Raw genomic sequence first — 121,896 nt, forward strand, 5'->3', positions numbered from 1 at the left:
GTGGCCCCAGGGTCATGCTAAAGCTAAAACATCAGAAGCTTGGCAATTAAAATCAAGGACAAGAGGAAGATGTTCACTATTGATGCCAACATGAAATGTTGTACAACGATCTAGCCACTGGAAGATAATATTTGAAAATGGGTATCAGAAAAACTGAACAGGACGAAACAAACTGGCAAGACTTTCGGATGAGACAGAGAAGTTTATTTTTAAAAATACAACTTAAAGTAAGATCTGGAATTCTCCCAGGGTCTTCTGTTGAAAGAATCAAAAATTGAAAATATCAACGCTATCCTAAATTAATCTCTACGTGGAAATTAATCTCTACCTTGTAACAAGCTTGGAGCTTGGAAAGCCAGTTCTGAAGTTTATCTGGAGGTGAGTATGTGAGAAAACAGAGAAGGGAGGAAATACCCTCAGACAGTGAAACGTAAAATGACCCTGCATCCTTTCAGCCTGTAAGGGTGGCACCAATTTCTGCCATCCCCCTGAGATGTGATTTGATTAACTGCCTTGGCTGAGGTCAAGGTGGGATCATTCCAGCTTCTACTTGGCTTTTCGACAGACGCTCTTACCCCACAGACCAAGGTTCCAAAGTGGGGGCTGGGCCAACCCCCGACTGTAAAGTCAAATGATACATTTGAAAGTTCTGCATTGTCTCCAGGAAGGGGGCAGTGTCCCCAGTCGGGCGGGCTGAGCACTCTGCATGCTCAGGGGGTACAGAGTCTGGGAGTTCAAAATACAGGGTGTGTCACCCCGATGTCCCCATCCATGTCAAGGTCCCATTCTGGCTTCCTGGGGTCCGCCATGACCCATCTGCATCCTGGTGGCCTGAGGGATTTGTCACAAACATATTTTCTCTGAATCCATGTGAGGCAACCAGGAGACCCACGCTGAACACATTCGCTTAGAAGACAGACTTGTTCATAAGTCCCTTAGGATCTTGGGCCCAAGTTTTCAGCGAGGTCCACACACCCTCTCAAGGAGCACTGGTTTTCACAGGTCACCCTAACTCACTGTTAACTCAGGACCATGCTCGTGGGCCTGCCCAGTGCCACCTGCCACAGTCCCATCACCACCACCTGTGTGGCCACCTGAGCCATGAGCCCTGGGCCCCACCAGACTCACCCTGGGGACACCTGAGTGAGAGGCAATGAGCATTTATTTGAGATCAAAGAACAGCTATTCGGGAATCACCAATTCAGGCAGAAGCCCAAATAGTGTTCTGATGGGGAGACAAAAGCCAGGGGTGTTTACGAGAAAGGAAAGGGGGCAATTACATCAGTAGAAGAAAGGCCATTGGTGCAGATAACATAGTGACACTAATTGTAAACACAATATTAATATGTTTTCAGTCTGGTAGTCATGATATCTGCTCTCTTGCTATCTTTGCAAACGGGTCGTTGGGGCACACGGTTGCTTTAGGCCCAGTGCAAAGGTTGTTTTGCTGTTTGGACATTTCAAAGGCTCGAGGTATAAGACGTGCCAGACATTTCCCCTGGAGCAGCAGCTCCCTTTTAAAGTGGCTCCACATGTATTTTTTTTGACATCTCTCTCTTTCACTCTCTGTGTCTCCCTCTGTCCCTGTCTGTCTCTGTCTCTCCCTCACTCTCTCTCCCTCTTTCCTTCCTTCTCTCTCTCCACCAAGGTGGTCAGTTGAGCAGATACAGGGTCAGGATCAGCAAAAGTCTCCGGGAGCACGTTGATGGTTATCGTCTCATTCTGAGTCCGGAAGCGCACATCCTGGAGAAGACAGAGCATGTGAGCCCCCGTTGAACTCAGTTCCGAGATGTAGGCACGTGTCTTGCCCAGCCACACCCCGCAGAGTGACACAGGGAGCCGTCGTCGGCCCAGGCTGACCATAGCGACGGCAGAGGAGCCCGTCCGGCCGCAGCGAGCGCGCAGGACTCCCACTGCTCTTCCTTGACAAGGTCTCGAGTGAATCAAATCAGTTCATTCCTTCCAGGTCTGAGCCGTGGGATTTGGTCTGAGTATGATTTTGCTCTCGTTTCTCAGGGGGTGCGTTAAGGTCTTTTTAATAAGTGTGACATGGGAGGAGGGGTTCCAAGATGAGGAAATCCTGGGGGCCCGGCACCTGCTCCAGCCCAGGTGGGGAACCTGAGCCCCCCCCGGGGGGAGGGGCTCATCTCGACTCAGGCACCTTAGGCATCAGATAAGTCGCCCGGCCTCCAGAGCCTCAGTTTCCTCTTCTGCTAAGCCAGTGGTTTGTACAGCGGCTGTCTAGGCCGACCAGGTCCTCAGCTGCAGCACCGCCCCCCAGCCCTGGACCCCTGCCCCCTCGCTGTCCTGCCCTCCCAGCAGCTGCTTCACTCTCAGTGGGACCCCCGCTCATGGGCCTGCCCAGTGCCACCTGCCACAGTCCCATGACCACCCCCTGAGAAGCCACCTGTACCACGAACCCCGGGCCCCGCCAGACTCACCCCAGGGACGCCTAAACGGGCCCGTCTCCACCAGAGGAGGGACGTCGGGATGGCAATGCAGAATTCCAATACCGTGAACAGCAGCATCCCAGACAGCACCCCCTGAAACACAGGGCACACGGGGCTGGTACTGAGATGGCCAGAGGGCCGCACGCCGACTCGGACCTCAGAGAGCCTCGCCAGCTGCCCTCACTCCTGCTGCGGGTGGGCGTCATTTAATCTGCTCGCGGTATACCTGCCCCCACCTGTTCCTGATTCCTGGGAGACAGGGGCGAGCCCTGGGTTCCAGAGCGGGTGGCAGACGCCCAGGGGTCGCGTGGAGCCTCCAGGCCAGTCTCTTTACTTGTCTGAACTTTGGTTTCCCCTCTGTGAAGTGGGCACGCCGATGCTTCGCCCTCAGGTCCACACGGGTGGAAAGTGCAGGAGACCTTTGCAAACTGGTGCCATCACCCTCTACTCACCCCCCCCTCCGGCAGCAAGGCACACGGTGACCTGCAGAAGGGGTCGGCTGGTGTAGCTGTCAATGCCCACGCGGACCCCCACAGCTCCCCAGCCCTGGGTCACCTGCCTCCGAGCGAGAGCCAGCAGGTAGGACAGGTGAGGCCACAGGGGTGCAGCCCATCGGATCCATTCATGCTGACCATGACTGAGGGTGTGGCATGGTGCCCCCCAATCTATGTCCACCCACAAGCTCAGGATGCGACACTGTTTGGAAATAGGGTCTTGGTACAGCTGATTAGTTAAGCTGAGTTTATTCTGGATTTAGGGTGAGTTCTAAATGCCACGACAGGTGTTCTTATAAAAAGAGAGAACATAAAAACGCACAGAGGAGGGCAGGTGAGGATGGAGGCAGAGACTGGGGTGATGTGGCCCCAAGCCCAGGAACCCCTGGAGCCCCCAGAAGCTGGAAGGGACAGGACGGACCCTCACCAGAGCCCTCAGTGGGAGCACAGCCCAGCGACCCCTTGATTTCTGACTTCTGGTCTCCAAAGGTGAGAGAATGAATTTCTGCTGCTGTCATCTGCCCAGCATGGGATCCTTTGCATTCAAGGACCAAGTGGGGAGGGGATGCCGCTGGCCCTGCAACCCCTGAGAAAATCCCCCGCAAGTGAGCTCACCCTTTACCTCTGCACAAACCTCATCCAAACCGCTCACAGCACCACCCCCAGCAGCTCCCATTATCGGCTGGCTTCATCTCTGGGGAGGTCTGAGCTGGGAGGAGGCCCTGAGGTTTGTCCTTGGGACACTGTCCTTGGGCGCGTCTCACCCTCCCGGCTGCCTCCGGTCCTCCCTGGCTGTGAGGATGGAAGCCTCCGTCCTCCTCGTCCCAGCTCCTTTTCTCAGTGTTCTGTGGGCTTGTACCTGTTCTCCTGAGTTTAAAAGGCTTCCTGACACAACTGGAATGCGATGCAGCCTCCATGATTTCTGTAAAGTTCCGCTTGCCAGTGAGAATGGAAAAGCCTGTCTCGGGATAGCCCCCCGCGGTTCCACACTCTGCGTGTTGAGCTCTCTGGCTTTATTGTGGGCGCCTGTACTTTGTTTGTTGAAGCTTCTCGGTAAGTCACCCTATTCTGTTCCAAAGGGGAACCACGTGATGCCTCGGGTGTGGGAGCAGCTGTTCAGAATCAGGGCGCCTCTGAGGGCAGACGTCCTAGGGAATCCCAAGGCAAAGGTCCTTCCACCGGGTCTGCGACTATCTCTCCGCCTCCCAAAAAACTCTTGCTTCCCGTGTGTCCACCCACCACGGACCAGGATCTTGTGCCTTCTTGGAAAATGGGTGGACTTTCTAAAGGACAATTTGGAACTGTAGTGGCGACTTTGGGGGAAACTTGGACTTAGGAAAGATAGTCCACTTTAAGGGGTACCCTTGAGAAGAGGGACCCCAAGCCTGTCAGAGACAAAGGACTGCGTTCTGTGATTGTGCAGAAGCCTCTGAAAGACAGGGGGACTCCAGACATTGCTCCCCTCAAAGCATCCTTACAGCACCAATGAAAAAACTTCAGTGAAACATTTTGTCCGCCTGCCAGAAACACACCATGGATCCAGCTGCTCGTCTGAGCTCTGTCATTGTACCTGAGACATGGCTACAATTTTAAAACGTAAGTTTATAAGACGTCTGTGTCTGGACATATGTTTGTTCTATATCTGTGTGTGTATTATGTATGTGATTTTTTAAAAGAGCTTGTCATGCAGGGACTCTGTTCCCCACGCAAGAACACAAGATATGGTAGTTCAGCGATGGCAGTTATATCAGTGGCTAACGGCTAACCGGTAACAGCTGATGGCCAACTAGTCACAGCTGATGGCCATCTACTACCCGAGCCAGCACCTTTCCACGTGAAGCTGAGAGCCATTTAATTGGCTTAAAGAAAAATAAGCATTTATACAAATTTAGTGTTCCTCAAACTCTCAGAAAGATAGAAACTAACCCAAATGTTTGTCAAGTTCACGTGATCTGGGATAACCTTTGATAGATAAAGGCTAGTTTACGTACAGCCCACTTGGCTGCCTTTCCTCTGCCTCTTTGGACCTTCCCCCAGAGCCCCTCTCCCTCCGAAGAAAGTGCAGATGACAAGAAGCTGGGAATCGCTCAGATTTCTCCAGTCTGGAACATTCTGTCTGAACATACTCACCAGCAAGATGGAGCTGGCGAAGGCACATTTAGGGATTGTGCTTCCTGAACTGTAGAAGCTGCTCCCGGATGGCTGTGTGGGCACCACATCCAGCTCACACTGTCCCCGGGCGACAAGCACCTCGGCCATGTGGAAGGTAATGAGCACGAAGCCCACAAAAGCAGTGACGAGACTCAGGAGGTTGGTAGACAGGCTTGCCCAGGCCTGCGGGGGGATTCCAGGTCAGGGCTTCTGCGCAGCACGTCCCCTCTGCATTGCCAACGTGGGCTTCCACCTCGGGGTCCCACGGCAGGACGGGTCCACGTGATAGGATCCGTTTGCCCTCCGCAGAGCTCCCGAGCCCACGGGGAAATGCTTGCAGAATGCACGAATGTGAGAGTGAAGCATATGCTTCCGGGTGGGACCAAGGGACTCAGGACTGGGCAGGACCGGATGGCAACACACACAGGACCGATGTCCAGTTGGGCCACCCGAGCAGGTAGGATATCGACGTGCCCGTAGTGCTTGGTAACCACTGCCACCCTAGTCCCCCAGGTCTCCCCACTGGCATTGCCCTGCCCCTCCCAGCCACCCTGAAGAGGTTCCCACCTCCCCCATCTCCCCAAAGCCTGCAGGAAGCCCTGTCCCAGGGTTGGGCTGGCATCACATGGGGGCACATTCTGCACCATCACCCCAGCTCAGCCTGAGGGGCCCCCGCACGGCAGGGCTAGAGGCAGAGGGGTCTCCAATGGATACCCCACACAGGGATGCAATAGAATTGGGGCTCCCCCGATTCTTTCCATCCATTCCCCTGCACAAACCAAAGGGTGCCTGAGGGACACGCCTCGGCAGGTGAGGGAACCGAGGACCACGCAGGGGAGGGGCCCTACGTGGACGTTTATAGCCCAGCCCCGGGGTGAGCCCAGAGGAGGGCAGAGACCATAGCTGCACTCCAGGCGTGGAAGCCCCTGGAAGCAGGAAGCCTGGATTCTAGTCTCAGGCCATTCAGACTCAGTTTACCTACCTCTAGCCCCCACCCATGCGTCTTGAAGAAAAGGGAAGTCTTTGCAGTTTAGAAGTGTCCCATCCCTCAACAGCCCCCGTGCCCTCCTTTACCCCATTCTTGTCTGGCCTGGCTATACGAGAATGCAGGGACCTGCTGCCGGGGCCACCGCCAGTGACCAAGTGTGAGCCTGGGCCTGAACAAGTCCCGTTCTGTGTTCCATCTTGAGGGAGGGGCGTTTCTTGTGGTCTCTGCTTTTCTTGCCCAACGGGTCGCACGCTACAAACACCTCATCATTTCCACGTGCCCTGTCCCCTATGGTCACTGAGGACCTAGATTCAGGTGGCCAGTTGGCACCACAGCATGTCATGACCGGGCAGGGTTGCTCCATAAAGCGGCCCAGAGCCTGGCGACAGCTCGGTGCTGGTTACCGAGTGGGTATTGCGTGAGGAGCAGAAGCACGCACCGGCTCTGGGCTGGTCATCCTGGGCCATTGACCGAGGGCACCTGTTCCGACCTGGGGGTCCGCTCAGTCGAGTACCCTCCAAAGCCCCTTAGAAGTCAGCAAGGTGCCATCATGCCTGCACTCACCATATGCTTATTTGTTCTTTTTTCCATGATGACGGACAGCAATCCGGAGACGATAAACTACTCAGAAAAGGGGAAACAGGGCAGGGTGGTTTCTATGCAAAGAGGCAGCCCCGACGTCCCCACCACCCAGCTGACACGTCCTTGCTTTCCTGTAGGACTGAAGGCATTGGGGACATTGGGGCCTGTCCTGGGGTGTCAGGGACAGTCAGGTATTCCTGTGTCACAGCTTATGATCAATAGCACCCTTTTATGTTTAAAACTATCCCTATTGGGGCTACCAATTTTACAGTCCCCCCAGAGAGAAGCCACTGCGCTCCCCGAGCCCCAGGGGACGACAATACAATCATGTCAGAAGACTGGACCTTGGAGCCAGTGAGTCACACTGGCCCCCTGCAGAGCCACTCCCGCGGGGGGGGGGGGGGGGGGGGGGGGGGGCACCTCCATCTTACCACCAAACAAGTCCCACACCTGCGTCCTCTTTACTTTCCAAACAACAGACTCTGCCGGGACACAGGTGAGCAGCCTGAGCCCGCCCTCTCCAACCCAGAGACCACCCCCCAATGAGTGCCCACTCACTCACACACTTGGCACCGACGAACGGGTAGCCAGACTTCACCAGGGTGACAATGAGTGAGCTGAACTGATGGGGGAAGGGAGAACACGCTATAAGGAGCCCCAAGACCATGACCATGACGCTGGAGACGATCTGGACAGTCTGTCGGAAGAGAAAAGGGGGTTACCAGGTGCCAAATTGTATCCTCCCAGAAACGTGTGTTGTAGCCTTGACCCCAGGACTTGGAATGTGACTCCTGTGCAACTAGAGCTTTTGTGGGTGTGGTCGAGGTCTCAGTGAGCTAGGGTGGGCCCTGAATCCCATATGATGGATGTGGTTCTAAGCAGAGGAGGGAGCCCCAGGGACGGACCATACACAGGAGAACATGGAGGCAGGACGGGGCTTGTGCAGCTGCAAACCAGGTAAAGTGGCAGCATCTGCCACTGGTGCGGAGCATAGCCCGCCGACACGCGATGGGCGACTTGTGGCCTCCAGAAGGCTGAGAGGTTAAGCTTTTAAGCCCCCACTTTGAGGTCATTTGTTACCAGCCAGGGGACCCCAACACACCAGGTGAGCCAGCCAAAGCAGCCAGGGTCAGAACTTCGGGTGTAACCCCGGGGGAATTGTTAGCGGCTCTGGGGCCTTGGCAAGCAGTGTGGGGACTGCCCCAGGTTAAGGCCCAGAGACATGCACGGTGACATCTCATTCCTTAGTAGCTGGGTGGGTGCAGCTTCCCGGGTTCCTGGCAAGGGCCGTGGGCCCTGCCCGCGGAGCCCCAAGCTCTGTGCTTCCCGGCCTCCTTTCTGTGCACACAGCTGGTGTGCCGAAGCTGGTTCCCACCTTCCCCCACATGCATGGGCACACGGACCTGTGTTCAGGCCATGGCTCCCTAGCTGGGAGGAACCGCAGGAGCTGTGATGGGGCCCCCAGTGGTCCCCAAATAATTCCACCGCAAGCTCTCACTCTTACATAACATTTATTAAGCAATTTCTCACTTGTAAGAGATGAGTCAGCCTGCAAGCCCTTTTCAACCCAACGTTAGGCGGATTTATTTTGAGAATGAGGCAACCACAGCAGCTCTTGTGGGCAAGGAGGCGCTGAGGGGGACCAGGCATTAGGACCCCACTCCTGGTCCCTGCTGCCACCCGCCACTAGTCCCCTTTCTCCCTGCCCCCCTTCCCTCATTCAGTGGAGTGGTGTCTCATTGAGGAATCACGGAGAGAGATGTCAGAAGGCAGACAAAGGGCAAATGTCACCTCTGTTCTCAAAATACTTAATAGTTTCAAGTGGGGTGTTGGTGATAAAGTTTCTACAGTTTTCGAAAGAAAATGTCCCTGGGAGGTAAAATCTAAAAGAGTTTGTTCAACAGAATTTTGAGCACCCCCAATATAAAGTGTGTGCAAATATACCATATCGTCTGCTGTCATTCATTTAAAATGAGTTAAGAAAGCAAAGTTTCATAAAAGACCTCAGCTAAACATTCCCCATGAACACACAGGTAGGAACTCCCTGGCTGCCATGGAAAAGACCTGGGCGGTCTCAGAGCCCCCACCCCCAAGCCTCCGGAGCAGCCTGGGTCCCAGAGCCACGCTGAGGACGTGCCCCCACACTCAGCCCGTCCACTCTGGCAGCTGCACTTACCCCAAGCATTTTGGCCTCAGCCTTCAGCCCTTGTTTCCTGCTGTCCTGGTTCTCTGCATGGGGCATGAGGACGTCCGCCGGGGGAAGGACCACAAAGTTCCCACCAAGCATGTTATGGGGCACCATACTCCTGGAAGAGGCCAGGACACCGGGCTGAGGCCCCAGGGCCTTCACGTGGCAAAGCCCCATATTTCAGGTGCCCCTGGATCCAAACCCTGCATTCACCTCAGGGCGACCTGGGTTTGGGGAAGGGACCTGGAACAGAGGGCACCTCAAATCCAGGGACAGTGAGAATTCTCACAGCACCGTCACCTCAGTAATCAGAGTTCCCTGGATGTCAGAACCTGGCCAGGAGGAGCGTCAGGGGCAAGGGTTCCAGACGGAGCCGGCCGGTCAGCTCCGTCCATCTCCCACTCCCCTTCCCCGCCCTCCCCAGCCCCACCTCCATCCTCGTCAGGAATTCCCACCAAGTCTGAATAGCATAAGGACAGACGCACCTCATCCCAACCCACGAGTGAGAGTCGATGCTTTCCGAGTCTGGTCTCCTCCCTCTCTCAGACGAGGCCGGCTCCCTCAGGACGTGCTACCCTTAGCTTTGTCCTGCTTCTGTGGTCCTCATGGGAATAGTACCACTTACTGATGAGGTAGCTCTCAGGGTCAGGTTACCAAGCCCCTGCGATGTGCCAGGCTCTGGGCTGTACTGTGCCAGCCCCAGCACAGCAACCCAAATCAGAGAGTTGAAATTCCGGGTTCTGAGTGACATGAAACGCTTGTAGCACATAAGCACCTAGCGTAGTACATAGCACATGATAACTGCGGGGTAAATGTGAGCAGCTACACCCCAAATGTAATTTACATGGGCTAATGCCACGTAATTACATGTAACAAACGTTAGCAGTCTCAGTTTCAAGTCTTAGTCAGATTCTCCCAGCTGATGAGTCCTGACGGCAGACCTTGGCCCGCAGGGGAGCCCCAGAGCTCAGCACAGCAGGCACAGTTAGAGAAAAGCCTGAGGTTGTCCCAAGAAGCCATCATTCTGCTTCCTGGCTTTTGTCTACCTGTCTCAGAGCTTTCAGGCGCCCCAGACCTCCAGGCTGGAAGAGGCAACATGGACAGCTCGGAAGGAACCCCCAGCTTAGGTGCCTGGTGGAGTCTAGTGGAAATAACACCAGGCTCCAGGCAGAGGGCCACCGGGTGCAAGTGACAGTCACAAACACAAGTCTAGATTGCCAGCGAGATCCTGGATCTGTGTATGACAGGCACAGAGCACACTGCACCTTAGACCCTTGGGGCTGCAGGGGCCACTGGACGGGCGGGTGAGCAGACCTTCACTGACTCCTGAAGCTCCTTGGACGCAGAGACGAGGGAGCCCAGCTCCGCCACTCCCTCCCCAGTGCACTTCCAAAATACAAGGGACTCCCAGCCCAGGACGATGCCTGGATGCCTACCTGTCCCTGGGCTTCTGCAGAGCTGCAGTCGGGGTAGGGTGTGCAGGACCTCCCCAGCTGGTCTGGCCCGAACAACTTCCCTTCTGAACTGGCACTGTTACTGCACAAGAAGTGGTGCTGGCCCTTCTCAAGGGGGACGGGGTGTTGTGAAATGAGCATGGCTTCCTTCTTCCCCATTTTGAGTTCTGAATGGATGGCCATAAGTAGAACTAATTTAAATGAGAAAGCCAGCTGCCCGCTCAGCAACCTATCTGATGGCACTTCCTTCAAGCCGTGTGGGTAGGCGGAGTGTCTCAAGCTCCCAGGTCTTAGATTCCTTCCTGTCTAACTGACAGGATGCCCCACTCTGTATGGCTCTGAGCTCCTGGTCACCCCACCTTGACCCACCTCCTAGGCTCCCACCTGTCAAACTCACCACCTGCTTGCATCCCCGCTGCCCCTAACCACCACTGTCATCAGGTGTATTCAGGAAGTTGCCACGGTCCCCTCTGCTCCCCCCACAGCCACCGGCACCCAATCCAGTTGTCACCCCCAAGCCCTCCCTTCTTCCCTGGGAGGAAGGGGAGCAGTGGGAAGAGCCTGCTGGCTTAACAGACAGGGAGACCTCGACCTCGGTCTTAAAAATCATTGAGGAGCCCAAAGAACGTTCCTCGATGTGTGTGATACCTCTCGATATTTCCTGTACTAGAAACTAACTCAGAAGTTTTGAAATGTGGACTGATCAAATCATTTGAAATGACCATACACCCATTCCATGTAAACATTAATCCTATTTTTATGAAAAAGAACTCTATAGTCCTTTCCAAAGGAATGGAGTGTGCAGAGCGACATGCTTTTGCGTGTTTGCGGATGTCTTTAACGCCTGACGTCACAGGAGAGGGCTGGACCCGCACATCTGCGTCTGCATTCCATCGGCGGCTTCATCCCGCACCTGGAAGCTTCTGGAAAACCCCAGTGAGGCAGGTTGATAACGTGTATTATGTGAAGGTAATTTTCACGTCTCTTACCCTTGGAGGGTCTTGGGGGCCACACCCCGAGAACCACTTCTCAGGGGGCAATCCCACATGGAAATGAGGTATAAGGAGTGGGGGTACCCCCCTCCCCCTGTTCCCTGGTTTGGGTTTTTCAAAATTGATGATACTCGACAATTAGCCTTTCAGTGGAGCAGAGCTGTGGGTGTTGCCACCAGGGAAGGGACTGGCTGTTATCAGGGCTCCACTACTCCTTCCTAACCTTAGTTGGGCTGCTCAACCGGGGGTCGACCATCTCCCCCGTGATGCCTCCTGCCCCCACTAGGGGGCGCTCGAGTCATCACCATCCTAAGACAACCCACGTGGTGATGCGGGAAATTAAAGAGTAGCAGGTGTTTCTTTATTCATTGTTTCCTGCCTCTCAGTACCGTCCTAACCAGTTTGTAAATTTAGCCAGGTAATTTTAACAACTCTTTGAAGTCGGACCTATTGTTACCCTACTTCAGCCTAAACCAAAGGCCACTTGGCCATCTGAGCTGGTGGTTGTCCAACTGTGCTGGCATGTTGATTATAACTAGGGTCCTTCCCACGGCTCTGCATCTTGGTTATAAATCGTGTTGGGACGCGCGTGGGTCTGTTTCTGGGCCCGCTGCTCTGTCCCATCGGTCTCTTTATCCATCCTTGGACAACAGCACTCTCAAGCGGTCACTACATCTTCGTAATATATGTAATTCTCTAATACAGACAAGTACCATACACACAATAGTGCCCAGTCATCTGAGCCCTCCTACCTTGGGGGAAAGGGTATCAAGTAAAAGGAAATTAGGCACCTGAGACCTTATCATGGGAATGACAGGGTCACTATGGCTTCCTCCACTGCCCCCCCTCCCCCCAACCCCCTACCCCCCCACACACACACACACACTCGTGCCCTTGTAAACCGTGAGCTCTATGCAGCAGCCTCAGGCATCCCGGAACCCCAATGGCAAGAGCATCCACATGTTCACGCTGCTTTATCTGCAGAGTCTTAATAGTTTTAATAATAGTAACAGTCAGCGACATTGTGTTTGCATTTGGCCATTTACGTGCTAACTCACTTAATCCTTCTGACAACCCTTGTGGTTATATTGGTTTCCTGAGGCCACCTTAACCAAGGACCACAGACTGGGGGGCTTCGACAACAGGAATTCATTCTCTCAGTCTGGAGGCCGGAAGTAGGAAATCAAGGTGTGGGCAGGAACTCACTCCCTCTGAAGCCTCCAGGAGATGGCCCTTCCTGCCTCTTCCAGCGTCTGGGGGCTCCAGGTGTTTCTTGGTTTGTGCCCACATCACCCTAATGTCTGCCTGCATCCTCGTCTCATCTTCTTATAAGGACCCCAGTCATTGGAGGCAGGGCCCACCCTGCTCCAGTGTGATGTCATCTCAACTCGTTACACTTTTTGCAAATAAGGTCACATTCATAGATAGAGGGAGTATGGGGACGGAGTCCCAGAGAGCAGTTTCTAGGCTCTCAGCCTCACGTGGAAAGGTGCTGGCTCAGGTAGTAAATGGCCATCAACTGTGATTGGATGGCCATCAGCTGTGGCTAGTTGGCCATCAGCTGTAACCAGTGAGCCATTGGCCACTAATATAACTGCTGTGGCTACGCTAGCAGAGAGAGAGAAAAAAATGGGGGCTAGCAAGAAGATGGCGGCTGAGCCTGCAAGCGGAGCAATGAGGGTTGAGAATTGTGTGGCTCCTGCTTCCTGTGTCTCCAACCCAGCCGCCGGTGAGACTATAGTGGTATGACTCCCCTATCTATGGCTTCATGGGTGTTCCTTTTTGGCCTCACCATGTCCTGCGTTCTTGTGCGGGGAGCGGGAGCTGAGACTCTGCGTTACAGGGAGGTAGGACTTGAACCCATCTTTTGGGGGACACAATTCAACCCAGTGCTCTTCCTATCCTTATTCTATAGATAGGTAAACTGAGGCACAGAGCGGTGAATCCATTTGCCTGAAGTCACACAGGCACAGGACCCCAAGCTCAGCCTCTATGTCACATCACCGTCAGCAGGAGCCAGGGCGTGGGGTGGGGGGAAAGGTAACTACAAAGGAGGAATTGGGGGGGGGGGGTTATTCTGCATTTTGAGTGTTACCATCATCATATGACAAAGTATTTTGTCAAAACTCATAAAATTGTAAATCAAAAAGAGCATCATACCATATAGTCCCACTTATGCAATGTTTTCCAACAGGCAAAACTAATCTTTGGTAAGAAAAATCAGAACAGTCATTGCCCCTGGCGTGGGGACAGAGATTGGCTGGGAAGCGGCCTTAGGGAACTTTTGGAGGTGAGTCACTGCATGTGCCTCACAAGACACTGAAGTACACACTGAACTGCGATTAATGACGGCACACTGAGGTCTCAGAGCAGCTGTGCTGATGTCTGCAGCTTCAATGGGTCAATGGAATAAGCAGGTGTGAAGGGGGAAGGGGGTGGACAGGTGGATCGCGGTGACTTAATAGATTTCTGTTGCTGTGAGCCGAGCAGCCTGTGGCCATGTGACTTAGGGTTCTGGCTAAAACTGGATTGTACAGGTAAGTGCACAGGTGTGCCTAGGAGAAGGTTTAGGAGCCTGACTAGAGTTTGGTCAAGCAAAGAACCTCTGTCAAGCCCCCGTCTCGTTCGAGGAAAGACATTGTTTCGCAATCAGTCGCCTCTTGTTCATTTTGGACCAGCTGGACCATGCTTTGCGACGTGGTAGTAGAGGGTATGTGCAGGATGGTGCTAGGTGTCAGGCATTTAATAAGGGGAGTGTCTATGAAAATAAAAGAAAAACAAAGAGGAATCGTTTAAAAAACAACAACACAAAAAACGCCAGTTCTGAGTCTAGAAGGCAGCCGGTTGAGAAGATTTCCAGGTGTTTCCAGATGTCCAGGCTCAAAGCATCTTAAGATGGTGGAGTAAGGACAGTGAGCTCCTGGCTGGCAGCTTCCATGTCCGTTAACCTTTCTGAGTGGCCCACACAGCAGGAGGCGTGAAGGTTGTCATACCTGAGCTGTTGTGACCACTTCCAGGAGTTTGTATCAAGTTGTCAGCAGCAGTGTGCAAGGCTTTAGGCAGGCAAAGGGCCGTTTTGTTCCCAAAGATTCCAGGTCAGAAGGGAGAAAAATTGGAACGTTCATGTGGGTGGGGAGGTGTAGCTAGATTTTGAAGGAAACTAGAAGAATTCAAGATCCAGTTGTTTACGAAACCTTAGAAACCATGAACAGGATTAGCCCACAAGGGGAGCACACAAGGGTGTGTTACAGTGTTCCGTGGAAGCAACCTCTCCCCCATGACAAACATTCCCATGCCTACCAAAGACAAACAAAGTCAGACTAATGTGTTTGCACAATAACTCTAATCTCACTATTACTTACATGGGGGCAGTGAGAAGGCTGATGACCCTATGGGCTCTTTTTAAGTCTGCTTTGCTTGCACTTTTTATACAGACTCTCAGATTGGACTTTTGAAAGCCTCCGGAGGCTGGAAGCCCAGTTGTCATGCAGGGTCTCTGGTCCCGCTCCCCACATAAGAACGCAGGACATGGTGACGCCAAAAGGGAACACCCATGGAGCCATAGATAGGGGAGTCACACCACTATAGTCTCGCTGGCGGCTGGGTTGGAGACACAGGAAGCAGGAGCCACACGATCCACAGCCTGCCGTCCACTTCTCTGCCAACCCACCTCACTTGCTAACTGCAATCCTCCTTGCTAACTGCAATCCACTTGCCAGCCACCATCTTCTTGCTAGCCTCCATTTTCTGCTAGCGTAGCCACGGCAATTATATTAGTGGCCAATGGCTCACTGGTTACAGCTGAGGGCCAAGTAGCCACAGCTGATGGCCATCCAATCACAGTTGATGGCCATTTACTACCCGAGTGAGCACCTTTCCACGTGAGGGCGAGAGCCTGGAAACTGCACTCCTGCCTCTGTCCCCACCCCAGCCAAGGACTCGTGCGCTGTCAGACCCCGCCTGCAATACCCACGGACTCCCGTGGGCTTGTCCTTCACCCAAGGAAAATGCTTTTCATGGAGGGCCCTCGTGGACCACTGACTGGATGCTAGATGATAGTAAGAAATTGTTGATAATTTCTAGGTGTGGAAATGGTATTGGGTTTATGATTTTCTGACAGCCCTTACTTGCCATTTACAGATGCATGCTAAAGGAAGTATAAGTTAAATTACATCATACCTGGGAGTTGTTACAAAGTAATACTGGACAGAGTGGGTAGGGACCTAGATGAAGCAAACCTGGCTGGGGACTGATGGGTATATTGGGGTTCAGCATGCTGCTTTACCTAGTTTTGTATATTTTTTCATTGTTAATTTTTTTCCATAATAAAAAGCTAAAATAAAATGATGATTCCATCCAATTTAGCAGACCTTTTCAGAGTGGTGGTGGTAGGGGGAGATTATGTATACCTGCAAAAAAAAAAAAAAAAAAGTTTGGTGGGGGCAGGGGAATTCCTTTGACGTAGTCCAGATTTAACAAATCAAAACATAAATAAGCCGTTTCTAGAAAGCTGAGTTGTTTTTAATTCACGGGGCACTCATTAATTTATGTTTAATGTATTGCAGCTTCCTCTCCTGTCTATGATAGAAGAGCTTATATCAGACCAACTAAATCACTGAGAACAAGTGGGAAAGATAGAAAAAATACACAAAAGCAGCTGTTGAAAGCACAGGAGAGAACCCAGGACATGAGGTGTCTGGAGCCTGGTGAGAGGGGAAGTGCAGCCAAGTGCCCACATATGCCTCTGCCTTTCCCCATGGCACCTGCCCTTTTCTTAGTGGCAGAGAGAATAAGATACCAAGGGACAGGCAGGAAGCAGCTGCTGGAAATATTAGCAGGTGTTAATCAAAGTACAGCCAGGTGTTTCTGCACTTCCATGGGGCTTAGAGACCAAGCCCAGACTGGAGGTTACCTAAGCAGCCAGAGCTCGCAGGGCACACATTCCAGAGAAAAGGGCACCTGGGAGAAGCAAGCCTGATATTCTGTAATTTTTCCCCTTGAAATATCTGCCAATTATTAAACTGCTTGGAGCAAGAAGGCAAGAAACCAAGCAGAAAGCATCAAATAGGAGCCTTAAAAGCGAAGCAGAACTTCGGGTAGTTTTGCCTTATCGAAAGATGAAAGTTTGGTTTCAGAAGCTATCAAGGACGAATGTGGTAGGACGGCAAGGCTTCCTACTGAGATGCCTAAAGGCTAAATCCTAGGAGACAGTGAGGCCAGGAAGACAGACTCCTGGTGAGGAGTAAAATCTGCCTCCTGACATGTCGACTCCTGACTGGATCTGTGTTACCCACCCCCATCCCAACTGCTGACAGAGGACAAATCAGTTACCTCTGCAGGAATATAACATCGTTCACCTCTTCCACGATGTTTCATACTTGATATCTGGCATTCAATCAGACATTGCCAAGGAATCCATACAAATACGTAATGTACAATCATTTCTAGTGTATGAAATATATTAGAAGTTTATCTTTCAGGTATCAAATCCAAAGCAAGCACAAGGAAGGAACTAATAAAAGAAAATAAGAGCAGAGGTCCGTGAGATTAGAAACAGGAGAAGACACATAAAACAAAAGCTGGTTCTTTGAAAAGATTGGTAAAATGGACAAACCTCTCACTGGACTGACAAAGAAAAAAGAGAGAGGACATAGATTGCCAATATCAGGAATGAAGAAGGGGCTATCACTACAGACCCCACAGACAGGAAAAGGAAAGAAGAGGGAATACCGCAAACAACTCTACACACAAAAATTCAACAACTCATATGAAAGAGACCAATTCCTCAAAAAGCAGATACTCCCAGACAGAGAGGCCCTTGCTTCAAGGCCCACTTTGTCACCAGAGCTTTTGAGTCAACACTTTGATGGAGCTGGAAACCATTCGGTGTCTCAGCTTTATGCTGAGGTTTTAGCTATAGCTCCTTCAGCCCAAAGCTCTAAGTTCCTGGAAATGGCAAACCTCCTTCAGGGCACTCACTTGGGTTTCATGCTTCCTCTTTACATCTCAACCCCTTGGAATTCCCCGAGCATCACCGGCAGCACAACCTTGTGCTTGAAAGGATGTTTGTTGCTTTTTATGAAGAATTCCAATTTTTTATAATCAGGTTTTTTCAATATAGCTGGTCCACCAGATTATTATTTCCAGAAGTAAAAGTCCACCCCAGAGTTTTAGGGAGATTGGGAAAATCTCAGCATAAAGTGCCTAAGTCTCCAGCGACAAATTCTGTCTTTATGTTTGTAACAGTCTTTGCCTTACGTGTTAGGAGGAGTGAACAAGTCTTGGAGACCATAGTCTCCAAGGAAGCACAGTCTCCAAGACCTCTTATTCCTTCTCTTACATTATATCTATGAACCATCCCTTTCATGTTTCCTTGGGATGCTGAACGGTGTTAGGTCTGAGGATGGAGACGAAACCAAAGTCCACCACAGCCCAGCAGTCTCTGAACTTCACGTGGTGGAGTCCAAAGGGGAACTAGGGTCCTCAAGACCCAGGAAATATTTGCTGAGCTACTAGAGACATTCTCAGGGGCTAATCCCCACAACCTGGCCCAGAAAAGTTGTATTTGAGTGAAGGGTGTATAATCTGGGTTCCTCTTGAAAGCAAACCATGAAACAAGGATTTGGGTGGAAGTGGTTTATTTGGGATGTGTTTCTAGGACGCAGGGATGAGAGTCTGGGAAGAATGAAACCAGATGGTGAATACCTGGAAGAATGATTGAGTTGGTCACTGCTGTGGGCAGTTGGGGTGAAGCCCATCAAAACCTTCTGAGGAGCATGGAGAGCCTCGTGGAATTGTCCACCTAAGGACTGACAGAGAGACGTACTTACCCTGTTTCCCCGAAAATAAGATCTAGTCGGACAATCAGCTCTACTGAGTCTTTTGGAGCAAAAATTAATATAAGACCTGGTGTTATGTTGTCTTGTATTGTATTGTCTTGTATTGTCTTGTATTGTCTTGTATTGTACTGTACTGTACTGTACTGTACTGTACTGTACTGTACTGTACTGTATTGTATTGTATTGTATTGTATTATATTGTATTATAAAGACCGGGTCTTATAGTAAAATAAGACCAGGCCTTATATTAATTTTTGCTCCAAAAGATGCATTAGAGCTGACTGTCCAGCTAAGTCTTATTTTCAGGGAAACAGGGTACTGAATCATCCATTTCTTGAGGGTTGCCCCAGGGTGTATTAACCCTGCCATCATACCAGGCTGCCCACGTGTGCTAAGCTGGCTCCCCCTGGCTTCCCTCTTTGTCAGAGAAGCCAGGGGGCAGGAAACTAAAGATGTGAACTCTCACATAGGTGCTGTGGGCATAAAACAAGTCAAAACCTGTTTGCACCTCGAATCAACTCTGAAGCCAAGATGTGGAGTAAGACAGAAGAGGCATCTGATACAGTCTGCCCCTTGCACCGCTCAGACCCACTTGTACCCTACATTAAATCCATTTGTACCCTATATTAAATATTTCTAAGCCTTCACGGTAGTAGCCAGCTGGAAAGTCCACAAAAGACAGTTCACAGGGGTTAGTGCACAATCCTCGTGGCCACTCACCTACCAGTCACTTTAGATTTCTCGCACCCTCCACCAGCATTCCATCTAGTAGGTTCCTTGCTTGGGAAGGTGACCCAGACTTTCATCCTTGAGGACTCTGAGCCCTTATTGGGCCCCGGTTGCTGCAGCTGCCCCTTCACTGCCTTCCAGTCTTGCTCCCTCCAAGACCCTGGCAAACAGCCCCACTATTTGCCTCCACTCAAGAGTCCACGTACATCCTATTTTAGATTATTGTCTCTCCATATAAAGTGAGTGACATGCTTGCAGCTCTGCCCACTGTGAGGACTTCTGCGCCCCACTGTCCATTAGGGGTAAGTCTGGTGTGGCAGTCCCTTTTGTGCTTGAACCAGCGTACCAACCTGTCCATGAACAAGACCCAGTCTTTTCCTCCTCCATCAGCTGGTCTGGGGAACCCCTTCAAGCCCATAAGACTGCGCTAAAGCAGAGGCTTTGGTGACATGATAGTCTGAGCCACCTGTTCATAAAAGTTACTGGACCCACTGGACCCACTCAGGCCCCAGTCCCGAGTGTTCCACATCCACTGAGGATGGAGTGTTTCCATACTCACCGACACTGTGACCATCCCCAGCTCAGGATCGGCAGCTCCAAGCACTTGGTCACTTGATGTCCTGTGGTCAATCTCTCAGTCTCTACTAAGCCCCAGGAGCACCCCAGGCTGCTCTTCAAATACTGAAAACTCTCTGTCATGTCTTTATGGGAGGAATCTGCCCCTCAACTACCCTGTTCCATTGGTCTTTTATCCATCCCTGCTGCAGCCACACTTGCAATTCACACAGCCTTGTAACAAGTGAAAGCCCAGGGACCCTAGAGCTGCAGGCTAAGGTGTAGTCCCCAGTGAAGACTGGAGGGCAGCCCAATACAGACAAGAATGTGAATAACACCACCACCAATGCCTAGAATACATCCAGAAATATCCTCCATCTGTAACTCCAACTGCCCCACTGGAAGGGCCACGGACAAGAGTTAAGTCCAACCCTCCAGCTCCATTTCCTGCTGCTGTGTAACAAACACCTCAAAACAACTGAACGCTTTTACGCTCATAAATTCTGTTATTTAGGAAAACAGAACACAAGAGAGATGGACTGGAGGGTCTCTAGAGCTTTAACACTGAATCCACCGTGCTGTGAGGAAGCTCTAGCCACGAGTGAATGAAGCAGCCCCCAGCTGGGGCTGGGATCATCTGGGAGTCTCTTCACTCACCTCTCTGGTGCTTGGGCTGGGTTGCCAGAAAGGCTTGGCTCGGCTGAGACAGTCAACCAGTGTCCCCGCACGTGGCCTTTCCAGGTGGCTCAGGCCTCCACACGGCATGGAAGCCCAGGGCAGTCGGACTTCTTACGTGTTGGCTCAGGGCTCTAAGAGCAAGTGTCACAGAAACGTAGGAGGAAGCTACATGGCCTTTGTGGCCTAGCCTTGCAGGGCCCATAGCATCACTTCTGCCATCTTTTGTTTGTCAAGACCTCCTAGATTCAAAGGGAGGAGGTATATATATCCCACCTCTTGACAGCCGAGATGTCAAAAAACTTACAGTGTGTTTTAAACCCACCTCGCCTCCACCTGGGGTCTGTCTTGGCAGTGGGTACTCAACCGTCACTGAGAGGTGCTTTTTCTACCCAGAATAAAAAGCAAAACCAGCACGGAGCCCCATGAGATGGCATGCCTCCCTTTGTAGAATCAAATTCACAACTGCCTTCAATTCCCTGTGATGGATAGAGAGTGGAAAAGAGGGGGAAATGGCCATGGCATATTGTCTACATCCCTCCATCTTCCAAGAAAATGGAACCAATGAATCAGACTTTCAGAAGAAAACGTCTTCTTTGGCTGTAAATCGGGATCTAATCAGGCCAAGCTTCTACATCTCATGATTCAGTGACCACAAAAGGGGAAGTGATAAGCCTCCTGTTTCTTTCCAAATGAAGTAATATCCAAAAGCACAGTGAGAGCAACGCGAGAGAAACATGAAGGCACAGGCAGAAGAAGAATCGTGGACGAGTGGGAATGATAGCAGCAGACAGGAAGAGTCTCCTAGATCACTGTTTCAAGAACCCAAGCTTTCCCTGGGTGGGAACAAAGCATCCACAGACCGGGACCCGCTGCGTCCCCCAGGCTCCCTGGGAAGGGACCACTTATTGTGATGTGTAACTTAGGGATGGTGACTATGAATGGGCCATGGAACAGAGTGACCACAGAAGCCCATGCCACTGAGCCCACAAAACTCTTGACCATCATGGCGTCTGATTGTCAGGGGTCACCCTCGGCATAGGTTGTGAATGGGAATCAGTGAGGGTGGACACGGTGCCACTAGAGACACAGTGATTGTCCTAGTACCATGTAAATTTGGGCAATTAGGATCGCAAACTCATCCTAGAAAAAGTGCTACACACCTCATTGCTGAATATTACTACAGTCACCTTCAAAGTACTCCCCTTGGGAAGCTACGCACTGATGCCAATGCTTAATCCACCCTCCAAAGCAATCTTGCAACTCTTTCTGGAATGGCCCTCAGAGCTGTCATCGTATTACCCTTGATGTCCTGAATGTCATCAAAATGTCTTCCTTTCAATATTTCCTTTATCTTCAGGTAAAGAAAGAAGTCACTGGGGGCCAGATCAAGTGAGTAGGGAGGGTGTTCCAATACAGTTATTTGTTTACTGGCTAAAAACTCCCTCACAGACAGTGCTGTGTGAGCTGGTGCACTGTCGTGATGCAAGAGCCATGAATTGTTGGCGAGAAGTTCAGGTCGTCTAACTTTTTCATGCAGCCTTTTTAGCACTTCCAAATAGTAAACTTAGTTAACTGTCCAGTTGGTACAAATTCATAATGAATAATCCTTCTGACATCAAAAAGGTCAGCAACAGCGTTGCAACAAGTTTGTGAACTTAATTGTCAGACCTCATACTACGCCCTACAAGTCTGATCGGTGTGGAAAGATGTGAGCTGGAAATGCAACCAAAAGTCCTCGGGAAAGAAAACAGACATGGTGGGATGTACGCGTTGCTAATTTTTAAAGTTAAGTGGCGCCTGTCACAGACACATACTTGAGAGAACTCTTGGTCCAGTGACCTGTGCAGCATTTGCCAAGTGACGGAACTGTTTGGAAGGTTTCGATGGCTCTAAATGTCCCAGAGTATGAAAAGAGGTCCGCGTTTGCAGTGCGGAGAGCAGTTGAGCCTGGCACCACCTGTAACCGACCACACTGTGGGGCACGTGATGAGGAGATGAGAAACATTTTAAAGTAATTGAACAAAATCCAGCTCAGTAGATCAGAGTCACCCCCGCCCAGAAGTCATGAGGGACCTTCTGGACCCTGCATTCTCTCATGAGCTGTAGAGATGTTCGGCACAGCCAGGTCTGCAGGGTCTGGGGTGGGCAGGGCACCGAGTCGTCTGTCTGCCTCTGTAACATAGGCCTCGCTGGCCTGAAAAGCACTTTGCTCGTATCAGCTCAACGGAGTGATGGAGAGAAGCCTTGAGTAATTCAGCCAACAAACAAGCTCTTTCCTACAACCACTGGGAGGGAAGGCGCTGAACCCGGGTGGGTCAGCACACCCTCCACCATCACCACCTTCTTCCAAGAGGTGACCCTGGAGAAGACAGTCAGCGGGCAGTTCCCAAGTCTCCTGGAGGCTGACTCATGTCTCCTGGAGGCTGGAGAGTCCAACTCTGACCCAGAGCATCAGACTATCCCATAACTCTTTCCCAAATGTCCTGGAAGGAATCAATGACCCAGGCTGTCCACAATGAAGGAGGACATTACAGAGGACCCATATCCCCAGCCCCCAGGCCCCTTCTCCCCACCTGCCACAGCAGGGGGTTCCCATCTCTGCTGGTGGAGATGACCCCTGGGCGACGCATATGTCAGCTCCTGCTGTGTAACAAATGATCCCAACTCAGTGGCCCAGAACAGCGATACATATTGGATGTCTCCTACAGTATCTGAGGGTTCCGAATTCGGGAGCAGCTTGGCCAGTGGTCCTAGCTCACAGTGTCTCTCAGGGTCAGTCAGGCTGTATCTGAGACTTCTGCTAACTGAAGGGCCTGCTCCCAAAATGGCTCAGGCACATGACTGGCCGGTTGGCATTGGCTGTGGGTGAGAGGCCTCAGTTCTCCCCACGTGGGCCTCGCCACAGGGACGTTTGAGCATGCTCATGACATGGCAGCTGGCTTGCCCCAGAGCGCGTCATCCAAAAGAGAGCAAGGAGAGCAGCGCCTTTTGTGCCCTGGCCTCAAGTGACACACCGTCATTTCCCGATATCCTATGGATGACGCGAGCCAGCTCTATCCACAGGAGCATGAATGCCAAGAGGCGAGGACCTTGGGACCACCTTACAGACCTGCTCCCACAGTCCGTGATGAGCCTAGGGCTGGAGCAGCGGACACCTCCTCCCGTGACTGCAGGTCCGGCTGGTCAAAGGGACCCTGGGCCAGTCCTGTCTCTTCGCCTACATCACCATTTCCATCCCGCTGTGCACGTCATGATCCAGGAAGATGGCTTTCCTTGGAGAAAAATGCCGAGCTCCTGCCCCCAGGGTCGGAGCCAGCCTCAGTTCAGTGAGCAGTCGCTCACTGGCTCTGCCACTCTCTTTCTGCACCATTTTACCTAATGCTTCTGAGCTTCACACACCTCTGGAGAGGGGTGGGCCCTGCTCCCGCCCCCCCCCCCACGAAGCCCCAGCCACCCTCACTTACCTGCATCCCCCCTCATTCTGCACAAGGTGGCACCGTCACTGGCAGTCTGATGCTCTAGGTCCTCTGCCCTGGGGCACTGAGCATGGAGTCCTGCGCAGAGACTGACACTGGTCTTTGACTCCAGGGACACTAAGACCGGGCCTGGCTATCCTCAAGCTAGAGCTCCAAGCCCAGCAGGCAGCTGAGCATCCAGGCTCCACCAGGCGAGGGCAGCCTTGACTCCCCCGTTCCTGCCCACCTGCACCCCCTCTGACCTCTCGTATCTGCACCCCCCTGACCTCTCGTGTCTGCATATCCTCTGACCTCAGGCAAAGCTAGACCTCCGCCCAGCTCCCAAGTCAAGATGGCCGGGCCCCAGGGCCAGAGCCAATGCCCACCCAAGCCCCACAGCCAGGACTCCTGACCTCAGTGGGGCTGTGCTGGCCAGGACAGCGTTCCCAGGAACAGGCCTGTCCCTGCCTGGGCAGCCAGCATTCCCAGGAAGGGTATGGGGCCCATCTCCGCCAGCCGAGGCAGCCGCCGTGTCAGCCAGGGGCCAAGGAAGACGCCGACCTCTCCCCACCAAGTCTAGATGTAAGTTCTAAATTATCATTTGTTTTCACTGTATGAGGCCAAGCTCACTCCTCAGCTATTTAATTCTCTCAGAAGTTGGAAAAGAACAGCAAAAACATTCCACCTAAAACATGACGTCTACTTGAGTCTTATCTCTTTTCATGAAATCGCCCAGTTCTTCCGGAACCCTGGCGTCTTCCATCTCTGGAAAGCACGCCCCCTGCCCCGATAGCGGCTGGGATGGGGGTCGCTGGGAGGGGCCTGTTCCGATGGGGACTCTGGGGGTCCACTCAGCCATCCTGCTTCTCCACCACCTGCCACATGTGCTCATGACAGTGGGCTAAGCTTGGTTATTTTCTTGAAGGGATATTTTTATAGAAAAAATACCCTAATTCTTTAAAACTCTTCTCACAGCCATTGGGACCCTAATAAAAGTAAGAAAAGCCAGCATATGCCAAGTCTTTACTATTCATTGGTCATGGGATCAAACACATAACGTGTGACATCACGTAAACATCACAATTGGGAAACTGAGGCCTTGGGGACAGAGACCCCCAAGCACGCTGGAGGCAGAGCCCATGCTGGCCCAGGGGGTCTGCTTTCCTGGCCTATGTGCTCTCAACCCAGGGTCCTCTGCCCTGCTGGTGGCAGGGGGAGGCACACAGCCCCTGGGGAGGGGCCTATAGGATCCCAACCTGGGAACCAGGAAGGAGGGGGAGGCAGGAAGAGCACAGCCTCAGGCCTGGCTCACTCATCCCCCCACAGCTCAAAGCACCTGCCTGCATTCACCCCTTTATTTTTTGTATCCTGAGGCTCTGACATCTGGGGCCTTGGTGACCTGAGGGACAGTCCCTTCCAGGTCAGCCAGAGATGGTTCCTAGAGATGGTGAACCACCACCCAGAGCACAAAGCACCTGAGGCAAAGCCAACGTCCACCCTCACCTACCTGATTGTCTCTCCACTCAGGGCCGCTATTAATACCTCCTGCCCTCGTCACCCCAGGGCAGGTCCCAGACACCCAGGGACAGCCACTACCCCCGGAGCCCCTGAAATTGTTCAAACTCACCAACCCAATGCCTGCTCACCCCACCTCATCACCTGTTCCTTCCACAGAAGCCACAATAAAGACTTCTGCCCACACACCCCTCCCTCTGCCTCCTGGCCCAGGCAGGGCCTCCCGCTGCGGTCCCCGCCTCTGGAGGACTGTGAGTGACACTCTAGCTACTCAGTGACAGTGGTACCCTAATGTATTGTCTTGCCAGCCCTGATACTAATAACTCGGACAGTAAGACAGCCGAGCCCCGGTGGACAGGCCAGCAGCTGGGGTGTGGCACTGGGACACTCCACTGCTGGGAGCAGGGCCATTCTCCTCTAGTCCCCACCCCCTCCCCGGGGCACCAGCAACCCCGTCCCCTCCCTGGATCTCAGAGTCAGATGGATTTCAATCTGAGGCTCAGATGAGCCGGTGGCGGGGGAACTATGTAAACAGAAGGGGTTCATGACAGGACCTCCCCGTCTGCCCACCCCCTCCCCCTTTTCCTCGGTTCCTCCCAATGTGTGTCCCTGAGTCCCCATGACACACCCAAGATGTGACAAAACCACTGCCCACCCCTACAGACTAGGAAACTGAGGGACAGAGGGACGCTGACCTGCCCAGGCCACAGAGCTGGGCTCAGGTCGAAGCAGGTGAAATGGTCCATTCTGTGGGTCAAAGTGATGGAATAGCAGCCACGTCCTATAGTGGAGCCACCCTGTGACAAGTTGGGACACTGGTCACCCAGGATCACAGGCAGCTCAGACCACCCAGCTGTGAGACGAGCTCAGCTGGGGTGCGTCTAACAGACGACACTGGGCGTTGCAGGTGACAGCTCAAGGTCAGGGTTCTAATCCAGGCGTCCAGGGTATGAGCACAGCTGAGGCACAGCCAGCCTGGGTCCACCCCTCATCACCAAGGTCTGCACAGCCTCACACAGCTGCTTACATTTCCTGTGTCTTGGTTTCCCCATCAGCTCAGAGGAAATGGCAGGCTCCGTGCAGGGCACTTAGAACAGCGTCCGCATGTAACGCCATGGTACCTGTGTCCTGGGGCGGCCGTACAAAAGACCACAGCCAGGGTGGCTTAGGACAACGGACATTCACCCTCACCCCGTTCGGGAGAACAGAGACTGACGTCCCGTCCAGAGGCTCTGGGAGAAGGTGCCCAGGCTCCAGGCGTCCCTTGGCTTGTGGCCACATCCCTCCAACCTCAGCAGGCGGTCAGTTGTGTTATGGAAATGACCCGGAAGCCAAATCCATGTGAGACACACAAGGAAAACCATCATTGTTAGGGTGTGGCCTCGCCTTTGTCATGCTGACGAGCTCTGGGGGTCTCCAGGAACTATAGAACACAGCCCCCGGAAAAGGACAGTCCTCATGGAACAGTTTAGGGCCCAAGGCTCTGTGGAACAAAATTCGGAAAATATTTTCACCCCAAAGAGTTCATGGACGGCTGGGATCCCAGGATATGAGGCAAGTTGGCAGGTGAACGGTAAGGGGGGAGGGACCTTTAGTAAGGGGGGTCTCAAGGTCCACAGACCATGCACAGCAGCCCCCACCAGGGACTCATCAGGAGATCCAGCCCCAGCCAGGCACTGAGCTATCCATGAATGGTCAGGCCAAGGAGGGGGAAACTGAGGCACAGAGAGGTCAGGTCACTCTGTCAAGGACCGTCAGAGGCCACACATGCACCTCAACACCCCAAAGCACCCCGGAGAAGGTGCCCCCGCAGTGGGACGCCCCCTCTGGAAGGTGTGGCCCAGCCCCTGCTGGACATGGGGGTCCCTTCTGCTGCTCCTTCCCATCCATGCACCCCATGGGGGGGCACCCATGTGCTTGAGGCTGCAGCCCAGTGGGGAGGAGCTGAGGAAGCAGGGGCGGGAAGGGTCAGCCCACACTGAGGAGATCTCGGTCTGAGCTCATTCCTGGGAAGGGGGAGCACACTCCTCCACTTCCAGGGAGCTGGCCCACGGCCAGCCTGGCCCCAGGGGACACACAAGAGGATTTAGAGCCCAGGAGGAGCCCGCGCTCGAGCCCAGGCTTGCACCCCGTTTGTGCAGCTGCCCAGCACATCTCAGAGAGGCACCGACCAGCAGGTGAGAAGGCTCAGAGCCCCTCTCCCAAGGTGAGGAGCTGCCCTGCTCCCCCTGGGTCTGCCTCTGACACCCCCTGAGGACAGTCTGGTTTCCATGGGGTTGGGGAGTGGGGCGTGGGGGTGGAAAGCAGACTGAGAGGCAGTACTTAAAGCCAGCGTTCGGGGTCCTCCTTTGCGTGGGGGGACAGGTGCACCCCTTCTGAGAGCTCTTGCAACAGCCCCTCTGGGCATCCCACTCCCCACCCGTCCCCCACCTCCCTCCTGGAGCACAGCCCCTCCCCTCCCCTGCCCAGGACAGGCCTCCCCCCACCAGTAACTCCCAGCAGGGGCCAGCTCCCTTGGTATACACTGGGGAAACAGGCCCAGAGAGGGAGGGTCAGCGCAGCCACCCACGACACCAGAGACCAACATGGCTGGCAGGGCCCAGAGGTCTGAGGGGGCAAAAGTGAGAGCCCCAACTGGGGACAAGGCCAACCACCCAGAAAGGAGCTGGTGAGGACACTTGGGGTGCCTAGGAAGCAGGGGGCTCAGAGCAGGCAGGCCTTACAGGAGGAGGAACGCAGGGAAGTGGGCAGGGGCACAGTGCTGGGGGCCCAGCACAGGTGGTATTAGATGTGTATTAGGTGGGCTCCGGTCTCCCTGCCCTGCCCCAGCCCATTTCTCTCCCCACCCCCACACCCCCTCCCCTCAGCACCAGGCTCCTGATGACCCCTCAGCAGCATCTTCCTGGCTGAGAACAAGGACCAGTGTGGACGCTGGGGGGGGGGGGGGAAGGGGCACAGGAGAGGCAGGGGCTGCTCTCAGACCCTCTGCTGCCCCAGCCCAAGTTCCCTGTGACCAGCTCTGACTCCCCCGCAGAATATCCCAGAATGAGGCCACGGGCCTGAACTAGAACAGGACTCTGGGCTTCCCCTTGAAAGGTGGACAAATGACAGCAGCAGCAATGTCTGTTGCTTCCTTCCAGGGTCCCTCGCCGGTTGTCTAGACAGTTAGGATGTTTGGTCTCTGGACAACCTTCAGCAGCGTGGTTTTCTACCTGACGCTGGCTGTCAGTCTCGGGGGGCTGGTGGGGAACGGGCTCGTCCTCTGGCACCTTGGCTTCCATATCAAGAAGGGCCCATTCTCCGTCTACGTACTGCACCTGGCCGCCGCCGACTTCCTCTTCCTCTGCTGCCACGTGGTCTTTTCCATCGTCCAGGCCGCCCAGGGCTCCCAGAAAACCCTCTACTTTGTGGTCACGTTCATTGGGTTTGCCACGGGGCTCTGGCTGCTGGCCTCCTTCAGCCTGGAGCTCTGCCTGTCCGAGGTCTTCCCCACCTGCTACCAGAGCTGCCGCCCCAGACACACGTCCGGCATCGTCTGCGGCCTGATCTGGGCCCTGAGCCTGCCGGCCGTGCTGCTGCCTGCCCACGCCTGTGGCCAGCTGAAGGCCGGGGCGCGCCCGCTGGCCTGCCTGCGGTACCACGCGGCCAGTATCACGTGGCTGCTGGCCCTGGCCTGCGTGGCCTGCGTGGCCGGACTGGTCCTCTTAGTCTGGGTGGCCTGCTGCTCCCGGCGCCCACGCCCCAAGTTCTACAGCATCGTCCTGGGCTCAGTTCTCCTGCTCATCGTGTGCAGCCTGCCCTACGTCCTGTACTGGAGCCTGCGGCCCCTCCTGAACTTCCTGCTGCCCATATTCGCCTCACTGGCCACCCTCCTGGCCTGTGTCCAAGCCAGCTCCAAGACACTCATCTATTTCACCTCGGGACGTCAGCGGGGGAAACGCGAGCCCATGAGAGCGGTTCTCCAGAGGGCCCTGGGGGACGGGGACCAGCAGGGGATTGGGGGGCTGTCCCTGCCCATGAGCGCCATATAGGGGTGCTCAGGCCCCACCCCTCGCCTGGCCCTTCCCGGACCTAGTGTGCCCCACCCCACCCCCAGCTCACTTGCCCTGGTTCCCAAGGACCGAGAAGAGTGAGAGCGGCGGTCCTGACCCCCCATGGGGAATCCAGGAAGGACACGGGAAGCATGAGGAAGACTCGCCAGGACAGGCAAGGACGGACACCCTGCAGCCAGAGCCCACTTTCCCTACTCCCACCTCGTCCCCACCCTGCCACCCGCTAACTCAAGGGAAAGCTGAGGGCAGGCCGTGGAAGAGAAGCCTCGTGGGGGCTGTCTCGGCACGCTGCACACTAAGGACATAATGTCCTTCTTCCACTAAAGAGCAGTGGACCGGGCCCTGCCTCAGGCAGTTCTGGGAACCCCCAAGTGATCGCTCGGGGACGTCCCAGCAGTCTCCACACATGCCACCAGGTGGCGCTGCTTCTTCAGCAAACGCTTCCAAAAGTGGGTTTACTGCAGAAGGGTGGTTTCCTGCCAGGCTCAGCCCTCCCCTGCCCCTTCCAGCCCCACTAGCCAGACCAAGGGCCCTGGACATCGTGCTGCCTGGAGGGGGTTCTTGTCCCCAACCCCCATCCCCAACTTCCCTCCTTCCCCAGAACACTTTGCCCCCACCCCTGCAGACCGTGCCCAGCCAGTATTTGTTTGTCCTGGAGAAAGAGACAAAGAGACACAGAGAGAGAGACAGAGAGAGGGACAGAGACAGAGGTGTGACTGAAGCCACGCTTTTTAGCTTTCAAAGTATAAATCATTGTATGTGTTTTCTGATGATTAAAAATGATATATTCATGGTCATTGTCAAAGCGTTCAAGCCCCACAGAAAATATTAGAAAGATACATCACCGAAACCCTTTGGATCCAGAGAGAGACATTCTAGGTGTCAAACCCTTCAATCGCGTTTATTATTGTTTTAACAGAGATGTGCAGAAATGTCCATTTTCACCCAAATGAAGACATTCTATCATGCTGTGTGAAAACTATTACAACACAGCATTTTATAACTACAGGAGAATTGTTTTACAGAGTTGTAATTTTTTTTTCCACTAGAAAAGTAATGTGTTGCTCATTATGGGAACTTTGGAGGACATTAGGAAGTGGAAAAATGAAAAACTTACCTGTCACCCCTCTCAACCTGAAGACACCCCCCTTTGCAGGTTTTCTGTCCCTCCCCAAGGTGGACGTGGTTCTGGCCACACCAAGTGCCCTGCCGGGTCTCCCCAGGCTGTGCCCTTTGGGCTGGGTAAATCCAACAGAGGGAGGAAAGGACTCTGTGAGTCTAACAGCCTTCCTGCTGGTTGGGGGGCGGGCGTGGGAGAGAGACATATGCCCCAGTAGGTGAGAGTGCTTGGCTTTGGGGAGTGGGGCAGGAGGGGCTTCCTTTCTTGTAACCTTCATACCTCCTTCCTGAAAGGTCTATAAATGGGAGGCATGCACTTTCAGATGCAGGGTACTCTGGGCTCAGGTCCATCCTCCCAGCCCCAGGAAATAGCTGCAGGGCCCCCTATGGGACAGTCCATCTGTGCGCTGGCGGGACAGATGGGCCACGAGGCAGCTGACAGTGTCCGGAGCGCATGATAAACAAACCTGTCTAGACAGATGGGGAGTTTGGGGCGGGGGGTCTCTGGCCTCAGAACCCTCTGCTGGAGTGTGGAGACACCAGCCTGAGTCTGTGGTCCTGGAGAAGTGCATGGCCAACTAGAGGGGACAGGGCTGTCACAGTGCTGGGCTCCCATTCTGCTGGCACCGCTCTAGCTGGGTGACCTCCAGCAAGTCACCTGACAGTGCAGAGCCAGATTTTCAAAAGACCCTGGCAGGACGCCCTGCCTCACGGGGGCGTACCTGCGCTGTGCGCCAGTCCTGGCCTGCACGGCCATCCCTGTCATCTCTCCCATCTCTGGGCAGAGCTCCATATGTCCCCAGCCTGCCCTGACGTTGGCACACCCACCGCCTGCCTGCTGGCACTTCCTGCCCTGCCATCGGAGTCTGTCCTTATGTCTGTCTGTCTTGTGACACCGGGAGCTTCCTAGCAGGGGACACCGTGTTCTCAGTGCCTCTGATGCATACCTGCCCTGGGAGCACCCAAGGTGACCCCCTTGCCCAGAGCGGCCCCCCACCCCCACCGAGTGCTTCATTTCCTGCGTTCTTACTTGCTCACCCGTTTGTGTCTCTCACTAGAAGGTGAGCTCATGAGAGCGGGAGCCCGGGAGCCTTATCTGGGAGAAGGGGCTTGACCAGTATTTGTGGCTCGATGGACAGGTGGATGGGGATTACATGAATGACATGGTCAATGAATCAGTGATATGACTGAAACAGACTGCAACTCAATGGAATCAGACCAGGCTGATCCTGGGTTCTGGAACCTTCCCGGCTGCCAAGGGAGGGGCCCAGGTTACTCACTGCAGAGTGCAGAGTCCAGCCGCCCCAGGCCCCTGCCCCCTCATGGACCACACTCGGAGGCCCAGGCAGGGTGAGGCCAGCCGCAGGTCACACAGGGGGACAGAGGCAGAGCCAGGCTTCCTCTGACAGGTGTGTGAGCACATCTGAGCTGCCAGGAGCCACATGCCCTGGGGGCTCCAATGAACATGGCTGTGTGTCAGCCCCCAGGGCCTGAGGAGCTCTGACATCCTGTCCTGGCAGCCTTCCAGACAAGCGTGTGGTCCTCCAGCAAGGGGGCCGAAGGTGATTCGCACCAGGGCTAATGGCCTGGAAGAGCTGGCCTGCTGGAGTCAGGGAAGTGGTTGCAGAGACGCGATAAAGGACATTTGGCGGCTTCCTGTGGGGAGCCAGGCCTCGTCTGGCCAGAGAGACCAGGAGCCTGGAGCAGACAGACGGAGGGGTCCCCCTGCAGCCAGCAAGGCCGGCCTGGCAAGGCTGCCTCCTCTTTAGCGCCTCAGTAGGACGCAGCCCAGCATCTGCTGTGGGAGAAGGCTAACCCCTCAGACAGCAGCATTTCTGGAGTGGATTGGAGGATGGGGTTACTCTCTGCTCCAAAATATTGTCACCACTGCCCCTTATAGGGTCTGAAATTCCACCTTAGCATCACACTTTGGGGCACTGTGGGGTAAACTGATTTACCAAATGAGAGAGGGAAATGGCAGAGTGGAGATCGGCTCCCAAAGCTGGCCAGAAACCATGAAGTGGAAATAGCAGCTTTTCAAGGTTAAACATGGCCCCGGTTGCCATGCCGAGAGGGAGTGGGGGCCTCAGTAGTCCTCCAGGAGAGCCCAGGATCAGTGATGTCACCTCATGCCAGTTGCCTGGCACAGCAACTGTTTTTGTTGTTCTGTTATGTCATTATCACCACCACCACCATCACCACCATCACCACCATCACCACCACCACCATCATCATCACCACCACCATCGTCATCATCATCACCACCATCACCACCACCATCACCACCATCACCACCATCACCACCATCACCATCACCACCACCATCACCACCATCATCACCATCATCATCACCACCACCATCACCACCATCACCACCATCACCACCATCACCATCACCACCACCATCACCACCATCACCACCATCACCATCACCACCACCATCACCACCATCACCACCATCACCACCACCATCATCACCACCACCATCGAGAGGCCACTTGCAGTCCTCAGCCATAACTGGTCCCTGGAGGGGCCTGGAGGGAGGGGTGTTCATAGCCACAAACTTGGGTGGAGACAGACAGAAATTCTTGGGGTCCTCCACCTCTGCAGACGACTCAGCTCTAAACCTGCCTTGCTTATGTGGGGGAGCAAGCTCACTGCTCTGGTTCAAACCCACCTCCCCGCTCTCACCCCTGCCAGGTGGCTCCTCTCCCAGTGGGATCCGGGATCTCTGCTGGCCTTGGTTCTCACTGGTCTCAGGAAATGGGAAGTCACTGGCCTGCCTACCCCATCTCTGCTTCATCTTCTGCCATCCTTTCTGCCTGCACACACACACAAGCGTGTACACACACACACACACACACTTACACACATACTCAAGCAATCCCTGCACCCTGCATGCCACAGATCTCTGTAAGCTTCCGCCAGCCTTAGCTGCCCCTAACCCCAGCCTTAGCTGCCCCTCCCCGAGACCGCCATCAGTTTTAGCAGCCCTTCCCCTCTGGCTCAGGCACCATCTCTTGAGCCACCCTCTCAGTGACAAAGTTGATGAGGCTCCCAGAAACCCCAAGTCCACATCTGTGAAATGGGAGCACACCTGCTAGGAAGCGATTTCCTGGGGGTCAAATGAGAGAAAGAACGGTGCACCGTGTGTTTATTGAGCACTTACTATGTGCCATGAACTCACTTCATCTCTCTACTGCCCCATCCCCATGATGTCGGGTAAACCGAGGTATAGAGCTGCTAAGGGACCTGCCCAGCAGGTGGGAGGTTTGTCGACAAAGCCCAAGCCACAGACCTTCAAGTTTTTCTGCCTCCACCTGGATGTGATAAGTTTGGGCAAAGGGGTGGTCAGAAGGTCGAGATTCCAGGCGACACCTCTGAGTCCACCCCCAGCCCTGAGCCCTGCAGCCCGGGGCCACTCTGGGCCAACAGTAGAGCTGAGTGTGTTAAGAAGAGGCTGGCATCTGGGAGACAGAGACACCCACAGCTGAGAACCAGGGACAGCATTGCTAACACCTTCCAGATAAAGACCCTCCTCCCCAGCCCCCACGAGGAGTCACCTCTATGTTGGGGACCTGCAGTACTCCAGCCCAGCTTCCCAGCAAAGAGTTGTCCTCTATTGCTGCTGCAATGCTGCAGGCATTCTCCGGAGCAGGGCTGGGCAGGGAGGGTGGGAAGGGCTGGGCAGGGGAGGGTGGACAGGGCTGGGCAGGGGTGGGATGAGCAGGGCTGGGCAGGGGTGGGGTGAGCAGGGCTGGGCAGGGGTGGGGTGAGCAGGGCTGGGCAGGGGAGGGTGGGAAGGGCTGGGCAAGGGTGGGATGAGCAGGGCTGGGCAGGGGTGGGGTGAGCAGGGCTGGGTGGGGAGGGTAGACAGGGCTGGGCAGGGGTGGGGTGAGCAGGGCTGAGCAGGGGTGGGGTGAGCAGGGCTGGGCAGGGGAGGGTGGGAAGGGCTGGGCAGGGGAGGGTGGACAGGGCTGGGCAGGGGTGGGGTGAGCAGGGCTGGGCAGCGGAGGGTGGGAAGGGCTGGGCAGGGGAGGGTGGACAGAGATGGGCAGGGAAGGGACTGGGCTGGGCTGGGCTGGGCTGGTGCTGGGAGGGAGCTGGGTACCCTAGGGGGTGGGGAGTAACACCAGAACATAGGAAGACAGGCTGAGTCCTGTGGTCCTGGTTTGCTGTGTGACCTGGGCCTGTGGCCCACCCTCTCTGTGCCTCAGGCTCTGCCCCTCCTTTCCCTGGAGAGAGAGGCTGGGGGTGGGGTGCCCTGTCAGGAGGGTCTTCCTAGTGTTTGTTTTTCACTGTAACCCCAACAACCTGCCAAAGGGAGGCCAGGCTGCTGGGGATGTTAGATAACAGGCAGCATGCAGCTCAGCCCGCAGCTGCAGCTGGCACCAGATCTGCCTGTGGCCAGGTCTGCAGAGCTGGTCCAGCTGGTGGCGGCTCGGGCTGGAGGAGACAGCTGCAGGCTCCAGAGAAGCACACGCGGGGGCAGTTGAGAGTCCAGCTGGGACCCCGGTCTCCTCCACACTCCCCGGGAGCAGTGTCCCCTGCAGTGACCCCTGGCCGTGACCTAGCTGCTGCCGCACTCTCACTCGCTGCATAGTCCTGGCAACACCTGCCTGTGGCCCCATCGGGCGACCACTTGGACACTCCCCTCAAACCTCAGAGCTACAGGGTCCCTGCCAAGAAGAGCCTCGGCTGGGGGGCAGCTCGGGCTGTGGGACTAGTCTGAGTGGTTCATTCAGCCGGCACAGCCTGGCAGAGCTGGGCGGAGACTCGGAGGCTCTGCGAGGACCCGCCTGGAGGAGGGAGCCACCACACCCTCATGCCTTGCTGCACGGTGAGTGCTGCCCCCAGCTACCCGCCTGGCGAGGGGCTGCGTTGGGCCCGTGGAGGAAGGGCCACTTTGTGCGCCTGGCCCGGGCGTTGTGGATGCTGGACTGGGGTGCCTGGAACTGTGTGGGGAGGGGTTCAAGGAGCGGCAGGTGGCCCGAGTGCTCGGGGTTTCTGCTGATTTCTTCCAAGTTTCCTGGGGGCTGGTCCACTGGCCAGATGGGCGCCAGGTCTGTCCGCTGGGCCACGGGTCCCAGGGCAGCGTGTGGGCCGAAGCTGCATTGCACCCACAGCTCAGTGCCTGCGTCCCTCCACCTGGGTGCTCAGGCCAGCGCCACCTTGAGGGGACCACGGTGCCCCTGCCGGGTGGGGAAGCCTGAAAGACGGGATGGGCGGAGCTTCAGGACTTTTAAGCAGCCAGTGGTGCCGGGCAGGGTCTGTCTGAAGCACCCTCTCACCCTCGTCAGCACCTGGATGCCTGCATTCTGAGGCCCACAACTATTAAAAAAAAAAACAACAGACTTGAAAAGGGATATTTATACATTTCTGACCTAAGGACATTGGCGTAGTGGAGAACAAAGCTGAGAGGTGCTCCAGGGAAGGGAAGGGGATGCAGAACTTGTCCGGACCTTTGGGTACAGACAGGGGTCCTGGGAACATTTGGCTTCCTGGCCCCCAGAAGCCGACACAATGCCAGGACCAGATGCCCAGAGGGAAGGGCGGCCTCAGGCCTGAGGTCTTGGGGGAAACTGACCTTCAGCCCAGGTCAGCGTTCCCGGGATCATGAGGGGGCGGCATTAGCTCTTTGGACTATAGGCTCCAGAGAAAGGAGGGCCGGCCTCCAGCCTGGCAGGGCAGGGCAGGGGCTGGGCATGCAGCTGGCCCGAGCCCCCAGCGCCATTGCTGGCCTTCAGGTCAGTGTGGAGGAGCTGTGGGCCCCCTGTGGGGGCTGTGGAGGGAGCGACCCACTCCTTCCTTCCTAGGGGAATGCGAGCACCTCATAGCTGAGACAATTAAGTAGGATCACGGATGTGGTGGTGTGTTGCCAGCCTGTGCTCACCAGTGCCCGGGGAGGTCAGCACCTCTCCCCAAGGGACCCGGCGGCTGTGGCACTCTCTCCTTCGGTGTTTGTGGAGCGAGCTGTTTCAAGAACATGAGAGAGGAAGGCTCTCGTGGGGCAGGAGCGGGCAGCCAGGGACACTCCATGGACCCGCATGGAGCTAGCTCTGAGTCTTCCGATGAAGAACCACTTAGACTGGGCTAGCTGGCTGAACAAGGCCTGTGCTGAGGCAGGCGGGCGAAGGTTACGTCCAGGGGCCTGGGTTCAAGTCCCTGGCAGTCCCCAGGTGCGTGTTCCTGGGCATGCGCCTGTCTTCTTTCTCTGCCTCGCTTTCCCCATCTGTGAAATGGGATGGTGGTATTAGCCACGGCGCCCACCTCGCCGTTTCTGTGTGTGGGTGGGGTGCCTGGCATGTCGAAAGGTGATGCTGTCTGTGTGTTGGCTGCATATTGTATCGAACGCTTATTCATTTTGATGTTGCATTTTCTACTCATCTTTGAGAGCCCACAAGTTTAAGTCTCAGGTAAGTAGATAGCTCTCAAAAGGCTCTACTCGTAGGCACACAGGTGCCCACAGGCCAGGTCGGGACAAGTCCCTGGGCTGGCGTGGGCATGGCCCCAAAGCACAGTCAGATGCTCTATAAATGCAGAGCCATGCAGAGGGCCGTGGGTGCCTGGCGTCTGTCTGGGCTCTGCCCCCAGGACAGCTATCCCCACTAGGTGGGCCCCACCAGGCTGTGCAGCAGCCGGCCCTGGGCCTGAACCTGTCACCCAGCAGATAGCACCCACCCTGCAGGCCAGCAGCAGGGGCACCCAGACCTTTCCATAGGAGCTTCCCAGCCCCCACAGCTCTGCTCAGCACCCCCATACCCCATGCAGGAGCCCTGGGCTGGCCCGCCCCACGCCCGGAGATGCCGTCTGCTGGTCCTAGAGACTGGACCCCACCCGCTGCCCTTCAGGGGACCCCGCTCCTGTTCCTCCACACCCCACTGCCTCGGGCCAGCTCCTCACCTCAGCCAGCTGGAGGAGGTGAAGAGAGAAATACTAACTGGGCCAAGGGAAATATCGAACGTCACATAGTGAAGCCCTCCTCCCACAGCCTGGAAAGAGAGGGACGGTCCCTGGTCCCTCCTGGCTCCTCACAGAAGCCCTCAAATACTGGGCCTGTCCCTGAAGCAGGGCTGGCCGAGCCACGAGGCATGTCCTTCCAAGCTTGGGTTGAAGCCTCTGGCTGGTGAGGTTGCCCTTCTCCTGAAGGGCAACCGAGGAGATGAGTGGGGGTCTGGGAGCACACGGGAGACGGGGAAGGCCGTGACCGTGTGTTAGATACTTTGGGGATGTGATTGGGCCGGGGTGTGCGGTGGGGAGCAGGGCTGATGGGGAATGGAGGAATGAGGGGGGCTGGGCAGTCTACCTCCCTTCCCAAAGAGCCCCCACAGCCCCCAGGGTCCTGCACGGGTCCCTGGGCCTGCAGTGTTCCCAGTCACTTCCCCTTCCTTCAGCCCTGGGGGCTCCCTCCTCCCCCAGGCCCTGGCTGCCTCCTGACTCTCCTGAACCCCCAAACATACCAGGACTCTCCCCCCTCCTCACACTCCCTTGGGTGAGGCTGGGACAGGGCCAAAGACACCACAGACCCTGCCAGCCAGGGAAGCCTTCTCAGTGCCCAGTGCCAGGGTGACCCAGGACGTGTCCTGACGCTCTTCTGGGCCTTAATTCCCAGCTGGCAAATTTCACATCTCCCCAATCCCCTTCTCTGACCAGCGGCTCAGCTCGTCTGTCTAGCCACGAATATTTTCACCAAACATTTACAGGCAGCACTCTGTGGAAAACCCCCTGCTGGGCCAGAGGATACAGGAAGAGTGGGACACAGCACACACACACACACACACACACACACACACACACACACACACACCCCACCATAGGCCCCGGGATCAAAGACTCAAAGCCAACTGCTAACAGACCTGGACACATAGGCAGCTGCGTGGCCCCGGCCCCGGGTCCTGGCAGACGTGGTGAGCTGAGTGCTGATGCCATCGTGATGCCACGCCTTCCTCCTGTGTCCTGAATGTGGCTGCCCAGGGGCTGACCTGCTCCCACTCCCTTAGCCCCACAACCCTGTGAGTAAGAACCCCATTTTATAGCTAGGGAAACTGAGGCATGGGGCGGTTGTGCTATTAGCGAGTGCTTCATAACAAATTGTCACAAACTTAGCAGCTTAAACGACCGCGGCTACAATCTCCTGTGGGCCAGCAGTGCAGGCAGGCCTAGCTGGTCCTCAGACAGGAAGCAGGTGCCAACCAGCCTGTGAGCCTCCTGCGGGCTCTGGGGAGGGATTTGATTCTGAGCTCATTCAGGTTGTTGGCGGAATTCCATTCCCCGCAGTTGCGGGACTGAGGTCCCATATCCTGCTGGCTGTCAGCAGGCAGGGGGGGGGGGGGGCACCCTATGTTTCCTGCCACATGGCCCCATCCATCTTCAAGCGACACAAAGAGCCTCCCTCTTGCCGAACCCTCCTCACACTTGATCTCCACGCTCCTGGGTCTCTGACCTCGGCACCCAGTGGTCACACCCACCGCTAAGATTGACCCAAAGTCAGGTGATCGGGGCCTGAGTTACATCTGCAGATCCCTGTTTCCGTGTCACGTGACGTCATCATGAACGCGACGTGGCTCGTATTCACGGGCTCCAGCCGCGCTCACGGGGTCGTCGGTCCTCCTGGGATGCCGCCCACACCACAGGCTCAGTAATTTTCGAGTTCAAACACCTAGTAAGTGGCAGAGCTGCGGTCTCCAGCCCATGTCCAGCTCCTGGCAACCAACCCATCAGGGAGGGAGTGTCACTTCCCAGGTGAGCGGCACCTGAGGTGTAGCCACCTGTGTGTGGGAGCCCCGGAGGCCAGCATGGAGAGAGGGCCTGGAGAGCAGGCCAGGTGGCCAGGCCGTGTGGGGAGCACATTGTCCTGCCTCAGGAGGGGCCTGCAGGGACTTCCTCCTCACGCCTGTCTCCAGACCAGACACGTGGTTGCCCAGACGAGGGGAGACCCCGGGAGTTGAGCAGTGGAGACCCCGTCTTCCTGTGCCCGGATCCCCAGGGGTCCATGGTGAGGCCTGGCCTTTGTGAGGAGCTCAGCTACTACTCAGGGTTGGGAGCCAGCTGCTGAGTGAGGTCTCTGGGTCGGCTGCCCTCGGCAGAGCTGCCCTTCTGTCCCCCAGATGGCAGCCCACAAGTGGGGCTCTGTGCTTTGCTCACCATGGCACCTCGCCTGGGGCAGCCTCGTAATAACTGGCTGAATGGGAGGGCCAGTCAGGGCTCCCAGGGAAATCCGAGGCAGAGGAAAGCCGGGGCCTGGGCCGGCGCTCCAACGGCCCCCATGCCCTGGGACAGTGGAGGACACGGCCACACAGCTCAGAGCCTCCTGCTGCTGGCACCCTGCAGCCCGCTGTAGCCACAGGCCTTGTCTAGGCGTCCTTGTCAGGTGTGTGAAGGAGAAAGCCAGGTTGTGCAGGCCTCCTGGCACAGATGGGCCTGTCAGCTGCCTTAAATTATAGCTCACCGGCAAGGCCTATGTCTTGCATCGTCCTGCGCACACTCTCCCTCATGGTTCTCTGCCCTGCGGGGTTCTCCGCAACGTCCAGAGGGCCTGGGACACAAGGGGGGGCCTCCATCCGAGATCGTCCCTCCGCTCCTCTGCAGCGCCCCCTTACTGAGCGTGCGGGCCAGGGCTGCGTCCAGTGCATGAACATGGGGGCACGAGGTACCAGAACCCAGCTAAGGGCTTCTCACGTGTGCCGTCACTGAGCATGTGCTTGAACCGCCTTTGCGCCCACACCACGAAACGTCCGTAAACTGCTCGGGCACCACCCCAGCCTGAGGTGTTCACGGTCTAGCCAGAAAACCAGCAAAGCCTCCAAGAGCTGGCTGGGTCCCCGAAGGAGGAAGCAGGGGCCCCAGAGGAGGAAGAGAAGGCCGGCCGGCAACGCCAGGGAGATCGGAGCTGGTGAATCCACCGCCCTCCCAGTCCCTTTTCTTTCCCACACCGGACACATCTCTCCCTGTCTCCAAGATGGAAAAGGGCCTCCTTTGGTTTGGCCAATCACTGCCCAGCCTCAGTGTCCTGTGGACACCTGCTCTCCACCTGTCCCCACTCATGAGCCCGCCTGAGACCCTCGTCAGGGCCCTAGGAGGCCTCAGTCTTCCCACCTGCACAATGGCTGTGTCTGGGTTTCAAGAGCCACCCTAACCAAGAGCCACAGACGGTGCTTTAACAATAGACAAGTATACTCTCACAGTCTGGAGGCTGGAAGTCTGAGAACAAGGTGTGGGCAGGGTGGTTCTCCAGGGAGAATCGGATCCAGGCCTCTCTCCCAGCTTCCGATGTCTTTCTGGCCATCTAGCCATTCCTTCGCGTGTAGGAGGCATCATGGTGGAGGCCCTGGCCAGCTGGGCAGGTTCCAGCCAGCTGTTCCTGCCCCAGGGGGATGTGATGACTTTTTCCAGCTTCCTTTCTTCTCAGAGCAATTTCCCTTCTCACCAACAGGGGCCACTGTGGGGCAAGGGTTGGCTGAATGGGCCCCTGGAGGCTTTTGCCTGCTCTCCGTCCACACTTTCAGTGCCAGCACTGGGACCCGGTCGGGCGCTGGGTGGGAGGAGAGGTGGAAGAGAGCTGAGACCCCCAGCTATGTGTCGGCCGGGCAGCCAGAGCCAGAGGCTAGCGTGTCCACAGTGTGGCCACCCATGGACAGGGAGCTGGGGCAACTCTGTGAGTTGATGAATTCATGAGGCTGTTTTGAAGGACCAGGGTGCTCACCCATCCTGACCAGTGGGAGGAACTGAGCGTTCGTGGAGCGCTCACACAATGCCAGGCACAGGACCCTGCCATTCACAGGCGTCCTGTCATTCCACCATCCCAAACCCTGGACAAGAATGTGTTATGAAAATCTCCATTTTACGGATGGGAAAGGCTGAGGCTCAGAAGGGCTAGAAAACCTGCCAAGTTGTCTACTTAGGCTGGAGTCTCAGTGAGACCTTTGGATGAATCAATCCTGCCTTTCTCCACCCACTCAACAGTTACTCTTGGAGAGGGAGAGGATTATTACACATGCCTTTTGGATCAAGATGATTAAGGTTTTATTTCCCAATAAGAATACAAAGCTTCTTAATGAATGACTCAAGATAATCTACTGGCAATCACTCACACCCTAGTATAAATTACCAGGGAGAGCAGTTATGACCAGTTCACAGCAGAATAGGATGCAGGGCAGCGGATATCCAGAGGCCATTAAACACTGAGTACCTCATCCTGGATTGCAGGGCGGCTCTCTAAGGAAGGGGGTACACTCTGTAAAAGAGCGCTAGGCAGCAGCAAAAGACCAGCTGGCCCTGTAGAAAGAGGATGGTCCACCTTCAACCCCACCCCCCATGGGAACAGGGCGTACCTGGCAGGCCTGCCCAGATGGGCCACCGCTGGTTCTGCTCTAAACATTTCCTACTCCTCTGTCTCAGGAGGGGCCTGGCCTGGGCCAGCTGGAGAGGGAGGAGACTGAGGGGTCGGGGAGGGTGCTACGAAGAAATCAGGGCCCTCTGAGACACATGGGGGGCGGCCTCCCGAGGAGGCTGTCTCCATCCACCAGAGGCCAATACCCAGGACTGGGGTGGAGGTGCCCTGAGGGAGAGTCCCCTTTCTGCCACCCCTCTCACTAGCCAGGAAACTGGCCACCTAACCTTGGGTGGTTGGGGGGGTAACAGCTCCAAGGCCTCCTCCCCCCCTTTCCTTCAGTCTCCTGTTTGTCACGAAGGAGCTCACGAAGGGTCCCTAAAAATCTACCCTGGCCAGGAAAGAGCCAGAAAGAGCAAGTGGGCTGGGTGGGAAAGGGTAGAGCTGGCCGCAGGCCTGGGGGTGTCCCCCTTCCAGCTGCCTGCCTGAGCCCCTGTCATGTCCCCTTGTCCATGAGGTGCCCTGGAGTTCTGGGCAGAGCAACCCCGGACATTCCAGGGAAGCGACTCCTGGGATGACATCTCCCTATCCTGACTACTCGCTTAAATCCCACCCCCCACACTCTGAAGCTGAAATCCCCCAGGGGTGGGGGGAGATTGCCACTCGCAGCGCTTTGCTCCAAGTGACCCGTTTATAAAATAGAGAGGCATTTACACGTATGTTGTGTCTCACCCACCCCAGAACCTGAGTGTGGGGCTTGGCTCCTTGGGTGGGCTGGGCTCCGATCAGCAAATCAGGTCTCAGCACTGCCCCAAGAAATCCAATTTGCATCACCTGGGGCACTGGTAAAACTCCTGAGACCTGAACCCCTCTGGCCCCAACACCAATTACGCAGGAGTCCTGGGGGTGGGATGGAGGCCCCCTCCCTCCCGGTACCTTGCACTTCAGGGTCTAGGCCACACTTGTACAGGGGCTGAGGCTTTGAAGGACATGCAGGGGTCTTATGCAGGGAGGTGGGGGCTGCCAGAGCACAGGCGGCCGAGACCCAACTTGGAAAACAGGCCGGAAATGAGTGACCACAGTGGGAGCAGTCAGGGAGCAGTCAGGGAGCAGTCAGGTCAGTCCCCATGCTGGTGCCACCGCTACCACAGTGTGGCCACCACCTGCCACGTCCCATCTCCTCCTGCCCCCTTGCTTAAGGTCCAAAGATCCACTGGCTGCTGAGCTACAGGCCTGAGCCGGTCCTGGTGGGAGGACAGACTAGAGGGCGGCGGGAGGGACGGCCACATGCTGAGTCCCCACCCGCAGGGCCCTGTGCATGTGGGTGGGCGCTCACGCCAGCCCGCCTACAGACACCAGATCGGATTTGCACAGCTGGCATAGATAACAACCTCCCTGACCCAAGCAGCAGAAGAGAGAAATCCCCAGGACCAAAGACATCTGAGTCCCCTCTGACCCGTCGCTCTTCCAGGTAACTGCTGGACACAGCCCTGCTGAGCACCCAGTCCTGTCCAGACCCTGACAGATTAACCCAGAAACACTAGGGCCGCCTCCCCGGGGCCCACAGCCACATTCACTCAGCTCCCAGGGGTCTCACGGGAGGTGGACTAGCCAGAGATGTCTGGGAGGGCTTCCAGGAGGAGGTGAGGCAGGACCCAGAGCTGAAGGCAGTGGGCTCACAAGTGGATGCAGCGCAGGCTGGGAGGAGGACGCCAGGCGCGCACCAGAACGAAGGATGTGCGTTTCCATTGTTTATTCTTCTCCCCAGAACATTCTTGGCCCACATGTAACAAAGCCCTGGTGTATAGCTCCCCATTCACTCCCCCTGGCTTTGTTCTAGAAGCTGCAGGTTCCCAAACAGCTCTCCTCAGTCACCAGGCCTGCTCCCTTCCCCTCTCAGAGCCACCCTTCTGTGTGGCCTTTCCTTCCGGAACCTTCCCTTTCTGGCATGGCTGCTTTCTGGAGCCATGGTTCTTAGGTTGAAGACGCATAAAAATCACCTGGAAACACTCTGACCCCCTCCAGCAATCGCTGGTTCCACCACCACCCCCGGACCCTGGAATCGACATTCAATGCCTGGTGGCCTGGATCTTTATAACTGAGGCCACATCTCTGCACCCCATTTGGGACAAGTCCTGCTCGGAGGGTACCAGGTGAATGACCAGCAGGAAGCCAGGCTGGCGAGTGGACACACCTGTGCTCCCCCAGCCCCGCCCGCCATAGGTACTCACCAAGGACCTGCTATCAGGAGGGTGGGCCGAGCCCCCGTGCTGCCCCCACCCCCAGCACAGATGCTTCAGTACAACCCAGGGCCTCCTCCCACTTTTTTGATGGGTGGACATTTGTCTTCACGTAAAAACTCATAAAAGCAACAACAATACTTACAAGGAGTAAAAATGGAGCTATTCTGGTTAAACAAGGGTGCAGACCCAAAACCTGCCCACGCGGCCCAGCCCAGCCCTCTCCTAGTTCTTTCTCTGCTGCAGCCAGTTTTCAAGCGCACGTGTAGCAGACAAGCTAATTTTCTGACTTGCCTGTTATCTTATAAAATTGCCACCTACTCCAAAAATTGCATTTCACTACATGGGATGCGCTCCACTGATGGCCTGTCCTTCCTGCCTCCCAGGCCACGTCACTTGCGTAGACTTGACCACTCATCAAGTCTCAGCAGCCTTGTGGTCCCAGGGGTGACCCAGCAGCAAGCAAGAGGCATCTGTTACCCCCACCAGTGGTGGAAAGGGGGCATGTAAGAGAGAGAGCTTGGGTGTGGATCCTGGTGGCTGTGGGACCGCCGCCTCTAGGAGCTGAGTTAATCGGAATTTCCAAGGCATGCAATCATGTTTGCCTGGGCCAGAGTTAGCCTCTCCACGGAATTTCGAAGCTCACCCCACCCCCCACCAAGATGAATGGCACAGCCTGGGCCAGAAGCACTTGTGCAGTGACAGACACTCACTCATCTGGCGATTGCCACATTGGGCCTGATAGCTTATCGGACATTTCCACCATCTCAGGAAGTTTTGTTGAATGGTGCTGTCCTAGACTGTTTTGTAAGCGTCAGGAGGCCTAAAATAAAAATGGAAAAATTCCAAATCCAAACAGACTGAGATTGTTTCCAGAGAGTAGAGCCTCAAATAGAAACCAAGGCAGTTCTGGTCAGTTGTTGGAAGGTGGAGTGACAATTGTGCTGGACAGAGGAGTGGACTTCAAGGAACACAGGGTCTTCTCTGGGGCCCACCTCCCAAGTAAGTCAAGGCAGAGGCAGGCGCCACAGCCAGGACGGGAGCCCCCGGCCCTGCTCCCCTCATGGAAGCCGTACTCGGCAGCCCACCTTTGCCCCCTCTGCCTTCAGCAAATGGATGAGTGATGACCCCTCTTTCCTCCTGGGCCCCTCTAGGTCCACCACATGCCCCTTCCTCTTTGGCCAGCAATCTGAGGGTGACTTGCAGACCTGCAGTCTGCTGGCCTGTCCCAGCACACCCCCGGCACCTGACAGCTCAGGAGAGCAATGCCTGGGCGGGGCCTGACACCCCTGCCCATAGCTGCACGCACCTGTGCCAGACCCCAGCCAGGAGCTGCCTGGGGAGGACCTCCCCAATGCTCACGGCCAAACTCCTGCAGAGAGGGCCAGGTAGAGCGTCCCTCAGCATCCCTTGAGATGATCCTATGGTTATTCTTTGGTCTGTCATTACGGTAAATTGCATTGATTGCTTTTCAAATGTTGAGCCAGCCTTGCATTCCTGTGATAAACTCCACTTGGTCATGATAGGTTATCCTTTTTCTGTGTTGCTGGATTTGATTTGCTCATAGTTTGTTGGGGATTGTTGTGTCTGTGTTCATGAGTGTTCACGGTCTCGTTCACCTTTGAAGCACTGACCTTGAGCAAGGTCCAGGGAGACCTGCTGGAGAGGTGGGAGACCAGGCTTCACAAAGCTCAGGTCTGGCCTCAGCGCTCACACACAGTGTCTGCCCACATGGAGAAGATGATGTGGTTCAAACAGGAAAGTGTATTTCCCATTGACGACCTCACTGGGATCTCAGTACTCCCCTGAGGGCTGGAAAGTGCGTTATCACCTAAGGACAAGGGGGGAAACTCAGGTACCAAGAGGTCGAAATCATCTAGCTAAGGGCAAAGCCACGTAGAAACCAGACTCCTGTCCTAGACCTGCTGACTTCACTGCCTTTGACTGGAAACCTGTCACGGACTCCATGCCTGTCTCCTCCCAAAATTCATATGTTGAAATCCTAACCCCCAAGGTGACGGTGTTAGGAGGTGGGACCTTTGAGGGGTGAGTAGGGCCCAAGAGGGGATCTGTGCCCTTATAAAAAGGGACCAGAGGGCTCCCACCCTCTTCCCGTCATGTGACGACACAATGAGCAGGCGGCAGTCTACAGCCCGGGAAGAGAGCCCTCACCCAAACCCTACCATGCTGGCACCCTGATCGCAGACTTCCCACCTCCAGAACTGTGAACAATGAAGGTCTCTTGTTTATAAGCCACCCCAGCGATGGGACTTTGTCATAGCAGCCCAAAGGAACTGGGGCACTTTCCCTGCCCATCCCTAGGGCATAAGCTTGGGTGGATATCAGCCTCAGTTACTTTCAATAGATCCCCGACTCTGGCCACTTCTCCTGATCTCCCCTTCTACCGTCCTAAAATCAGCCTGGACAACACCAAATCCTCCTACACAATGTCCTGCCTCCATTTTTGTCTTTCTATAGCCAGAAATACACTTTTTAAACAAAAATAAACCATAAAATTCCCTTCTCAACCACCGCTCCTCCACGTGGTTTTCATCACAATCAAAAGAAAGTCTAACTTCACATGTGGCCCAGAAACCGTGCATGAGGGGCCCCTGCCAGGCTCCCAGGCCTCACCTGGTGCCCCTGCTCCCTCACTCTGCCCCCGTCATGCTGGCCTCCTGCCACTCCTCCAACACACCCAGCTCGTGCCTGGGCGCCTGCTGCCCCTCTGCTGAGAGCACACGAGGCCCCGAGGTGCCCGCCCCTCCTTCACTTCACCCAGGTCCCTCCTCTGAGATCACAACTCACAGTGAAGTTTTCTGGAGGCTAATGTACCTGTGATATTGCGAGAGATCGACACAGAGGCAGGTGTGAGACTCCAGGGGGCTTCTATTGAGCCAGACACTAAGAAGACTCTCAAGGGGCGGCCGGATGGCTCAGATGGTTAGAGCGCGAGCTCTCAACAAGGTTGCCGGTTCAATTCCCACATGAGATGGTGGGCTGTGCCCCCTGCAACTAAAGATTGAAAACGGCAACTGGACCTGGAGCTGAGCTGTGCCCTCCACAACTAGATTGAAGGACAACGACTCGGAGCTGATGGGCCCTGGAGAAACACACTGTCCCCCAATAAAAAAAGAAGAAGAAGACTCTCAAAAATGTAAAACATGCCACACTTCTCACTAAACATTTTTATTTTGGAAACTATGGCTAGTTTTCATAAATAATGTGTTACCTGTGTTAACGTACTGGGTTTGTCCAGCTGTTCTCAGCTGGCCATCACCAAACCAAGCGGGTAGCCCTCCACGAAGGCTCAGGCCCTCTGTGCCCCCAGGAAGCCCTGACCACTGTCCCATCCTCTGTAACTAAGGGTGGGGACGGGCTTGAGGCTCAGAAACAGCCCGATCAGTTCTTGTCAATGGCTTTCAGGTCCCAGAATCCGTGTCCTCAAATGAACACCGAGAACACAAGCATTTAGAACAGCGAAGAAGTTCAATGTGCAAACACCACAGGCCCTCAAGGGAAAAGCAAGCTCAAGCTCCCAAGGTTGTCCATTGTTGCGGGGCGAATCGTGTCCACGTGCAGACCCCCCCTTCCTGTGAATGTGACCTCATTTGGACGTAGGGTCCTTGCAAATGGAGGATTTCCAGATGAGATAATTCTGGATGGCCTTGGTGGGACCTAACTCCGATGACTGTGTCCTTAGAAGAGACAGGAAGGGAAGGTTTGAGACACAGACACACTGCGGGAAGGTGGCCACGGGACGATGAGGGCACAAATTGGAGGGGTGTGTCCACAAGCCAAGGAACGCCCAGAATTGCCAGCGCCTCCTCCAGTTGAATCCTAGCTTCTGAGTGTAATGCTGCTTTGGCCACACGCACAAAGAGGCCACCGACAGGCAGTAGGGACCCGGCTAAGCTTCAGGTGGCCCTGCAGGAGCCCGAGGCCAGCAGAAAGCAGTGACTTCCTACAGCAGGCGGCCTTGCTCCTCCAGGCACTGTCCAGCACATGGGACCTTGGCGCATTTCTTTGTTGTTGCTCACTTGGGGTTTCCCACGCATGTCACCCCACCCCACGGCAGTCCCCACCGTGGCCCTGCTCCCTCCTCAGTGCCAAGTGCTTTGGGGGCTGCTGCAGACTCCACACAGGATGGCCAGAGGCCATCTGCTGGCCCAGATTTCCTCTCCAAGAACTGACTGTGTCACTGTTATAGCCCATGGCACATCCAGCAGCGCTTAGCACGGCTCCCCAGGGCCCTACGTGCCACGTCAGCCTCCCGTAGACACCCAAGGGGTCTGGTCCTGTGAGCAGAACCTTCTTGTCCTCCCAGGTAGGAGATCAAGGGCTGTCACCAAGATAGGTGGTAATTGTTACGTTGTTCTTACCATCCGGTGTTAGCCTGCGCAGGGCTGAGCTGTGTCGGTCTGGAGAACGTCAGAGAGACAGAGACAGAGACAGAGGCAGAGACAGAGACAGAGGGACAGAGAGCTGTCCAGCAGGCCTATCCAGGAAGCCCCAGAATGGTGACCTCTGTCGCCCAGAATTCCCAGGGGAGACTCTGCAGCTGAATTTCACAGAAAACAGCCGCTGCCCAGTGCCCACAGCTGACCTGGTGACGCAGACCACGAAGACATCACCACACAGCATCTCCCTGGGCGGGGGGTGGGGGAGGAAGGACGTGTTCGAGGACTCGCTGTTCTCTTCCCCACACCCCACCTCCTGCATCACTGTGAGGGTTGGGGACCGCAGGATAGGGCTGGGGGCCGGCTCTCCCCTAACTGCCCAGCCCAGGCCTGCAGTTCAGTCCTTCCTTGGCCACTCCCAGCCACCTGGCCTGGAGCTGGTCACCTAACCTCGCTGCGATGGGGAGAATGATGACCCCACCTCCGCCAGAGGCGGGGACGGAATCAATCATGTGTGGAAAATGGGGGACATGGTGTCAGGCACGTAACATGCGATCGATAAATGCTGCAACTGTTTTCATGATCAGCTACTGTGTTCAGGAGACCTTGCCGAAGCCTGTGGGGGAGCTAGCACGCCGTGCTCAGGTAAGGAAACTGACTCCAGAGGGAAGGGCTCACAGCAAAGGCATTTCCGGCCCCTGAGTGTCTGGCAAATTCTGCAGCCCTGGTCCTGGAACGGATTTGCCCTCAGGGCAGCAGCCGGTGAGGGCAGCTGGGCCCAGGCTCACCAGCCCTGGCCAAACCCCTGGGTCATCTCACTGCTGCCAGAGTAACAGGACCAGCACCCAAGTAGGGGTCTGGGGTCTGGCCTGAGTCCAACTGTACCCCTTGCTACTCAGGCCTTGGTTTCCTCACCTGGGAAATGGGGAGAAATGGCTATTGCCGCTTCTGCTGGCTTGGAAAGGACTGATGAGACAACAGATATGAAGGAAAGCAGCAAGCATGCGCTGTCTCAGCCTTTCCTCCCCAGTGGCCCACCCCTGGAGGCGCCTTCCCTGAAATGGGCCCAGGCGTGTTCCAACCTCTCCTCCCAGGGAGGCGGCCAGGGTAGTGGAAGGGGCAGGGGCTTGGGCAGGGTTCTACTCTGAGTCTGTGGCTCTTCTTCGCTAACTAGGCAGAAGAGAATGTGGAGAGTCTTGGAGCCCAGCTCTGGAGCAAGATGCTGGGGAGTGAATCCTCCCCGACAGTGACAGCCTGGCAGCTATCTTCCCTACTCTGTGCCTCAGTTTCCCCATCTGTCAAGTAGAGCCTATTGTGAGCAGCCTCAGAGGATTGATGGGTAGAGCAAGTGGGTCCCTGCGTGTGGAGCCCCTCAGTGTAGGCCCTGGGATAGGCTGGGAACTTGGGGGGGGGGGCTCCCACCATCCCTGTGGACTGACCACCCAAAACTAAGTGTGGTCCCCACAGTTGAGTACATTCCTTCTGGAGCAGGGTTCCCAGCCTCGGCACTACTGGCATTTGGGTCTGGATCCTTCCCAAGGAAGAGGGGGCTGTCCTGTGCAGTAATGGGCGTTAGCAGCATCCCTGGCCTCTACCCACCAGATGCCTGTAGCACCCCCCCAACCATTGTGACAACCAAGGATATCTCCAGACATCACCCCACATTGCCTTGAAAGGGGACGCAAAGTTGTTCTCAGCTGAGAACTGCCGTTCTCAAGACTTGGATTGAAACAATCCCGACTTTAAATTGTATTCTGCTTGCTCAGGAGTCAGCCCTCCACATTTGCGAAGGCGTTTTGAAACAACTCTCACGTCTCACAGGCAGGTCTGTCTGCATTATCGTAGATTCAGAGCTGGGTAAGAAGCGACAGCCACTCCTCCGTCTGGGTTCAGTGCTCACAAGTACTCTCGAGGTCTGTCCCCTCCCCAGGGACTCACAGCAACTCTCGGGGAAGCTGCTCTTGTCCCCATGTACAGATGAGGAAACGGAGGCACGGGGCTGCCCGAGCCCAGGTGGGCTCCTGGGCGGTGAAGCCCACCAGGTGTGTCCCCAAATTAGACGTGCTCAGCACCCCGCTAGGCCTATCGGAGCCTTTCCACGCTCTCCTTTCCTACACTGACCACCACGCACACACCGCCTCCATGTGACAGTGGGGAAGCCGAGTCCCCTTGCATCATGCTGCCTCTCCAAAACCAGACCAGAAGCTGGCAGTGGAGGCTTTCTGGAAGAACCCAGCGCCAGCCACGCCACTGGACAGGGCACCTGACACCTAGTGCTGCATCCGGCAGGTGTACATCCCTCGCTTCCCGAAAGGCCATCTGGTAACCTGCCCCAGTTAGTGGGTCAAGCCCCAGCCAGAATCCACCCTCCCACCCCGGTCTCTGCCATCCTCTGGGTCCTTCCTGTCCCACCACTACGGTTGGCCAGGTGCCCCTTTGACGTCTGCCCTCAGCAGTGTCATTTCATGAAACCAGGCTGGCCCCAAACAGCCTGCATCATCAGCGACTGGAAACTTCCCCCACTTCAGCCCCTGAGGCCTCTGCCCGGGAGACAGGGGCTGTTTCCCTCCTCAGCTCCCTGTGGATTGGCCCCAGCAACCAGCACTGGCCAGGCTCCTGGCAGCACACCCCAGCTTTGTGAGAGGCTCTGAAGGGCAGTCCCGGCAGCTTCCATGGGCACCCCACTGTGCAGACCCCAACCTGGGGGCAAGGAGTCCCCTGCAGTGGGTCCCACCAGGCCCTGAGCAGCTTGTCTGAGCACTAGTGCATCCAAAGGCCTGACAAGGTGACGATGGCGTGCGACCAGGCTGGTCCTGGGGGTGAGTTCTGAGCAGGCCACGGCAGCACACCCACCTCCTTACCCCCGGCCCCCCTCTGACTGATGAAGGCTGGTGCTCCTCTGCCTGGGGAGACCCAGCACCTGGCCTAATGGGGTGTGTGTGACGCTGGGGGCAGAGGGATTCAGCTGAAGCCACCAGGCAGTCTGGGGCAGAGCTAAGATAGGGACTGCTGTACCTGCTCTCCTTGACCTGGCATTTGCTCCAAGTCCAGGGGATGGAGGGGCCTCGCTGGGCAGCCCAATAGCCCAGGCTCCCAGGCTCACGCTCCATAGCCCCGCTGCTGGTCTTGCTGCATCCGCCTGACCACAGGCTTAGGGGCTGCCCTCCCCCTAACATAAAGTGAAAACTGGAAATGCATCTGTCAGCCAGCAGCTTCAGGTGGTGGGAAGGAGGCTGGGCTCTGCTGAGGGTCAGTCTGGTGGGTCCCTTGGAAGGGAACAAATTGAGAGGTTCCTGTTTGGAAGTGGCTCCAGCCCTCACCCTCACATCCCGCCTGGTCTGGGATGCCTGGAAGTGGGTCTGGCTCCAGCTTTCGGGCCTCTGGGCTACAGCAAGGCCCAGGCAGGGTCTGAGGATCTGAAGACCAATTCCTGGAGCTCATTAGGCTGGGGTTCAGCAGCTGGGGAGACCCTGGGGTCAGTGGGAGCTCATACCACCTTAGGACCCACCACTGGGGTTGGGGGTGGGGCACACCTCCTCAGCTCCTGTCTGGAGTTGTTCAGTGGAATTAGTGTCTTTTCTATAGGTGAGGATTCTGGGGTCTGAAAAGACCTCTGGGAGCAGAAGGGATAGGGAGAAACGGACAGGAGAAAATCTGCAGGAGATTGGGCCTTTAGCTAAAGCATCCGAGAAACCTGGGGTGTGACATGGGTCTGACAAGGACCAAGGGTCACCTTTCTGGTGTCCCTCTTGTGCTCTTGTGGCTTCTGTAACTGGGGGGAGAAATGGTGACAGTTTCTTGGGCTCAGAAAGAGAGAGGGGGAACCCCACACTATGGCTAGGGTGCGCTGAATGGCGTGTATACGTCTGTGACCATGGCACTCTCCTGCACCTCTAAACATGAGAACCCCTAGAAGCTGATTCCACTGGCCACCAATTGCCCTGCCCAGCCTCCTGCCCCTTTTCAGGGGAGTGTCCCCAACCGCCCTGTGGCCACCTCCGCATGCCCTTCTCGGTGTGCGTGAGCTCCAGAGAGCGCCAGCGAGAGGGGGGGGTGAGGACAGGCCAGTTGCCCCTCAGGGACTGGGGTCCCTGGAGCGCCCGGTCCGGCGCGGTCAATCCCGCCCGGGTTTTGCGGCCGCCGCGCCCTCCTCCCTCCTCTCTCCTCCGCCTCCCGCCTGCCCGCTCCCTCCCTCCCTCCGCTAACGCGTTTGGATCAGTCTTCTGGCATTTCCTGCAGCGGGGCCGCGCCGCCAGCTGAGCCCCCGCGCGCCGGGCCCAGCGCCCCGAGCTCACCGCACGGTAGGAGCGCGGCGGGCGGGGATCCCCAGGAAGGGGGCCGGAGGGATCCGCGAGGGACCTGGCAGGGGCCTGGAGAGGGGTCCCGAGAGGCCGAGGCGGAAAGGGCCCGGAGCGTCCAGCGGGCCGCTGGCGGCCAGCTCCGGGGATCAGGGGAGCCCCGCGCCGCAGCGCCCGGACCCCAGGGACTGGGACGCAGCCCCGCGGACCGCGACAGTGGCTGGCGCTGCGGGTCTCGGCCCCGGCCTGTCGCGCCAGGAGCCTGGGGTGGCGCGGGGACCGTCCCAGGCGAGGGCGGGTTGGGGCGCGGGTGGGGCCCTGGTGTGGGAGCGGCGCGCGCAGCCCGGCTCCCCACTTGGTGCGGCTTGAAGGAGTAGGGACTTGAAGGTGTGGCTGGGTCGTCGGCCTCGAGTAGCCAGGTCTGTGCCCCAGATGAGCTGACCCCGGGGTCCAGCAGGGGAGGCGTGTGCGAGGGGCCGGGCGGAGGAGCGGGGTTGCTGCGTCTGGACCCGGCCTGCGATCTGGGCTAGTTCCACAGAGAGAGCCTGCGTGGGCTGAGGGGAGGACTCTTGCCCTCGCCCAGCAGCCACAGCGTCCATCTCTTAGGCCACTGACCCTCTATAGATTTGGAGCGTCAGGAATTGCTCTGGGGACATGAGTTTACAGGAGGGTCGTGTGCACTTGAGCATTCCTGGAGGTTAGTGAAGCGTGGGACACGCTGTTGGGGCGGTCAGCAGCCCCTGGGGGCACTCCCCAGCCTGGGACCCCAAGCAGTGCCCTGGCCTCCCTCCCTCCTCCACTGGGATGTCTGCTGTCAGCAGCTGGCTGGGGGTGTGGACAGGTCCTTCCAGGAATGAGGTGGGCTTCTCTGCACCTCACCCACCCTAGGACTGGGCCAGGCCTGGCCTTGCCAAAGCAGCTAGTTGGATTTCTGCTCTTTTGTCATCTGGAGGTTTTACTCACTTGCTACTCTCTCTACACAAGGAATAATTGATATGTGTGTCTGTCATCTGCTTGAGCTCCTTCAAGATGCCTTTTACAGGTATACCTCTATGATTGTCCCCTGGGTACAGCCACCAGGACAGGGAATGTGGGCACTCAGGTTGGGCATGTATGCCCTTGGATTTGTGTACCCCAGGGGGATCCAGGGCCCAGACAGCAGAAACCCTGCCCTCCGCAGTAGCTGGCTGAGTGCACTGCCACTGCCTTTTTACCGCACTTCCGTGGTTGTGTTGCCTGGTGGTTCCTTGAACTTGACAAGCTTTGCAGGCAGCAGGGAGTTCAGGGGGCGTCTGCTGGCTCCCCTTCAAGCTTCGAACTCCAGAGCTGCAGATCCTTTTGTCTGCCTGCACGTGTGCGGGGCAGGCCCAGGGTGCCAGGGAGGCAGGCGCCCAGTGTGTCTGTCTGGTCTGTCTTGCCAGACTGTGTGTAGAAAAGGTGACAAAGCAGATGGGCCAGGCGAGGGCCTTGTCTTGGGGACACTGCTTGCAGATGTTGAGCCCTGGGCAGTATCTCCTGGATGCCACGTGGAGGCTCCTCCTCCCTGGGCCTGGGGGTCAGCTGGCCCGAGTTGGGCTGTGAATGGGTCAAGTCCTTGTTCAAGGTCCTCTCTGGGCCCATCCAGAATAGGAATGCAGCCCCTCCCCCCTTAGGAGGGCATTTACTATGCTGAGCATGTCCCCGATCAATTTCTGTCCAGAAATCTCTCCTCCTGGAAGCTTCCTGAGCAGTGATAGGAATCTGACATGCTACACGTGAGGGAGGGAAGAAAAGCTCCGTGACAAGACAGTGGTTTGAAGACTGTACTGTGTCTTTGGCAGCTGTTGTGGGGACTTGTGCTTTCTGCTGATTCTGTGTTTAAGCCGCGTTGGCGCCCGTACACACACACAGACAGTGTACAGGTGGAGGAGAACACACCCAAGGTGACAGAAGCTTGCCCCACCCCCATTCTCGTTCGTTGTTCAAGGGACAGGTGTTGAGCTGAGAAACTGCAGACCCAGCTCACAGTGATCCAGGTGAGGCCTGACCCCCTCGAAGCCCCGACTGGGACAGGGGGCTGTAGAGAACTGAGGGGGACAGAGTGCGTGCCCAAAGGGCACCAGTCATTTTGACATGAAGGGAGCTGTCAGGTGCTGTTCCCACAGCGGGGTCCCCAGACAGGTGGGTGGAACTGCCTGGCTGCTTTTGAGGGTGGCAGAGGAGCCAGGTGGACAACACTGTGTGTTGGGGGCCAGGTGTGGGGTGGTGCAGAAGGACAGGCTGCAACCTCCCGCAAGTGTGCTGCTTTGGGAGGTTCTTGTGCCCCTCACGGTCGTCACAAAAGAACAGAGTCTTGCTTTGCTCCCAGATTTGCCCCATGACCCACCGAACCTGTGGGTTGAGGAAACAGCTTACGAGGGGAGGGTGAGCTCTCTGAGGGTTTGCAGCTGGCCTCTGCCCTGGCCCATTGTACCTTTCACCGTGCTGGCTGCTCACTGGGAGGTGAGTGAGCAGATAGTGGAGCTGCTCAGGGGACGGTGTGGTCGGTCCAGCGCAAAGAAGTCAGACTTTGGATCTTGCTGTTCTCTTAGCATCACAGTTGTTCCTGGCCAGGACCCCTGGGAGCGTGTGCACAGTCTGTGAAGTTGGCTGGTGCTGGTTCTTGGCCAAGGAGAATGAACCCAACTCTGTGCTCAGGACCTGCCTGATGGAAAGCCAAGTCTTGGGGTGGGGCGAGGGGGCGGAGAGAGGGGTGGGCAGACACAACACTGACTCCCCCTGGCTTTGAGCTCTTTGTCCAGCTCAGTGGCTGAGGAATAAGCCACTCAAGGGAAGGAGTGTCACAGGACTGAGATCGGGGGCGGCCTGGACATGCTTCAAAGGCCCCCAAGTAGGGAACCTCTGTAACCAGGATCACAGACCTGAGGGTTGCGAGAAGGGGGTGCTTGGTGGCCAGTGGGAGGGGCCTTGAAACCGCCTGGCCAGGCCCCTGGGGAGGTGAAGGGTCAGCAGAGAATTGCCAAGGTTATCTGGGTTGTGGAGCCAGTGAGGGACAGTCCCCATTGCTCAGGGCGCGAGCCTGCTTGGCCAGCTCTAAGGGACCTGGTGTACCCTCAGGGCTCTTGCCAATCTCAGAGCCAATGCTTCACCCAGCGTCCCAAGCCTGCCTCACATCCACTCTCCTGCAGCCTCCTGCAGCTTTTGCCTGGAGGACCATACTAGCCATCCAACAGGCACTCCATTCTGGCCCCTTCTGGTCCTTCCCCAGCCAGCAGCCAGCATGATCTTTAAAAATACAAGCCACATCACATAACTTACCCACTTAGAGTCCTTTGTGATTCTCACTGATCTCAGAATAATTCCAGACTCCTTTCCATGGCCCACAGGGCCCTGTGCACCCTGGTCTCTGCCCACCTGTCAGCTGTCCCACCTCCAAGCTCATGCTCGTGGACATCCAGCCCCAAGCCCGCTTTTCCTACCCCAGGGCCTTTGCACTCCATGTACCCTCTATCTAGGGCGCTACTTCAGAGTTCAACTCTGATGTCACTTCTCTGAGAGACCCTCTGTGCCTGACTAAAGTGCCAATTCTAAGGTAGCTGTGTTTTGTTTTCTTAGGAGCATTGATCCACATCTGAAATTATCTCCCTGTGTAATTGAAAGATTGAATATGGAGAAAGCAGCTGGACCAGAGCCAGGCCCACAGCAGGCGCTGTTAGCACAAGTGGTCATTGTTAACTTTTTGCCTGAATGTCTGCTCAGGGCTGGGTTCCTGGGGCCTGGCGCATACGTAGTAGGTGCTCTGTGCGCGTGTGAAGTTGTAGAATTGTCTTTGCCCACGGAAGTCAGTGGCTTGAGACTGGATGCCCCCTCCTGCACTCCCTTCTCCAGCTCCCAGGAGACCTGACCAGCTCATTCCCTCCTGCGGAGGACGCATTGCAGCCCTTCCCACGGTCCTGTCCTTCCTGAATTAGAAAAGGAGTGTGCCACGTGGCTAACCTGGGAGGACTGCCTGACATTTCATCTGGGGAGGAGGTGGGCTAAATTCCCAGCCCTGGCCCTGGGAGGCTGGGAGGCTGAAGGGGAAGCCCCACAACTGAAAGACACCGATCTAGTAATGCAAACAGGTTTTTACAAGCTTAATGAGAACATGGGGAGGAAATTTGGGGACACCCTATCCACGGCCGCTGGCCAGGCTGCCCCTGTGACCAGCCAGTGGTCACTTTCCCTTGTCCAAAGCCCCGGGAATTTGGAAACCGGGTGTAGGCCACGCTGTGCTGTCAGAGACAGGTAAGTCCCCAGGAAGGCAGAGGGAGACCATGGCTGGCAGGGAGGAAATGGGCCAGGCCCAGAACCAGGAGGGAGCACAGCTTCTCTGTCCTCTGCTGCCAGCAGGCAGGGGCTGCGCCTTTGTCCCTTCCCTTGCTGGCTGGGCCAATAGTCACATCGGTTTTCAGCAGCTTCCTCGAGGGGAAGGGTGTTCTTCGCCAAGGGGAGGGAGCGAGGAGGGGGCATTGGTGAGCCCACCTATTGGGGTGAAGATGGACGAGGTGTGGGGAGGTCGCTTAAGAGACCAGGGCTGTGCAATCGGGGAAGGGCAGGATGGTGAGGTGGGGGAGAACCCTTGGCTGTGCTGCGGAGGGGCAGGGTATCTCATGCCTGCCTATTGGGGTGAATGCGGCAGAGGGTCCATTGATGAGCCCGCAGGGTGCGCTGGCGGAAGGATATGTATGCCGGGCTATTGGGATGAATGCAGCGCATAGTCACTTAAAGGGCCGGGGTCTCTGCTAGTACTAGACGTGCTGCTGCTTCGCCATCTGCCAGGTCGGCTTCTGGTGGCTGTGCGTTTGGCCTTCCATCGTTGTCGTGGGAGAGCCCCTTCCCCAGGAGGCCAGAGGAGGGGGCCAAAGGGGTGACCAGTGGGCGCCTGAGCAGCTGGGATGGGAAGACCAGGTTCCCACCCCACCCCCAGTAAGTAGTCACGCAAATGCAGCTGGATGCAGCCCAGAGCGGGGCTGAGGTCCGCGGACTCGGAGGACTTGAACCATCACCAGGGGAACCGGCGGGACATTCCCGGGGTCAGAGAGCCCAGGAGAGAGGTAGTTTGTCCTTACTTATTGCTGTGTCTGTGGAATGTTGGTTGTTATGCCTCTGCTGATTTCTCAGAACAGAGGCAGCAAGCGTCCCGACCTCATTGGACTGAGGGGAGGGGAGTGTCATAGTCTTCTCGTTTGCCACCTGTTCCCAGTCACCCTTGGGGTGATGCCCCAGGGCCTGGGGGCCCTTGCCAACCTGGTCCTCCCATGGGCCATGGGGTTGTGAGATCCTCACCCCAACCCTGGGAGACAGGGGCGGGGTTAGGGGGAGTCCTACCTCTGCCAGGTGGAACCTACGGGTGGGCGTGGCCGGGGATGGCGGGGCCAGGGAGGGCGTGGCCAGAGCCCTTGAGGCTCAGGAGCTCTGTTTCCACATCTCTGCAATGGGCCCTTGAACGAGGCCCTCCCTGCGGTCTCTGGGGGAACACGCAGCCGTCCCCCGAGGAACAGGACAGGCTGTCCTGCATAGTCAGCTGCTGGAGAAGAGCTCGGACCCCTGCCAGCTGGGCCTGTGCTGAGCTGGGCAGTGAGGTGGCTGAGCTAGGCCCCCAGTGCGCTCATATAGACCTGGGGCTGAAGGATGGGAGAGAGGCTGGGCCAGGGCCCAGGGGGTTGGTGGTGGCCCAGGTCACAGTGCATCTGGAGGCCTGGCCAGGGAAAACGTCCCGTGGGTCCTTTACCTCCTCCACCTGCATTTCCCTGTCTGTAGATCAGGCCACCGCAGTCCCATGAGAAGTCATCAGCTGGCCTCACCTATGCATTGGGTGGGCGTCAGCAACAGGCTGGTGACTCTGGCATAGTTCCTTGTGGCTCAGGAACCAGACCTCCTCCTTAGCCCAAGGCCAGGTGCACGGTGGGGCCTCAAGGGTGCTGGGGAGGGGAAGGGGAGCTGGGACTTTGCATTAAAGCCCAAACCTGAGCCACAGGTGTAGTGAGGACCCCACCCCCACCCCCAGGACTGAGAGCTCCTCCCCCAGCTGACCTTTAGAACTCCCTGCCTCCTGGGTGAACACTGAGCCTCAGGAAGGGCCCCCACAGAGCCTCTGCACACCCTCGTGTTTCATTCTCTGGACTCGGAGCATGTGTAAACTCCCACCTGAGCCCTCCTGCTGCCCCTCCCAAACACAAACTGAAGGTCGAGGTCAGCCCAGGGCTCACAGGGTCTGCCCGACTCCCCCCGGAAAGAATGGCAGGGTCACTGTGCTGCCCTCACTGTGCCTAAGTCTCCCCAGCTGTAAGGCCCCGCCTAAGGCTCCCCAACTCCTGACATCCTGTGTTCCACACCCCCTGGCCACACCCCGGAGCAGGGGCGTGGGGAGAAGCACAGAAGCCCAGGGCCCCTACTCATTGCCTGAGACCAGGGTTCTCCAGAAGCCTGGGGTCCCCAGTGCCTGCCCTTCCAGCTGTGTTGTATCCTGAAGATACACGTCAAGTTTTATATGGAAAAAAGTTTCCACTAATTTTAAAGAGTTTGAAAGCCATGAGACTGAGTGGTTGGAAATCTGTTTCCCCTTAGTCCCTCCCTCTCAGGCACCCACACATGACCCTGACAGTTTCCTTAGTGTCTCTAAAGCTGCCTCATCTGTTGGCCTGCGTCGGCGGCAAGTCCAGCCTGCTGCTGGAGAGAACGCCCGCTTTCCCTCCCCCTGCCTTCCTGCGGTCCTGAGTGGGACAGGGAGAGGGCTTTCCAAACCCGAGAAGCAGGCCACCCACCTGCACCAGCCTCGCATAAGCACCCTGTAGGACCGCGTGCCACCTCGTGGCGTCCTCCACCCCCTTGTCCTGGAGCAGAGGGACAGAGCAGCCCACTTTGAAGGGAGCCCAGCCAGGCTCCTGCAAGGGAGCAAAGGGGGCCCTGCTCCAAGACCTCGAGTTGAGGGCATATGCACCAGGTATGAGGCCGCCAGCTGCTAGCATCCCACCCGCACAGCCCTGCCCTGTGTGCCACCCTGCAGCTTTCTGTCCAGTACAGACCCTCCCTGGTGGTGGGTACCCACCATCAGCACAGCCAGTGCCCATCCTGCAGGAGAAACTTCCTGCTTCCACTGGCAGGACAGGCTGGGCTGGTTTGTCCTTCTTCTGAGCAGAAGGCAGTGAGTTCCGCAGCTCTCCCAGTTTACCGGGCTCACTCTGTTATGAACCTCTGGGTGAAAAGGGTGAGAGCCACCCTGGCTTTGGGTCCTGGCCTGTGCCTCTGTGCCTTCACATATGCTGTTCCCAGGCCTGGATCACCCTTCCTCCCAGTCTGTTTGGTGCGCTGACTCAGCACCCATATCAGGGTGGCACTTAGTGGGCATGTGGGGAGTACCAGACATTTGGAGAACTCGGCCCCTGGCCCAGCACCTTCTCTGTGGAGCCTGTCTCTTCAGGGTGACCTTGCGTGAGCCTGCCTCACCCCTCTCGGCCTCTTCCCTGCTTCTTATGAGTGGGTCTCCTGCTGCTGCCAAGTTCTGATACTTGCTGCCTGAGCCTGCTCCTCCTTTCCACTTGCTGGGGAAATGTCACTTGGTTTTCCTGGTGGGTCAATTAGCTGCTGCAGCTGCTGTTTGTTTGGTTTGGGTGTTATGTTTATGCAGAGGCAGGCAGCTCTCTGGAACTCATTAAGCCGGATGCCCTGGTCTGTAACAGGGCCCTGGGAGAAGGGCTCCTGTCTTCCTGTGGGGGCTCCATGGAGTGACCCTGTAACCCCATGGATGCCCAGAGGCAGTAGTTAGAACATGGCTCAGCAGTCTGCAAACCAGGCAGGAATGCCCTCAGTTCAGACACTTCACTAGCCAAGGGGCCCTGAGCAAGTCCTGTAAGCTTCAGGCCTCAGTTTTCTCATCTGTGAAATGGGCCTTCACAGAGCTGCCCCACGGTGAGTGCTGGATCCCACTGGCCCAGGGTCTGGTTTATGCTCCGTCAAGCCACTAACCTCTTTGAGCAGGAAGAAACCATCTCTTTATCACTAATTAAAAGTGTGATTAATGATTAATGGCTGTGAAAGATCTAAACACAGGAACCACTCGAAAGAATAAAGCCGACCCCACTTTGTCAAGGCCCGGACCTCTGGCTGTTTCTGCTTCAGGTCTCTGAGCCGAAAACTCCCGGGCGCCCCTGAGCACCCGCCCTGCGCCTCCATGTCACCCTCCTTCCCGGAGGGTTTCCAAGCCCACGTTCCCAGGCCTGTTTTTGTGCTTTTACTATATATGGATGAAGCCACAAACAAATGCAGGCTCCCTTGGCTTGGGTACAGATGTGACATGACTGCTGATGTTCCGTCCGTCTCCCGTCTTGTGCCTCACCATTGAGGAGTGGCAGACACATTGCAAAGTGTCGTGCGGTTCTGAGTGACTCGTGCTTTTTCATTTTCCGCACTTTACATAAATATGTCACAGCGTGTGTCCCTTCTCCTGCGCATTCAGGGAGTTTGCATTTTATTCCTGGTGCACGTGGCTAGGTGCTCCTCTTGGGTGTCAGCCTGCAGTGGGGGTTTTGGGGTCCCAGAGTGCACAAGTGGATGTGGCCAACAGTGGCTGTTGATGCCCCGGCACACGTGGGGGGCAGTCGGCCTTTCCCTAAGCGGATGGGGTAGAAGGATGCAGTGAGTGTGGAGCTTAAGTAACAGAGCTTCGGGCACAGGGGTCTGTTTCTAGGACTCAGGCCCAAGGGGGGTAGGCAGGGGCCATGTCTCCTGGGATCAAGGTGCTATGTAGGGTCAAGAAGAACTTTCTTAGCAAGTCCATGGACTGTCCTGGCCTTGGAGGCCCACGCGCTCGCTGCATCTGTCCTCTGTCCTTGGGAGAGATCACAGGCTCTCGCCTCCCCCCAAGAGAGAAGTCTCTGGGCTACAAGCAGAACAGCTGCTCCCAAGGGCACATGACACAGAGGTGTTTGCCAGGGTCCCCCAGCGGTCTCTCAGTGGCCAGCACATTTGTTGTTTAAAAACAAAAAGCATCTATAACAGGGTGACTAGAGTGGGTGACACTGTATTGGATAATTGAAATATGCTAGGAGAGCAGAATTGAAATGTTCTCACCCAGGAAGAAACCAAAAGGAAAACCTGCGAGGTGACGGATGTGCTCATTAAACCGATGGGGGGAGTCTTTTCACAGGTGTACGTACATCAAAGCATCGCCTTGTACACACTTTAAATATCTCACAATTCATTTTATTCCTTGGTAGAGCTGAAAACACTAGGCTGAATCTGAGACAGCAGGGGTCCAGGGTGGGGTCTGGCTGATGCTTCTGCAGGTTCTGCTCAGAGCTAGTTAGAGCGCAGTGGCCCCAGGTTGAAAACACACAGGGCCACTGTGTCATAGGCAGGCCCGGAGAGGTGCATATGGCCAAGTCCCAGACCTCGGTATTTGCACTCACTTGTTGGGTGGAAGCAGAACTGTTGGCAGGAGCTGCTGTCTGGTTGTCTGGTCCCCCAGGGCATGGGTGCAGAGCCCATCAATGACATGGTGCTCTGGGCCACGCTGGAGAGTGTGGACAGCACCCAGCTGGGAAGTGGCCCAGGCAGGACTGGAGCCCCCGTGCTGGCCATCCGTCCTGGGAGAGGAACCTCGTCTCCCCATTCCTCTGGGTGTGACCAGAGAGATGTCCCCTTCTCCCAAGGGTATATGGTGCTGACACAGCATCTCGAGGAGGCCTGCTTGTGTGAGCCTGTCAGTCAGCTGCTGTGACAAAGTCCCACAGAGCAGGGGACTTAAACAACAGACACTCGCTGTCCCCAGTCCTGGAGGCTGGAGTCCAAGAGCCAGGTGTTGGCAGGGCTGGTTCTGAGGCCTCTGTCCTCGGCGTGTAGACGGCCTTCTTCTCCCTGTGTCCCCACATGATCGTCCCTCTGTGTGTGTCTGCGTCCTGATCTCCTCTTATAAGGACCCCAGTTATATTAGATTACATCCCACCACAATGACCTCATTTTACCTTGATTAGCTCTTTAAAGACCCCATCTTCATCCAGTCACATTCTGAGGTGCTGGGGTTAGGACTTCAGTACGTGAGCTGGACACAGTTCAGCTCGTCACAGTGGATAAGGGAGCGACCTTATCCAGGGCCTTCCCACAGGCCTCCCGCACACACGGCAGGAAGACCCATCAGTGCATCTCCAGGCTGTGATTCTGTCTTTATGTCCCTTGAGGATCAGACATTTGCAAGGAGTAAAATATGGATGTGGTCAGAGGCTTTCTTTTGTGCCCATGAATGTGTGGAAATGCTTTCAGATTTCAGTTCCTCAAACTTGACTGTTTTATACCTGCCTAGGCACCCTGGCTCAGCAGCATTTCCTACGCCAGGACCTGGGATGGAGCCTAGAGGCCCACAGCGTACACGACTCACGCAGTCCCGCAGCCGGGCTTCCTAGGTCTGCTCCAGTCAGACAAGCCATCTTTCTGCCATCAGGCCTGCTGTTCATGGGTCCATCCCCCTCGCAGGGCTGCCCGTTCTTGGTCCAGCATCGCAGGCCCAGATCTGCTTCCTCAGCTCCATTGCCCACGGGTCCTGTCTAGCAAACGCTCCCGCCTCAGTGGCCGGTTGAAAACCAAATGTGGCCTTTCCTTCAGGCTAGTGGAGAGAGGGGACGCTGCCCAGTGGACCACTTTCTCCAAAGCTCACAGGCCTTTCTGTGCCAGCACCTGTGTGCTGTGTCCTGAGAGCCGGCCGAGTCTGTGCTCCTGGCCTGCACACCAGAATGCCAGCTGGTGTCCCCCCAGGGGTCGTTGCCCCTGGCTGTTACCAGACTTGTCAGGTGCCCGCTGTGGGCCATCCCTGGTGAGGCCGTGCAGAGTGTACTGTAAGGAAGAAGGGGACCCCAGGGGTAACAGGCAGGCTGACTTTATGTGGGTTCCGACGTGGAGCCTCCCCTACCCTGAGCACTCCTGAGAACTCCAAGTGCAGTTTAAAAAAGGGGGCCTCCTTCCGTGCAGAGGGGGTATCCATCCCTCATTCTTGGTGCCACCAAGTGGGTCCCTTGGGAGCTTCCACACTTGGGGCCACCACCGACCCTGCTGGGGGCTCCGCCAGCTCATGCTGCTGTCTGAAGGAGCTGCAGCCAGGCTTGTGGTCATTTTTAAACCACCATTTAGCAAATGACAGGATGAAGACACAGGCAAATGACTGTCCCTCCACCCTGTTTATTATTTTTAAAACTGTGTCTGCTTTTCAGTTTATTCTTAAACTTAAAAGCACAAGGAACATGCTGTTTATCTCCAGGGTGCCTGTTCCCCCCGACGTGGCCATTCGTCACTTCCCAGACCGAGCCTGGAGACTGAAGCCACCAGCCTGGCCCCAGCCGGCCTGCTGGAGCACAAATAACCCCACAGGTTGTGTGGCCCTCAGGGACCCCCTCCTTCGGGCCATGGGGGGCTGTCACTGACGGGGGCAGCTTATCCCTCTAAGCACCAGACCTCTAGGAATTAGTACCACATTCAGTGGAAATCTTTCCAAAATGCATCTCACACATATATAAACACACACACACAGACACACACATACACATATGCACACACACATACACACACATGCACACACATATACATACACATACATACACACATATACACACATGATGCCTTTCAACCTTGAAGTGTAAATAGAAATAATTTAACCTTTTTCCTGGTAACTTGGGTCATTACAATTAATTTTAATAATGATAAACATTTTATTAAGGGCTTTTAAAATGACATATCTCCTTTTTTGTTTTTTTAATATTTTACACTCTGGCCCTTTTTTTCCCCCCTCTTTTTTTTATTGGGGAACAGTGTGTTTCTCCAGGGCCCATCAGCTCCAAGTCATTGTACTTCAATCTAGTTGCAGAGGGCAGAGCTGAGCTCCAAGTCCAGTCACCAAGTCCAGTCACCGTTTTCAATCTTTAGTTGCAGGGGGCGCAGCCCACCATCCCATGCAGGAATTGAACCAGCAACCTTGTTGTTGAGACCTGGCGCTCTAACCAACTGAGCCATCCGGCTGCTCCTTTGGCAGCTCAGCGGCAGCTCATTGTCTTCAATCTAGTTGCGGAGGGCGCAGCTCACTGGCCCATGTGGGAATCGAACCGGCAACCCTGTTGTTCAGCGTTTGCACCCTAACCAACTGAGCCATCCGGCCCCCTGACGTATCTCCTTTAATCTTTCAAACAGCCCTATGCAGTCAGTTCTGTTAGCATCCCCATTTTGCAGATGGAGACCCTGAGGCTCAGAGAGGTGAAGAAACCTGCCCGAGCTCACATGTGGTTTCCCATGGATGACACTGCTGTGACACCGTGAAACACTGCAGGGCTGTTTGTCCCTGTACTAAATGGCCCCAGACTCCTTTTCTTAAACTTGTTGTTGGATGGGTTGTCAGTTATTGCCTTTCTTAAAAAAAAACAACTTGTTTCTGCTTCAGGTCCACGCTTGTCTAGGAAACCAGAGGAATAAGATGGTTAGAAATGTGTGCAAACCAAGAGTGAGTAGGTGCTGAAGGTCTGTCAGCAAGTCCGCTAACGACATGTTGCGTGATGCCTAATTTGACTACTAGAGGCTTTGTTCCTGCCTTCTTGGCCGTGTTGTGCATTCCCGGGTGGAATCTGGTAGGGATCCTCATGGTTCCTAGCAATTGCCAGTGGGTATCGAGGACCCACTGGAACCCAGACCTTCGGGTGTTGTACAGGCATCCGGCCTGTGCAACCTCAGGACAAGCTGAGAGGGGCCTGGCAGTGCCACTTTCAGGTATGGAGCTAGGGCTTAGAGACGGGCCGAGCCTGCCTGCTCAGTGAGCGACAGAGCCCCAGCTAGTCCCAGAGCCAGGGCTCCAGATAAATAGTGAGAAACAGGAAGGGAAGGAGAGAGAGGGCTGCAGAGTAAGAGGCTTGAAGGGAAACATTTTCAAGTGGGCAGAACGCAGGCAGGACGCTGGGGCCACAGCGTGGATGATGAAACCGTACAGGAGGAGGAGGTGAGCGTTTTGGGGGTTCGTCCTGGAGGGCAGGCAGGGCTGTGTCTGTGACGCACCCGATGGACTTCTGGAGTGGCTGGACAGCTCTGGTGTTTGACCTGGATGGTGCTTGTGGAGTGTTTGTCTAGAAAAGCTCGTGAACCCAGACGTCTGTGTGGTTTGCTGCATTTACATTTTATTTTATAATAAAAGAAGCTTTTAAAAGAAGCCACTCTGGGTGCAAGCCCGGGAATGGGAACTGACAACCAAGGCCTGGTCCTGCTCTCAGGCGAAGGTGGCACAGGGGCCTCACTGGCCAGGACAGGCCCCACCCTCCGAGCTGCAGCATCTGGCCTTTTCAGAGCAGCTTTCAGAGTTCAAAGACCGCCTTTGCGGTTTTGCTAAGTCCAACACCACCCATTATGTTATTTTAAAACATGGTTCGTTAAATCCACTCGCTTAGTTTTACTTAAGTAAATGTATTTCTGAGAGAAACTTGACATCGTTGCTGCAGTTACAAAATCATCACCGCTTGTAATAAATAGCAGGTAACTATAAAAGTATGCACTGCGGAAAAAAAAAAGCATGGACTAAATTGTAGCACTGGGGTGCCCCGCCCATCATGAGCTCATTTGTCTGCTGTAGCTTTGCGCCCCGAGGCCGCCCCACCCAATAAGCAGAAACCAGCAGTGATGGAGCTAGAAGGCAGATAAGGACCGAGTCACTTTTCCTGACTTAATCGGAAGGCTGGAAAGGGATTTTAAAAGAAGAGGTCCTTTCTCCCTGGGATGACTAATGCTGCCCTGGGTCACACAGCAGTGTCCGGTGTCTGCCCACGTGTCGGGAAACTCAGGTGATGTGCACATTCTGATGTGGCTCCGGAGGCAGAGGGGGCCTTCAGTGGCCCACTGCAGGGGCTTGGAGAGCTGACCTCCAGCCAGGAACTGGCGGAGTGGGACAGAGAGCCTGCCTCTGAGACTGGGTAGTGACCTCAGTGAAGGGCTGTCCGGGCCCCGCAGTGCAGTGTTGCTCTGTTACCTGGAGACCCCTTCCCAGGGGACAGACTGACATCTGCTGAGCCGTGGACTGTTCGGGGAGGAGCAGCCAGTTTGTCTGTTGATGTATGCCAGGACCGTGTGCTCAGCGGCACGGCTGGGAGGGGTGTGTGAGGCTGTACCCTGGCCCCCGCTCATGGCAGGGGCGGCTTTGGACGTGTCCCCTCCTGGCAGGGTCATCACTCCGCCCTCATCAGCTTCTGGTTCCTCCTGGGCTGCGATGCTCTCAGCTGAACCCAAGGAGGGAACCTGGGAAGAGAACAGCTAGAATTGCATCATATGTGTTTACCTGGGAACCAGAAAACATTCTTTGTAAAGAGCCATCTCAAAAAAGGAAAGAAGAAAAAGTTCCATCTGTTTCCTGGGGCCTTGGGACTCGGGCTCCTGAGGGCAGCTCCTTGCTGCCTGTCTGTGCTGGGAGCAGTTCTGGGTACACCCCAGAGTCTTGAAGCCGCTTTCGGCCCAGACCTGGCACTGTTTGTGCCGGCACCTGGCACTCACCACACTCGGCAATGCCCAGGACCCAGGCTGGCCCTGTGCCCTAAGCTGCCTGGCCAGGGCAGTGACCACCGGTTGACACGTCAGTGAGAGGTGAGTTGTTTTGATGATAAAAGAGGGAGCAGAGGCACCCTCACCTTGAGGAGAGCACAGCTGGGTGCTGAGCAGGGGCTGTGGGGCGTGGGGACCCGCTGGTGGTCAGCTCTGGGTGGCACCCCGCTTCACTTCACGTTGATGGGCTGCCCCCTGGGAGATCAGAGGATGGAAAACTCAGAGCCTGGGTGAGGCGACCATGCACACTCACAAAACTGGGTAAAAGTGCCTGCTGCTGTGTGATGATGCACTATTCCCAAACTTGGGGACTGGCCATGTTGCAGCCCAATGGGGCAGGAGAGGTCCGAGGAGCAGAGTCTGGCAGTGTTGATGACAAGGGAAGGGGATCACGAGGGGCCACAGTTTCGTGGGTGCTGCAGCCTCATCTGTGCCAAGCATGCCACTGTGTTTCCTTTTCAGGCCGCCCAGCAGGGTAGGACACTTGGATAAGGTGGTGTGAGAGGCTGACCACCCCCTGCCCCCGTGGGAGCGAGGGAGGCATCCCCGGCCCTGGCTGCCAGCCTCTCCTGGGTTCCGGCGTCGGGGGCCTCTGGGGTGGGCCTGTTGACCTGCGGGAGGGCTGTTGTGAGTGGCATATGCCCTGCCTGGCCGAGAGAACCATGTTCTGCCTGCAGCCTCTGAGAGTGCCCATTGCTAAGACCCAGGGCCGAAGGGTCCCACACGCGGCTCTGCTGTGTGCGAGGACCCGGGCTGGCTGGGTGACCAGGGGCTGGAGGCTGCAGCCCCAGAGGGCAGGCCGCTCGCAGTGGCCACTCAACTCCTGTCCCTGCCTATCCCCAGATGCCTCTGAATCTGAACCACCTTCTACCTCCAGCCTCCCCGTCCCTTGAGGGTCCTCTGGCTTAGCCCTGTTTGAGCCTCTGATCCAGCTGGCTGCCACCTTTCCAGGGTCCTCAGAGACCCCTCACTTGCTCTCCGTCTTTTAAACTCGGAGCCTTGTTTGGGGCATGGGACTCTAATGTGTGAATTCTACTCTTGCTTGGAGGCTTTTATGAAATCCTTCCTTTAAAAAGCCTTCAAGAGAAAGCGTTAAGCCCGTCCTTTTTCACTCACCCTGGAAAATGTCAAAAGTACACAAAGGCAGAGAGGATGGTGGAGCCGAGACCCCTCGATGCCCCGCTGTCTCAGAAGCCACCCACCACGGCCGCATCTCACCCCGAGCACCCATGTAAAATAGCCCCCTGTGCTCACCTCCTTCCTCCCCCCCACGTTTCCCTTCTTTTGACACCCGACTTTATAGCTGTCAGAGGGGAGACGTCTGGAGGGGCAGAGCGTGTGTCAGGGAGAGAGTGGTGGCTCCCCACAGTTTCCTTCCAGGTCTGTGCAGGGTCCCAAGACAGGGTCCCATGACCGTCCATGCCCATGGCCGGTGTGCCATTGCTGGAAAACAGAAGGCAGTGGGGAACGTTCTGGAAGGTCACACCCCAGCCTCCCTTTGTGATGTTGGAAGCTCTTGGTAGGATCAAGCCCACCGTCCCAGAGATGCGCAGGAGGGCCTCTGGGTGCCCTTTCCTCCCTGCCTGGCATCCCCCCGGTCTGTTCTTGGCCCCTCCGGCCTGCCCCAGGAGCAGCTCTGAAGGTAAAAGACAGGTCGCTTCTTCAGTCAGCCCAGTCTGCTTACTGAGCACCTAATGTATACACATCCTGCTCAGACCCCCGGAAGCATTCAGTAGCACCTACAATTTGCAGAGCACTGGCTGAACCCTGGGGGCCCAGGCAGGCAGGACCCCATCCTCTCCCTGCCCTCGGGCCACCCTTGGGCCACCTGCCCCTTGTAAGATGTCTTCTCCCACATCTCCGGGCAAGAGCCCCTTTCATCCCCGAGGGGTGCAGCACCTCTCACTTCTCCTCACTGGTCTTCAGCTGATGGCTCTCCTGGGTACATTTTCTGACAGAAATAGGAACGCAGGCTCCTTGGGGACACTCAGACGGGCCGAGAAGGCCCTCGTCACACCACTGGCTTACATGCACACAGGTGTCGACAGTCTGTGTGCAGATAGTACCGAGCCCCCACGGCCAGCTCCTGACTCCGTGCCTTCCGGAGCGCCCTTCCGTTACCAATGCGGAGCTCAGTGGCCCTTTGCGTGGCCTCGGTCAGCGGTCAGTGTTCCGCCCACACCCACCCGCTGATGGGCGTTTCCTCTCTTGTAAATAACAGCACAGAGCGCACCTTGCCCCACAGGTCTCTTCACATTAATACTGATTCCACGGGACATCATTCCCCCATAGTAACGGGGTGTCGTCTCCCATCGTAACGGGGTGTCGTCCCCCATCGTAACGGGGTGTCGTTGCCCCATCGTAATGGGGTGTCGTTCCCCCATCGTAACGGGGTGTCGTTGCCCCATCGTAATGGGGTGTCGTTCCCCCATAGTAACGGGGTGTCATCCCCCATCGTAACGGGGTGTCATTCCCCCATTGTAACGGGGTGTCGTTCCCCCATTATAACGGGGTGTCGTCCCCCCCGTAACGGGGTGTTGTTCCCCCATCGTAACGGGGTGTCGTTCCCCCATTATAACGGGGTGTCGTCCCCCCCTCGTAACGGGGTGTTGTTCCCCCATCGTAACGGGGTGTCGTTCCCCCATAGTTAAAGCATGCATGAGCTGGATGTTCTGATTCACATTCACAAACTACCCTCTGCCCTCGGTCCCTCCACAGGGTTGAGTGCAGACGGTATCCACCAGGGTGACCCACAAGGCACCAGGGAGCAGCCTGAAAGCAGGGCACTTCCCACTGACCCGCAGGCTATGGGCAGTAGCTGGCCCTGTTAAGGCAGCTCGAGGTCAAGTCAGGTTGACCTGCAGAGACAGGAGCTGTGCCCAGCCCTATGCCAGGCTCTCTGGGGACACAGAGTATAAGACACATTCAACCCAAGGGCCGCAGCCAAGTGCCTCTCCTTCCAGGCCTCTGCCAGGCTCACCTGGGCACCTCGGACCCTTGGGCTGCCCCAGCCCCTGGGCAGGCTGCCTGAGGCTCAGTCCCCCGGTGCCCTTGGGACTGCGTGAGTCACACACCTCATCACACATGCCCATTGTTGGTGTAAAAGTCACCTTTCCTGTAAGTCCCATTTCTTTCTTCCCACTTTGGAGCTGGAAGGAAGAGCTGAGTTCACCAAGCCCACCCCCCTGGTTTTGCCTTTGTGGGCTCTGGAGGGGGATTTCAAACACACTTCCCCGGTCAGGGAGGACCGCCTGGAAGGGGCGGTCTTGTGGCCTCGCAATGTGCAATGCGGGCTCCTCCCACACGCAATGATCCAGGAGTCTGACCCCAGGTGGAACCGGGGAGCCACTGGGGGGCTCCCCTGAGTACCACCCCCTCCTGGGGCAGGGATGAGCTGTCACTTGAAACCGAGGGGTGGTGTTTTAAGGCCAATAAGCGTGCCCAGGGGGAGAGCCTACTGGCAGGCTGGGTTTCCTGGGGCGTCCCCAAGGCGGGTGTAGATGAAGAGGTGTTGGGTCGTTGGGACCCAGCCCAGAGGGACATGTGTGACTCGGGACCAGCCTCCCAACAGTCGCTGCGTCTCCAGGTGTCATTTTTAGCTGTGGCCTGCTACTCACGAGGCTCCCCCTGGGGTTTCATGCCTTGGAACTTGTTATTTCATAGCGTGATCAGTGTCAGGGAACAGACCCAAATTTAGGCCTCGGAACTTTGAGGACAAGCCCTGCCCTCTCCCCTCTTCCCGGGGCACTTTGTCAACCCTGACGGCTCTGGGGGGGCCCTGAGGGGTCTCTGGACCCTTCTCCATATCTAGTGACACCACCAGGCAACTCACAGGTGGCAGGACTTGGGGCCAGCTGTCTGCCTCAATATCTGTAAAATGGGTTCGCGCGCTGACCACACGTGTAATGAGAGGGCCGTGGGTCAGCACTGTGGTTACGATCAACAAAAATGTGAAAAGACGAGGAAATTCGACTTTCTTTTTAAGAAACAGCGTCTTTCACCAAAAGTCACCTCCTGGACGTTTCCTGTTACTGGTGTGTTTCAGTCCTTTATTCCTTTTCATGGCTGAGTAATAGTCCCCTGTATGGGCAGACTGCAGTCTGTTCATCCACTGATGAGCTGCGGGATGTCTGGGCCGCTTCCTTTCGGCTGCATGGACGTGTGTGGACATGGTGCTGTGTGCGCATATGTTTCTGTTTTTCTTTAGTATATTTCGTTTCTCTCTTGTTTCTTTTTTGGTCTCTGTGGGGCCCTCCATGTGGCCCCCATGTGTCACGGATGAGGCTGATGTCACACTAACATTTTCTCACCAGGAAGCTGGGTGTCTTCTTGTGTGGTTTGCCCTCTTGTGGGTCGGGATGGTGGTCTCCAGGGTCCAGTAAGCAAAGGGGGCTGGTGCAGAGCTTGGGGGTCTGTAGGCTGCTGTCAGGTCACCTTCCTGGACTGTCCCCACCGTGGCAGGACATGGAGGGGGTGGTCGGCCCAAGGCCAGGCTTGTCCTGCCTGACTGGCAGGGCAGCTTTCTCCGCCAGACACAGTGACTTCTGCCAGAACCAGTTCCCCCATAAACCACTGGGGAGGGGCAGGTGGAGGCCGTGACTGTGGGCCACCCACAGTCTGACTTAGGGTCACGGGGGCTGCCACGGCTGGTCATCCCAGAAGGGCCCAGGAGGCAGAGCTCCTGCTCATGACCCAGTAGTTGCCCACTCCGCCAGTCATCGGGTGAATGAGGCCTCAAGACCCCACCAGCCTCAGCTGGGAAAAGTGCAGACAGCCCCTCACCTGACAGATGAAAACCTACAGGACCCCGCTGCAGGAGAGAGCACACAGTGGGAGCTCAATGAATTGGGCTGCACAAGTCAGCACAGCTGATTCTAACAGCCCAGGGCTGACCTACTCGGTGCAGGACCTGGCGGTGGGGCGAGAAGTGCGTCCTGTCCTCCCACAGGGTCCTGGGCTCTTGCAGGTGGCTGGCTGGGAAGGCTGGGGCTGTGACAAGGGGCAGTGGGCTTCCCGGCCATGGGGACTGCAGCTCGCGTTCTCTCTCTGGAGTTCCTGTCCGGGCCCTCAAAACAGTCCCAGCAGCCCCCTCACTGCGGGGTGATGGGCGAGCTGGGAGTCAGGGGCCCAGCACTAAATGGCCTCGTGGCCTGGGCAAGTCAGCTCACTCTTGGGCCTCAGTTACTGCATCTGTAAAATGGAGAGAAGGCAGGAAACGGAGCATTTGAACGCTTGGGGTCGTTTTTACTTCTAAGATGTAGGCTCTCCCCAGTCCCTGGCCAGGTGGGAGGCAGACAGGAGGGGTGGGGCGTGGCGCCTGCCACCCCCTCCAGCTCATGCAGCTGCCAGGCTCTGGCTGGGGAGGATCCATGTGGGCTGGCTGGTGTGTGCACAGGGCTGGGGCTGCTGCTGGGTCAGAGCTGGGACCCCTGGACAAGGGGCTGCTTCTCAGTTTATACAAGGATCGCCTTCGATGTCATTGAAGCCAGGCCCCCCACCTACCCTCTCCGTGCAATTCAAGTTGTGATAAAACCCCTAAAACCCCTTTCCTGAAAACCTTGTTGAGACTGCACCTCACTGCTATGTGAGAATAAGCTCTCCTTCTGCTCTTTTGGAAACGCCGCTCTGAGAGGGACGGAGGGGGCTGGTGGGCTGGGCCCCTGTGCTGGGGCAGCAGGGTGTCTGGGGTCCACGCCCTCCCCCAATGAAGTCAGTCTCACCACCAGGGCAGGCAGTGGTCTGTGGGGCTATCTTCCCAGGGAAGGCACGCGGGCAGGAGTTCCAGTGGGAAACCTGGGTGAGGACGTGTTCGAGTGACATTAGCGCCCCAGGGAGGGTCCCCTGGGTGAGTCAAGGGCTTCAGAACTGAAGCCACCCCCACGGCATGGGTGCTAAGCACCTCTTCTAGAAGTGGATGGGAGGTCAGTCTGGGGACCCAAGCCCACCGCCTGTCTCGGGTGTGGACATGGATGCCCAATGCTGGTCAGAGAGTGGGGCAGGCTCCCGCCCTCCTGGCTGGGCTCCTGACTCCCCACTGTCCTCCCTGCCCCCGCCTGGTCACACAGCCCCTGAGCGCACCAGCGCCAGGCTGCAGTTCACATACAAAAATCAAAGTCCCCTTTTAGTTGGGACGGGCAGCAGGCTCCAGGTGGGACGTGGTGGGGTCAGGTCTGCAGCTGGGACCACATCCGGTCCAGCTGCCCGGCTGGGGCTTCCTAGAACTGGGAGGGGAGTGGTCGGCTGCAGAGGAAGTGGCTAGTGGGCAGTGCCCAGGACAGCTGACTGGGGTTCTGAGCTTGCTGTTGGACGGGTGTCGGTCAGGAGGCCAGGTGGGCGGGTGCCAGAGGCCGGCCCTAACCCACAGCCACATGACCTGGCTGAGTCACAGAACCCTGAGGCATGGTCATGACTGTCCCCTAAGCAGCCTAAGCCACTTCCTGCCCCTCTCCCCAGGGCTCAGCCACTCCACTGCCATGTCTGGGGAATGTCTCTCTGGGGAGGCCCAGCTCCAACCTCTTCCCTCCAGGAGCCTGACCCCCCGCCTTCCTTTCTATCCCTGCCCTCAGCATCTCCATGGTGCAGAGGGGGCTGGGGGCTTGAAGCTGTGCCACCTTCACGGGAGCCGGGCATGGCTGGAGCCATGAGAACCCCTCCCCTCTTGGGGCCGTGGTTTCTCCATCTCTGCACCCCACCCCCACTTCTCCAGTGTCATAGAATCACATCAGATGGGAGAAAACGTGCAGAAGGGCCTGGGGGGCTTCGAGGGTCCATCAGCGCAGCAGAAGGCCTGGGAAAGCTTCAGGTCCAGAGCCCTGTCCGCCAGTTTGGACACATGGGGGACGCTCCCACACACTGAAATGCATACCAGGCCGCTCTGAGGGGGCTGCTGCTCCCATGGGGTCTGCTCATGTTGCCCAGTTGGAGCCCCATGTGGTCGGTCCATCCAGGACAGCAGCCCAGCACATTTTGGATGCTCGGGCTGGTGTCTGCTCTCAGGGAGGGCAGCTGTTGCTGGGCTGGGGTATGCAGTGACCCCTTGGGGTGGCTCTGGAGACCTGGTGGCTTCCTCTGCCCTTATGGTCACTAACCTTGGGGCCTGAGCCAGTTCCTGAGCCATAAGTGTGTGGTATTGACATGGGCTGCTGTCCTTTACTGATGGCTGCTGTCCTTCTCTGGAACCTGCTGACCTCTCCATGGAGTGTGCAGATGGGGAACCAGGCAGGTGGGCTTATGTTGCTTCATCCCTGAGCTTCTCTGTGATTTCAGAGCATTTTTTTCCCGGAATCCACTTGATTCAGGCAGAGGTATATGAGTGCAGGTGCGTTGATGGTGGTGACCAGACTGCAGTGCCTGTTTCTCCTGCTCCCACCAATTATAGAGAACCCCCGGTGGGACGCGCTACACCCCTGCCCGGGAACCCTGGCCCTCCAGCCCAGCTGGGCTGGCCCTTCACACTGGGTGCTGGAGAAAAAGCCAAGCAGGCTCCTGTGGGCACTGGGGCTGGGCTCACACTTTGTTTGCTGTCTCAGCCTCTCCAGGCGCCTTCCCCAGACGTTGACACTCCCCACCCCAAAGCAAACCCCCACTTATACACAGGGTCTCGGAGACATGCATGGATAGCGGAGGCCACACATCCATTGGAGGCAGAGCTGGACACTCCACCCCCCCATGGGGTCCCCAAGCCTTTGCGGGATGACCCTGAGGAATGTGGTCAGAATGGTTCCCTCCACCTCCCCGCTGCAGGTGGGGTGTGAAGGGGAGTCCACCATTCTGCTGACTCCTTCTCAGAGCTGCACGCTTCCCACGGTGGATTCTGCCCCAGATTGCGGCTCTGTCCGCCTGTGCAGCTCTGATAAGGCACAGTGACCTTTCTTTACAGGGATCCCATTATTCTGGCCTGAACGTGGGTGTCTGGGTGGTGCGGGAAGGGACAGCCGGAAGGCAGCTTCCCCTGGGGTGAGGCTGGGTGGGCTCCCCACGCTCCAGGACTTGCTGTTGGACCGTCGGCCTTGGCACCGGATCAGAGCGCTTGTCTCCTGCCAGGTGTGCACTCAGGGGTGGGCCCAGGCCTGCACCCCCTGCTCGGGGCCAGCACCATGTGGACCCCTCACCACTGACTACAGGGGACTGTCATGCCCCATGGGGACAGGGCAGCCAAGGAGTCTGCTCAGCTCCTGCGGGGGGGCGGGGGGGGGGGAAGCAAGCAGCCGTTGGAGGGACCCCTTCCGGGTTGTCCCTGTCCCAGGCTGCTCCTGGCTCAGCCGGGGTCTGTTTCATCATCCATCCTGCCTCCCCCCTCACGGTTGGGCTCCTCCCGGGGCTGCGGCCTTCACATTTCTCACTAGTAGGAAAGCAGTCAGCAGGTCCTCCCAGCTCCCAGCTCCCAGCCCCCTGCATCCTGCCAGGGTCTCATGCCAGGGCCTCATTCCTCAGCTGCACCGGCCACTCGAATCCTCGCCACACCTGGTGTGGGGGTGGCAGGTGGTGGGAGCCTCACCAGGGTTACGGGGGGCGGGGGGGGGGATGGCCCCCAGACTGACCGGCCACCCCCCCTGAGCCTCCTCTTCTGACTGGGTGTTGGCTCTGCCGCCTGCATGCACCAGGGGAGCTGGGCTGCAGAGCCGCACGCCCCTTCTCCTTGTGGTGGGCAGGACGCAGTGGACAGACAGACATATCCCCCTTTCCTAGAACTTGCATCCTGTAGAGAGAGGAGAGTTAACAAAGAATGATTGCAACAGAGAACACTGCAGGAACTTTCACTGTTGTGTGGGGAACTCTCATTGTGTGACAGAAAAGGAGTGGTAACTCTGGGAAGTGACATTTAAGCTCAATGCGGAATTCCAGAAAGGACCCAGCCACTCAGAGATGTGGGGGAAGGAGGGGAGTTCCGAGAAGAGGCCCCTGGGGGGATGGGCTTGGCATTTTCAAGGAACATAAGGAGCCAGTGACCTTGGATCAGAGGGGGGGAGAGAGCGAGGTAGGGGTGAGGTGGGTGGAGAGCCTGGAAAACCACAGGGAGACTGAGGCTGGACTGGGTTCTAAGGCGGCAAGGAGCCACTGGGAGGATGTGGCCTGGATTCACCTTTGCCATGAACAGAACACTCGCCCCTTGACCCCACTGAGATAACCCACCCGTGGGCAGTAGGCAGCTGTCACCAGCAGCCAGGGTGGGCCCTGGGAAGACCAAGGGACTTGTACCTTCAGAAGAGCTGTGCAGACCCTGAAGCCACTGAGTAAGAGCAGCCACCCTCCCTGTCTGAGCCTGTCACAGGTGCCTTCCAGGGGCCCTGGTCTAGGGGTGTTGGGATACAGAGAGGACATTCATGGCACACATGTGTACTGCATTCAAATTGTTTCATACTGTCGGTTCAGTCATTTGAATGTCACCTCTGTTGTGTCTGATTGTTGAGTGAATAGGAAGGAAAAGGAGAGGGGAAGACGGGAAATCAGGCTGCTCAGCTGACAGGCTAGAGGGTCATGGAAGGAGGAGGGAGGAAGGGAAGGAGAGAGGGAGCAGAGGTTGGATGGATAGATGGGAGATAAGCAAATAGGCAGATGGATGGATGGTGGGTGGGTGCATGGATAGGTGAATGGATGGGTGGATGGTTTTAGAATCAGTCCAACTTGGCTCAAGCACAAGAATTGCCAATTAGCTGTGTGACCTTGGGTCAAAATCCCAACCTCTCTGAAACCAGTTTCCCCACCTGCAAAATGGCAAAGGTAAGAGCTCAGCCAGGTGACAGGACAGTGATTAGGAAGGGAGAGGCAGGAGGGGCTGGCCCGACCCAGCTGCAGCCTTGGAGACCCTCATCCTGACCACCAGGCAAGGTGCACAGAGGAGGTTCTTGGCTACCACTGGTAGCCCCCAGGCCACTGACACCCTGGGCCTCCCTGCCCACTCCTGAAGCCCCTCCCAGTTCACCCTCCCACCCTGTCACAGCAGGAAAGGCTCTGTTTGTGCCCCAGCCCAGGAAGGCCCAGGGCCATGGGAGAAAGTGGGGCCATTGTCCTGGGCTTGGCAGGAAGCCATCGGCCCACCCAGGGAGGTGGCAGGCGACATCCCTGGGTCTGTGGGAGACATTAGTCAGCGAGTGTCTACAGAGCATGTCCTTGGGAGTGGATAGACCGTAGATCAGGAGCTGTAATCTGCTCGTCCACCACCTACCAGGCTGTGACCAAAGGGCGAAGCGTTCAGCTCCCAGAGCCACAACTTTCTCATCTGTAAAACGGGCTGAAGTTGGTGGGGACGGGCACCCTCAGCTGTCAGCTGCTGGCCCCAGCCCTGCTCAGGGTAGGGCAGTTAGGGGACAGTGGACAGAAGGGACTGCCTCTTTCTTCCATCGGGTTGGGGGTAGGAGGCACAGACCTGCCCATGAGCCGTGCGCGAGGCCCCCCGGACAGTGGCAGGGCCTGGGCAGGCAGGAGGCCTGGCAGTTGGGCCCCTGTGGCTACTCCTTCTGTTGGGAGGGGCAGGCTGTTTGGGACAGTGCTGGGAGGCAGGAGGGAAGTTCGGCCAGGAAGGTGAGGCTTGGGCTGACACACACCCCACTGCAAGCACACCTGCACCTTCTCTCTGTGTTAAGGTGCTTTGGATGCAAGCGATCGGAGCCCCGCCAAGGCGAGTGGGGAGGGTCTCATGCGTCCTGCTCTCACGGGGGAATGGCTCAGCACCATGCCAGCCATCCCCACCCCCTGGAGAGTTGGGGCCACCTGTCTCATCTGACTGTGTCCCCTATCTCTGGGCAGTTCTGGGCTGCCGCCCCCGCGTGTGACAGTGGTATCTCCCTGCCATGGAGCTCCATCCCCAGGGAGGGAAAGTCTGCCGTTCCGGCATGGGTCAGGGGCCCATCTCAGGTCCACTTGGCTGGGGCCAGGGTCCTCCAGGGCCAATTTGATGCTGGGCTTGGGGCTGGGGGGTCCTCAGAGAAAGATGTCTGCCACACCTGGGATGGGCTACACATCTGGCCAGGCTGGTGCTGGCATGACTTCTGCCAGGGCCGTCACGGCCCTCCCTCTCCAGCCTAGAAAGACTGAGCTTGGCCCAGAAAGCTCCCTGGGCCAACGGCCCCCTGCTGACCTTCCTCATCCATTTCTGAGATGTCCCCTGAGTGGGGACCTGAGTGTAAGCCGGGGTGGCCCCTGCCACTCACTCTCACTTTCTGAAGTGTCTCTGGTCCCCTTGTGGGGGTTGCTGGGAGGACACCCCGGCATCCAGGCCCCCAGGGCTGCCCCTGGTCTTGTTCTGAGTTGTGACAGCATGCTCTCCCTCCCTCCCTCCCTCCCTCCCTCCCTCCCTCCCTCCCTCCCTTCCTTCCAGAAGCCCCCCAGCTCCCACGCCATGAAGGAGGAGGCCTTCCTGCGGCGCCGCTTCTCACTGTGTCCACCTTCCTCTGCCCCTCAGAAAGCTGAGCCCGGGAGAATCACCCGGAGCCTGCTCTTCGGAGGAGAGAATGAGCTGTGCCCTCTCAGCCCAGGTCAGTGCCAGTGCGGCAGCCCCACTTAGCCGGGTCGGGGCAGCTGCTTGAGCCTGGGTCCTCCCCGGCTTTGCAGCCCTGCTGTGTGACCTCAGGCAGGCCCCTTCCCCTCTCTGTGCCGTCCAGTCAGTGAGGGCGACAGCCTTGCTCACTCCTCCCTCACAGTGCTGGCTGCTATGTGGGATTAATGAGCAAAGGGCTTCCAGGGCAGTAAAGCGCCATGGCCCATGACCCACAGGGCCGGTGAAGCCCCGCCAGGTGAGCAGGTGGCCCCTGTCCAGGCCTTGGGGGTAGCTCGTCATCCTTGGAGAGGCAGTGTGGTACAGTAGCCCCACACATTTGCTTCAGGAACAGGCGGCCTGAGTCCCAGCCCCAGCTCTCCAGGCTGGGTGGCCCTGGGCCAGCGGCACTCTGTAGCCTTAGTTTCCTCGTCTGTGAGACGGGGGTAATATTGGTACGTACTAGCCTCAAAGGAGGGAATGATTCAGTCCAGGCTGCTGTCATGTGGCCTGTGGGTACAGTGCTGAGCACAGAGAACACACGGTCACCTGTCCTGCTGATGCTCTCGCAGCCCCAGGCCCCCGCCCCCTCCCCTCATTCTCCACGCCCCTCCCAGACAAGTAGGAGCTGAGTTTTTTTGCTATATCTGTGACTGAATCCCCAGAGAGCCCAGCCCTTCCTTCCTGGTGCCCCTGCAGGGGTGGGAGGTGGGGCCAGTGCCTGCCCTGGGAGACCGCCCGCCTCCCCGCTCCAGTGCCCTGGCCTGGTCTCCTCCAGCCTGCCCACTCCCACTGCCTGCTTTAGGGGTGACGGGAGAGGAGCCCCAGCCCTTCCTGGCCATAGTACCTGCCCTGCCCCTGGAGGGGGCAGAAGAGCATGAGACCCATGCGCTGTCAGGACCTGAGAGGCTGCTGGGACCCATCCCAGCCAAAGTCTCATCAAACAGTTGGGGAAACTGAGGCCGTGTGGGGAGGGCCTTGTGGAAGTCACTCAGCGGGCCTGGTGTGCAAGACGCCTGGGGAAGGAAATCCAACATTCCTTCTCGGTTGCCATGCCCTCGAGGAGGGACGCATCCCAGTGGACGGTCAGTTTCAGAGGAATTTGGTGCCCAGAGTGAGGCAAAGGCCTTCTCCATGGGCAGGACCAGGAGGTGAGCACAGACGGGCCATAAGAAGAGGAACCAGCACTCAGCCTCCGACTGCTGGGGAGCTGGCATCCCTGCCCCTCAGGTGCTCTGAGGGCCCGGGTCCTCCCAACCCAGTGGGCAGCGGTGCTTCAGATGGTCACAGGCCAGGCTCCCAAGACAGGCCTTGAACGCAGAGCACCCCGATGAAAGGCCGGTTGGAAGAGCAGAGAGCCCCTGCTCATGGCCAGGCTTTGGGCCAGGCTTTGGGTCACGGCGGGGGATGGGGACGCAGAGGCAGCCAGGCCTCCGCCCACGGCCCCACCGAGGACAGGGATGCTGTGCCACCTTCAGTGGCTGCTTTTCCAGGGCCTTTGCTGCCCAGGTAAACCTGGGCCCTGAAACAGCATCACTTCCTCGGGTCCCCATGCCGACTTCTCCTCTGAGCACGGCTCTCAGTCCCCAGCCCTCCAGCCCCTCCCCACGGCTCCAGGGAGAGGGGTGTACAGACTCCTGCCCAGGTGGGTTCTGGGTGCCTGTCCTCACTTCCCCCCGAGGATGGTTCTGCCCCGGTGGTTTCTGCCTCTGCTTCTCAGCACAGGGACCTGGGGATACACCACCAGCCACAGGAAGCAGGTGGGAGTGGCCATCGGGCAGCCTCTGGCCCCTGAGACCATCCCCCTCTTCCTCCTGCCCATAAACCCAAGGGTCTGGAACCCACTTTATAACAAATGGAGCCAGGGAGGGGTGGCGACACCTCAGGTTCCCTCCCTCCCTTCTCAACCGAGCTGGAGAGGGAAGTGGACACCTGCCAGGGCAGGTGCAGGGTCAGTGTCTCCACCTCCCTCCCAGAGTCCAGTTCTCAGGGGCAGTGGAATTCTGGGAGAGGATTTGGGGCATGGGAGGGGGCTGGGTATAATCCGGCCCCCTGAACCCACTGGGTGCCTCCACGCCTGGACGCCACGTTCTGTCTCTGAAAACTGGGGGCCTGGCTTTACAGAACCCCAAAGGACAAGCCACACCAGCGCCCAAGGCGTCCCAGTTCCTCTCTGCAGGTCGTGGAGCCAGGCCAGCGCTCCGGGTCCCTCCCAGTGGTGACAGTGACACTTGTGTTGATTAGATCTCTTGGGCAGTGTCCTGCAGCCACACTGCCTCAGACTGGCTTCCTGCCCCACCCAGGCGCCTGCCACACGTGGGCAGCCAGCCGGAGAAGCCAGGCTGCCTGCCATGCTCTGGGCCTCACCCCCGCTGCTCTCTTTCAGGGAAGGCCATGGAGCCCAACGGCTCGGCGCTGCCCAGGGAGGAAGGGCCCCCGACGCCAGGCTCTGCCACGAAGGTGCCACCGGTAAGTGCCTGGTGGAGGAGGAACCCAGGGCCCAGAGTCTGCCCAGGGTACAGCAGGAAGTGGCTTGAGAAAGGGGACAGCAGGGGCGCCAATAGAGTCTGTCACTCCCAGCCCTTTCCAGGAGGATTAGCTTTGAATCCCAGACTGCAAACCCAGGGAAGGCTGCTGGAAGCAGGGATGGGGCCACTGAGGGCTTGTTAGTTGTTTCATCAGAGCCACCTTCTTGGCGTAACGTGGGGCCGGTTGCCCGGGGGCCAGAAAAAGGCTGTGGACTGCTAGGTGGCGACCAGGGACAGAAAGTCATGCTAAAAGGAGGCTCCCCAGCCCCGCTGTTGTAGGGAAACCCATGGAGGAATGAGCCGTTCCTCTCTCTGCCTCTGCATGTGCTGTTCCTTCTGCCAGGCATGCCCTCTCCGGGGGCGCACAGAAGGAAAGCATGGGAAAAGCTCACTGGTTTGCATGTGCACACGCCACACGCACGCACCACCTGCGCCCCAGGCCGGCCCCTCTCAGCTCAGGCCAGTCGTGCCTGTCCAGTCAGAACCTTCAGGCCAGGGAGGGTACGAGGCCCTGGGCACCACGTTCAGTGTTTCAGGCACACCCTTCCCCCGCCAGGGTCTCAGGCCAGGCAGCCACAGTCCTCATACACTGACGGTTCTGGCAATGGGGCTGGGGGATCAGCACAGGTAGAGGCCAGGCTCTCCCCATGCCCCAGCCACCGCGACCCCCTGTGACCTAGAGCAATGGCCTTGCTCTTCTGCGACCCCAAGTCCTGGCCTGCAAACAAGGGTTTAGTGCTGGTTCTGATGCTCTGTCCCCAGGTTCCCTCAGGTGAGAAGCAGCCAGGTCTTTGGTGGGTGCCCACACCCCCACCCCTAGCCTGCATTTCCCACCCTCAGCTCCCAGGGCTGCCAGCTGCTAGGAGAACAGTGGGAGTGTGCACACGCACGTGTGTGTGTGTGTGTGTGTATTGTGTGTATGTGTGTGTGTATTGTGTGTGTGTAGTGTGTGTGTAGGTATTGTGTATGTGTGTGGTGTGTGTGTATTGTGTGTGAGGTCTGACAATTAAGTTCACAAACTTGTTGCAACAATGTTGCTAACCTTTTTTGATATCAGAGGGATTCTTCATTATGAATTTGTACCAACTGGACAAACAGGTAACCAAGTTTACTATTTGGAAGTGCTGAGAAGGCTGCGTGAAAAAGTTAGACGACCTCAACTTTTCGCCAACAATTCATGGCTCTTGCATCACGACAATGCACCAGCTCACATGGCACTGTCTGTGAGGCAGTTTTTAGCCAGTAAACAAATAACTATGTTGGAACCCCCTCCCTACTCACCTGATCTGGCCCCCAATGACTTCTTTCTTTACCTGAAGATAAAGGAAATATTGAAAGGAAGACATTTTGATGACATTCAGGACATTAAGGGTAATATGACGACAGCTCTGATGGCCATTCCAGAATAAGAGTTCCAAAATTGCTTTGAAGGGTGGACTAGGTGCTGATGTTGGTGTATAGCTTCCCAAGGGGAGTCCTTCAAAGGTGACTGTAGTGATTTTCAGCAATGAGGTGTGTAGCACTCTTTCTAGGATGAGTTTGCGATCTTAATTATCCGACCTTGTATGTGTATATGTATGTGGGTGGGTGTGTATACAAGGTGTGATTACAAAATACAGTGAATGCTGCTGCCGAGTGCCATCCAATGGAAAGGCAGGGATCTTCAATACAGAAAGTGGTACATTGAACCTTAGTAACAGTGTGTGACAAGTTTCAACTTGTTTGGTGCAGTCAGTCGGGTGTGAGCTACGGTTGAGAGAAAATATGTTTCATAGTGTGGTGTAAGTCATCCTCCATCATGACAAGGCTCCGTGTCACACATCGCTTCTGGTGCGGTAATTTCTGTCAAATAAAAACATTACGGTGTGTCCTCGTTCACCTTATTCATGGGATATGGCTCCGTGTGACTTCCAGCTCTTCCCCAAAGTCAAAATGATTCAGGACCTTGAGGCAGCCACGACAGTGCAACCAAAGACACTCACAAAAGACGATGTCCAGAACTGCTTCGGAACGTGGCAAGAATGATGGGATAAGTGTGTTCAAAGTGAGGGGAGTATTTTGAGGGGGATTAATGGCCATGTGTCTTTTACAGTAATAATTTTTTTATTTAAACATTCACCGTATTGTTTGATCACACCTCATATATGTATATGTACATACATGTATGTGTATGTGTATATATGTGCATATGCGTGTGTATGTGTGTGTCTGGAATATTTTATAGTTTAAGAAATTTTTTTAAATTGCAGTAAAATAGAGATAACACAAAATGTACCATCTTAACCATTTTAAGTGTGTATTTCAGTGACGTTAGATACACTCACACTGTCATGCGGTCACCACCACCATTTCCAGAACTTTCCATCGCCCCAAACGGAAACTCTGTCCCCATGGAACACTCCCCTCCCCTCCCCCAGCCCCGCACCCCCATCTACTTCCTGTCTCTGTAAATCTGACTCCTCCAGGGACCTCGTGTGATGGGGTCACACAGGATGTGTCCCTCTGTGTCTGGCTCGTTTCACTCAGCACAGTGTCCTCCAGGTCCGTCCACGCTGTAGCAGGTGTCAGGATGTCCTCCCTTCTGATAGTTGAGTGACACTCCCGTGTGTGGAGGGACTACTCTTTCCTTATCCATTCATCCGTCGATGGACACTTGAGTTATTTATTTTTTTAGACACAAGCTTATTTCATAAAAACATTGAAACATGGTTATGTCTTTCTACCACCCAATAAAACATACAAACGTTAACACTCACCTTGGTTCAAATTCCAGATTCCATTCATTCCATCAATAGCTGTTTTCTAAGCATCTTCTAGTGCAGGGGCCCGCACTGCTGGGGTCTCTGGGGACAGAGTCCTGAGCAAAACAAAGTCCCTGCTGTCCCCAGCTTACATCTAGTGGGGGGAGACAGGCGCCAGACAGGACAAGTGGGTCTACATGTGTCAGAGGCTGTGGCAAAAAGAAAGGAAAGCTCTGTGCACCTCCCAGATTCTTAAGAGCAATTTGGGACCACCTTAGAGGGCACACGTTGGGAAAAGTGCAAACTCTAACATATAAGGTCTGACCATTAAGTTCGCGAACTCATCCCAGAAAAAGTGCTACACACCTCATTGCTGAATATCACTACGGTCAACTTCGAAGGACTCCCCTTGGGAAGCTGTGCACCAACGCCACCCTTCAAAGCAATTCTGGAACTCTTTTTCTGGAATGGCCATCAGAGCTGTCGTCGTATTACCCTTGATGTCCTGAATGTCATCAAAATGTCTTCCTTTCAATATTTCCTTTATCTTTGGGTAAAGAAAGAAGTCATTGGGGGCCAGATCAGACGAGTAGGGAGGGCGTTCCAATACAGTTATTTGTTTACTGGCTAAAAACTCCCTCACAGACAGTGCCATGTGAGCTGGTGCATTGTCTTGATGTGAGAGCCATGAATTGTTGGCGAGAAGTTCAGGTCTTGTAACTTTTTCACACAGCCTTTTCAGCACTTCTAAATAGTAAACTTGGTGAACTGTTTGTCCAGTGGGTAGAAATTCCTAATGAATAATCCCTCTGATATCAAAAGAGGTTAGCAACATCAGTGCAACAAGTTTGCGAATTTAATTGTCAGACCTCGTATGTGCATATGTGCGTGCATATATGTATACATAGTATGTATTTTAATGAGGTAAAACAAATGAATGTAACCATTTTAAGTGCACAGTTCAGAGCATTCGCAAAGCCGTACGACCACCACCTACGTCTAGTCCGGAACTTTCCCGTCACCCCGCACCCATCAGCAGTCTCCCCACTCCCTTGTCCCCCGGCTGCTGGCAACCTCTGCCCCCTCCCCATCTGTATGGATTTGCCCTTCTGATGGTTCCCATAGAGGGAATCACACTGTGTGGTCCTTTGTGCCTGGCGTCTTTCACTGGGCATCGTGGTTTGAGATTCACCCACGCCAGGGCAGGTGGCAGTACTGCACTCCTTCTGAGGGCCGTGTGGGTGGACCACACTTGGCTCGTCCGTTCGTCCATTGGTGGGCACTGTGCTGGTCCCACTTTCCACACTTGTTTCCGTGCGACAGCTCTATGAACGTGCATGTGTGTGTGTTTAACTGTGCGAGTCCCTGCTATCAGCTCTGTTAGATTTCTACCTAAGAGTGGAATTCCTGGGCGATTCGGCGGTTCTACGCATGGAATTCTAAGAAATTCTGTGTTAGACGCTTCGAGGAACTGCCAAACTCTGCTCCACCGTGGCTCACCGTCTGACAGCCCAGCAGCAGTGAGTGGGGTTCCCACCTCCCTCACATCCTCAGCAACCCTTGTCTGTTCTGGGGTTTTGACTATTACTAACTATAGCAATCCTGGCTGGTGCATCTCCCTACCGACTCGTGTTTATTGGCTATTTGTAGCTCTTCTCTGGGGAAAGAGCCTCTCAGGGCCTTTGCCTGCTTCTTAATTGGATTGTTTGTCTTTTTATTGTTGAGTTGTGAGAGTTCTTAATATATTCTGGACACCAGACCCGGATCAAATAATGTGATTGCACGTACTTTCTCCCATTTTGTAGGTCGTTTGAAATTACTTTGGTAAAGTAATTCTTAGGGCGGCACATTTCTGGTCTCAGGTTCCTAGTTCTGAGCAGCGTTTCTTATTTCGAAAGGTGCTTCCTTATTGCACGTGCTTTGATGTACATAGCGTCCAGGACTGAGTACGAGGGCCCACGGGGGCCTGTGCAGGGTGCCCAGCAGGGCCCTAAGGACAGAGGAGGCAGCGGGCACTGCCCACAGTGCCAGGCAGTGGCTGCAGTGCCCACACCCCAAACACAAACACTCTCGTCCACCCTCGCCCAGGCCCATAGCCCCAGATCTCACCTTCTCTCTCCCTCTGTTGCCTTTCAGCCAGATCTCGTGGAAAGCTAGGTGGTGGGGAGCTGGCAGTGGGTTCATGTATACATACATTCATTCATTCATTCATTCATTCATTCATTCATGATGATTACTGAGCACCCAGCTGCTGGTGCCAAGCGATGTAACGGTCCCTGGCAGGCATTCTAGACAATAAACAAACATCTCTGTGACTGTGGTTTCAAAAGGTATTGGGTTGGCCAAGAATGGGTGTGTGCCATCAGGGTTTCATGCCAGTGGGCAGTCAGAGCCTGGAGTCTGGAAAAGGAGCTTCCCGAAACAGGGAAGGGCATTCCAGGCCAAGGGAACAGCATGCGCTAAGTGAGGGGGGGCACCATGCACAAGAACCCCAGCTCCTCAGGAGGCAACGAACTGGGAGCACGCGTTGCCAGCCCGGCCCCTGGAGGCCTGTCATCTGGCCCAGGTCTGGCCTACACGCCGTCACTCACACCTGGCTCCTTATCACTCCTGCTTCAAAAACTGCTTCTAGAGCAGAGTCACCCAGCCTCCCGTCATGGGTCCCTTTGTTCCTGTGATCTGGAATGTTCTTACTTGGCTCCAAGAGTGCAGTCCAGAGTGACACTGCCTGAGTCCAATCCCAGCTCGGCCCCTCATGAGCTGTGTGACCTTGTCAGGTTATTGAGACTCTCTGTGCCACAGTCTCCCCGTCTGCAGGGTGTAGATGATAACAACCCGAGCCGTGGTCGTTCACGTGCACAGGGCTCTCCATCCCCGTCCCTCACGGCCTGTGTTACTTGGGGGCAGCCACCTCTCCTTTCTAACCCCAGTGCCTGAGGCCACACGTGGCAGGCGGTACTGTAGGATGCCAGGCCACTGGACAGCCCACAGGCAAATGAATGGGTGTGGCTGTGTGTCAAGAAAACCTTATCTACGGGTGCTGAAATTTAAATTTCATGGGATTTTCACATCTCACCTTGATTTTCAGCCCCTTGAAAATGTAAAACCCATTCTGAGCTGCCAGGCTGTACAGCCACAGGCGGGGGTGGGCTTTGCGCCACAGTTTGCCATCTGAGTCCCTCCCTGACCCCCACCCCCACTGCACCCTTGCCCTATAGCCTTTCGTCCTGGCTCTTTCTCCCCACTCTCCTCCCCCAGCCTCAGTTTCTCCATCTGTAAAAGGCCCATGGCCCCTTCTGGCTCCCAGACCCCTGGGTTTCTGCTCCTGGCCCATGTGGCCTCCCCAGTGGGCCTGACAGGTGTGCCTTCTCCCCAGCTCCCGCCTCCCTCCTCCCCACAGGCTCCAGCAGGCCTGGGCACAGCCCCCCCCCACCCCCCACCCCCAGTGGTGGTTCCCCTGGCACCAGGGTGGGGCCTCCGCCCTGCACAGCCTCCCCCTGCACATGTGGGCTCTCCCTGTGCAGGGGCTGGGCAAGTGGCAGTGGCTAGGAGCACCTCCTGGGCCCCCTGGGAAGGTCACTGTGTGTGTCCAGTGCAGGCCTCAGTGGGCCTGCCTCAGGGCTCCCGTTCACGTGTTCTTTGTCCTCCCTCGTCCCCCCCACCACCCCCGCAGCCCACACCCCAGAAGTGCTGGTGAGGGGGACCTGCTTCCCCGCCCACCCCCAGCGCTCCACAGCCCCAGGCCGCACACCAATGCCCCTTCTTCCCCGACCTGGGGCTCTCTCTTGCAGGCAGAGTACAGGCTCTGCAATGGGTCCGACAAGGGGACCAACAAGGAATGTGTGTCCCCAACAGCCAAGGTCACCAAGAAGGAAACTCTCAAGGTGGGCCTGGGACTGGGAGGGAACACAGGTGTGTCATTTGTCAGGTGAACGGGCACCTGAGCCAGTGAAGCCAGCAGCCCCCAGCTTGCCAAAGGGAGGGGGAGAGACCATGCCCGGCCACCTCCATGCCCTCCACCCCCTCTCCCCTCCCACCCCACCCCGTTCCCTGGCTGGGCTATGGAGGCCCTGGGGATGGCCAGTCTGGGGCCCTCTCCCTTGACCTGCCCACTGGGTGTGCCGGGCCCAGGCGCAGAAAGAGAACTACCGGCAGGAGAAGAAGCGTGCCACGAAGCAGCTGTTCAGCGCCCTGACGGACCCCAGCGTGGTCATCATGGCCGACAGCCTGAAGGTAGGTGCGCTGGGCACACGTGTTGTCCCAGCATTGGCCACGGCTCAGTCACGAGGCCTCCCCAAGGGACGGTGCAAAATCACCAGCCATTTGGGAGCTGGTTTAGCATATTTGTTCCTACACATCTGTGTCAGGGCCCTGCGACAGCCCTAACAAATGGCCATAAGCTGGTGGCTTAGAACGAGAGAAATGTACTCTCTCCCAGTTCCGGAGGCCAAAGTCCAGCACGAAGGTGCTGGCAGGACTAGGCTCCCTCCTGAGGCTCCAGGGGAGGGTGCCTCCTGCCTCTTCCACCTCTCGGGGCTCCAGGCGTCCCTGGGCTCGTGGTCACATCCCTCCAGCCTCTGCCTCCATCTTCCCACGGCCCCTCCCTGTGTCTCGCTCTGTGTTCTGTTCCCTTATAAGGACGAGTGATTGGATCAGAGCCCACCTTACTCCTGTATGGCCTCATCTTGACTTTCTTGCATCTGCAAAGACCCTATGTCTAGTTAAGATGGGGGTGGGGGCCCTGGCCTGCTGGTGGGGGTCAGAGTGCGCGTGGAACCCTTTGCTCTGGCACAGAGAAGGGGAGGCCGAACTCGGGCTTCATGGGAGAGGACCAGGGTTGGGGTTGGAGGCCTGTGTTCAGACCTCACTGAGGCACTGGGTGATTCCCTCAGCCCCCAGCCTCAGTTTCCCCCTCCATACAGTGGCGGGGGGGGGGGGCGTGGAATGGGCTGCTGTAAAGAGCAGACCAGACAGGTGTACCAGGAGTCTGGTCATCTGCAGAGCCCTGGGCCTGTGTGGGCTCCTTTTCTGTGTTTTCACAAAACTATGATTAAAAAATTAGGTTCATTAAAAAAGGCGATTTCACTTAAAAAAATATTAGGTCCAAAAGTGAAAGTTTATTTAGAATGAGAAAAGAAATGCCAAGTTTCAAAATTCACAAAGCTGACAATTACAAGTCACAACTCATTGCTAGTTGCTCCCAGGACCCTGGGAAGGCCTTGAACCTGAGCTTGAACTTGAACCTGGCCTTGAGCTTCATGAGCTCCACCAGAAAATCTCTTCCTGGCTCTAGTGTATTTCTTTGGATTCACTATAAGTTATGAGCTCCTTTTAAAAATGGAAGGAGACCTCTGCCTGAGGCCCAGGGCCTCACCCTGCCTCGCCCCCCCCCCAAGCCGTCTAGATGCCCCTGGGGCATCGCCTCCCAGGCACTAATGCCACTGCCGCTCCACACAGATCCGAGGGACCCTGAAGAGCTGGACCAAACTGTGGTGCGTGCTGAAGCCAGGGGTCCTGCTCATCTACAAGACTCCCAAGGGGGGCCAGTGGGTGGGCACAGTGCTGCTACACTGCTGTGAGCTCATTGAGCGGCCCTCTAAGAAGGATGGCTTCTGCTTCAAACTCTTCCACCCACTGGACCAGTCCATCTGGGCTGTGAAGGTACTGCGGGGAGCCTGGAGTCCGGGCTGGCCAGGCCTCTGACCAGGAGAGAGGCCCCGTGGGGAGCCTTGCAGGGGATGGGCTCTGATGGGCAGTCAGGCGGCTCATCCTGCTGCCCCAGCCGCAGGGGGCAGGTGGTGGGCTGTCTGACCCAAGGGCCCCATCACTGCCCAGCTTGGGGGGATGGGGGACCTGGGTTAAGTCTCTCAATGGTGGGAGAATCAGCTGTGGTCCTTACCCTCCCGGTGGAGCACATGGTGGGGCTCAGGGCCTGGTGACATGCGGTCAGGATCACACCTGGAGCCCTTGTCTAGAGGCTGAGGGACAGGCCACGTGAGCAGCTGCTCCTAGCCCAGAGCTTACCCCTCCTAATCGGGGCTGCCCAGCCCAGGACCAGCTGGGGTTAGGCTGCCAGATCAAATCCAGCATCCCCAGTGAAATTTGGGTTTCAGAGAGACATCAAATAGTAAATAGTTTTTTAGTATAAGCATGTCCCAAGTATTGCATGGGATATACTTAAACTAACAAAAGGTATTTATTATTTCTCTGAGATCCTAATTTAAGTGGGTATGCTGAATTTGCATATCCTGATTCGGGCCACCCTAAATTGGGGGAGTTTAGAGCTGGAAAGCCAAGGGCCACCAGCTACGAAGGGGGACAGAGAGTCCCCACCGATCCTCTCTTGCTGCCCACCGTGGCTTCATGGCCAGGCGTTTAACCCCACCTGAGGGTCCCGAGGCCCCGGAAGTGCCCATGCATGTCTGATTGTGGGACTGAATGACCGCATGACCTGTGTTTTCACTTGTCCCTGCGTGTCCCCTCGGCGACACTGGGTCTCTGCCTCTCCAGGGCCCCAAAGGCGAGACTGTGGGCTCCATCACGCAGCCCCTCCCTAGCAGCTATCTGATCTTCAGGGCTGCCTCCGAGTCAGACGGTGAGTCCCTGCCTGCTTTGTGGGTCTCCCCAGTGACCCCACTTGAAGCGACCCTCCTGGCGGGTTTATAGACCAGGTGCATGGGGTCCTGTCCTGGTTCAGGCCCTGTCACCACCACCCAAGAAGGTGGCATCCTGCCCTCAAGGGACAAGCGCAGAGCCAGGCAGGCCTGCCATGCACTAGTATCTCTCTGAGCCTCAGTTACCCTGTGGGCAAATGTGAATGATGGCACCTGTGTCCCCAGTTGTTAGGAGAATTTGATGACCTCATATAAAGCAACCAGGTAACAATTACTGAGCACCAAACACGTGCCAGGCACCATTGAAACAATAGATTCTACTGTTATTATCAACATTTAACGTATGAGAAAACAGGCACGGGGAAAATTCCAGTAAGAAAGTGGCAGAGCCTGGAAATGAGTCCCAGTTTCCCCGAACTCCCAAGTACATTGCATTGTTGGAGCGCCCTCTAGTGGCTGCTCCGAGTATAATGGTTGTCCCGCCCCCAAACCCCGCCAAGCGGTCTGGGCGGGCACCCCCTGGGGGATCGGGATGAACGGCTCGGATCCCACCGGCGGTCCTGGGACGCCTGGCCTGACCACTGGGCATGCCTCCCGGCCTTGGGAAGGCGATTGAACTGCTGGTGCCGCGGCGCCCCCTGGTGGTCATAGGCGCACCTGCGCTCTCGGCACTGTCCTGAATTCCTTGAATCCCACCCTTATTTCCCCAGCCCCCCACTCTGTGCCAGGCCCCACGTGGGCCCCGGGATGGACAGGGAAGCCCATGCTCTCACGGAGCCTGCAGTCTTGGGGGAGACGGGTAGTGAACCGTCAGATAGGAGGGATCTCTGTTGGGACAGGGGGTGGGGCAAGGTCAGCATCCCTGGGGGGATGGGTAGATGTAAGTAGTGGCTGGTTCTAGGGCTTGGAGGTCGGGGATCCTTGAAGGGTCTGGGCGAGGCGGGGAGCTTCCTGGTGGGGAGGCAAGGAGCACTCTTTGGGGAGGATTGGTGGAGGCAAAGGGTGGTTTTTTCCATGTAGAGAGGCAAGAGGGGAGGGCTCCCAGGGTGGGGTGGAGTCTCTCCCTGGGATAGGGGAGGGGCATCTCTAGTGGGCTCGCCGGTGGGGGGAGGCGTCGGGGGAGTCCTTGGAGAGGAAGGATGGAGTGGGGTGTGCGGGCCTTCAAGCGGAGAGCGGAGTGTGTGGGCCTTTTCCTGGCAGAGCGCTCCCCAGTGCCCTGGGCGCCTTCTGGGGCCAGGCCCGCTCACACCCCCGTCCCCCCCAGGCCGCTGCTGGCTGGATGCCCTGGAGCTGGCGCTGCGCTGCTCTAGCCTCCTGCGGCTCAGTGCGTGTAAGCAGGGCAGTGACCGGGAGCCCGGGTCCTCACCAGACGCCTCGCCCTCCTCGCTCTGCGGGCTGCCACCCTCTGCCACCATCCACGACCAGGACCTGTTCCTGTGAGCGCCCGCGGGTGGGGTGGGGTTGGTCCCTCCCAGGAGCTGGGGACTCCTGCTTGCTGGGAACCTTGCCAGCCACCACCGCACCCTGAACCTGGCTCTCAGTGGCACTAACACTGAGTCTCCTTATATGGGGTGGGGGGCAGATGCCATAAGTGTCTGCTGCTGGGCACCTGAACCTCAGATCAGGAGACAGGCCTCCTTCACTCCACAGTGAACCTGGGAGCCTCAGCTTCTCCATCTGTAATCTAGGCTGGTAATGTCAAGTGCCGGTTGCCGAGGTGATTAAACCCAGGGATGTGTGTGGAGTGCCCAGCAGTGAGGGATGCCTGGGGTGGGGTCCCTGGGGTGGGGATGCCCTGAGATGGGCATGCCAGGCCTCATAGGTGACCTTTCACCTTCCAGACTGAACGGGTCGTCCCTGGAGAACCACCTGGAGAATGATGCTTTCTCAGACAAGTCGGAGAGAGAGATCCCTGAAGAGTCAGACAACGAGACCCAGGACCACAGCCGGAAGACCAACGAGAGCGGGAGTGACCAGTCGGAGGCCCCTGGGGGCCCAGCGCTGAGAGGGACCACATACGTGGAACAGGTCCACGAGGAGCTAGGGGAGGTGAGAGCCCACCCAGCTGGGAGACCCAATGTCACCCTGCACCTGCCCCCCACCTGAAGCAGTGGTGGCAATGCTGACGTCCCCTCAAGGAGAGCTCTGCAGGGTCTGCAGGGTCCCAGGGGCTAGGGGAGCAGGAGGACCAGGATGGCCTGGACGCAGGAAAGCCAGCCTGGGGCCTCGCGGGCTTGGGCTGAGGGTGTTGGGAAGGCCACAGGTAGGCTTGGGGTCGGGGCCTGCCAGGTCCAGTGGCGGCCTCAGGAGGGCCCGGGGCAGAGGTACAAGCTGGACCTGCTGGGGGGAGCCATGGCCGGGACAAAGCCCGGGGCGCCTTGGACCCGGGTAGCAATGGAGAAAGGAGAAGAGGGGGTTCAGGTTCCAGCTGACTGCAGTGCCCCCTATGCGACCAGTGCTCTGGGAGAAAGCTGGGAGCTGGGCGTGGGGACAGCATTGTGTCCCGAGTTTGGACATCAGGGGGAGACACTGCTGCACGTGAGAGTCTGGGGCCCCAGGCAGCAGTCTGGACATTAGGTCATGGAGCGGGCACCCCGAGAGGCCTGGGGTCCAGGCACCCCAGGCTTCAGAGACTAAGGACAGAGGAGGCTGCTTGGAGGACCCAGAGCGTTTGCTCTGAGACCCAGAGCAGAAGAGAGGGTGACTGCCGGGTCAGTAACGGGGTGGAGGCACCTTCACCAGGGCACTCCCAGTGGACAGGAAGGGGCACAGTTAACGGGAGTGGGTGGGGCATAGAGGTGCAGGCTGCTTAGCTGTGACAGCTGCCCCTGTGAGCCCCAGAGCTGACCTGGAAATTGAGCCAGGGGACGCTCAGGGCCCCACATGGCCACTCATGGGGTTCAGGCATGGCCCCTCCTCCAGAAGCTCCCCCTCCCCTAGTTGCTCAGGCATGCTGTCCAAGGAAGTGCCACTAGGCCTCAGCCATGACTGCATGCACAGAGAGGCAAAGCAACTTGTCTAAGGCAGCCCAGCTGGGTGGTGACAGACTCCTGACAGACATGTCTGGTTGGTGGCAAACCAGCTTGCTACCACCCTGGCGATGACTGCCCTCTGGGCCAGGCATACAGGTGGCTCTGAGTCAGCTCCTGCCTCTATCTCCCAGCAGCTGGCCAAGTCACTTGACATCTCTGTAAACCTGGGATGAGCAGTGTGACCTTGGGCTGCTTCAAGGCATAGGTCTAGGGAGGAGGAAGGGCAGTGTCTGTAGCCCTGGGCCTTCCCTTGCCTCCTCGCCCAGCCCAGTGCAGCCATGTCCAGGCCAGAGGTGGCACTAAGGCAGTAGGGCCCCAGGGAGGGGAGATGGGCTTGGCTTTGGACCTGGCAATGCCAGTGTCATTTGCTGAAACTTCTTCTGTGCTGTGGGCAGCGAAGAGTTGGCCACGCCTCCATGGCCCTTTCTGAGGTCATTCTGCCCAGCTGAGGGTTTGCTGGTTAGTGTGGGTAAGGAGCTGGAGCCCCACCCCCTGCAGACTCGGCCAAAGCCCAAAGCCCGAGGCTCAGTCTTTCCACAGCCCATGGCACCATGGTGAGAGTCAGACATCTCAGGAAAGATAGGAGGGTCCAGGGTGGCCCCCACCTCTAGCTGTATGCCCTGGACAAGTGAGGGCACCTTTGTAAAGGAAGTGTAGGCTGGAAGCGCCTATGTCATTCACATCACCTGAGTCACCCGGCAGGTATGAAATTCAATGGTCACGTGACACTTCCTGCTACAGGCGCAGAGTTGTGCTAAGTCCCCGGATGAGTGTCAGCAGCCAGGATGGGGGAGGCTCCACCCTGGACCCAGAGAGTTGGGGGAGCTGAGCCAACGTGCAGTTCTACACCTAGGGCTCGCCCGCACCACGCCCTGGCCTCCTGCTGGCTAACACACCCAATAAAAGGCTTTCAGGTCCCTGCAGGGGCCCAGTGAAAGGAACAGAGGCTGCCAGTGTGAGGGGGCCTCGGCCAGCTGGGGTGGAGACACGTGCTGAAAAGGGCAGGGGTCAGGTGGGGCCAGACCAGCGGGGTCACCAGATGGAAGGGGTGCCAGGGGTACCGCCGCCCCACCTCCCATCACGCCTCCTGCAGCCAGAGTCAGCTGCCGCTGTCCTGCCCCCCCTCCCAGCCCTCTTGGGCGGCTCAGAGCTGGGGACCCTGACCGCCACCCCTCTGTTGGCAGCTGGGTGAGGCGTCCCAGGTGGAGACGGTGTCTGAGGAGAACAAGAGTCTGATATGGATGCTACTGAAGCAGCTGAGGCCGGGCATGGACCTGTCCCGCGTGGTGCTGCCCACGTTCGTCCTGGAGCCTCGCTCCTTCCTCAACAAGCTATCCGACTACTATTACCATGCGGACCTGCTCTCCAGGTGAGCAAGCGGGGGTGCCCACCCCCCGAGTGTGCCCAGAGACCCCCCAAGGTCCCGCAGCTCCTGCCCACCGTACAGAGGGTCCCCGGGACCTGGGCTGAGCTTGGTCCACTGGCCCTGCCAGCTCAGCCTCTGAGGGGGCCCAGTCCCCAAGACCAACCCTGGGAGGAGCTGACGGAGAGGGAGGGTGGGGGCAGCTCCACATCCACTCGGGGCCGGAGCCTTCAAAGGTGAGTGTGGGATCAGCCCCAGCACCTTCTGTGCACCCCGAGTCCTGAGCCCTGGCATTGGTGCCCTCGAGCTGAACAGAGTGGGCTGCAGAGACTGTAAAGGGGACTGTCAGCTACCAGCCCTCACGGTGGGGGGTGGGGGGGGAGCCTCCAGCGACATGGAGGGGGGTGGCCCAGGCACCCTGGTGGAGTGAGGGAGTTCCGGTCTGTCTGTCCAGGGCCGCGCTGGAGGAAGACGCCTACAGACGCATCAAGCTTGTGCTGCGGTGGTACCTGTCTGGCTTCTACAAGAAGCCCAAGGTGAGGAGAGGCCAGGGGCGGGGCTTGGCCCAGTGCCCGCCCACCCTCCCCAAGCCCCACATGGCCTGGAAGGATTGGTGGCCCCAGACACTGAGATGGGGGACAGGCTCTGACTTTGCACAGAGGGGCCCCCTGGCCTGCTCAGGTCCCTCAAGGAAACAGCTTCCACACACAACTGGGCAGCAAAGGGGTTTTCAACCCTGAACCTCAGGGTACCCTCGGGATCCATAGTGTTTTAGTTGTGGAGCCCCTTTGGAGAACCCCAAGCCCAGGCTCAGATAAGCACACGGCCACTCTCGTAGTAACGGGAGGAGACTGCATCCCCACCCGCCACCCCTGGGGTTCCCTGGGACACAAGTTTGAAACCGCACTTCTGGTTCCACAATTCATTGTGTAGGTGGGGAAACAGGTTCAGGGAGGGGAAGGGACAGCCCCAGAGTCACAGAGCAGGCTGGGCATGGAACCAGGTCTCCTGACTCTGCAGAGGTGGACCCCACGGGCCTGGGCTGGGCCAGGTGTGCACACACACTTAGCAGCGCTGCTTGCATGGGCCGTGGGGCAGCTCCGGGTGGATTCCGCAGAGGAGGCTCCGTGGAAAGCGGTCTGGGACAGGACCATGTGCTGCTGCAGGGTCAGCTCAGAGGGGCACCTGGTAAGCTTGGCAGAAGAATCCAAGGAGGCTGCAGATGGGGCGCTGAAAGGCAGCGGCAGGTCCCTCCAGGGCGCTCTGTGGACAGTTACAGTCAGGAGCCCAGTCTCCATGGGGAGGCGCATAAGCACACACAGCTGGAGGTGACAGGAAGGTGTGAAGGGGGTGGCCTGGCTACTTCAGATCAGATCCGGAGGTCTGAGCTGGACCACGTGGAGACCGGATGGAGGGCTCTCCCGTGAGAAAAAGGATCCCCCTGTAGGGGAGTCGAACTTGAGCTGTTTGGGGAGCAGAACGGTGTTGAGCTTGGCTGAAGCAGAGAGAAAGGGGGGTGGAGGGGAAGGGGGCCGGGCAGGAGGATTAGAAGCCACTGGGAGCTTTGAGCAGACTCTGCGTTGGCTCCACCCAACGGAGAGTGTGACCTGGTGGGGGGGTCTCATGTTCCCCTTGGAGCCCAGAAGTGGACAGGACAGGTCGTAGGCAGGGCCCAGGCAGCCCACACTGACCCTCGGTCCACTCGCACACCAATGGCCCAGGCCCACCCCACTTCCTCACATGAGGTTCTTTGTTCATTGCCTGCAGGGGATCAAGAAGCCCTACAACCCCATCCTGGGAGAGACCTTCCGCTGCTGCTGGTTCCACCCCCAGACCAACAGCCACACCTTCTACATAGCGGAGCAGGCAAGGGCCCCACCCGGGCTGCCCCTGGGCTCTGCGATGGGCGGGTGGGCAGTGGGCAGGGGTGTCTGACCCCAATGCAAGTTTCTTCTTTGTGGCCCCACCTCTGCTCATCGGAAGTACTCCCACCCTCACTCCTGCCAGCTGGGATTCTCCCAGGAGGTGCAGACACAGCACCATGGCTGGGGACCTCCCTCCTCCCCAAGGGCACTCAGGCCCAGCTTCCCTGGGCATCAGGCATGAGGACCCCGGCTCTTGGGGCTGAGAGGGTACAGGGTGTGAGGTAGAAGGCAGCAGGGGCTTCTCATCGGGTAGCCGGACTCTCGCCTCCCTGGGGCTGCCCGCTGCGAAGGCCATTCCAGGAGCTGCCTCTCTGCCCGCAGGTGTCCCACCACCCACCCGTGTCTGCCTTCCACGTGAGCAACCAGAAGGACGGCTTCTGCATTAGCGGCAGCATCACAGCCAAGTCTCGGTTCTATGGTGAGGGGCTCCCCTGGGCTCACCCCAGGGCCTCAGGCAACTGGAGGGAGGGTGAGGGGATGGGGTGGGAGTGGGGGATGGGTGGGGTGGGGAATGGGGGTGGGGGGATGAGGGTGGGGATAGGGGTGGGGGTGGGGATGGGGGGTTGGAGGGGAGGACTGGGCTCCTGGATTCCATGGTCACCAAAACCTCATGGTGGTAGCTGTGTGTGTGTCCCTCCAGCCTCTCCCACTCAGGGACCACGTGGGTGGGAAAGTGCTCAGAACGTGGAGTCAGGCAGAGCCCCAGGCTCCCGCCCTCTGCCACACAGTCAGCTGTTGGTAGGGCTGCTGTGAGGCTCATGAGAAAGAACCTTCCAGGGAAGGCGCAGTCTGGACCCGAGCCGTCTGTCCCATAGCACCAGCCACACACGCTATCTCAATTGATTAAAACAAGAGAAATCTTAGTTTAGTTTCCAGTTGCACCGGCCACATCACAAGGGGTCCGTGGCCACGTGTGTGCTGTGACCACCATGTCAGACGGCACAGAATAGAACATTCCGTCATCACAGAAGGTTCTATCAGACAGTGTCACACTAGAGCCTGGCACAGTGGGTGCTCAGAAAGCATTTGTTTCCATTTTCCCATCAGGGGTATCTTTTGTATGGTTTTCTTAGTGAGCAGGTGTGCTTTTAGCACCAACAGTCTGCAGAGGACACACAGGTTGAGGCCCTCTCCACTGCAGGGCCCCCGTCACTCTGTCCCCTCATCCCAGGGGGCCTGTCCCCGCGCTACGCTATGGGGGGTTGGCGTCAGAGCAGGGGCTCCGACTAGTTACACAAGGTTCTCAGCCTCCATCCCAAGGACCCCTGCTTTCAAAGGAAGTGAAATAAACATTCCCATGTAGCAGCTAAGAAACTCCTCAGGACCTGGTGGGGCTCTTACAGAATCTGAGGCAGACAGGTAAAGTGACCCTCCCACGGTCACACAGCTGGACCTGCTGGGGCTCCTTCCAGCTGTTGGAAGGGAGCTCTGAGCCTGTGGTTTGGGGGGGGGGGGGCTCCCATATGCCAGGCAGGGGTCTGTCTCCACTCACTGCCCATCTCTGCAGGGAACTCCCTGTCAGCTGTGCTGGACGGCAAGGCCACGCTCACCTTCCTGAACCGGGCAGAGGATTACACCCTCACCATGCCCTATGCCCACTGCAAAGGTGAGAGGCCGCGCGTTCCCCACCCCGAGGCAGAGCCAGGCTGGCTCCGTCAAGGAGGGCGACTGGGCTCTGAACACTGGTCCTTGTTCGTCTGAAGATGTCTTATTTTTATCCTTACTCTTCAACGACTTTTTAGCTGGGTATAGACCTGGAATTCTGTTATTCTTCTCTCCTCTGTGAAACATTTGATCTGGCTTCCATTGTGGTTGGTATCACTGCTCGGTCAGCCCATTTGTTACATCCTCTGCTTTACTCTCTAGCTGCGTGGACGAGCTTCTCTTGTCTTTGGTGTTCTGCAGTCTCCCTGTAGTATGGCAGGGTGTGGGTTTCTTTTTTATTTTTTAATTAACAGACTTTATTTTTTAGAGCTGTTTTAGGTTTAAAAAAGACTGAGCAGAAAGTACAGTTCCTATATGCCCCTCCCAATCCCGATGCGGCTACAAACATCTTGCTCTGGTGCTACATTTGTTACAGTTGATGAATCAATATTGATACAGTTTTATTAACTCAAGTCCCCAGTTTCATCAGGGTCACTCTCCTTGTTTCTGTTCTATGGATTCGGACTATATAACGTTTCCACCCTTACAGTGTCACAGAAGAGGTTCCCTGTCCTAAAAATCTCTTATGGTTGGACGTGAATAGACTAAGTCGCTGATTCGTCCCTCTCTTCCCCCGACACCTGACAACCACTGATCTTTCTACTGTGTCCGTAGTTTAGCGTTTCCCAGAATGTCATAGAGTTGGAATGACACACTCGTGGCCCTTCTTTCACTAAGCAATATGCACTTACGTTTCCTCCAAGCCTTCTTGTAGCTTCAGAGCTCTCGATTTCTTTTTTATTTTTGGTGCTTGAGGGTTTTGTTTGTTAGAACTTTCTTAATCTGAGGTTTCATGGTTTTGGTCAAGTCTGGGCATTTTTTTAGCTATTATTTTTTAATGCTGGCTCCCCAATTTCTCTTTTTTTCCTAGAACTCCCATTAGACATAAGTTAAACCATCACATTCTATGCTCTTCATCTCCTATCTTTTATCTCTTTCTAGATCATTTCTGTAGGTCTAACTTCAACTCCGATTAACCTGATGTTTAACTCACCCACTAAGTTCAATTTTGACGTTTTGGGGCTTTCTCCCTAAAACTTCTCCTTGGTTCCATTTCAAAGCTGCCTGTTCTTTTATACTCGTGCCTTATTCCTTGATTGTGTTTGCAATTCCTCATGAATCTGCAGACATTGTGAACGGGGTTGTTTTATATTTTCTATCTAGTAATTCTCATATTCTATCTCGTTTGTCCCGTGTCCGCACTGCCCACAGCAGTGACTTAGTACATGCGCAATAAATATTTGTCCAGCGGATGACTTTTTCTTAAGGCCTTGGGATTCTCATTCTGCTGGGGTTTTCCTGGCATATAGTAGGCTGGCTGTTCCTGGGCCACACAGGAAGAGGCGATTTGAATCCCAAGTTCACTTTTCTCACTCGTGGAGGAGTTTGTTTGGATTTGCCACCATAGAGCCCAGGCCCTCGACTGTCCCTCTGTGATGGATGGATGGATGGGCTTTCTGCAGCTCTGTGCCCTTAGCTGAGGGTGTAGCCAGGTGAGAGTCCCAGCCTTATGGGAATGTGTCAGGACACGTGTCCGTGTCATTCAGGCCCAAACCCCCTCCTGCTCCCACAGGAACCTGGGACGCCAGGGTCTCAGAGCAGCAGGCGTCTCCCGTGCTCAGCTGGGCAGAAGCTGTTCCTTCCTACTTCCCGTCCTTTCCTCCCTCTTCCCCCTTCACCTTTCCTTTTTGCTTATTTGTTTTTATCCCTACTTATTTCTCATACTTTTTTACTTGCTCATCTGCTCATCGATGCATTTAAAACATTTTATATTTTTTCAACATTTTATTATGGAAACTTCTATCGTCTATGAAACTACAGTGAACCCCAGCGCACCCACAACACAGGAGGCTGCCAGTCTCGATTCTTTTGTCCCCCCCACACTGTCCCATCTGATTAATTTGAAGTGAACCCCACACATAGTGTCATATGCCCGCTCCAGCATGTACCCCCCAAGGTGAGGGTTCCCTTCTGGACCATAACCAGGACGCTATCGTTACACCAAACAACACTAACCAAGGCTATTTTCATGGTACCCTCAGACGTCGTCAGTGTGCCAAGTCCCCTGACTGTTGCGTACACATGTGTGTTTGTGTTCACGCGTGCACACACGTGTTACACTCCATGTTTGAGCAGCGTTCCAAATCAGGTTCACACTGTGCTTGGTTCCTCTGTCTCCTGTCTCCGTCATGGCGTCCCTCCTTCTTTTCGCCCTGTAATACATTTGGTGAAGAAACACGATCATTTTCTTGTCTCGTTTCCTCCAGGCCGATTTACTGGCTGTGTTCACAGTGTCACTGAATGTGTCCCCGTCCTGGGTTTCCCTGTCACCTGGAAACTGACCTCGTCTCTAGAGCTTTGATCCTTTCAGGCCATTCTCCCCCCAAACTCTCGTGAGGTGGTTCATGTCTTTCCGACGTGAGGTGCGTGTGTCAGACTCTGTCCGCATTTGGGAAGCTCGCAGGGGCCAGTTCTCACAGCCCGATCCACTGTCCATGAGGCTTTGCAGGCCAGTGATGCTTCCAGCTTCTCCTCCATGGGGCAGAGGGAGGTTGTGTGAAGAGAAACCTCCCCTCGTCCCGTCCTGGTACCGGCAGGGTCAGACGTACAGGATAAAGGCCGGATGTTTTCTCTTGTCAGAATGGTGAGTGTCCCCTGGTGGCCTCCAGAGGTGCCCAGGGGAGGCCGTGGCTGCTTTGGGTGTCATGTGATCAGAACCTGCGTGGTCACCGCTGGCATCCCAGCTGGTGTGCTCCTCGTGCTCCCTGTGCCATCGCGGCCGTCGGCCTGGCTCCTGGGCCCTCCCTGCACAGCCCTCGCTGTCTGCTCCCTTCTGCTGTGGCACCATGGGACCTCCAGACCTGGAACCAGCCGTGTCCCCAGGGAACCCAGGGGCCTCCCAGTAGAAGTGACAGAGGCCAGATCTGTTTCCCATAAGTGGTGTCCTTATTGGTTCCAGGCTTTCCAGTGCGCTCAGCATTGAAAGCTTTTTTTTTTCTTTTTAAAGATTGAAACAGGTCATGAGTTCACACGTACATTTCCAATCCAGATTCAAGACAGTAGGGTTTTGTGAGTCCCGATGACCTGACCTCTGAAACTTCTTTCCCCCACACCACTGTCTTTTTCAATGACACCACCATGAGGACTTTTTGTCTTTCCGCACATCACACCTGGAGCGGTCAGAATGACAGGACTGAACCTGCCACCAATGTGACGATGACTGAAACAGTGTGTGGCCTGACTTGTGCGACTGTTCCCTCCCTAAGTGTACCCTCTGGGATTTGTAAGGTCATCCGGAAACGTTCCCTCCGAGCTTGTCCACCCAGTGGAACCCACTTTGGGTCTTTTGTTTCATTTACTTTTTTGTTGATCTTTAGATTCCACATATAAGTGAGGTCATATGGAATTCTCTCTCAGTCTGACTTATTTCACTTAACATAATGTTCTCTAGGTCCTTCCATGTTGTTGCAGATGGTAAGATTTCATTCTTTTTATGGCTGAGAAATACTTCATTGTATAAATATACCACAGTTTCTTTATCCAGTCGTCTATTGATGAGTGTTTCAGTTGTTTCCATATCTTGACTGTGTGAATAGTGCTATAATAAACATAGGGGTGCATATACTTTTTCGATTCAGTGTTTTGGATTTCTTTGGAGAAATACCTAGGAGTGGAATAGCTGGGTCATAAGGTAGCTCTATGTTTAATTTTTTGAGGAACCAACATACTCTTTTCCATAGGGGCTGCACCAATCTGCAATCCCACCAACACTGCACCACAGTTCCCTTTTCTCCATATCCTCGCCAGCACTTGTTTGTTGATTTATTGATGATGGCTATTTTGACAGGAGTGAGGTGGTATCTCATTGTGGTTTTGATTTGCATTTCCCTGATGGTTACAGACGTTGCGCATCTTTTCAAAGGTCTATTGGCCGTCTGTGTGTCGTCTTTGGAGAAATGTCCATTCAGGTCCTCTGCCCTTTTTTAATTAGATTGTTTGTTTTTTCGGTGTACAGTTGTATGAGTTTTTCATAAATTTTGAATATTAACCCTTTGTTACATGTATCTTGGCAAATCTCCCCCCATTCAGTAGGATGTCTGATTTTAATGTTGATTTCTAGGCATTTCGTTTTTAATTTCATTTTTCACAATTACGTTAATGAAATATTTACCTGGTTCCAAAGTGAAAACAGCAAAACTAGGTCAAGTCAAAGGTGTCTGGGTCTCTCTCAGCCCCACAGCCCCTAGTAGGGAATCAGGGCCCTGCACACCTGCCCTGCAGCCGCTGCCCTCCCCCGGTCAGTGATCCCGGGTACACCGCCCCCCAGCAGCTCAGAACCCCCATCTCTTCTGCACAGCTTTTCCATCGTGTGTACAGAGGGAGTTGGGGTCTTCCTAGCCTTTTGCTATTGCAATTAGCTCATTTTTTCCTTTTGTGAAAGAGACATTTTTTATCCCCCATTTCTAAGTGTTTTAGAGTTTAAGTGTTTCTTAAAATTAGATTAAGTGCCCATATGGCCAGGACGGGAGATTTTCTCTCCTTCGTTATTAAGTAACATACGTATCAGCTGAGAAGTACTAATGAGCTGGGCCCCTCCTGGGCGCAGCAGTGAGCAGGCGGACGTCTGCCCACAGGAGCTCACATTGGAGCAGGACCTGCAGCGTCACATGAAGGTGACCCAGCAAAGCGTGGGGTGTCTCCTGCACAGAGCACCTCACACGAGCAAAGGCCCAGGTGCAGTGACCCTGTTTCCTAGGGAGAGAGGGTCACTGAGGAACCAGGCATGGCCCCCAGGCTCCACTCCCTACACGGGGTCCTCTCTGCCCCCAGCCTCTGTCCTCTCCCCACCCCCTTCTTGCCCTCCTGGGGTCTGACACAGGCCTCTCAGGGGTTGAGTTGCTGGGTGAGGACTCGTCAGGGCCGGGAGATGATCCCTGACACCGCTGTGTTGCAGGAATCCTCTATGGCACCATGACCATGGAACTGGGGGGCAGAGTGACCATCGAGTGCAAGCAGAACAACTTCCAAGCTGAGCTGGAATTCAAGCTCAAGGTAGGGCTGGCCGCACCCCCTCCAGCCTCTCCGATGGCCATGGTGGGCGTGGGGCTTGGGCTGGTGCAGCGTGAGGCCTCGGGGATCCCCGGGGATCCCCCTCCTGCCCTCCTTGTGCTCCAGAGATGGTTTCCTGAGTAAGTGCGCCCAAGGGAGCAGCTCTAGGCATCCCCATGGTACAGCCGGGGCGCAGAGAGGGCAAGAGGCTGGCCAAAGGCCACACAGCAGAGCCAGGAATGGCTCTCAGGGGGCTTGTGCCCCTAACGGGGACCCTGCATCCCTGAGATCAGGCTGAGTCATTGGGCGAGTGTGGCCGCCTCTAGCTTCTCATTCACTGGAGGCTGAGAGCCCACACCCCCGAGACGGTGGCCACCCTATGTCCCATGAGGATATGCCACCGGCAGGGGCCTCCCCCCAGCTCACCCAGGGGTACCGCCACCACTCACTGGCCACCATCTCGATGTGTCCCCTCAGCCTTTCTTTGGGGGCAGCACGAGCATCAACCAGATCTCGGGAACGATCACGTCAGGACAGGACGTCCTGGCACATCTCTCTGGACACTGGGTAAGAGCCGTCCTCAGGCAGGCCTGGGAGGGCTGTGTGACTAGCACCGCTGACCCCACTTTGCCATCCGGGCAGGACAGGGAGGTGTTTATCAAGGAGGAGGGGCGAGGAAGCCCAGAGCTCTTCTGGAACCCGAGCGGGGAGGTCCGAGAGCAGAGGCTGAAGCGACACACGGTGCTGTTTGAGGAGCAGACGGAGCTGGAGTCTGAGAGGTGAGGCCACCCAGAATCCAATGGACCTCGCTGACCCCAGCCTGGTGTGACCGGTGGGCACCTGATCTCCAAGTGGGAAGGGCTACGGTGCTGGGAGCAGGTACCCAGGATGTCCCTGTCAGAGGTGGACCTTAGAGTGGACCCCTTGTGACACATGACATGTCCTGTGGGGGCAGCTGGAGGGAGAGGGACTGAGGCCTGGCAGAGAGCCAGCTCTGGGGCCTGTCACTGCCAGCAGGTGACCAGCTGCTCCACAGAAAGGGCCCTGCTGGTGGGAGGTATAAGCTCAGGTAGGAAAGAACCATCTCATGGTGAATCAACAGCGTCCCAGGAGACACGGGCACCCCGAGAGGCAGTGAGCTCCCCATCACTGGAGGCAACCAAGTAGAGGTTACTCTAGCCTCCCCTCCAGTGCTGAGGGGGGCGTGGCTGCCCAGATCTTCAGCTCAGAGCAGGTGCCTGCCTGCAGGCTCTGGCACATGAGAGGCAGTGAGATCCCTGTCACTGGAGGCAATCAAGTGCAGGTTACTCTAAACCTCCCCTCCAGTGCTGAGGGGGCATGGCTGCCCAGGTCCCCAGGTCATAGCATGTGCCCTGCCTGCAGGCTCTGGCACATGAGAGGCAGTGAGCTCCCTGTCACTGGAGGCAATCAAGTGCAGGTTACTCTTAGCCTCCCCTCCAGTGCTGAGGGGGTGTAACTGCCCAGGTCTTCAGCTCAGAGCAGGTGCCCTGCCTGCAGGCTCTGGCAGCACGTCACCAGGGCCATCAGGGAGGGTGACCAGCACAAAGCCACACAGGAGAAGTTCTCACTTGAAGAGGCTCAGCGGCAGCGGACCCGCGAGCGCCAGCAGAGCCTTGCTCCCTGGACACCCCAGCTATTCCACCTGGACCCCTCCACCCAGGAGTGGCGCTACCGATATGAGAAGTGAGTGCCGGTGGGCGGTACCCCAGGGAACGTGTGATGGGCTGGACCAGCAGACTGCCCAGCCCAGGGCCTGAGAAACTAGCAGGGCCTCCGCTCCCTTGGAGCACGTGATGGGGCTGGGGTCATACAGGGGTCCCCTGGTGGCCCTTCCTGTGGGCCCTGCACACTGGAGCAGGCAGCGGTCACTCTCGTGGGGGCTCCGGCCACGGCTGAGGGCGGGACTGGGATGGTGTCCCCTTCCCCCAAGGGCCACTGTCCCTGCCAACGGATGTCCTCTGCGCCCTCCAGCCACAGCCCCTGGGACCCCCTGAAGGACATCGCCCAGTTTGAGCAAGATGGGGTTCTGCACACCCTGCAGCGGGAGACCATGACCCTCCAGACCCGCTTCATGGGCAGCCCGGGGCCCAGGTGCCAGGTCAGCACCCCCAGGGCACAGCCGGGGCGGGGGAGGGGTGTGTGTGACTGTTCCCCGCCACACCCAGGCCAGGAGTCACACGTCCCTGTCTCCCTAACCCAGCAGCTTCCTCCTTTCGAGCCACCTCTTCTAGAGCTGTCCTGTCACAAAAGGGCTGATGTCCCCGAGGCCAGCAGCACCCCCAGCAGGCCCCCAGGGCTGCAGCTGGAGCACGAGGCCAGCGCAGGGTGTGGTGGGTGTGGGTGGGTTCCCGGCCCCAGTAGCTCCATCACTCTCCAGGGACCTGGCCCAGACCTGCGGCTCCGCAAGGCCAGCGACCAGCCCTCTGGCCACAGCCAGGTCACCGAGAGCAGCGGTTCCACGCCCGAGTCCTGCCCAGAGCTCTCGGAGGAGGAGGAGGACGGTGACCTTGTGCCCGGTGAGCCCTCCTGGGCCCTCTGCAGGGTAGGAAGGCCAGAGAAGCCCCGTCCCCAGGTGGGCGAGTGGCTGAGTCCCCAGGTGGGCCAGTGGCCAAGTCCCTGCCCCGCCCTCCCTGCCCATCCTCCCAGGGGCCCTGCAGGGGCCTCCCGGAGCCCAGGGGCAGATGAGGGGTGTGGGAGAGGCGGGGACTCCCCAGCCCTGGGCCCAGAGGGTGAGGGCTCCTCCCTGGCAGCTAGTGTGGTGTGAGGGGCAGAGCTGGGCAGTGTCCATCTGTCTGTGACCCTCAGGTCCCACACCTGCCTCTCTCCCCATGGCCGTCACAGGCGGGAGTGCGTGCGTCTCCCCAGCCTTGTCCCCACACCTGTAGTGGAGAAGCCACTCTTGGCCATTTCTTGGCCCAAAGCTTATGAGAGGCCAGCTGAGCCTGGGGTCCCTCCTGAAACATCCCATGTGCCTGTCCCTCCCTTCCCTGTGTCATTAGCTTTGTCCTGAAGGCTCCTGTGAGATGGGGTGGGGCCCTGAGCTGGCCATGACCCCGGGACCCCTCACACTGTCTCCCCAGACATCCTAGTTCATCCTCGATTTTCCCCTCCCACTCATCCCGTGTCCCCTTGTCCCCTGGGTGCTGTGACTGGCGGGCGGCCATCCCAGGGAGCAAGAGTGTGTGCCCTCGGTGTGGGAAGGAGGCAAGGCGGCTGCAGGCGCTGCACGAGGCCGTCCTGTCCATCCGGGAGGCCCAGCAGGAGCTCCACAGGTAGGCCTGGCGCTGGGGCCCAGCCAAGCTGAGTCAGAGAGCGCAGGAGAGCCAGGCGGCATGTCACTGGGAGCTGGAGCCCTCAGGGCTTGCACAGGGCCTGGGTGTGGGTGAGGCAGGAGGAAGACCGCCCGGGGTCCTGCCCGGCAGGAAGTTCTGTCTGAAGTTCCCCGTGAGTGGCTGTGGTGGGTGCTGGGTGGACAGGAGCTGGCCAGTGTGGAGGGTGCAAGGAGCCCAGCGGAGCCTCAGCGGCCCCTGGTGTCTCCAGGGTGACTGCTGTGCTCACTGCACCCTTCATGGGAGCCCCTCAGAAAGGGCTGGGTGAGCCAGCACGTGAGCAGGGCAAGTCTGAGAGGTATCTCTGTGACCGTGGTGGGGGGGCCCTGGGGCCACGGGGGCCCTCCATGGGCAGACACCCCAGAGATGCAGCAGAGCCATAGTTTCCAGCTCCGCTCCACAGCCCGGCTCCTGGTCAGTCCTGGCTGCAGGACTCTCTGGCTGTGGGACCTCTAGCTGTCATGCCTCTGTTTCCCCCTCTGTAAAATGGGGTGACAGCGGTTTCTCTGGGGCGGGATTAGGTAGCTGATAGCCTCTGGGCTGCTTAGGAAAACCTAGGCCACTGAGAAGGCCCAGTCGTGCGCTGGGACTCACCCTTACTGACACTCCTTTGGAATCATTGTTACCTGCTCCTCTGTGAGGCTGTGGGGAGCGCCAAGAGAAAGGGAGCTGCCACCTTGAAGAATGGGAAGCAGTGCGACCTGCGTGGTCAGGGAGGGCTTCCTGGAGGAAGGTGTATGTGGGCAGGGCGGAGCCTGCAGAGGGGAAGCAGGTCAGGGCTGACAGTGTGGGCGCCACAGTAGGGCCCATGCTGGGAGAAGTGTGAGTCCAGATGGGCCAGGACGGTGGAGCTGAGCCCAGGGGCCCTGGGCACAGGGAGTGGGAAGCTGCCACCAAGCACCCTGGGAGGAGGCTTGCTGCAAGGCAGGTGGCCGGGAGGACAGCCCCCGGCTCCTTCAGCCGTCCAGGCACACGGTATGTTGGTCAGGGCAGGGGCGTGAGTTTCCTCGGGCTGCCCCAGCAAAGTCCCACAGAACGGGGGGCTTAAACCACAGACGTTTATTGCCTCTAGTCCTGGAGGCTGACCCCCGAGGTCCCGGTGTCGACAGGGCTGGTTCTGAGGGCTCTCTCCTTGGTGTGTAGACGGCCATGTTCTCCTGTGTCCCCACAGGGTCGTCCCTCTGTGCGTATCTGTGTCCTAACTCTTCTTCTAAGGATACTAGTCACACTGGATTAGGCTAATCACCTCATTTTACCTTGATTACCTCCTTAAAGACCCCACCTCCAAACACAGTTACCTTCTGAGGACCTCGGGGTTAGGGCTCTACCATATGAGTCTGGGGGACACAACTCCCCATCACAGCAGGGGTGGGAGGGGGGATGCAAGAGGCCCAGCTCCCCAGCCCTGACCCCTTCTCCCTGGAATGGGTGCCAGTGCCCTGGGCTCCCTCCCCTAAGGACCCCCACCACTTGCCCCACTGTCCCTGCAGGGAAGCAGGGTGTGTCTTCCTGTCTGGCTGGCCTGGCTGAGCCTCTGTACCCTGTCCTTGCAGGCACCTCTCGGCCATGCTGAGCTCCTCGGTGAGGCCCAGGCAGGCGCCAGCCCCAGGCCTCATGCAGAGCCCCCGCTCCTGGTTCCTGCTCTGCGTGTTCCTGACATGTCAGCTGCTCATTAACTCCATCCTCACCTAGGGCCCTGTGGGGTGGCGTGACCATATTCTGCAGAACTCAGCCGGTCCCCCACCCCTCCCAGGCACGAGCACTTTCAACCAGCCCTGGGGAGGCGGAGAGCCACCGAGAGCACAGCTGCTGTGAACAGAGGGGCCCACGGCAGCAGGAGGACAGCAGGAGGGACCTGGGGCCACCCGGCTCCTTTTGGGGAGGCGCTGGTCTGCACTGTGGGGCCCTCCGCCCAGCACCGGCCTTAATGCTCAAGCCAAATGCTGCTTTCATCACGCGACACGCTCCCTGGTCATCTGGCCTCATCATTCCCAGCCCAGCTTCCACTTGGGACTGATGGAGGCAGGGGGATAGGTGTCCTGCCAGGATTGGACAGTCACTCCTCGTCAGGGGTGAGTGGGAGAGGGGGTTGAGGAGCAAGCCAGGAATCCCCAGGGGTCCCCAGAGTCTCCTGGGTCCTGATGCACAGACTGTCTCTTCCTGAGACCCTGCCCATGTGGCCCTGAGTGGGCCCTGGTGGGACAGTGGGGCTGCTCCGAGCGGGCTGTGGGGGTTTTATTTTGCCATTGTGCTGTTTGCTCGGGCGCCCAATATATACCTGTGGAACCCGCCCCACCTCCTCCAGCCTGGCCTGGACAAGGCGGGATAGGCGCGTGTGTGTGCAGGAGGCTTGGCAGGCTGAGGACGGGGCCAGGAAGTCCCAAATTGGCCACTTTGTCCCACTGATGCGTCGTCTTCTGGTCTACACTTTTTTAATAAACGCAATTGCAACATCTTAGGGTGGCACCAAGCAGTGTCTGGTGTTGGGCCTCCGTTCCTGTGTCAAGTGCCATCTGTGTATGTGTGTGAGTGTATGTGTATGTGTATACCCGTGTGTGTATGTGTGTATCTGTGTGTGTAAGTATACGCGTGTCTGTATCTGTGTGTGTGTGCGTGTGTATGTGTGTAGTGTGTGTATGTGTATCTGTGTGTATGTGTAAGTGTATGTGTGTGTATATGCGTGTGTAAGTGTACATGCATGTATGTATCTGTATATGTGTGTGTATGTGTATCTGTGTATATGTGTGTCTGTATCTGTGTGTGTAAGTGTATGTGTGTGTATGTGTGTGTACGTGTATCTGTGTGTGTGACCACCCGCACACACAGGTACACACAGAGCCTTATTCTGTGTTGCGGTGGTACCCTCTGAGCTGATTGCCTCATTTTCCCGTGTTTGTATCCATGTTCTTGTCCCCCCCACCCCCTCAAGTTAGGGACATGTCTATGCTCCATTCCTTGAAATAAATGACACACATGTTGCATATTGTGTTCTTGGGGGACTTCTGGAAACAGTGGGGGTCTTCCTAGGGACACACTCAATGCCAGTGGGGGGCATCCTGCCAGCCATCAGATGAGCCTGCTGGTAACACTTCCGGGAGCTGCCCAGGCTGTTGGGGGCCCCAGGACCATTTCCCCACCAACCACCTCACCGGGCACTGCTGTCCCCAGTCACGCTCTGACTTCCGTTCCTGATACTCATAGCCTCCGGGCCAGAGTGGCAGGGCCAGATACTCAGGGCCAGAGTGATTGGCCTGCCTTTGCTGGGACAGCCCAGGATGTCCCTGAAGGAGGGGGTGGGGCAGCTGACTCCAGACCCGCCCACACAGCAAAGGGAGACGCAGCTCAGCCCTCATAGCACATGAAGGATGAAAGTGGGCAGAGGGGAAGAGGTGGGAGAGTGTCCATGAGGGGGCACAAGAGAGCACCCAGGGTACCACTCCCTCCAGGCCTCTCCACGTGGTCTCCAAAGCCCCAGGACAGGATGGGGCTCAGACGGGGGCCTAGGAAGGGGCAGGCAGGTGCTGCCATTCCAGCCCTCGTGCCCGCCTTACGCAGACCGGACTGCGCCCCTGAGGGCAGTGCCCTCAGACTGGCTGTGGACTCCCTTGTGGAGGCCCCAGTGCTGGAGAGTGGGTGCCTCCCCCAACTGGTCGTTTTCTGCATCTTGATACCACGATGAGCTGCCCTGGGCCCTTTTCCAGCCGGAATCGTCCACGAAGCCTCGGGACGCCCTCCATAATTCACTTTATGTCCTTGGCGTGCAACAACTATTCTAAATCCTCAAGGAAAGAAAGCGGAGTGGGTATTACCCCATAGGGACAGTCGGGCCGTGTCCAGATAGGTGCCAAGACTAGGCTGTCAGGGGAGGGAGCATGGGGTGCGTGGTGAGGGGTGGAAGTCTGTGATACCCTCCCCTCTCCCACCCCCTGAGAGCGACAAGTGAAAATTCTGCGGTGCTGGAGGCTGCGTGGATGGCCATTCCGGGGACCTGACCCTGAAGTCCAGCCGGTGGCCTCCGCTGCGGAGACGGCCTGGGCTGAATGCAGGACGTCCTGGTCAGCGTCGCTCATCAGAGGTGTGGCATCCGAGTGTGGATTCAGCAGCCGCCACAGTCACTGGAGGGAAGTAACTGGGGGCAGGACACTAGGCTAACACAGGTGGGCTGACATTGACTATAAAAGGCAGGGAAGGGGCGGGGACTAGAAAACAGCACGGACCACACGTCAAAGTCGCGAGAAAGGGCGGGGACTAGGTTAACAAATCGGGTTAGACTGTTGAAAAGGGGCTGGGAAAGGGCGGGGACTACGCGCGGAAACCATCCATCAGCCCGTCAGTATCACTTAAGACTGAGCTTCGGGACGGTCTTTCTGTACGCGATCCCGCTTAATGAATTGGACTGCCAGCCGCCCGCCGGCCCCGACCCCGTGTGCCATGGTCCTGCTCCCACCGCTGCTGATGCTGCTTCGGGCTCAGGTGGGTGGGCGGCGGGGGAGGGGGTCTCGGGCACCGAGGACGCCGAGAGCCGGGGAGGGGGCAGAGTCCCGGGAGCTCGTCCTGAGCGAGGCTGGCGCGGACAGCGGGACCCTCGCGGAGAGACCCGGACTGAGCCTGAGACCTGCAGGCAGGAGGGAAACCGGCGCTCCCGAAATGCAGTTTTTTTAAAGCACTAGAAAGAGAATTTCCTAAAGCTGTTTAAAGGTGTCCGGAGGGAAACCCGCAGCGCTCCGCACCCCTCGGGGCCCGAGCACCCGAATCCCGAGCAGGTCTCGGCTGGGAACTCCTCCCTCACTCCACCGGGGCCTCTCAGCACCCCAGACTCGGATGCCAGCGGGCCAGACGGGCAACTGTGAGTGCCCCCTGGGGAGCGAGGCGGACCTCAGCTCAGAAGAGAATCTGGAACCCATGAGGGTGACGGGAAAAGCTACGGCCTCATCCTCAGTGGCCTAAACGTTAGATATGAGGTGGGGGAGGGGACAGGAAGGCCGACTCCTCACCTTTCAGTTCCAAGGAAAGGAGCTCCTGTGTGGTCGCTCAGCTCTCACTGCACAGACGGGGGCCTGTCGCTCAGCTCTCACTGCACAGACGGGGGCCTGTCGCTCAGCTCTCACTGCACAGACGGGGGGGGGGGGGGGGGGGGGGGGGGCCTGTCGTCCTGGGCCAGCCCCAGAGGAACCCGCCCTTCAGGGAGAGGCTGAAGCGCTACCTCACCGCGCACAGGAAGCTGGGCACCTGCTGTTACCCCACGTTCTTCTCCGGGAAAGAACAGCACAACTGCTCTGGGACAGACGAGAACCTGGGTCCAAGGCCGTCAGCATCCAGAGGGAGAAGGTGGAAGACGCCAGGGAGAAAGACGGGTCGTGGCTCAACTGCCAGGTGGCTTTCAGGACCAGGGCTCTTACAACACTGAGGAGTGATTTTAGGCGACGCCGTGCCCTCCACTGCTGGGCACCGACTCAGCGAGGGCGGCCCCTCAGAGAAGTCCTGGCTGCGTCGTCCCAGAACTGAGCACCCAGTGTCCGCGACAGGCGTCCAGCTCACCCAGGGTCTCGGAGCAGTTACTCAAGCTCCATGGACAAGGGCTGAGCTTTCTGCACGAGCCTGGGATCCATTATGACAAAGGAGGGCCAGAGCCCGGGGGACGAGATGTGTGCCAATGGGACTAGCGTTGGAAGAGCTTCTTTTATAAAGAAAAAACTGGAGCCGGGGGCGGGGTATATTTTCTCCTGAGGATATCCACCCACCCCCTCCTCCTCTGCAGACCCTGCCCCTTTGTGCTTCCCAGCTTACTGGGGCGGCTACTGTCCCACTTTCTGTGCTTGGCCAGCCCAGATATGTCTGCTCTTGTTGACTTTATTGTTACCAAATTCTCTTCCCTGTGACACATTCACCCCCAAGGAGATGGAATGAAAACTGACGCCTTTTCTGATCCCACATACAGAGCCACTTTGCTTAGGGCCTCCCCGAGCCCAGGCCCCCAGGCACAGGCTCAGGGCAGCATTCGGGGCCCTACAAGGTGGGGTGTGCCCTGCAGCCTGGGCATTTATGGTGAGGAGCCCGGCTCTCCAGGGAGATGGTCTGGGATGGAGCCCTTGACAGGTCACCCGAGCTCCTGTAAAATCGGGGTTTCAGTAGTTGCGGCTCTTGGGCTGGCATTGGGATTAATTGAGCTGTGACTTTGCACAGCTGAGAGCAACGCCCATCACATCAGAGGGGACCACACAGGTGAGCTACGAATAAAACGTGTCTTGTCCTTTTCCAGCTGACAGTCACCACCTCAAATGACTTGATTTCCAAGCAGAGCCCGGGGCCCCCCAGCCTGACGACTCAGGGTGTGTTTGGCGAGTACTGGACTGCCAGCCACTGGTGCAAGTGCTGCCCGGCCGGTGAGTCCCCACCCTGGAGATCGGACGGGATTCATCCCTGGGCCACTGGGCTTGCTCATGCCCTCTGGCTGCACAGTACAATAAATGCGCATCTAATGCGGTGAAAGCTCATTCCCAGCCCACCTAAATCCCACTAACTAACATTGCATCATGGAGACTGACAGAGCCGATGAGGTGGGAGATGGCCCCAGGGAAATCCTTCTGGAAGGAAGCACTCGCCTGCCCTCAGTGAGGGTGACCAAGGAAACTAGTCCTGGCTGAGGGGAGTACTTATGGGGAAGTGAGGGGCAGGATCCTGTGTCAGACCCCGGGGCCTGCAGATGGAACCTGGGCAGTGCTCACACGGGGGACCGACCCAAGGTGTGCGGGGGCGGGATCTCACCACAGCGCCGCACCTCTCACGCAGGCTCGTATGTCAGTGAACCGTGCAGGAGCCCGCACACCCTCGGCAGGTGTGTGAAGTGTGACAGAGGGACGTTCACAGCGTTCCCCAACGGCCTGGATTCCTGTTTCCCCTGCGCCACCTGTTCCGAAGGTGAGTCTGTTGCACAGGTACCTTCCTTGACCTTGAAACCTGCAGCCCTTGACCCCACAGTGGCCAGCCAGGAACGTGTCCTAAACAAGTCGGTAACGTTGAGTCTAAATATTTAGCTGCAAGGATGCTTGTGTTTAGCCTGAAATTTTAAGAAAAGGCAAGGTGCCCATGGACCCGCTTTGCGTAAAGAACGGACGGGGCAGTGACAACACACAGGGCTGACCGTCGCTGCAAACAAGTGGCTGCAGAACTTCTGAGGATGAGAAAAATTGTTCCTAAAGTGTTGTGAGCATGAGAAAAAGGGACAGAACACACAGGAGTTACACTGTGATTCAAAATCCTAAGCAATTTCCCCCCTTTTAAATCATTTTATTCAAATTGCAAGTTAGTAAATTAAATTTAGAAAACTTGAAGACCCACAGAAAAGTAATAAGATAAACATCACCTGTCTGGGAATAAGGAGTTTGTGTTAAGAAAAATTTTTAAACGTGTAGAAAAGTTGAAAGAATAAAGCAGGGGCACCAATGGCTTTTTTCCCAATGATGAAACAATGCTTTGTGTCTTATCACCTGTATGAGGGGCCGTGTCTAGGAACCATTTGAAATCAGCTGCAGAGTCACAATATTCACCCCGAAACACTGCAGCACCCACTTCCTAAGAACAGACACGCTCCCTGACAGAACCAGGTGCTGTGGCCACATCCAGGAGAAGGAACAGTAATTCCCTAACGTCCAGTCCATCTGCACATTTCCTGGGACGCAGTGAGCCAGCACCCGGGTCAGGTGTTTACCTGGGGAGACAGGTGTGGGAAGATGTGGTAGGATGTGCACGGCAGGGTCTGCAGTGCTCACCAGACTGGGACCGTCCCAGGGCCTCCGCTGAGGTCTGGACCCGGGCCACACAGCTTCCATTCAAGTGACCATAGAGGTCCCGTTTCCCCACATCACAGAGTGCGCCCCTGGGGCTGACCCAGTGTTTCCTCACCTACAGACCAAGAAATGGTGGTGGAGTGTACATCGACCAGGGACAGGATATGCCGGTGTAAAACAGGCCATTTCTACGAGCTCCCGGACGTCTATGAATTCTGCAGACGGTGCAGCACGTAGGTGCCGTGGGCGGGGTCACAGGTGGCTGTGGGCCTGGGCTTGTGTGGGCTTATTCTTTAGGAGCTGACAACAGTGGGACGTGGGACTCTCCCCGGGTGACCACAGGCCGACACCAGCCCGAGACTGTTCCCACTCCAGCCTCGTGGCCCTCTTTTCTCTTTTCTTATCCCCCCCAGGTCCATAGACTCCTGTTCATCTTCACGTTATTTCATATTTGGGCAAATTCTATTTCACATGTTTCTTTTCCTTTTTTCTAGAGTTTTCTGATTGCCTCTCCCTGTTTCAATGCATCACTTGTCTTTTTCAAGCCTCACTTTTTCCGAGCTCTCCTCCACCCTCTCTGTCTGGCATCCGTCATGGAGCTTGTGTCCCTGGGTCCCCAGCTGGACTCACCACTCTCCAGGTCAGCTCCCAGCGGTCAGTGCGAGTGGCCCTTCCCACCCTCCTGGGCTCGCTCCTTCGTTTTGCTGGAGCGTATCCTGATGTCACACACGGGGGTGCTGGAGATGGATGATCACAGCACACACTGCTCCCCAGATGTGGGTTTGAGGGAAGCGCCCCGCTGCAATCCCACCACAGAGCCCACTTCCTGTTGGTGACAGTGTGGACCCGGGTGCCTGGGGCCCTGGAGAAGGCTGTGGGAACAGGAACACAGAGGACCTTTCTGTCCCCCCAGGTGCCCCACAGGGAACGTCGTCCTACATAAATGCAACTCTACGGCAGACACAGTGTGCGGCAAGCCTGACCTGGGTAAGAGACGCCCTGCTATTTCATGTGTATTTTTATTGAGATGAAATTCATGTATGAAATTAACCATTTCAGTGAACAATTTAGTGACCAAGGTACCACCCCCTCTGTCGAGTTCCGAAACACTTACATCACCCCAAAAGGAATGTCAGCACCCATTAAACAATAATAGCTCCCCACTCCTTCCCCCAGCCCCTGCCAAACACGGGTCTGCTCTCTGTCCGTAGAGTTTCCTATTTGGACATTTCATACGAAAGGACTTGTAGGATGTGGCCTTCGGTATCTAAGGGTGGGATAATATTTTTGCATAAATGGTGTTGGAGAAACTGGACATCCACTGCAATGAAGGAGCTGGACCCTTACTTTACCCCAAACAGAAAAATCAACTCAAGATGAATCAAAGACCTAACTGTAAGAACTAAAACTCCTGGAAGAAAACAGAGGAAAAGCTTCATGACATTAGATTTGGGAATGACTCCTTGGCTATGACACCAAAGGACCAGGCAACGAAAGAGAACCACAGACAAGAGAGACATAATCAAAATAAAATCTGGGCATCAGAGAGTATACAGTCGACAGAGTGAAAAGAAAACCCATAGAACAGGAAAAAACCCACAGAACAGGGGACAAGGGACTGATGTTCGCAACGCGTAAAGAACTACAGATCAACTACAACAAAAAAACTAACCACCCGATTTTTTCAATGGAAAGGAGCTGGAATAGCCATTTCTCCAGAGAAGATGTTCAAATGGTCAACGAGCCCGTGACACGGTGATGGTCACTTTGCATCACGACATTAGGGGGATGACATCACCACTCACCAGGGAAATGCCAATCAAAGGCACAGTGACCGACCAGCTCTCACCCCCTTGGACGGCTACTATTAAACATGTTTTAACACACACGACTGTTGGCGAGAGCAGAGAGAAACTTGTGCCCTGTTGGTGGGATGTAAAATGATGATAGACTATGGAAAATACGATGTGGTCCCTTAAAAATTAAATGCAGAATTACCATAGGATCCACCAATCCCACTTCTGGGAGTGCACCCCAAAAGAAGTCAAGTCAGGGACTCAGATATTTGTACACTCATGTTCGTAACATATTTTAACAGGAACGGCGTCACGTGACCCCCTTGGGCCTCTGGTCATAGGTCTGGTTCTCCAAGATGTCTATGGAGGCCTCATCCCATAGGCCTGATCAGTTATTACCTCCACTTCCAGCCTCTCTCCCCACCCTGGAGGATGGGGGTGGGGCTGAGGGTTCCAAACTTCACATCATGACCTGGTCTTTCCGGCCATCAGCCCCCAGCCAGGAGCCACCAGAGCTGCCTCATTAGAACAGAAGCCACTCCTGTCACCCAGGAAATTCCGAGGGACTCAGGAGCTGTATGTCCGGAGCCAGGAGCAGACACCTATGTACACACGTTTCTTAACATTTCACAGCGGGACTTTCAGCGCTGACCGGGCAAACCAGGCCTCGTTGGTCAGCAGAGACCCGTCCTGGCTCAGCCACCCCGGCCGGCCAGCGCGTCCGGATGTCCACCTGTAAGAGGACTGTACCGGAGACACAGCCTGACACAGGACATCCCTTCAGAGTGGGCATCGAGCATCACCACCTCAAACACCCACGTGGCCAATGAATCTTTCGGGCCCGTCTGAGAGCTGCCACTGGCACCCCACCCTGGGGGAGGGAGTCAGTCCTACCTGCCCTCAGGTGTGCCCACCTGGAGCAGCCTCCTCCCCTCCCCACCCCCACCACGTGCTGGGGCCCAGCCCCAGGAAAGGCCAGGCCCGGCTGGCAGAGGCCTGCTCACGGGGCCTCCTCCCCAGGTTGGCCGTGTCTGCTGGGCCAGCGAGTGGAGATGTTCATTTGTCCCCGCAGTTTTCCAGAGATGTAATTGACATCGGCAGTGTCAGCATGAGGGGTAGGGCTCGGTGACCTGACTGACATATACTGGGACATGGTCAGCGCACTCAGTTTAGGTAACGTCTAGCATTTGCTACAGATACAATAGGAAAGAGGAGAGAGCGTTTTTCTCCTTGCGATGGGGGCTCTTGGGCTGTCCTCTCTGAACTTTCTGATACACGTGCGGCAGTGTTAGCTGACCTCACCATGCTGCCGTCCCAGCCCCAGGCTTGTTATCTCATAACTCTGTGCCTTCGCCCCCTCCCTCCAGCCCACCCCACCGCCGCCGCCGCCGCCGGTAACCAGCAACCTGATCTCTTCTGTCTGAGTCGGCTTTGGTTTTAGATCCCACATGTAGATGACATCGTGTGCTGCTTGTCTTTCTCTGTCTGGCTTATCTCACTCGGCAGAACCCTTCAAGGTCCATCCACGTTGTCGCAAATGGCAGGGTGTCCTGCTTTTTGTGGCTGAGTTGTGTTCCAGTGTGAGTGTGAGTGTGTGTGTGTGTCCACGTGTGTATGTGTGCGCACGTGTGCACACCACAGCCTCTCCTGTCTTCTGTCCGGGGACACTTGGGGGCTTCCATGCCTCCCTGGCTGCTGTGAACATGGGGCGCACATGTCTCCTCCACATAGTTTCCTTCAGCTATTTCCCCAGAGATACAATTGCTGGGTCTGTTTTTTTCTTCCTTATCATGTGGCTGCTGAAAGAAACGGTCCGTTTCTCACCTTACTGTGACGTTTTCTGTTTTCCCCATTTTAGGGTACAGACACTTGCTCTTTGTCTTCATGGCGATCGTTGTCATGGTCCTGATTTCCTGTGCAATCACACTTTGCTACAGTAAGACACAATATGGAAGTATCTGGGCTGTGTGCCATCGTCTCCGGGACGGTATGTAGCGTGGAGTTAGAGCCACTGGACGGGGGTAGTGACAGCCCGGGCTGCGGGCAGGTCCTGGGGACGCCTGAGTTAGGACAGGGCTGGGCCTTTCCTTCTCAGCACGTGGTTCTCACCAGCTGAGGCTCCTCTTATCCCACAGAACGGCCCAAAGGGAGGACACTCGCCTGGAAGTCACCACAGTGCGGTCACCGCTGATCCCCAGGCTGACGCTGAGGGACGGGCATGGCTGGATTTCCGGGTCCCTAATGCATCCGTTAATGGGGTGCAAGCTGCATCTCAGATGCAGACCGGGGCTGGGCAGGGTGTGGGGAGCCTCAGTGGGGAGGAGCCCTGAGCTGCTGGCACCAAATGGCGGCTGGGAGCCCTTGGTGCAGAGCCACAGGCCTTGTGGAAGTTACCAGAAATGTGTAACCGGACAACGGTGGGAAGCGAGGCACCCCAGGCTCATTCCTGCAGCTTCCCTGGCGTGCCCTTGGCTTGGGGAGGGGTGCGATTTCTTCTCAAGACACTGCATCACAGAAAAGTCCTTGCCACCCATTAAGCAGTTTACTGTCTGTCTTCACAGGAAACGGTGACAGAAGAGAAAACACGGTGAGTGTCGTCCTGGTTTCTCATGAGTAACATGGTGCAGGCCCAGGCAGGGCTTCCCATTGGGACTCAGGCCAGCCCAGGAGTCAGGAGGTGGCCCTACCAGCTCCAGGAAGCCGGTACCTGCCTGAGTATTAGTCACGGATTGTCCTGTGGCCAAATGGGAACCGAGGGCCATGAGCTGGAGGAACCTCTGCTCTGGAGGGTTCCATTCCTGATGGGGAACCCGAGATGCCAAACGGGCCTGGGGGAGCCTTGACTAAGACCAGCCAAACCGACAGTCAGGGCACAGCCGAGGCCAAGGCCGGCCCCACTGGGCCCCTCCGTGTTCTCTCCAAACCCCGGTTGGCATGGGATCCGTGGGCCCCCAGCCTCCCAGGGGCACCTGTGCAAATCACCGACTGAAAGTGTTTTCTTGGTTTTTAGTTCCCTGAAGGCTCAGTGCCCTTGGCATCGTCAGATGGGGACCAAGATGCAGACTCTTCAGTCCCCACGACAGGAAATGTAAGCCTGTCTGAGGACACCTTGGACATGGTGTCTGAGGCCCCGACCCTCACCAGGAGCCTGGAGAGCCTGGCGGGTGTCGATGGCACACAGGCTGCAGAAGGTGCAGGAGGCCGGGCCCCAGACAGGTCACAGCCTGACCCTCCTGTGTCCTCCCGGGCCTGTGGTCAGGCTGAGGTCCAGATGGATCCGGAAGGTAGGAGGGTGTTTGTAAGTGAGTCTGAAAAATAATAGTAACAGTGACAATGTCCATCCCAGCCAGGCGATGCCAAGTCTCTCCAGGGTTCCTTTAGTCATCAGAGCAACCCCCTTTGGGGGAACCATAGCCTGATTCTAGGCGAGGACCCTGAGTACAGAGAGTCACCCTGCCGGCCCCGCCCACCACAGGTGAGCAGCAGAGCAGGGCCTGGGGTCAGGTGTGCACTTGGCCTCCTCCCACACCTGGGCACCCGCCCTGTCAATCAGCCATCCTGCAGGAGCCGCCCTCTATTCAGGGCTGAGGGGCAGAAAGCAGAGGTGTTAGCTCACTTTGGCCAATGTCACAACTCACTACAGATTGGCTTAAAGCCACAGACCTTTGTTCTCTCACAGTCTGGGGTCCAGGACTCCAAGATCAAGGTGTCACAGGCTGCGCTCCTGCCGAGGCTCTTGGGGGCGTCTCTCTGTCCTTTTGACGCCCGTGGAGGCTGGAGTCCCTGGACTGAGGTGCCTCACTCGTATCTGTGCCTCTGTCATCACACGGCCCCTCCTGTGGCTCTCTCCTATCCTTGTGGGGACACAGTCATATGGATAGAGCCCCCCCTACTCCAGTATGACCTCATTTTCACTGTTTCCAAATACAGTCACGTCTTGAGGTTCCGGTGTACATGAATTTGGGGGGACACTCTCCAACCCAGTGTAGGAATCTTTGCAGGTCTGCAGTGGGGTCTCCCAGGAGAAAGAGAAGACGGTTACGTGGCTGGAGAGGGAGGGCCAGACAGGCAGAGGGAGCTGCCTATACAGGCCATGGGAGGCTGCAGGGGGCTGGGCTCGGGGACGGGTCCATCCCCCAGATGGACGTGCAGAGCGGCAGGGAGCAGCCTGGGAGAGCTTGTGGTGCCGGACAAAGGACCTGAGACGTAGCCCTCATTGGGGGGCCCCATGCGGGACCCCACAGGTGCCCGGTGGGTGTGAATCTGTACCATCTGCTGTTCTAGCTGGGAGGGCTGTGTGATCCTCTGGGCCCGTGGAGAGATCACTCCACAACCCACAGCTGATCTATGAGCAGACAGACCATGCGGTCCAACAGTGATCTGGTGACAAATGTGGGCAAATAGTGAGTTCGGGGGGGACACTTCATTATGCATTATAGTCGATATTATTTTCACTGTACCTTGAGCGAACCCTGTAACCTCTCGTCCCTGCCGTAACCCTTGGTGGCAAAGTATCTTATCCTTTTTTTTATTGAGGACAAAACTAGGGTGCAGAAGTTCAAGTCACTGAGCCAAGTGTGTTAGTCAGATTAGATGGAACCATATCATTTTCAATGAAGTCAGCATCTGGTGGGTTAATGGTCCAGGACTGCTCTGCTTCATGTGGTGACTGGGGGATCCAAGCAGTCGGGGGTGGGGGGGAAGAGTCTGGGACCCACCCCCACTCTCGAGGACCTCGGACCCCAAGTGACACACGTCTGTGCCACTTGCTTCCTTTTGCTAAAGCTAGTCCTGTGGCCCCAGCCTCAGTACCTGGGTGGCAGGGGTTGGGGGTTGCCGAGACCACTGCCTCTGCCTCACCAGGGTTAGATACAGACTCTAGGCTTGGCCTCATTTCATTTCCAGTTTCTCGCAAGGCATGGAAATAACCCCTCTCTGTTTGTTCCTTTCCAGCTGCCTCTGAAGCTGTTGTTTACAGAGGACTGCAGAGCCCCAATGATGGGGAACCCTCTTCCGCCAAGAACCAGAAGATGGAAGAGGGCTCAGAGCAGACTCCCACTGCCGGCTCTAGGCTGGGTCCGGGGGAATCAGTAAATTGGGTATGGTTTGGAATTTTGAGACTGCTGAATGTATCTTAATTATTTTTTTATTGCGGTGAATGAAATTCACCATTGCAACCACGGTAAATGATTCAGTGGCTTTTACTGCGTTCACAAAGCTGTGCTGCTTTCACCACCATCTGGTTCCAGAACATTCCCATCACCCCCAAAGAAACCCCAGTACCCATTCAGAGGTCACTCCCCGCTCCGCCAATCCTGTCCCCTCACCTGAGCCCACCTCAGGTCCTGGAAAACACCAACCTACTTCCTGTCTCTGTGGCTGTGCCTGTTCCGGACATTTCACGTGAATGGAGTCACATGGCAGATGGCCTCTTGTGTCTGGCTTCTTTCACTCAGAA

At 56.7% G+C, this 121,896-nt stretch overlaps 4 protein-coding genes across 9 annotated transcripts; 3 read left to right on the forward strand and 1 right to left on the reverse strand.

Annotated features, from left to right (window-relative positions):
* Positions 1–182: 182 nt before the first annotated feature.
* Positions 183–10,415, reverse strand: LOC109460340 (membrane-spanning 4-domains subfamily A member 6C-like). 2 transcript variants are annotated; one of them, XM_019755595.3, is made up of 8 exons: positions 10,290–10,415; positions 9,339–9,541; positions 8,842–8,971; positions 7,228–7,362; positions 6,648–6,704; positions 5,075–5,278; positions 2,442–2,543; positions 183–1,743 (listed from the first exon to the last, which is right to left on the reverse strand). In XM_019755595.3, the coding sequence occupies exons 2-8, from the start codon at positions 9,341–9,343 to the stop codon at positions 1,606–1,608; spliced, it is 771 nt and encodes a 256-aa protein (XP_019611154.3). In that variant the 5' UTR covers positions 9,344–9,541; positions 10,290–10,415; the 3' UTR covers positions 183–1,605. The 2 variants fall into 2 exon arrangements, with proteins under 2 accessions (XP_019611154.3, XP_019611157.3); XM_019755598.3 differs by having other exon boundaries at positions 9,339–9,447; positions 10,290–10,393.
* A 17,805-nt stretch (positions 10,416–28,220) lies between these two features.
* On the forward strand, positions 28,221–29,913 carry MRGPRG (MAS related GPR family member G). Its single transcript, XM_019755602.3, has one exon. The coding sequence runs from the start codon at positions 28,241–28,243 to the stop codon at positions 29,099–29,101; it is 861 nt and encodes a 286-aa protein (XP_019611161.3). The 5' UTR covers positions 28,221–28,240; the 3' UTR covers positions 29,102–29,913.
* A 22,451-nt stretch (positions 29,914–52,364) lies between these two features.
* Positions 52,365–109,328, forward strand: OSBPL5 (oxysterol binding protein like 5). 4 transcript variants are annotated; one of them, XM_019755662.3, is made up of 22 exons: positions 52,365–52,511; positions 78,394–78,550; positions 80,936–81,018; positions 87,610–87,702; positions 87,950–88,051; positions 89,276–89,479; positions 90,329–90,413; positions 91,697–91,868; positions 92,274–92,481; positions 94,649–94,833; positions 95,282–95,363; positions 96,595–96,693; positions 97,074–97,170; positions 98,260–98,358; positions 103,411–103,508; positions 103,983–104,072; positions 104,148–104,284; positions 105,024–105,209; positions 105,498–105,624; positions 105,904–106,042; positions 106,696–106,798; positions 108,409–109,328. In XM_019755662.3, exons 2-22 carry the CDS (start codon positions 78,415–78,417, stop codon positions 108,545–108,547), a joined length of 2,664 nt encoding a protein of 887 aa, XP_019611221.3. In that variant the 5' UTR covers positions 52,365–52,511; positions 78,394–78,414; the 3' UTR covers positions 108,548–109,328. The 4 variants fall into 4 exon arrangements, with proteins under 4 accessions (XP_019611221.3, XP_074193001.2, XP_074193000.2 ...); XM_074336900.2 differs by having other exon boundaries at positions 52,383–52,511; positions 78,478–78,550; XM_074336899.2 differs by having other exon boundaries at positions 52,416–52,511; positions 78,397–78,550.
* Positions 109,329–111,132: 1,804 nt separating this feature from the next.
* Positions 111,133–121,619, forward strand: LOC109460342 (uncharacterized). 2 transcript variants are annotated; one of them, XM_074336902.2, is made up of 9 exons: positions 111,135–111,328; positions 113,115–113,238; positions 113,645–113,773; positions 114,764–114,875; positions 115,556–115,629; positions 118,297–118,425; positions 119,000–119,025; positions 119,449–119,722; positions 121,392–121,619. In XM_074336902.2, exons 1-9 carry the CDS (start codon positions 111,242–111,244, stop codon positions 121,574–121,576), a joined length of 1,140 nt encoding a protein of 379 aa, XP_074193003.2. In that variant the 5' UTR covers positions 111,135–111,241; the 3' UTR covers positions 121,577–121,619. The 2 variants fall into 2 exon arrangements, with proteins under 2 accessions (XP_088645917.1, XP_074193003.2); XM_088789791.1 differs by lacking the exon at positions 119,449–119,722 and having other exon boundaries at positions 111,133–111,328.
* Positions 121,620–121,896: the final 277 nt, after the last annotated feature.

The sequence above is a fragment of the Rhinolophus sinicus genome, chromosome 14 (assembly GCF_057876585.1).
Source record: "Rhinolophus sinicus isolate RSI-liver-muscle chromosome 14, RSI-T2T, whole genome shotgun sequence".
NCBI classification, from domain to species: Eukaryota; Metazoa; Chordata; class Mammalia; order Chiroptera; family Rhinolophidae; genus Rhinolophus; species Rhinolophus sinicus.

Bases quoted from the DNA above. Each gene is read 5' to 3' on its own strand.
- LOC109460342 (XM_074336902.2), top strand. From the start codon at position 111,242: ATGAATTGGACTGCCAGCCGCCCGCCGGCCCCGACCCCGTGTGCCATG. The intron at 113,774-114,763 runs GTGAGTCTGTTG...CCTCACCTACAG, and splicing joins CTGCGCCACCTGTTCCGAAG to ACCAAGAAATGGTGGTGGAG. The intron at 119,026-119,448 runs GTGAGTGTCGTC...CTTGGTTTTTAG, and splicing joins GTGACAGAAGAGAAAACACG to TTCCCTGAAGGCTCAGTGCC.
- OSBPL5 (XM_019755662.3), top strand. From the start codon at position 78,415: ATGAAGGAGGAGGCCTTCCTGCGGCGCCGCTTCTCACTGTGTCCACCT. The intron at 94,834-95,281 runs GTGAGCAAGCGG...CTGTCTGTCCAG, and splicing joins CATGCGGACCTGCTCTCCAG to GGCCGCGCTGGAGGAAGACG. The intron at 95,364-96,594 runs GTGAGGAGAGGC...CATTGCCTGCAG, and splicing joins GCTTCTACAAGAAGCCCAAG to GGGATCAAGAAGCCCTACAA.
- MRGPRG (XM_019755602.3), top strand. From the start codon at position 28,241: ATGTTTGGTCTCTGGACAACCTTCAGCAGCGTGGTTTTCTACCTGACG.
- LOC109460340 (XM_019755595.3), bottom strand. The intron at 2,544-5,074 runs GTGAGTATGTTC...CCTGTGTTTCAG, and splicing joins TCGCCAGCTCCATCTTGCTG to GGGGTGCTGTCTGGGATGCT. The intron at 1,744-2,441 runs GTGAGTCTGGCG...TGTCTTCTCCAG, and splicing joins CCCGTTTAGGCGTCCCTGGG to GATGTGCGCTTCCGGACTCA.